This window comes from Geotrypetes seraphini, chromosome 2, assembly GCF_902459505.1.
Source record: "Geotrypetes seraphini chromosome 2, aGeoSer1.1, whole genome shotgun sequence".
Lineage (NCBI taxonomy): Eukaryota > Metazoa > Chordata > Amphibia > Gymnophiona > Dermophiidae > Geotrypetes > Geotrypetes seraphini.
This window is the reverse complement of record NC_047085.1, coordinates 240,976,836-241,121,014: the sequence shown is the minus strand read 5'-3', so window position 1 is coordinate 241,121,014 and position 144,179 is coordinate 240,976,836. Positions and strand designations below refer to the sequence as shown.

General features: G+C 43.1%; 1 protein-coding gene across 1 annotated transcript; it reads left to right on the top strand.

Annotated features, from left to right (window-relative positions):
• Window positions 1-71,125: 71,125 nt before the first annotated feature.
• LOC117355156 (cytochrome P450 2G1-like) lies at window positions 71,126-124,297 on the top strand. Its single transcript, XM_033933289.1, has 9 exons — window positions 71,126-71,227; window positions 78,223-78,385; window positions 80,307-80,456; window positions 88,825-88,985; window positions 89,085-89,261; window positions 93,945-94,086; window positions 106,488-106,675; window positions 111,389-111,530; window positions 124,018-124,297. Exons 1-9 carry the CDS (start codon window positions 71,126-71,128, stop codon window positions 124,197-124,199), a joined length of 1,407 nt encoding a protein of 468 aa, XP_033789180.1. The 3' UTR covers window positions 124,200-124,297.
• Window positions 124,298-144,179: the final 19,882 nt, after the last annotated feature.

Here is a 144,179-nt window from a genome sequence, read left to right as displayed (position 1 = left end):
GAGCTACCTCTCGCCGCGACCCCGGTTCCTCCTGTCTGCTCTGCCTTCCTCCCCTGGCTACCTCCTCGTGGCTTCCTCCTCCTGCCCTCCGCCGCTGATAAACAGAAGAAAGGACACTGCAACAACCTCTCACCCCTCAACAAGTTACCCCCGAACAAGAACCCATGTTATACTAGTATGCTGATGGAGTTTTGTGCTGCATTTAGGGGAGAAAACTATAGGATAGTTTTGATTTGTTAGTGATTTTATGTTTTTAAATTAGTGTAAGCCATTTTGATTTCTAACAAACACAGCATCTACTACTATTAGTTATTTCTATAGCATTACCAGATGCACGCAACACTGTACAGAGTCACAAAGAGTAAGAAAACAGTCCCTGCTCGAAAGAGCTTACAATCTAAACAGGCAAGACAGACAAACAGGATATCATGGATACAGTTAAGGGGAACAGTTAATCAACTGGCTGGGTTGGAGGGCAGAGGAGTGGGGTTAAGGATTGAAAGCTATATAAAAAAGGTGGATTTTCAGTCTGCTTTTAAACAAGGGAAAAGGCTTGATGGACAAATTCGGGTAATTTTAAGTAAATAAATAAGCCCTTCCATCTCCTGGTCATCCCTAACAGGAAGCCTCCCCTCCCCACAAAAAATGGACTCTCCCACTCGCCTGAGTTACCCCAGTGGCTACTGGTGGGGCAGGAACAATCCTCGGTCTCTCCTGTCCCATGGGTGCCTGGGTACACAATGACACCAAAATCTCCCTAAAGGGTAATCTTGTGGTACTACTGATAAGGATCAAGCTGCCAAAAAGACTGAGTCAATAAGAGACAAATAGAACATTTGCAACTATCCATCCTCTTCTTAACAAAGCTAATTTTGGCATCTCAGATGCTTTATATCTTAGTGTGCTCCAGGCTGTCAATGTGTTAGGGCACTTTCCAAGAAAGCTTGCATAGTTTCATCTGATCCATGCTGCAAGAAGCCTTCCATTTAGCTGAAAAAATGTTTTGCCCTAACCTTCAATTAAATCACACGTGGTATTGTCAAACAGATTTATTGCAGCGGAAATCTTTAGGAGAGCAGACTTGCCATAGGTTCTTTATTGCAAAACACTTTGCAGTGCTTGTTTTATGAAGTCTAGCTACAATCACTAATCGGCAAAGTGACCTGGAGTCAGATAATTAGAGATTTGGCATACCCATAATTTTATACATTCAAGTTAAATTTATATGTGATGCTGAAGGGTGAGAAGTACTATTTAATGAAGTCTTAGTGGAGGACAACTGTGCTACAATTATTATTATTTTTTTTTTAAAAAGGGGGGGGGAAAGAATAGCAAGACGTATAATTCTGTGAATTCACTACTATGGGCTCCTTTTACGAAGCCACGTTAGCAGCTTTATCGCACGTGACTTTTAATCATGCGCTAGCTGAAAAACTACCTGCTCAAGAGGAGGCGGTAGCGGCTAGCGTGGCTGGCAAATTAGCATGCGCTATTGCGCACGTTAAACCGCTACTGTGGCTTTGTAAAAGGAGCCCTATATTTTAAGGCAGCTTGATGAATAAATTTATGTGAAGCAATTTAAGGGTTCTTTGACTATGGGGAGAAGGTATTTTTGCACTTATCACACGTTAACAACAATTAATGTGTGATAAGTGTGAAGCCTGTGTGGTACATGCAGGGGCTCTGCCCTGCATTTTACTCTGCAGGAAAGACAATTACTACATGGGTGCCTGGGCTGATAGTGTGGATTTGGATGCTAACTTTGAACTTACCAGAAATCTAGAGCAGTGCTACCAGGGCCGGATTTTCCTATAGGCTAACTAGGCTTCAGCCTAGGGCCTCAAGATCCGTGTCACATTTTTTATAAAGGTTAGTACCAATAACAACATGTTTCATTTAACATATTGATATATATCACAGTAATGATATATTTTATTATCTCTCATGTAATTTATAAACTTAAAAATGGGAGGTGAAAGTGCCTCATAAGTGGAATAGCCTGGGGCCTCTTTTCATCTAAATCCGGCCCTGAGTGCTACCCATTCCCTCCCCATTCCAATCCACCAATTTCTTCATGTTAATCCAATGTCCCCTCCTCTGCTCCAAGCCACTCTGATTAGCATTTCACTCTTTCTCCAATTCCATTCTGTTCCAATCTACCCAGTAGCTCTGATCCTCCCACAAAACTATGCCTTAATCCCACAATGCCATTTGCTGAGATTCTCCATTTGATTCCTCAAATCCAATCCCTCTACACTCCTTCCTCCCATAAGGTAAAGAACCTTCCAGGTGTCACCAACCCTACCTCTATTCCCCAGGACTCCCTTGGAGCCTCACCCATTCCTGGGAGTTCCTTATGTAGAAGGTTGGCCATTACCACTAGAGGTCATTGATACCATTTTTAAACCTGGAGCTGGAAAGGGCAGGAGCTGAGGGGCAATGCTCTTACTTTTTTCTACAGGATAACAGGGGACTACTTCTGAAAAAGTCCAGGGGTAGAGGTGGGATGCCAAGAGTAGGGGACAGGGCTGGCATGGGGGGAGGGGGGGGCAAACAGGGCAACTGCTCTGGAACTCTTAGATACAGGGAGCACTATGGTCTGGGCAACTCTCTCCCTCCCTTCCTCTCATCTTCTAATCTTTCACAAATCAAAATTTTCCTTTTTCAGAGTGCCCTGGCGAGGCAGTGGCCCTAAAGATTTCCCTCTGCCACTATCTGCCCCCTCTGATGCAACTTCCTGTTTCCACGTCGCAGCAGAGGGAAAGCTTCAAAAAGAGGAAAATGATACCAACCTGTGTACTAGCCATCACAGCCGGTCATGCCTCTGACTGGCTCATGTTTTATATCTTTATGGCCTGGACAGCTCAGTCATTGTAGCCATATTTTGTAGTGGCTGAGCAATTACATTTTGGCAACTTAATTTTCTACTGTGAACCTATAGAGCAAGAGTAGGGAACTCCGGTCCTCGAGAGCCGTATTCCAGTTGGGTTTTCAGGATTTATCCAATGAATATGCATGAGATCTATTTGCATATTCATTGGGGAAATCCTGAAAACCCGACTGGAATACGGCTCTTGAGGACTGGAGATCCCTACCCCTGCTATAGAGATTGGCTGAAGTCATTAATTCTCTCAGGGGCAATTTTGCCAAATGGGTTACTTTTGTATGTATCATGGAATGAGAGGCACCACTATATGTACATTTGGGTGTACAGTGTATGTACTCTTTCATTAATACTTGCAGAACATTGGTCAGTTTTTAACAAGTAATGGAAAACATACCAGCAGTGATGCAGTGAGGATAGGAGGTCCCCGAGACAGTGATGCCTCACTTTCTTCTCCACCCTCCCCGCTTCTCCCCTGTCCCCTACCACACGCATGCCTTCCCCCGTACCTCTTAAACTCTTTTCCAGCATGAGCAGCGTCTCCAATCTGCTGCCCATGTCGGCCTTGGCTCTACCTATGACATCACTTCCTGGTCCTGCAACCAGGAGTGACTTCAGAGGGAGAGCCAAGTCCAGTGTGGGCAGTAGGTTGGAGATGCTGCTTGTGTCGCCAAGAAGTTAGAGGTATAGGGATGGAAAGGAAGAGAGGTGCCACCATCCGCCCCCCACATACACACACAAGACTGTGCCTGGGGTGGTCCACCCCCACCCCCACCCCCACCCCTTACTATGCCACTGGATCCAGTACTCCAAACACTGCGATTCACACTAATCTTCACATCAACCACTATCACCTTATAATACCACCACAAATATACTTCAAATGGTAAAACAGTGCCACTTCTCTTTTATTTTTTTTAAGAAAGAAAAGGGGGATGGGACAATATACTTACTTTCTGTGTTTACAATCAAAGCAATTTACATATTATATAAAGACAGAGGAGTCGGAACAGGGGGAGGCCACAGGGGTCATGACCTCCCCATAAATTGGCAGTCTATGGTTGGTGCTCACTCTCCCACCTGTTTCCTGGTAGTGTACTTTATATCTTTAGGACAGCTGCCGCGCAATGTCAATGATCAGGCCTGCCTCATTCTAATTCCAGGAGCAGGCCTACTCATTGAGTTTGCGTGGCGGCTGCTCCAAAGATTTAAAGTTCAATGCCAGGAGGAGGTAAGAGATGGAGTCTGGAGCTGGTGATAGGCCATGCCTCAGGATTCTGCTGGGGCTAGGGTGGAGCTCCTGCGCCTCACCCCCCCCCCCCACCCCAAACCAAACAGCGTTCCGCTGCCTATGTATACAGGTACTTATTTTATACCTGGGGCAACGGAGGGTTAAGTGGCTTGCCCAGCATCATAAATAGCTGCAGTAAGAATCAAACACAGTTCCCCAGGTTCTCAAGCTGCTACACCACTAGACTACGCCTCCACTCCAGTTTCAGTAACAACAGAACTCTTCAATCCCGAACACTTCCCTGAACAAACATATTTTCCCTGAGTTCAGCTTTTCCCACCCAGATAGCTAGTCAGTGATGAACAAATTCCTCTGCAACATCACCGCATTTTAAATAATATGATCATCTGTGTGATCTGTGATGTTGCAGGGCTGTGCTTCTATTCATTATGGTGTCATACAAGAGCAAACAAACATATTTTCATTTGTTCCTCATCTTTCCTTCTTTTCTTCTCCTGACTGCATTTGAGCCCCAATTTCCCCATTTCTGCCACAAGCTGCCAACACTCCACCCCTTCCCCTAGACCAGTGGTCTCAAACTCAAACCCTTAGTGGAGCCACATTTTGGATTTGTAGGTACTTGGAGGGCCGCAGAAAAAATAGTTATTGTCTTATTAAAGAAATGACAACTTTGCATGAGGTAAAACTCTTTATAGTTTATAAATCTTTTCTTTAACAGTTAAAGGAAAGATTTATAAACTATAAAGAGTTTTACCTTATGCAAAATTGTCATCAACTATTTTTCTGCGGCCCTCCAAGTACCCTATTTTTTCTGCTACCCTCACATTTAAAGTTTAATATCTTTCCTTTCTCAAAACTGACACATTTCAATCACTATATTGAAAATAAAATCATTTTCCCTACCTTTGTTGTCTGAAATATTCCACCCCCTAGTGGTAGCAATGCAGCTGGAGGACACCTGCTCAGCTTAGAGGGAACACTTTATTTTTCTGTGCATTTAACTATGTTTCCAGGGCCTTCTTGTCCTTTGACTGTTTTTCTCTCCATCTTCACTTTCTGCCTTGCATCCATCTTTGGTATTAACTTAATATTCAATTTTTCTGCTTTCTTTTCAAAATCTACATTTCCATGTCTTACCTTCCCTTCTATCTCTCTTCTTAGAAACATAGAAGATGACGGCAGAAAAGGGCTATTTCCGTGGTCTGACATCTCTTTCTTTCCTTTCTCTCCCTCCCTCCTTCCCCCTGGTCTGGCATCTGTCTCCTTCCCTCCCCCAACTTTTTATTTATTTCACTCTTCCTCCTTCTTTCTTTCTCTCTCCATGCCCCCTTTCTTTCTATATGTCTGTCTTTCTCACTCTCTCTGTGCCCCCTTCCTTTCTTATTTTATTTCTCCATGCCCGCCCTTTCTTTCTGTCTTTCTCCTCTCTCCATGCCCCTTTCTGTCTGTGTCCCTGCCCCCTATTTATTTCTCCCTTCCCTCCCCCAAGCTACCACCATTGGGGAACAGGCCGCCACCGCCGCAATAGGGGAACAGGCCAGCGCCGAGGTCTTAGCTCTCCCTGCTTATCTTCTCCAGCATGGGGCCGACCAATTCTCAGCACCCGACGTCAATTCTGCCATCTGAGAGGAAGTTCCGGGCCAGCCAGGCATGTAATGCAAACTGTTATTCATTTTGAATATTAAGCAGTTTTTCATGCATTTTTATTTTTCACAATTTGTTATTATTTAATGTGTGTTGTGGTAAACAGTTCTTGTGTTAAGTTACATTGTTGACAAATAAGGCTAATTAATTGGTCAATAAGCTGCATTATTATTTTAGCTTAGTAAACATTGGTTTATGTTTGGGGACTACTGGATTCTACATAAAGGTCATGCTTTCGGACTCACATGTGTCATTACTGCCCAGTTAAGCTCTTCTCTCTTTGCCTTCAAATGCAACCTATGCTAAATATTATACAATGAGTTTGTAGGTTGTACTAGAGAATGACACGAGGACAAATTTTTCCACGTCCCTGAAGGAACTCATTTTCCTGTCCTGTTCCCGTGACTTCTTTTCCTGTCCCTGCCCCATTCCTGCAAGTTCGATCCTCATTTGCACATGCCTCAAAACTTTTAAATCATAAGTATTTGAGACTTGTATGGTTAAGGCGGAGCTTATAGGAATGGAGCAGGGACAGGGAGAGTGGCAAAACTCGTGGGGACAGGACAGGGAGGAGAAATTGAGTTCCTGCAAGGACGGGGACAAATTTGTTCCTATGTCATTCTCTAGGTTGTTACATTGGACACTTACTTGTCTTCATTGTATGTGCATACTGTCTGACATGCTTTTTCTGTCAGTACCATAAAGACTGGCCTGCAACTTATACTTCACAGCATAAATCTAATACAACTTACAGATCCTTAGAGAAAATGGAACTGCTATGCTTGAAACTGTCTGTTCTATTGCTCTTACTTTTTATTAGTTCAGATTTATATCATTACAGTTCTGTGAACAGATTTTACTGCTCTTCCTTTCAGCTGTGTTTCTTTAAAGGTTCTTTTGAATGACTGTTGCAAAAATTACCAGGAATACTGGGGCTATGTGTAGGCAAGCATTTCACAGGCTGCTTTCAACATTTCTGGACCTTTCCCAAATTTCTGGTAAGTATATTTCAGTGCTACATGTCATTCATAGAATCTGGTTCATAGTGCTTACAGACCTATCTCCCTAATCTTTCTCAAAATTGCTCTTTACATGTATCATTTCCAAAAGCTTTCACCTAATGTTAAAAAAGCATAGCCGGAATATTTGCTTCTCAGTCTGGGAAAAATTATGTATGGATTTTTAAAGTAAACAGGGTTTTTAGAAAGGTGCAAAGAGTTGTAAGGTGCATAAGATATTGAAGGGAATTGACTTCGTACAGAAAGAGAGATTGTTCACCCTCTCCAAGGTGAAGAGAATGAGAGGGCACTTGCTAAAGTTAGAAGGGAAAAGATTCCGTACAAACGTAAGGAAGTTCTTCTTCATCCAGAGAGTGGTAGAAATCTAGAATGCTCTTCTGGAGGCTATTATAGGTGAAAGCATCCTTCAGGGATTCAAGACAAGGTTTGATAAGTTCCTACAGGAACAGAACACGCAATGTCTATCTGTTTGCCTACCCATCTCCAAAGGGATGCATCTACAGGAGATTCCTTGACAGAACTCTCTCTTTCCAAGCTGGCAGATGGAATGATTGCCTTACCTCCCTCATCTCATCTGCTCCATCTTACCAATCCTTCAGCAAATCTCTAAAATCTTACCTTTTTGATAAATTTCTCTAACCCCTTCCCTCCTGGCCAAACGGACCAAACTTTAACCACCTCTCTTCCTCCCCCGGTCTTTCCCTTTCCTCCCCCCTCAATCCAATGTACTTCCTTTCCTCCGGCTTCTCCTTCCCTCTTGGTACTCTCCTGTAATTGAAACTGATTATCATTATACTTGACAATTAATTCTCTGTATCTTCACTGTATATGTACAGTCTCTTACATTGTGAACCGCTCTGAACTGTTTGTGGTATTGCGGTATACAAAAATAAAGTTATTATTATTATTATATGCAAGTAAGGCTAGACTCAAATAAGGCACTGGTCTTTGACCAAAGAGTCGTCGCGTGAGCGGACTGCTGGGTACAATGAACCACTGGTCTGACCCAGCAGTGGCAAATCTTATGTTCTTATGTACTGGATCTGGCCAAAAGTTCATCAAGCTCTGTATCCTGTTTCCAACATTGTCCAGTCCAGGTTGCAAGTACCTGATGGATCCCTGAAATTGAATTTCATTCTGCTTACCTTCAAGGATAGAGAAACACAGATCTCTCCTAAGAATGTGTGTAGCTTCAGCAAGACCAGGGAAACACTAGTATTAAATAAATTAAATTGTACTATTATGGGGGTGGGATCTGGGGCGGGGATTGGGCAGAGATGGGCAGTCTGGCCCACTTCAGGCGCTGGTCCACAAAATAATTCTTGTATTTCCGCTGGTCCATAGATGTCAAAAGGTTGAAAAACACTCTTATAGTGTATCAAAAGTCATTGCTGTAGCTAAGCACGATCAGCGACAAGTGTATAGAAAGTCACCGCCAAAGCAGTACGCCAACCGCATTGCAGGGAAATAGTTGTAATCCAAAAAAGGTACTTATGTTCAGGCTGTCAAGAGTCAATTGCCCCCCAAAAGGATGCTCTGCATGCCTTTGAAGTTCAACGGACTCCGTTTTGAAGGACAAACCTTCTTCTTCAGGAATCAGGAGCAGCTTGGCAAGAGAAAAATCAACCTGCTATAATGATAGATGTTTGAAAAATGGTGCTGCCAGAGGGGAACGCCTTTGGGTTACTTAACTGCAGACCAAGAATCTACGTGAGGCCGTAAAAACAGCTGACCCACGTGTTGATGTCATAGTCAATTATATTTTTTAAAAAAAGAAAGAGAATTAAATTAAATCTTTAATAAGCTCAGCAGAAAGGAAAAAAAGAAGATATTGTGCATGTATGCATGAATGATGTCATCACATCGACGTCCGTACATGCATGAAGGCCCTCCAGACGGGCTCTGAGCAGCCAGTGGGAGGTGCCAGCAGGGAAGAGGCACGGAGAGAAGGAGAGGCCTCTCGCTGTAGGTAGTCAACCGACGCCTCTCGTCCTCGCCAGTGTGTCACGGCACATCTGAAATCTCAGAAGGCACACTAGTTTGCTGCGGCACACAGTTTGCGATACATTAGAAACATAGAAACATAGAAAGATGACGGCAGATAAGGGCCATAGCCCATCAAGTCTGCCCACACTATTTACCCACCCTCTTAAGTCTACTGACCCCCTAAAGAATAATTGTAATTATACTGTCACTCTACTGACCCGCTCATTCAGTCCTAGTGACCCTATCCCTTGGCATGACCTCGTAGAGATCCCACATAGGTATCCCATTTGTTCTTGAAGTCTGAGATGCTGCGTGCCTCGACCACCTGCACTGGAAGCTCGTTCCAATGCTCAATCACTCTCTCCGTGAAGAAGTATTTCCTGGTGTCTCCACGAAACTTCCCTCCCCTGAGCTTGAGCGGATGTCCTCTTGTGGTCGAGGGTCCCCTGAGAAGAAAGATATCATCTTCCACCTCTACCCGTCCCATGATGTACTTAAATGTCTCAATCATGTCTCCCCTCTCCCTACGCTCCTCGAGAGTGTAGAGCTGCAATTTGCTCAGTCTTTCTTCGTACGGGAGACCCTTTAGCCCCGAGACCATCCTGGTGGCCATCTGCTGAACCGATTCAACTCTGAGCACATCCTTACGGTAATGTGGCCTCCAGAATTGCACACAGTATTCCAGATGCGGTCTCACCATGGCTCTGTACAGTGGCATCATGACTTCAGGTTTCCTGTTGACGAAGCTTCTCTTGATACAACCTATCATTTGCCGTGCTTTAGATGAAGCCTTCTCCACTTGAGTGGCTGCTTTCATGTCAGCACTGATGATTACTCCTAAGTCTCGTTCTGCCGTAGTCCTGGCTAAAGTTTCTCCATTCAGGGTGTAAGTTCTGCAAGGATTTCCGTTGCCGAGATGCATGACCTTACATTTCTTGGCGTTGAAGCCCAGCTGCCAGATCAAGGACCAACTTTCTAAAGTACGCAGGTCTTGCTCCATAGCATCCTGAAGATTACAGCCGTTTACTACATTGCATAGTTTGGCGTCATCAGCGAATAAGGTTACCTTGCCTTGGAGCCCTTGAGTCAGATCCCTAATAAATATGTTGAAGAGGAGTGGGCCCAGGACCGAACCCTGTGGCACTCCGCTGGTCACCTCCGACATTTTAGAAAGGGTACCGTTGACCACCACCCTCTGAAGTCTGCCACTAAGCCAATCTTTAACCCATGCAGTTAGAGTCTCTCCTAATCCCATAGATTTCATCTTGTTCAGCAGCCTGCGGTGTGGGACGCTGTCAAACGCTTTGCTGAAGTCCAGGTACACGACGTCCAAGGACTCTCCTGAGTCTAGTCTTCTTGTTACCCAGTCAAAGAAGCTTATTAGATTGGACTGGCATGACCTACCCTTGGTGAATCCATGTTGGCTGGGATCCCGGAGATTACCCTCGTTCAGGATCGTATCTAATTTGTACTTAATTAGTGTTTCCATGAGTTTGCACACTATTGAGGTGAGGCTTACCGGTCTATAATTCGCAGCCTCAGCCTTGCAACCCTTTTTATGTAGAGGAACGACGTTGGCTGTTTTCCAGTCCAACGGAACTTTCCCCGTACTTAGTGAGAGATTGAAGAGCACCGCCAACGGTTCTGCCAGGACATCTCTCAATTCTCTGAGCACTCTTGGGTGTAAATTGTCCGGTCCCATGGCCTTGTTTACCTTTAGCCTTGCCAGTTCATTGTAGACGTCCCCAGGAGTGAACTCAAAATTCTGAAACGGGTCATCCACGTCTTGTATTATCATCAACTGTGGTCCGTGTCCCGGTGCTTCGCAGGTGAAGACTGAGCAGAAATATTCATTTAGTAGTTCTGCTTTTTCTGAATCCGCCACCGCGTAGTTTCCGTCCGGTTGTCTAAGGCGTACTATACCGTCTGTGTTCCTTTTCCTATCGCTGATATACCTAAAGAAGGATTTGTCCCCTTTTTTAATGTTTTTTGCCAGAGTTTCTTCCACTCGACGTTTGGCCTCCCTAACTGCTGTTTTGACCGCTGCAGATCTGGTCTTATATTCTACTTTAGTTTCTCTTCTCTGGGTGCGTTTCTCTACCTTAATATGTTTTTATTAATGTTTTTTTCCAGGAGCTTGTCCACCCCTTTTTTTTTAAACCCAGTTATGCTAACAGCTGTTATGACATCCCCCAGAAGTTGTTGAGTAAAACACAGAACAAGAAGTATTTTCTCTGATTTGTTTTAAATATACTACTTAGTAACTTCATGGCATCTTCCTTACCTCCTCTTTTACTAAGGTGCGCTATGCTTTTTAGCGTGCGCTAAACATGCGCTAAACGCTAATGCATGCATGTTATCCCATGGACGCATTAGCGTTTAGCGTGCACATTGATTTAGTGCATGCTAAACACGTGCTAAAATGCACCTTAATAAAAGAGGGCCTTAGTTTCTGTAGTTTTTGAATGAGTAAAACGTTGATTCATGTTTTAGCACTTCGATTCCATTCTTGATTTTTTTTTTTTTAGACTTCTATTATATTATATCTCACCTTAACCATCTTTTCTCCTAGCTGAAGAGACCTAACCTCTTCAGTCTTCCCTTATAGGGAGTGCTCCGTTCCCTTTGTTATTAGAGATGCCCTTCCCCCGTACGTTGCCTAATTCTGCTATGGAACTCATTTTCAAAAAAAGAAAAATGGTCCAAAAAGTGGCATAAGTTGCAGACAGACGTTTTTCTCGCCAAACCCTTCCAATTCACTATTTTGGAAACCTATTTTCTAGACGGATTTCATCTGCAGTTCATCTAAATCTCAAGGGAGCGTGTTAGATGTGTGGTGTGGGCAGGTCTAATGCGGTGCTATGACTTGGATGTTTTTCTTTTTCTTTTTTTAACATTTTTATTATTTTATTAAATTACAATAGTGTAATACATTTAATTGAAAATAACAAAATATTATAGAAAATACACTATTTCAAACAAATAATATATAGAATCATAACTATACCCAACACCCTTCCATCAATTATTTTCTGACAAAAAAAAAACAATAGTCAGATTGAATGCTCTTTATAATAGTCTCTAAACAAAAATGCATTCAGGAACACACCATTATGAGAAGAAATAGCAAACAGTTATAACAGCGGAACCTGGAGCGGCCCGCTTCTTCTAAACTTACATTTATACCTATCTTTCTTACCCCTGTACAACCCCAAGAAGACACATAAACCAGTGTGGAAAAAACCTGGCCGCAGCCCTGTTTATTGAAAATAAACATATTTAAATAACTTTTAACATATTATAAATAACATATACAAACAGCATTAATAAAAGCTTATCAAATTAAACCAGCACAATGGTATCACCATTGTGACCCTGATCCCGAGCTACCGACTTAGATGTAAATGGCCCCCGACCCTGCCGTCTAAGCAAGGGTCCGAGGGGTGGCATGTCCCCACGTGCCCCATTGTCCAGGGTCGTCAGACCCACCAGGCACGGCTCCCAGCCGGCCCACCGCTCATCCCATGATGAGCCCAACCGCCAGTAGCTCGGGATACCGCTAACCAAAAACCAAACCCCACAACCTCTAAACTAGCGGGCAGGAGGGTGGGAATTTGCCTCGGAGGACCGGAAACCATTAGGGTCCTCTGAGAGCCCTCTTATTTGTAGCCTACCCGCCCTGCCCTGCAGCTGCGACCCGACCTATCGGAGGAACCCCCCCCCCCCCCCGTCGGGAATGACCTCCTCCCTATCTCCTCTCTTGCCCTATACTTAACCCCCCTCCCCCTTGATTTCCCAACAGGCGGCCCCGCAGGCCTTCCAGCTCCGCGTTAGAGCTGCCTGTCGAGACAAGCTCTCGGGCTATTTATTATTAACAAGTGGAGAAAAGACCTCAGTGTCACTTTGCATCGAAAAACAAATCCTCAGGACAAATAAAAATTTAAAGATGCAGACACATCCTCGGTCTTAAAAACTCCACATTCTAAATTATTTCTTTGTTTGATTAAAAATCTAACATCAATAAGTAGCTTTTCATAACTTTTCACTGCTACAAATTATCTACTTAGCAAGGAAAACTCAAAACAAAAAAAATAAATAGAAAACTTATACTGCTTCAGAGATCTTCTTTATATGGTATGTAAGCAGAATCTAAGGATAGCAGAGGGTCCAAATCAATTACAAAACATAGAATATTCTCCAGTAGACCCCCCTTCAGCAAACTCTTGACAGGGCCCCTGTTTCACTGTAATAAGCTTCGTCAGGGGAATAAGCAGAAATTTTTAAATTTTGAAGCATTATGCTCAAGTTGGCAAAAGGGCAAACAGAATGCTAGGAATGATAAAGAAGGGGATCATGAACAGATTGAAGAAGGTTATCATGCTACTGTACCAGGCCACCCTCACCCTGGAGTACTGCGTCCAGCACTGGTCACCATACATGAAGAAGGATACGGTACTACTCGAAAGGGTCCAGAGAAGAGCGACTAAAATGGTTAAGGGGCTGGAGGAGTTGCCGTACAGTGAGAGATTGGAGAAACTGGGCCTCTTCTCCCTTGAAAAGAGGAGACTGAGAGGGGATATGATCGAAACATTCAAAATATTGAAGGGAATAGACTTAGCAGTTAAAAACAGATTGTTCACCCTCTCCAAGGTAGGGAGAAAGCGAAGTTACTTATCTGTAATGGGAGTTCTCCGTGGACAGCAGGATAAGTCAGCCACACTTGGGAACGTAGATGATGTCACCAAAAGTGGGGTTGACTTATACTGCTTGTCCATGGAGAATGAGAGGGCACTCTCTAAAGTTGAAAGGGGATAGATTCCATACAAATGTAAGGAAGTTCTTCTTCACCCAGATAGTGGTAGAAAACTGGAACGCTCTTCCGGAGTCTGTTATAGAGTAAAACACCCTCCAAGGATTCAAGACAAAGTTGGACAAGTTCCTGCTAAACTAGAACGTACACAGGTGAGGCTGGACTCATTTAGAGCACTGGTCTTTGACTTGGGGGCTGCCACATGAGCGGATTGCTAAGCATGTCTGGTCTGACCCAGCAGCGGCAATTCTTATGTTCTTATGATTGGTGGGACTATATCTGATTGGGTGTCCGAAGTGAGGAGAGGCAGAGAAAGAAGAGAAGATGTAACAAAATTTTGGTGGTCTGAAGGGACAGTTCTGTGCTAAAGGCAGAGGGAAGAGGGAGGTTAGAATTCAGGCCCAATTTTGTTAGAGACGGTGCAGCATCTTATTTGGGGTGGCTTATTTTGGTGGGCTGAAGAGTTAGGGAATTGCTAGCAGGAGTACATCCTGGGAGGAGGGTGGTGGAGTGATTGGCGGCAGGTAGGATCTTGGTTGACATATCAATGACTAGGCCAGCCAGAGTTGTATGCAGGAGCGGGCCTGTGGCGCAACTTGCAGTGGCTGGGATTTTTTGTTGACCGTTGGTGCGGTTGTTGGCAGTGTACGTCAATGGGGGGAAGTCCCGCCTCATCTTTGGAGTAGCTACCAATGGTGTGATGTTAATGGTACATATTTACGACAAATTTCATCAAGTCCTACCACTAGGTTTCAATTTGTAATTTCCAAGTTTATTTCATCGATTATATTTATTCTTATATTTGACCATTTTACTACTGTTATGCTGTTAACAGAATTGTAAGTTTTATGGTAAACTGCTTTACCGCCTTGGATGAATCTCTTCATAAATCCCCAAAAATAAACAAAACTACCTGCCTGCATGCCAACGGAAAACCCAGAATTCAAATTTGGTGTTGCTCTTTAGGTACATATTAACTGGTTCAAGTTACTTTTCCTTAAGAGTTCCTGTATAATAGTTGTCTTACTTTTTATTCTCTTTCCCACCTTGATTCCCATTTAACTCTGTTCAGCATAATATTTCACAGAATACTGTTCAGTGCAATACATTAAAATCTCAATTTACCTCTGTTCATTGAGTAGATAAATGAAACAGAAACCTAAATCTCCTCACTGTTCATAAAAGAAATAATTAAACATGTCACTGTAATTGCCAGAATATATGATCATGCAGAAACACATTAATTACGGCACAGTACTATGGCTTCTCTGGAATCAGACCTGATTGATATTTAATTTAGATAGTAAACTTGTAGCTAAATATTTAAACAATTATGTTAGCACCCACATTAATTAGGATAATATGGGTAATAGACTGATAGCATTAACCCTTGTAGACTGATGATGTGTTTGCTCAGATTGCTTTAAACCTGACTGGAAATGTACTAACAAACACTTCCAAGCCTTGCCTTCTTCATCAATTGGGGATAAATAATAGCATATGTAGAGCAGTGAGTGACCATGAAGGTAGCATAAATTTTATGTACCCTGTTTCCCCGATGGTAAGACACTGTCTTATTTTTATTGGAAGGCCAAAATATGCTCTAGGGCTTATTTTCGGGGGGATGCCTTATTTACCCATGAAGAAGACTACAGTACACAGTTATTGTTGAAAAAAAAACAGAATTTTATTACCTGTATTGGATGTTCTGGCCGTGAACAAACTCCTGCAGTCTCCTTTAGGGAGGGATGAGGGAAGCTGCCTGTGTTTCCTTGCGCGGAGTCACGTGCGCGCGCTGCAGTCCTGTCACTTCCTCCTCTTCACTTCATGACGAGGCACAGCACGCAGCCATGGAGGCAAATACGGTAGACGGAGGGACCACACAGAGTCACCCACCGTACCACCCGATTCGGGTAAGCGCAGGTATCGGTGGGTGGCTTATTTGCGGGGGAGGGGGGGGTCCTTTTTTTACATTTTTTTCTAAAAAGGGGGGGCTGTCTTATTTGATGGCCCTGCCTTATCATCGCCCCAAAGAGCTCAGAATGGGTTACAAGTAAACATACAGAACATAATATCCAGTTAACAGGTTACAATTTGCTATAATTACAGTACAAGTTTATGATACAAGTTTTTATTCTAACTTGACACATAATTAGGGATCTAATACTAATATACATAGCATACAGTTTACAGGTTACAATTTGCCATAGTTATCCTTACAGCGCAAGTTTCCAATGTAAGTTTTATCCTAATTAGACACACAGACAGTGTGTAGGTTACATTTGCCATAGCTACATTGCAGGATTTTTCAGTCCCACATACTGGGAACTGGTACCAATTTACATTTCTTTGTAATTCATCGGTCAAGGGCAGGATGGTACAATAAGTTCAAAACTGAGACCTGCATAGACAATCGACTGGAAATCAAGTTAAATTCTGCACTGACTATTATTACTGCAGCTGAAGGCGGAGGTGGGGGGAAGGGAATGTCATGTGGATTCTGGAAGGCTTGCTTTACAGACGCGTATCGCATTGTTTTTAACGCAGCTGGTGACTCAGGCTCAGATGCACTAAAGCCAGTGATTGTCGCTAAACCTGTCTTAACAGCTTTAGCGACGATCACATTTGCCAACCCGATGCAGAAAACGGCTCATCACCTGGTTTTCTGCATCATTCCCTGATCTGACCATGCAAATAAGCAAATTACAATTAAAATGACATGTAAACTAGTAGAGCGATTGATGCTCTAACATGGCTTCCTGATGCACTAAAAAAAGTGCTTGCTTTTTGCGATCCAAAAAAGTGACTGGTCAAGATCAGTCACTTAAATGCCAAACTTTTTTTTTTAATGCGTACAGATGCTATACATGTTACACATGCACAATATCTGTCCCATTAGAACAGGGGTCTGATAGTCCCTCGTTGAGGGCCGCAATCCAGTCGGGTTTTCAGGATTTCCCCAATGAATATGGATGAGATCTATGTACATGCACTGCTTTCATTGCATATTCATTGGGGAAATCCTGAAAACCCGACTGGATTGCGGCCCTCAACGAGGGACTTTGAAATCCCTGCATTAGAAAGAAAAGCATAACCCCGCTGATGACGGATCTCCCCAATCAAGGCACTGCAAACCACCCCTCCCCACCCCCGTGCCAGTGAAAATGACAGGAGGAATGCCCACTTCCTCCTGACATGCCAAATCCCCACCACTGAGAAAGAAAATTGGCAGGAAGGATGCCCACTCCTTCCTGCCAATGTGACTTCCCCCTCCCCCACAGCAGCGATACGGGAAGGCCCACTTCCATATCCCCCCCCCAAAAAAATAACAACACATCTCCTACCCATCTGTACCCATTAAAAAAAAAGAAAAAAGATTTCCTGAATGGGTGAGTGGCAGGAGACTGCTTTCAGAGCTTCCTCTACTTCTCAGCTGTTCGGGCATCCCCTGCCGGCTCTGCGCATGTGTGAGAGTTGCTCTCACTGCAGTCAATCGGATGGCAGAGTCGAGGATTACAAGGAACATCTGCATGAATCATTTGCATGCAAACTTTTTAATGTATCAATAGCTCTTTCTGAATTGGCCCAAAATTTGGATTGGTGCAGATCCACATGGTTTTACCAATCCTCTTAATGCATATGGCCCTTGGTATTTTGCTGTGTCAGCTACAGTACCATCAGATGGAATCCTATTCAGTGGTGTACCTAGTATATGTGATGCCCCCTCCTCTATATCAAAAACATGATTTTTAGTAATAATCCATAAGTCACACAAGAGCATGTAAACAGCTTTGAATGTGGTTGTATAACTACAAAAAGGTGATATACAAGTCCCTATCCTTTATCCCTATGAAAAAAACAGCATCTTACACACTGCAGTGAATAATTATTACACACGCTGTAAAACTAAACAAGCCAGATTAGTACAGTTCGAACCTGCACAATCAATAGTAACAGAAAACCATGTCTTTCATACATTCCAAACACAATAAACAGACTAAAGGTAACAAAATCACAAATGTAATTCACCAACTCAAATGTTTAACCCCTTTAAACTCATAATAATCTTGTCCATCATGTGGTTTGCTATCCCAGTCATTATCCCCATGTTCTGATCCCAACGCGCCGCTTGAAAATGGCTGCGCCAGGAGAGGCCACTTAATTTAAAACTCCTGAAGCTCCTCCCCCTTACTGGACCTGAGTTGCCATTATGGCCTATGGGGAACTTTGCTTTGATATACGAACACTTTGGATTATGAGCATGCTTCTGGAATGAATTATGCTCGCAAACCAAGGCACCTCTGTATTCTTCAGTCATAAAAGAATTTAACACAATCTTATCAATTGACTCCTGGGTCCAATTTTTTCATCAGCATTAAACAGATCTTTCGGCCTGTTCAAAGAAGCTATCAATTGCTCTTGGTAGTAGTTACTTTTAGCTTGTATAATCATCACTTTATATTCATTCAACTTTATCAGATATGATTCTTTTGCATCTCCATCCCTGCTCTTCTGCCATTGACGCTCACATAAATGCAACTCATGCCGTAATTGTAACAAACCTTGCTCAAACCATGGGCACCAATTTCCCCTATGACTTACGTATATTAGTATTTCTGTAGCACTATGAGACATACGCAGCACTGTACATCAATATATATTAAAGAGAATCATTAACGTAATACTTTAAAACCAGTATAACTTACAAGCACACATGCTGTGCTGTTAGGTGTCTATTTAGAAAATGACCATTTGTATAGATGTCTCTACTCTTTCACTCCATTTTCCACCCTGCACTTTATTAAAATGCTATAAACTAATTTTTATTTCTTGATTGTTTTCATCATATATCTCCCAAATTTATTTTTAATACCTCTAAATAAAATATGTGCAGCCTAGATTATTCAATTATTCAACCTAACATTTTAAGTACTTTTTTCTTTTCCTATTTCATTCTAGTCATTCTTTTGAATTAAGAAAACTGCTGATTCACATTTTTTTGTGATTTATGATTGAATGGTTTTGCCCTTATTTACTTCACATTATGAAATTCACTTCTACCTCTTCGAAAACTGAACACCAAATCATTGCACAGTGACAGCAATCAGATTAAATATTCTAATCTGTCTAAAGTATAATTTTGCTGGTTCATCCTTTTTGTGTATATGTATAAAGAGGAATGGCATTTTTGATTGCACATACCTCATAGGGCAATCAAAGATATGAAAGCCTTTGTACGAAACATTTTCTTAGTAATCACACAACCAGTATTCTGAAAGAGTGCCCTAGTGGTTTGTGCAGTGGTCTCAGAATCTAGGGAATTGGGTTTGATTCCCACTGCAGCTCCTTGGGACTCTGAGCACTTAACTCTCCATTGCCCCAGGTACAAAATAAGTGCATATATATATACAGTATATATATATATATATATATATATATATATATATATATATATATATATATATATATATATATGTAAACTGCTTTGATTGTAATCACAGAAAGGTGGTATATCAAGTCCCATCCCCTTTCTTTTTCCCAAATAACAATCACCAAAAGCAGTTCAGAACCAGAAATTCATGTTCAAATAGGAAGCTATTTGAAGTCTTTTTTTTTCTTTTTAAAACAGGGCTAATGTCCAACGGATATTCCCACCAAAATTCAAATTTGTATTACCAACAAACGTTCCAGATAAAATTCAAATCTGAGACAAACTGACTTTCCCTCCACATTTCAAATTTGTGACCAATGAAATTTCCCACCAAAATTCTAATTCATGACCAACAATCCTCCCTGTTCTCAATCAGGTCAGTGGACCCACTATATATAAAGACAAACTGCAGACCTCACAGCATACCCTAAAAAAGCCACAGCATGATGGCTGAAATGTCGGTTCTACCTATCCAGAAGACCCAGACAACATTGACAATCAGGGTCAATGTTGTCAGTTCTTAATCGAGCTATAAAATATTTAGTTATTATGTTCCAATAAATAAAATAGAAGGTGATGAAGGAGCTTTATTACAATTAGAGCAGAGATGGCTGTATGCAATGAATGCAGAAGAAATTGTTGAGTCTTTAACTGTAAAGTTCATTGGAAAGTATTTTTATATAGGATCCAATCTCAGTCAATTGTTTTTTTTGATACCTATTGATGGAATTTTTAGTCGGTGTCTTTTTTAAAATTTAAGCACCATTTTGTATTTGCATAAGCTTGACTTCAATGATGTATTTTAGTGTTTTGAAGATACGATGATGTATTTTAGTGTTTTGAAGATAGTGTTTTGGGTATCCAGTATGTTTTCTGCACAAAATTATAGATATATCACTCTTGAAACTACACAACAAAATAAACATTGGCCTTTTGTCAGATGTTTTAATCTCCATGTTAGAACAGTATGCACAACAGTAACGGCAGATTGACTAAATTTGAAGTAATTTTGAAGTAATTTTACCACACCTTGATTTACCACGGGATTCAGCAACCTGCAGTATCTCATTTCCACAGGTTGCTGAATCCCATAATATAAGAATACCACTTGTGAGGCATAGAAACATATGACCCATCCATTCCTGCAGCACCCTGGCCCTGCCCTCCCTGAATCTGGGCTAGATGCACTAAAGCCTCTGATTGTCTAATAATCGTTGCTAAATCAATTTGACGTTTAGCGACTGATCGTATTTGCCAACTCGATGCTCTAAACAGGCTTATCACGTGGTTTTCCATGTGGTCCTACATTCTCTGGTTCTGGCATGCAAATGAGGAAATTCCAGCTCATGGTCCAATCCCTAGTCCTAGGACTTCTAGACTACTGCAACATCCTCTATCTCCCCTGCCCTGCAGTCATGATAAAACAACTGCAAACAGTACAAAACACAGCCCTGAGACTGATCTATTCGTTGAAAAAATACGACCATATCACAGCCGCATACCTCGACTCACACTGGCTCCCAATACAAGCAATAATACTATTCAGATTTTACTATCTACTATTTAAAGCCATGAATGGAGACAGCCCAACTTACATGAACAACCGCCTTCTCCGAACTACCACAACCAGGCAAAGGAGAACCCAGACACCATTCATGCACCCCCCAATCAGAGGCGTTAAACGCAAAAAAAAATGTATGATGGCCTACTGGCCACGCAGGCAGCAAAACTAGACCACCAACTATCCAATCTACTGACCACGACACCAGACTACAAAACATTCAGAAAAGAAATAAAAACCCTGCTATTCAAGAAATCCATCAAAACAAACTAACACCGCAGAAAGCACTTCAGTCCCCTGAAGTAACTCGTTTAACTCTGTAACTCTTCTGGAAATGTCCAGATAACCTCTTATGTAACCCGCCTTGAACCACAAGGTAATGGCGGAATAAAAGTCACTAATGCAATGTAATGTAATTAATATTAAAACCAGGCATCCGATCGATTCCCTAAGCTTGCATGCCAGAATAGGGTCGGGGATTTTTTTTCATTTTTTTTTTTTTCATGGGCATAGATGATGTTTGTATGTAACACACACACAGTATCTGGACTATAAATAAAAATGCTGTGCCAGCCCCCCCAATGATGACCCTCCTTGATGAACCCCCTCCTCCCCCATACCAGCCAAAATCAGCAGGAGAGATGCACTCTCCTGTTGACTGTTTATTCCTTGTTAGACTTAGGAAACATTCATCTTTCAGACTAGCCTATGGAACATTGGTGGGGTGTTAGGCAGGCTATGGGTTGCTGGACTTTAATTGTGCATTCTTTGTGATGAGTGTACACTTCTCCCTCCGTATTTGCGGTTTCAGCATTCGCGGTTTCGATTATTCACGGTTTTTAGCTTGCTGGCTCCTCCCACCAAATTGCATCAGCTTGCATAGAGAAATTGCTGATTCCAAGCATTTACAGAGAAAATCGCTGATTCCCAGCACTTTCTTCATTGTGTTTTGCCTCTCCTTCAGGAACAGGCCAGGTCTCCCACCATGTTATTCGCGGTTTCACCATATTCACGATGGTTTTTAATAGAAAAGAGCGAATGACATATGAAAAAGTTATTCACGGTTTTTCTGTATTTGTGGTTTTGTTAATCCCCTATCACAGCGAATATGGATGGAGAAGCGTATATGTTTTCCATATCAATGCTGCAGCTCTTTTCTGTCTTTGATAAGTTTTAACATGTACACTGCTTATCAACTCAGGCTAGGGTTACCATATTTGTGGAGACAAAAAAAAGAGGACACAAAAATAAAAAATGGTTTCTACCTTTGCTAAGAAACATTTAATCATAGAAAATATGTAAATGGCTTTTAGTTCATGAACTCATATCAAACAGTGACTAACTTACAGTGCATCAATAGACAATAATCTACTTTTCCAAAACGTCTGGAGTCTGAGAACAAGCAAATTTATCAGTAGAGCGGCTATCCATCAACAACTTTGGTTGGCTTCACAGATATGTGTGAAAGTCTTTGCATAACAGATGCTTAAAGTAGTGGTGTGCAACCAAAATTCCTTTGACAGATTCAGCCAGCAGGGAAACAGAGATCAGCAATGCCTTTCACTCTCTTTAGCACCTCCAGACTGGCTAATAGGCCGGAAATCGTTTCTCTCATTACATAGGTAGGAGTGTTGGTCATAGGCAAATAATGGGTTGCATACGAAGGGGTTTCGTCAGCCGTAAGGAGGAAGTCATTATGCCATTATATAGATCCATGGTGAGGCCCCACCTGGAATACTGTGTGCAATTTTGGAGGCCACATTATCGCAAGGATGTGCTGAGACTGGAGTTGGTGCAGAGAATGGCCACCCGGATGGTCTCGGGACTCAAGGATCTTCCATATGAAGAACGGCTTGACAAATTGCAGCTATACTCGCTCGAGGAGCGCAGAGAGAGGGGGGACATGATCGAGACGTTCAAGTATCTTACGGGCCGCATCGAGGCGGAGGAAGATATCTTCTTTTTCAAGGGTCCCACGACAACAAGAGGGCATCCGTGGAAACTCAGGGGAGGGAAACTGCGAGGAGACACCAGGAAGTTCTTTTTCACTGAAAGAGTGGTTGATCGCTGGAACAGTCTTCCACTATAGGTGATTGAGGCCAGCAGCGTGCCTGATTTTAAGGCCAAATGGGATAGACACGTGGGATCTATTCACAGAGAAAGATAGGGGAGGGTCATTAGGGTGGGCAGACTAGATGGGCCGTGGCCCTTATCTGCCGTCTATTTCTATGTTTCTATGTTTCTATGTTAGGCACATAAAAGAAAAGAAAGAAGACATTTTTTTCTGAAAATTAGAAAATCTGTAGGACATATCTGAAGAAGTACAAAAGGAAGACATGCCCTCTTAAAAAAAAGAATGTATGGTAACCTTAGCCCAGGTGGTATATCAAGATTTTAAATACAAATAAACGTACATACCTTCTAGCCTCATGCACATGCAAAGTCTTGTTCAAGTTCAATTTATTTAATATACTGCAATTATAAAACAAAAAAATTAAAATCTAAGCGGTTTACAATAAGTATAAAAGTAAGGGAATAAAACAATACAAAACAAATTCTGTTACATTTAAAGGGAAAAGCAATAAGGTTAAATTACAATAAAATTTGCAAAAGGAAAATAGGGAAGGGAAAGAAGAAAAGGGTTCCCCTTAACATAACCCTCCCCCCTCCCCCCAAAAAAACCCCCCAAAATCTATGAGCAAAATACTTGAGAGAAGTAAAATGCCTTTAATTGGGCTTTAAATGTAATGAACAATTTTTCTTCGAGAAGGTAAGTTCCATCCTCTCCCTGTCATGTCCTCACACTACTTTGCTGCAAGTAAACTTACACAGAATATACATTGACAAAAAGCTACAGCCATGTCTTACAAATATACTTTAATCACCCTGTCTCTCACAGATTAAAAAAAAATGGAAAAATGTTGTGCAAAATCTATACAGGACAACAGAAGTTGCTCTGTTGTCTCTTCTTCCTTTCAATACCTTTGCTGTCTCTTCTCTTGAGGCCTAGCATCCCTGCTTCCCCTCTGTCCTTCCAACCAGGCCCCTGTCCTAGACTTGTATAATTTATTTGTGATGAGTAGAAGTAACAAGGCAAAAAAAAAAAAAAAGAACAGAGCATTCTCAGTTTAATGTGGCATGATATTTAATGTTTTACACTATTTAACACTGAGGTGGTTTTCATATTAATGATTATTCTAATACTGTGCACATGATAGGCAATATTTTGTGTGTTGATGCAAAAAATTAGGCCACAGACTGTTGATATTTTATCCTGCTTGTCACATTTTTAGTGAAGTGCTGCATAACACACTATTAGCACAAATGTCAGTGCATACTGATTAAAAGGGAAAAAATGCTTTACCACAAAAGGTCTGCTGCCGATGCATTAACAGTGGCAAGAATGTGAATACATTCCTGATGCTGAAAACATCTGCATATAACCTGCAACTGTAATGTAGGCTTGAACACAGCATTCATCATTCCAGAATGTTCACCTTATCCAATATAATACATTTCAGATGTCTGCTGAAAGTGTATTGCAATGTATAGCATGTGTTTAAAATATATTGGTCCTACATGAAGAAATGAGGCACCAGATATATAGACCTATGCAGTGTTAAAACCCTCACTAAAGTGCCATTACTCACTGATTTTGTGCTCACATGGAAAGCAATTACTAGAATTCCTTACATATAGTTCATTACTGCCGCTGTTACCGTCTTTCATGATATATACTTGTAATAGCTATGACTTTCTGTAAAAATAATGCTTCATTGTATTTATTTTTTTTCTGGCTTCAGTAGGGATGAGTTTGTTGGAAAGTGGACCAAGGAAAGCAACATAGCATCCATATATTTGAAAATATAATGCAGGTATACTGGACCATGCATTATTATTATTTTTTATTACATTTAAAATTAAACAATTTGCAAAAGAAGTTAATCTTTCCTATGAAATGTACAACAATCTCCATTAAAAAAAAGAAAATATATTCCAATTATTTTCTTTAGAAATATTTCTAGTTGCACTTATTATGTTAGGAGATCAACTGAGGGATGCACTAAAGTCAGCAATCATTTGCTAAACCTGTTTTCACAGCCTTAGCGATGATCGCTGTTACCGACCCGATGCACAAAACAGCCCACTGCATGCTTTTCCCCTCGATCGCCCATTTTCCAATCCAGCCCTTCAAATTTGCTAAAACCTCATGCAAATTAGCCAAGCGATTGATGCACTAACATCGCTTGGCTATTCCAAATGGGGTTTTAGCGATCGTAAAAACTGACTGCTCTAGACCTGTCTGTAACTGTGTCTTTTTTCCTTTTTTTTTTTTTTCAATGGCACAGATATTTTGTTTGTGTTACAATTCCTAGGAAACAAAACTTCCATCTGATAGGAATTGTTCAGAGAAGACACCATTGATGCTGGCTATATTGTAGCTCTGTGTAAAAACCACTTATATGTTGGCCAAGTTTTCTGGTTATTTATGCAGCAGACATCCAAGGATTCATAGAATATATTTTGGCCCTGATTCTACATAGTGCGTCCTGATTTTAGGCAGCTGTAGGCATCCTACAGCTGTCTAATCAGCCAATCGGGATGCACGTTTTTTAAAAAAAAAATGCTCCCCAGGCAGGCTTTCTATATTGAAGGCGAGGCCCGCAAGACACCTAAGCTCGCCTAAGGAACTTAGGCGAACCTAGGATGCCCAATCCCTCCTGCTATAAGTATACCGACCGCCCTCCCCCCCCCCCCCCGACACTACCGATCGCTGGCAGGAGGGTGCCCAATCCCTCCTGCCAGAAGATGGCCCCCCCCGACACTACCGACCGCCCCCCCCGACACTACCGATCGCTGGCAGGAAGGTGCCCAATCCCTCCTGCCAGAAGACGCACCTCCTCCACACCCACTCGCGCTAACAGCCCTCAAATCTCCCCCCAACCAAACTAACCTTTCCTTGTTGGCCAGACGGGACTTGCCCGTGCAGCCGGCAGGCCCGTCTCGTCGAAATGAGGCGGGCCCGCCCCTTCCCGGCCCATCCTTCCGAAGCCTAAGGCCTGATTGGCCCAGGCTCTAGAAGCCTGGACCAATCAGGCCTTAGGCATAGCGGGTCCGCCCATCCCCACTAAGTCTAAGGCCTGATTGGCCCAGGCGCCTTAGAGCCTGGGCCAATCAGACCTTAGATTAAGTGGGGATGGGCGGACCCGCTATGCCTAAGGTCTGATTGGTCCAGGCTTCTAGAGCCTGGGCCACAGGCCTTAGGCTTCGGAAGGATGGGCCGGGAAGGGGCGGGCCCGCCTCATTTCGACGAGATGGGCCTGCCGGCTGCACGGGCAAGTCCTGTCTGGCCAACAAGGAAAGGTTAGTTTGGTTGGGGGGAGGTTTGAGGGCTGTTAGCGCGGGGGTGTGTGTGGAGGGGGTGCGTCTTCCGGCAGGAGGGATTGGGCACCCTCCTGCCAGCGATCGGTAGTGTCGGGGGGGGGCGGTCAGTAGTGTCGGGGGGGGGGGGGCGGTCGGTATACTTATAGCAGCAGAGAGATCCCTTGCCGCAATAAGTATATCGGCCGCGTCTACTTACAATGTAGACCAGCATTTTGTTGGCCTACATTGTAAGCGTCTCTTCCTCTACTAGGGAGACGCGTAGGGCCGCCTAGGTTCGCCTAAGGCCCGCCTAAGACCCTTAGGTGAGCTTATGTGTCTTGCGGGCCTCGCCTTCAATATAGAAAGCCTGCCGGGGGAGCATTTTTTTAAAAAAACGTGCATCCCGATTGGCTGATTAGACAGCTGTAGGACGCCTACAGCTGCCTAAAATCGGGACGCACTATGTAGAATCAGGGCCTTTGTGTCCAAAGTACACAAAAATGTTGAGTCACCATGAGGATAACCTATAGCAGGGCTGCCCAAGTCCAGTCCTCGAGATCTACTGGCCGGCCAGGTTTTCAGGATATCCGCAATGAATATGCATGAGAGAGATTTGCCTGCACTGCCTTCTTGATATGCAAATCTCTCTCATGCATGTTCATTGTGGATATCCTGAAAACCTGGCCTGCCAGTAGATCTCGAGGACCGAACTTGGGCAGCCATAACCTATAGTATCAATGAGGAATTCAGTATTGGAGCCATTGAGTAAATTTATAGATTATTTTTTAAAGCCTGAATTTAAACTGCTTAAGTCCTACATAAAAGATACTGCTCGTTTTTTAAGGGAAATTTAGGATATTCAATCGACAGCTAAAAGTACTTCTGTATCACTGGATATGGAGAATGGGCTTAGACAAATTATCCAGGTAGCACATTCTGATTAGCGCTTCCATAATGTGGGAGCCCTTAGCACCTCCTAAATAGGAGGTGCTAAGTGCTCCCCATCAATATTTCTTAGGTTACAAATGCTAATGCCAACATGAGCACACAAACTGAAAAGAAATATTGGGAATTGCTGTATTTCCTAGGCACACTAGAAATGGGCTTATCAGGCAGAAAAGTCCTATGTTAGCATCAGTGTTCCCGCTAAGCTGCGTTGACGTGCGCACGCGCACAAAATATTACCTCGCAGCGCACAAGTTTCTCGTCACAGCGCACACAGTGTAGAGCACAGTTCTTCAACCGCCGGTGCGCAAACAAAATCTTGCCGGTCCGCGAAGGATTCGGTCCCCGCCGCAACGAAAGGCCGGCGTCAGCTGACTTGCAACTTCCTGTTGTAGTCGCTGTGCCGGGACTCCTGCCTTCGCCGGGACTCCTGCCTTCCACCGCGTTTGCCTCCTGCCTTGTCTCCGCACCTCCAGACCAGCAGCGGCAGCTGTGTATGCTTTTAACTTCGGCACAGAGCTGCCCCTAATCAATAGTTTAGCGCGGTTTCATAAGGCAGCCTCGGGGCCTTTGCTAGGCCGGCCCACATCGCATCATCGAAGCGGGCCGGCTATCAAAGGCCCCGAGGCTGCCTCATGAAACCGCGCTAAACTATTGATTAGGGGCAGCTCTGTGCCGAAGTTAAAAGCATACAGAGCTGCCGCTGCTGGTCTGAACTCTTGGGCCGCTGAAGGAGGGCAAAAAGCAGCTGTCCTGGAGGTTTCCCTTCCTCTCGCCTTTACAGGTTCCTTTTTTCCACCTTTTTTTTTTTTTCCTTCAAACGGTAACGGGCCCCAGCATCGACATCAATCAAGTAAGTTCCACTGTCAATCAAGCGGTTCTGCTCGGCCAAAGCTTCCCCTGTGACATGAGCCACCCTCAGGGGAAAGAAAGTGACCCACAAAGGTGAGGGGAAGGGGGGCAGATGATGGAAGTTGGGGGGGGGGAGAGAGAGAGAGAGAGAGAAGGGGCAGATGATGGAATGGAGGAGATGAGAGAGAGAGAGAAGGGGACAGATGATGGAAGTGAGAAGAAGGGAGAGAGAGCAGAAGGCAGATGGATGTCAGTTGAGAAGGGAGAGCAGATGCTGAATGGAAGTGGGGAAAGAACACATACTGGATGGAAGGAGGAGATAAATAAAGGGGGAAGAAAATAGTAAGATAATGGAGGGGTGAGGGAAAGGGGTGACAAGCTGTGTGTAGACACAGTGAAAAGAGGGAAACGGGACTAAATAGTAAGAAAGAATTTAATTTAGATGGAGGCAGAAAATAGAGAAGGAAGACCAGAGAAGAAAAGGGAAGAGAGAGCAGAGAATGATCAGATCTGAGTGGAGGAAATGAGAAGAGAGATATGCTAAAAACCACAGGGGGGAGGGAAGGATAGAGATGCCAGACCATGAGGGGAACAGAAGGAAGATGATGGATGCTAGACCAAATTGGGGGGTGGGGGGGGGGCAGGAGGAGAGATGGCAGGGAAAGACAGACAGTGAATGGAAGGGGCAGATGCTGGACTGAAGAGACAGAGAAGGTTATCATGCTGCTGTACCGGGCCATGGTACGCCCTCACCTGGAGTACTGCGTCCAGCACTGGTACTTTAAGAAGGACACGGTACTACTCGAAAGGATCCAGAGAAGAGCAACTAAAATGGTTAAGGGGCTGGAGGAGTTGCCGTACAGCGAAAGATTAGAGAAACTGGGCCTCTTCTCCCTTGAGCAGAGGAGATTGAGAGGGGACATGATAGAAACATTCAAGGTACTGAAGGGAATAGACTTAGTAGCTAAGGCAGGGAGAACGAGAGGGCACTCTCTAAAGTTGAAAGGGGATAGATTCCATACAAACGTAAGGAAGTTCTGTGGTAGAAAGCAACATATTTATTTGGCTCATAACTTGCTGGCGCCCGATATTTTTAGCTCACAGTGAAAAAAGTTTGCTCACAACACCCGCCCGCTTAGAGGGAACACTGGTTAGCATGCAATAAGCCCATTTGCTAGCCCACTTTAGTAGGCTTATCCACCCCCCCCCCCTTTTTACAAAGCCGCATTAGGCTTTTTAATCGCCATCCGCGAAAGTATTAGCTCCGATGCTCATAGGAATTCTATGAGCATCGGAGCTAATACCACCACGGCCAGCAATAAAAACAAACAAACTAATACGGCTTCATAAAAGAGGGCCTAACCCCCTCTTCTATTAAACTGCACTAGAAGTTTCTAGCGCGGGGAGCCACGCTGAATGGCCCGCGCTGGTCCTAACACTCCTAGAGTTCCTATGAGCGTCGTGAGCAGCGCGGGCCATTCAGCGTGGCTCTCTGCGCTAAAAACTGCTAGCGCAGTTTAATAGAAGAGGGGGTATGTGTGCAAATCCCCACTAACTATTTTGCTGACTTTGCTCACGGAAGAGACAATATTTTCTGGATTGCACATGTCAAAAGCCCTCAGATTGCACCATTTACACTTGCACATCTGCTTCCTCGATACTTATCAAAATGTAATAAGATCCCCGGACACAAGAAAAAACAATACTAATCTCATGCCAAAACAAACAAACAAACTGAATAAATCATGTCACAATAAACTCTATTCTCAATTGTTCTGTATACAGTATACACTAGGCATTGTGAATGGTTAACTATAAATCATCAGTCTAATACTACAATCCAAATAATCTCATGATAAAATGGGAGCCCTCAGTTCTCACTTTCACCCACTATGTGACCTTTTCTTTTGCAACTGTTTTTTGAGTCATGCCCCTGACCTGTCCATACCCCTTCTATACCCACAACCTCTTTTTAAATTGCATGCTAAGAAATAGAGGCCTGGATTCACTAACCTGCCCGATCGGGCCCGATTCGGGCAGGTCCGACGAATTCTTCAAGCCAAAATATGCAGATGAGGGAGATTGGAGGAACGCCCCCATCTGCAGGCACGGATCGTGGTTAAGCAATCCCCATGCATGCGCAGACCATCCATAGATGATCTGCACATGCCCGTCCAGCCGCAACTTTTTTTTTTTTTTTTTTTTAAATCCTTCGCGTGGGCTGGCTCTCCTGCTCCCCCTTCCAGGCAATCTTGCCGCCCAGACTCTCCTGCTCTCTGCCTCCTTTTGTGCAGTGCAAGCCCGTGGGTTTAAAGTGGGGCTGCACTGCGACGTGCATCCCCCTCTTTAAACCCGCAGGCTCGCACTGCAGGGAAGGCGGCAGAGAGCAGGAGCTCGGGGCAGAAAGCAGGGCTGGAAGATTGTGGTGAATAGGTTCATGGGCCGAGCTCCATTAACTACACGATCGGTTTGCTTAGTGAATTTGGGCCTTAGGCATGAATGGTACAGAATAAGGCATAGAGCATATCCGCATGCCAGTCCTAATTACTGCCAATTACTTGCTTCTTAACTGCAATTATTGATTGTTAGCACTTCATTGGATAATTAATTTTTGTGTGGATCTGGGATCTGTGCCCAAATTTGGGTGCTCAGCTTTTGGGGGTAAGTGTCCAAAACATTAAATCAGAGTAAATGCTACAAGATACAAATATGCATGTCAGTTTGACATTTTTTTGTATGATGGAAAGCCGTTTAATAATTGATGGAAGACCCTGATATGTTCTGTGTATTAATTAGCATTGGATTATTTGTGTGCTGTATTAATTAGTTCTAGGTTATGAATTAACTAATTAGCATCTTAATTATTTGTATTAATTAGGAGCAGAGCATCTTCTTATCGGAAACCATAGGAACAAATCTTGGAAGATAAATTTTACAGAAGTCACTGGAATTGTGGAACTTATCAGACTTGTGGCATTGAGAGGGGAGAGAATGATGAAGCTTTTGGACAATAAGACATTACGGAATGGCGAAAGGAAGAGAAAGATGAAGAACCCAAGAACGACAAAATGTGAAACTCTGAAGCAGAGGACAAGAACTTGACAATAGAAAAAGCTGAGAAACCAGAGGAGAAAATGAGTATCAGAGAGCAGGAGAAGTTCATATTAGGAAGAGAAAAACAGAGAGAACATGTATCAGTCTGCACCTTGTCTCTGTCATAACTGTATTGTTATTGGCCAGCTCAACATGCTGTGAATAAAGCTGTAATCTTCCCAAAATCAAAAGGATGAAAAGAAATTCTGACTTTTCTGTGTCAAAGGAAGTTCATGCAGGGATTTTGTTTGTCCAGTAAACTGATTGCTACCTTTTCACTATACCCAACACAAAGGTGATCCAGAGTTTATTTTATTCAATTTTCTATACTGTTCTCCAAAGGGAGCACGCAGGACCAACCCACAGGACGTGCCAGTGCCGAAAGAGCACGCCGCCTGCCGGTGATCTCTGCTGGGCCTTGAGCATCTGCGCATGCTCAAGGCCTTCTGGCTCCCGCTCCCTCTGAGATTCTAAGGAGAAGGCCTTGAGCATGCGCGGATGCTCAAGTTCCCAGCAGAGATCACCGGCAGGCGGCGTGCTCTTTCGGCACCGGTACGTCCTGTGGGTTGGTGCTGCGTGCCGGTGACCATTCATGGTAAGGGTTTGGATGGGCGGGGGGGGGGTGAAGGGGGGAGCGATGCCGGTTCTCAGGGGCGGGGGCTCGCATAGAGTTCACGCTTAGTCTGCGAGGCAAGGTTTGCCAGAGTGTTTTGCTCGTCTTGCAAGATGCTTACAAACCGCATTACTCGCAAACCGAGGTTTGACTGTATATGTTCTAGCCAAAAAAAAAAAAAAAATCACTTAAAGAGCATTTTCAACATCCATAACTTTGGGCTGAAGTGCAAAAGTCACCAGTAAATAAATATAACACTAACCGCCCAATATCCAAACCATGCAACCAGCAAGGAACAGCTTCTAGTCATTGAAATGGCACTTAACTGGCAAACCAGCAATATTCAGCAGGAGATAGTTGGTTATCTCCCACTGAATATTGCAGGTTAGCACATAGCGCAGGGTTCGACAGAGTTTCTTAGAATCTCGGAGCCAGCCCACACATGCACGCACACATAACTCTCTGCCTCTCCCCAGCATGCACACAGCCATAAATCTGTCAATCACCACCCCATATACCCTCCTGTGGCATATATGCCTAGCTCTACCCCCCACCAGTAGCTGTCTCCCAATGAGGACTCCTTCCTCAAACAGAATTCTCTTCAGCTTTTTATCTTCTTCACCTGCACATACTTCCCCCAACTCCTGCACCCTAGCATCCTGACGCCAGTTTTTTCTCCCCTCCCCTTCCCTCCAGTAGCTCCCACCTTCAGCAATACCAGAGAAACAGAACTGGAAATGCAAGAAATCAGAGATGCAAATTTCCCAAATCTGACATGGTGCAATTGAAAAAATAAAATATTTTTCCTACCTTTGTAGTCTGAGCATTTTATTTTTCCTTTCCATTTGTTCTTTCTCTTCTGCTTTTCTCTGTTTTTCCTGTCTTTTCAGAGCCTCCTGTCTACTTGGCATTTCTCCTTTCCATGTCTGCCAACAATCTTCTCTTCATGTCCCTATCTATCCTCCCCAACATCTCTCATTGTCCATGTTTCTATCTTCCCCTATGTTCAGCATATGCTCTTTCAGTGTCCCTAGTCTACCCTTACGTTCAGTATTGTCCTAGGTGTCCCTATCCTTCCCCTTGTGATCAACAATGCCTCCTGGTATCCCCATCCCACCCCTTTTCTATCATTGCAGTATCCCTGCCTCTATTCAGAATTTCTTATCTGTGCCCTGTCCCTCACCTCTCTTCCTTTCCTCCCACACTTCAAATCCAGCGACTTTCCCTCTCACACACCTGGCCCTTCTTATGGTCTGACATAACTCCCTGTCCTTCTGTCTGTGTGTCCAGAATCTCTCCTATTTTACGTTCACCTTCCCAGCAGGTCCAGCACATCTCTCTTCCCTCTCATGTTCCCCTTCCTGGCAGGTCTAATCTAATCTAATCTAAGGCTTGGATTTATATACCGAATCATCATTCTAAGAAAGCTTGACTTGGTTTACAATAGTTAACAGAAAAAAATCATAAGGAATAATAACAAAATTTCAAGAAAATTAATTTTCAAAATGTTTAGTAAATAAAGTGGTTTTTAAAGATTTACAAAAAAATTGAAGTGAACCAGAGCTCCTTAAAGGAAGTGGAAGATCATTCCAAAGTTGAGAAAATTTAAAAATCAAAGATTGACTAAAAATCTTGACTTTAGCGTATTTCCATCTCTCTCCAACACCCTTCTCACCCCAGTACATCTCTATCTCCTTTCAGCCCCCCCTCAAACCTCTGGGTCTACTAATAGCAATCTCTGTCTTCTTCCAGCGCCCCTCCCACCCTAGGGTTCATCAATCTCAACCTCCCTCCAGCCCCCCTCCCATCCCTGTGTTTTTGCACCTCTAACCTTCCTCCTTCTGCTACCCTCCCGATGCCTGACCCGGAATCCAAAAAAAGTCCTGGCACAGGCAATATCTTCAACAATGAAGAGCCTGCAATGAAGGCCCTGTTGACTCCACCCCCTTTGACATGTATGCATCAGAGGGGCAGTACCAACAGGGCCTCACCAGCAGAGAGACTCCTAGGAAGGACCTTAAAGCACTTGGGCCAAACAGAGCCTTAGGCCCCTGTCTGGCACATTCCAGGATGTACCAGGAATGGGAAGACCCACCATTTTGTAAGAGGTAGGCCTGCCAGCCAGAGCAGGTAGACGTCCTTCCGATCTGACTTTATGAATAAGGTAGGTAGGGGCAGGGGGTTTGTCAGGGGCACAGGGGGAGTTGTCGGGGGAATGGGCAATCCAGTGGTGAACCTGTAATTGCCTTCCCTGCAACTGTACCCAGTACTCCTCCATGGGCCTGTCTGGCCCCCAAAGTGTCAATTCCATCTTGCTCTTTCTGGGCAGCTTCTTGCAACAATATAACCTTCCTCTACAATATAATGCAACTTTACCCATCTCCCTACATGGGCCTCTTACCTTGTGAATCGCCTTGAACCTATACTGAATAAGTATGATTCAGAAATTCTGATTAGAATAGATTAGGTATTCCTTGGCCTAAATGGTTGCACCTAAAAGTTATGACATGTACTGGTTCTTTTTTATTTTTTGTACTTAAATCTTTATTGATTTTCAATTTAAATTTCAATTATCACACTTGTACAGAAAGCAATAATAGCATAGATATTAAATACAATGTAAATATAACTCATAAGTTAATAAATTTACTATTTATGCTCAAGTCCTCAACTTAGGGTCCAAGAATCAAAGAAAAAAATGGTGAAACATAATGAAAAATACTAATAATGACACAAGAAACTGAAAGCTTTAGCACTGAAATGAGGTCGTCAATAGTCAAATTATAGGGCTCAAAAATTACTTCCATTCAGACGAGACATTGCCACAAAATTTGTCAGTTGAGATGGTTCAAAAAACATATACTTAACAGTACGGTAACACCCAATACATTTACACGGATGTCTCAAATAAAAAGTTGCCCCCCCAAAGATATAACCCCAGGTTTCAAAAGAAGAAATTCACGCAGCGCTTTTGCGTCTCCCGTGCCAAATCTGGAAACATTTGTAGTTTGTGACCAAGAAAACTTTTTTGTCTATTTTTGAAGTAAAGCTTTAACAACCATGTTTTATCAATTGGTAGAACTAAGGTAATGATCATAGTGGCTGATGATGCTAAGTCCTTCTCAGATGTCTCTAGAATTTGTGAGATATTTAAGGATTCTCGGTCTGAAGATTTTTCTTTTTGTTGTTGGTTTTGTCCTTTATCAGGCAAATAATAGACCCCGTGAGAATGGTGGTAACAAGTCTTCAGATATCTCCAAAATGTCCACTAGATATCTCTTAAGGTGTTACCAAATCAAGTCTTGGAAAGTTAATGAACCTTAAATTGTTACATGTACTGGTTTTTAGTGCAATTCTACTCTATGAACTGGGAAAAAACCACACCCACACCAAAATGTTCTTTTGTCATATCTTCGGTTTATAGACAAAATCGCGCGAGACAACGGCGCGCCGACAACTGAGCGCAGACAACTGAGCGCAAGGTTGACGGCGCACCGAAGAAAAGCACTATTTTAAAGGGTTCCGACGGGGGGTGTTGGTGGGGAACCCCCCTATTTTACTTAACAGACATCGCGCTGGCGTTGTGGGGGGTTTGGGGGGTTGTAACCCCCCTCATTATACTTGAAACCGAACTTTTTTAGGGAAAAAGTTCAGTTTTAAGTATAATGTGGGGGGTTACAACCCCCAAACCCCCCCCCACAATGCTAGCGCAATGTCTGTTAAGTAAAGTGGGGGGGTTCCTCCCCACACACACACACCCCCGTTGGAGCCCTTTAAAATAGTGCTCGGCGCGCCGTCAACCTTGCGCTCAGTTGTCGGCGCGCCGTTGATTCGCGCAATTTAGTCCCGTCACCCATATCTTCCACGGAATTTGGCCAATTCTTATGATAATTTAGAGTGCCACGTCCTGACTGAAGTTGATGTAAAATGTAAATCTTTCCTACCGCACCACAGTACTACCTTGTCTAGGGTCTCCCAATGTAGCAGTTCTACAGCCTCCTTTTCCTGATGTGCTGGGACATTGTCCTGTGGGAAGACAAAATAGTCTTCTGACATGTGACAGATCACTAGCAACAGCTTCTGAGTCACGAGGATGTCTTGGAAGTATGTGCCGTTGATCTTAACCTCAGAATCGATGAAGAACAGATTTGTGAATCCGAGTTTTGAGATTGCGACTGAGACCATGACTAGCTGAGCATAAAAATTACCATACTGCAACAGACCGAAGGTCCTTCAAGCCCAGTATCCTATTTCCAACAGTGCCCAACCAAGGTTCCAAGTACTTAGCTAGATCACAAGTAATGAAGCATATGAAGTTTATGCTGCTTAACCTAGGAATAAGCAGTGGATTTCCCCAAGCCATCTCAACAATAGCCTATGAACTTTTCTTTTAGGAAATTATCCAAGTCTTTTTTTAAACCCTGCTATGCTAACCGATTTCATCACATTCTCCAGCAATGAATTCTAGAGTTTAATTGCCAGAAGAAATATTTACTCTGGTTTGTTTTAAAATCTACTACTTACTAGCTTCATCACATGCCCCCTAGTCCTAGCATTTTTGGAATGAATAAAGAAGTGATTCACAATCTACTCTTTCCACTCCCCTCAGTATTTTATAGACTTCCATCATATTACTCCTGAGACATCTCTTCTCCAAGCCGAAGAGCCGTAACCAATTTATCCTTTCCTCATGGGGAAGTTGTCCCATTCTTTTTATTATTTCTGCCGCCTGTTTTGCCTAACTGTAACAGGGTTGCAACAGGCTGGGACCAAAACCATTCACTAGTCCACTGATTATTTAGGGTAAAACAGAATAGTCCACACTAGCTTCTTCTTATAACTGAATATAGCATTTATTGATAAAAGAAAATAAACAATGCATTACCGTGAGTGTCTGCTGCTGCATCCTCTAACCACTATCAAAGGCTTGGGAGCCCTCTAACAATGGTCTTGGATGGGAGTTTATGGGATTGAGATTTGTAGACCGCTTTTTTGTAGTTTTACAACCACATTCAAAGCAGTTTACATACAGGTATTTCAATCATTTTCCTTATCTGTCCCAGTGGGCTCACAATCTAACTAATGTATCTGAAGCAGTGGAAGATTAGGGGCTCCTTTTACGAAGGTGCGCTAGCGTTTTTAGCGCGCGCGCTAGACGCTAATGCCTCCATAGAGCTGGCATTAGTATTTTCCATGTAGCGCGGAGTTAGCGCGCGCGGCATTGTAGTGCACGCTAAAAACGCTAGCGCATCTTTGTAAAAGGAGCCCTAGGTGACCTGCCCAGGGCCTCAAGGAGCAGTGCAGGATTTGAACCTACAATCTCAGGATACTGAGGCGGTACCTCTAACCACTATGCCCTGGGCAGTATGTGCACATTACTCCATAGGTGAACTTCAAGCATATCAGTGCTAAAGAGCCTTTTCTTAAAGTAACATTCTCATGTGATGTTTACCTTCCAAACACACTCAGGATGTCGCATAAGGATACATGTTCCCAGAATATGAAATTCATACATGTTTTTTACAAATGCAAGGTAAAAACAAGGCATTTAATTATGAGCTCTAGCCAGAGGCTCTGCTCAGTCTAAACAACAGATGTATTAACTGCACTGATACGAGTTTACATTCCAACAGAGGATTCAGTTCCCAGCAAGATGTTCCCAGCAAGCACTAACAAGCGCTGAAAAGTTTCAGCTGTTTACTGATAAGCAGCTGGCAGCAATCGAGTCAGGAAAAAGCAATGGTCAACTAAAGGCTCTGCTTATGGAACTAGGTCATTATAGGCCATATAGGTACTACAATGCTCAGTACAACCCTAGGCTAAGTACTGTGCTACATCGGGACACATAGAATTGTATTGTAATATGTTGTGAGTGTCCCTTTGTTCCTCCAGAGCGATACAAGGGCATTATAACATTTTAATCTTGACTTTCCATTCCTTTCCTGATAATTCCTAACATTCTATTTGCTTTCTTAGCTGCTGCCACACATTGAGCTGAGGGTTTCAACGTATCCTCAACAATGATACCTAGATCCATTTTCTGGGCAGTGACTCCTGACATAGAACCCAGCATCACATAGCTATAGTTTGGGTTCCTCTTTCCCATATGCATCATTTTGCTCTTGCTAACATTAAACGTAGGGAACGAAAATCTGGAACTATGACCCCGCCCCATTCTGCCCGAGTCATGCCCCATTCTGTCCGAGTCACACCACCAGCCCCACCCCCTCAACCTGGTCGCTTCTCAGGAGGTCATCTGCGCATGTCCTGGTGTGACACGATGACTTCACATGCATGCACATGACATCACTGTATAGTATCCACGCATGCGAAGATGCCGTCCTGACGTCGCTGATACCTGGAAAGCTTTTCAAAACCCAGACAAAGTGCCAGGATTTGAAAAGCCATCCAGACCCCGGAGGACATCTCTGGGAAAATCCGGACATCTGGTAACCCTAATTAATCATCATCTACCATTTTGAATCCCCGTCTCTCAAGGTCTTCTTGCAATTTTTCACACTCCTCTTGCAATTTAACAATGTTGAACAATTTTGTGTCATCAGCAAATTTAATAATCTCACTAGTTATTCCCATCTCTAGACCATTGATAAATATGTTAAAAAGCAGTGGTCCCAGCACAGACCCCTGGGGAACCCCACTAGAGAAACATGAGGGGAAGGCAGGGAATACCTTAGACATGTGTTGACCCACCACAGCAACCTGTCAAACACAGGCCAGCAGGTAGTGGAAAGTTTCCACTCGGTAGTCAGGGGGCTAGAGCAGTGTTCTTCAACCACCGGTCCATGGACCAGTGCCGGTCCACAGAAATTTCCTGCCGGTCCACAGGGCCAGCACGTGCATCAGGCCCAAAACAGTGTTCTTCAACCGCCGGTCCACAGTGCGATCGATGCGGCGTTATCTTCGAGCCAGCTCCCTCTTCCTAACTGATTCAGTGCACAAAGCCACGGGCAGTGGCTCCTACGGGCATCCTGCGCCTAAACCGGAAGCCTTCTCTCTGACATTGCAACGTCAGAGGGAAGGCTTCCAGATGAGGCACTGGACGTGCAAGGTGCAATTAGTAATATTATGGGGGCGGGGTCTGGGGTGGAGATTAGGTAGAGATGGGCGGGGTCTGGCCCACGACTAAGCCCAGTGTTCTTCAACCGCCAGTCCATGGACTGATGCCGGTCCATAGAATAATTCTTTTATTTCTGCTGATCCATAGGTGTAAAAAGGTTGAAAAACACTGGGTTAGAGCACAGGGGAATGCAGAGGGCAGCAGGCAGGTCTGCAAGAAGAAGCTGCATTGGGCAGGTCCATTGATGGTGTTTGACATTGACCTCACACTTCAGTGTTGTTGAAGGCACTTACATTCTGTGTGTTAATCGGTAGAGCTTTTGTAAATGTCTTATCATCTTTAAATCAGACGAAGCTGGCACTGTGTTCCAGGTACTTAATCAAAAGCTGTTTTCACCGTTTCAGGCGGGTGTCTTTGCTGTGTAAAGTTAACGCTTGGGCACTACACATTTAGAGACACATAAATTTCAGAATATCATGAATTATTCTAACCACAGTTGTCTGGCTTATTCCTGCATCTCTTGCTATTTGGCAAGTTGTTTGCTGTGTTTGCGATGCATCTTCCTGGCTCAGTACAAGATCATGCACAACAGCATAAGAACATAAGAAATGCCTCCGCTGGGTCAGACCTGAGGTCCATCGCGCCCAGCAGTCTGCTCACGCAGCGACCCATCAGGTCCAGGACCTGTGCAGTAATCTTTTATCTATACCCCTCTATCCCCTTTTCCAGCAGGAAATTGTCCAATCCTTTCTTAAACCCCAGTACCGTTCGCTGCCCTATAACGTCCTCTGGAAGCGCATTCCAGGTGTCCACCACACGTTGGGTAAAGAAGAACTTCCTAGCATTCGTTTTGAATCTGTCCCCTTTCAACTTTTCCGAATGCCCTCTTGTTTTTTTATGTTCTGAAAGTTTGAAGAATCTGTCCCTCTCTACTCTCTCTATGCCCTTCATGATCTTGTAAGTCTCTATCATATCATATCAATGTGCTTTTGTGTGCAAATTAAGCACAGTTTTCCGCTGCCTGATTTACAATCCATAGTACCCATTGCTTGGATCTTACTTAGCAGCACGTCAAGGCCATTTTTGTTCCAACCCTTCTGTGTGAACTCTTTCTACGATCGTAGCTTGCTGTAACCTTTTATCACTACCAAGATTATTTATCAGAATTCAGTCTTCTGCAGTGAAAACCAGTTTGATACAAACTATTGTCTGATTCTGTATATATCCCATAGCAACAATTCATTTTTACATTTTTTTATCAACTTCATTCAAGACAAGACACACTAAATTTCATAAGAATTGACCGAGTTCTGTGGAAGACACGACAAAAAACATTTTGGTGTGGTTTTTTTTTTCAGTTCACAGTGTATAAGGTATACTTACCTTTTATGTAATCATGGTAAACATCGTTCTTGTTGGCACTAATTTTTTGGGAGCTATATATAGTATATGGCCTTAAGTGCAAAAGTTGTATGCAAAGGTTAAATTAGCAGATGTCAGAATATTTTGACTACTAGAAGCCAATGGCATGTTTAAAGGAAGCAGATTTGTAATATGTATTGATGAATGTATGGAGTTGGTTTTATTTTATGTATGTAATAATTTGCAGGATAGAAAATTTTAAAATAAATAAATAATTGTTGGGGGCAAGTCCTTTCCCGTTCTTTTTTATGCACATTCATAGCAATTTGGAATAAAATTCCCTCTTGCTTTAGAACTCTTCTCCCTCCAGACTTTCTGTAAGTCCTTGAAAACACAGCTGTTTCAAAGGTTCTTAGAGAGTTCTCTTAAGGAATACTGAAATTAATTCTCTCTATGGTAGGGAAACTTATTTTAATAGATGGTAGAAAGCTCTTTTTGAACAAACTAATCTCTTTCTAATCCAACTATATTCATCTTATTTATAACTTGTTATGTAAACCGAGTTGAGCTCTCTTTTCGGGAGATGATATAGTATATAAATTTAAGTTTTAGATTAGAAAGGTTCATTAGCATACATAAACATGATCTAAATTAGCATGAAGGCACTTAGCATTTCCAGTTGAGGAGGTGCTAGGTAAACACACACTATGCAGTCAGTATGCAGAGTGCAAGGTGATGCATGTCGGTAACAAAAAATCATATGCACGAATACAGGATGTCCGGTTCTATACTCAGAGAGACCCCCCCCAGGAAAGAGACTTGGGAGTACTTGTAGACAGTGAGAGATTAGAGAAACTGGAACTCTTCTCCCTTGAAAAGAGGAGACTGAGAGGGGACATGATCATAACATTCAAGATAATGAAGAGAATAGACAGTAAATAAAGACAGGTTGCTCACTCACTCCAAGGTAGAGAGAGCGAGAGGACACTCTGTAAAGTTAAAAGGGGATAGATTCCGTACAAACGTATGGGCGTTCTTCTTCACCCAGAGAGTGATGGAAATCTGGAATGCTCTTTCTGAGGCTGTTATAGGGGAAAACACCCTCCAAGGATTCAAGACAAAGTTAGACAAGTTCCTGTTAATCCGGTCATTGACTTGCATGAGTGGACTGCTAGGCACGATGGACCACTGGTCTGACCCAGCTACGACAATTCTTATGTTCTTAAGTCAATGAAACCATCCGCGCAATGTGTGGCGGTGGTGAAAAGGGCAGAATGCTAGAAATGATTAAGAAGGGGATCACAAACAGATCTGAACAGGTTATCATGCCGTTGTACTGGGCCATAGTATGTCCCCACCTGAAATACTGCGTCCAACACTGGTCACCGTACATGAAAAAGGACATAGTAATACTCAAAAGGGTCTAGAGAAGAGCGACAAAAATGATTAAGGGGCTGGAAAAGTTGCCGTACAGCGAGAGGTTAGAAAAATTTTGTCTCTTCTCTCTTGAAAAGAGAAGACTGAGAGGGGAGATGATTGAAACATTCAAGATATTGAAGGGAATTGATTTAGCATAGAAAGAAAGATTGTTCACCCTCTCCAAGGTGAAGAGAATGAGAGGGGACTCGCTAAAGTTAGAAGGGGATAGATTCTGTTTTTCTTCATCCAGAGAGTGGTAGAAATCTGGAATGATCTTCCAGAGGCTGTTATAGAGGAAAGCACCCTTCAGGGATTCAAGAAAAGATTGGATAAGTTCCTACTGGAACAGAACATATGCAGGTAAGGCTAGACTTCAAATGGGGCACTGGTCTTTGACCTAAGGGCCGCTGCGAGAGCGGACTGCTGGGCATGATGGACCACTGATCTGACCCAGCAGCAGCAAATCTTATGTTCTTATGCAGTCCTTACCCATTGCCTACTTTCCTCAACCAGATGTATTACAGGTACAGTAGAAAGAAGAGCAAATGACAGTCATCATGGTTAAAAGGTGAAGTGATGGAGGCTATTGGACCCAAAAGAATGTCCTTCAAAGAAGGGAGAAAGGATACACATGAATAAAATGAAAAGTAACATAACCACTGGCAAGTTAGATACAAAGCATTAATAACGAAGACTGAAAGAGAATATGACAATTGCAACAGAGACAAAAAATCATAGTAAAACATCTGTGCAGCACAGTACATTTTAAACAATTTGAAATATTTATGGGCCACAAATCTAGTTAGAGACTGCCTGATGCAGTAAACATGCAAACACCCATAGAAACATATTCTATAAATGGTGCCATAAGTTAGGTGCCAGTAGGCACCCTACCAGCATCTAACCTAATTGGCAAAGCCATTTTAAAAAATTTAAAAATCATTAAAAATATTTAGGTACCTACAAATGGCCCCTTCATCACATCTACAAATGCATCTTAGAATGCCTAAGGTCGAAGTAAGCGTGGTTAACACTAGAAACAACCTTGGGTATTCTTAGGCACCTCCATAGATGCAATTCATGTCAAATATAAGTGCTGAAAATGTGGGCCTTCAAATCCCAGGTCTACATTTCCGGCGCCAATGTTTGAGGTAGCTGCAATTCTAAAAATGGCACCAACCGGCAACTTTTTTTAAGGCAACTGTAGATATTTGCTCCATTTGTAGAATCCAGCCCATATTGTCTAAAAAACCCCAAACATCTCTATTATAAAAAGGAGAGGTCTCCCTCATCCTTTCAAAACAATGGAGGTGCAGGTCAGCCTTTGGTGTACAGTATTGTACATTATGATGCCCTCTGTACCTATAGACCACTTTGGTCATACAAACTTTTATGACTTTCCAAATACTGTACCTATTGAAAAGAGGATACAGCTTATCCAGCTTTTTTACAACAGGTTGCTGCCCTATAACAGGCCAACTCAAATACCTGTTTGCCAGACTCAGCCCAGCCTTCCTTCTCCTCCACCAATGCCATGTGCCTCCATGTCCACTTCCTGCCTATGTGCCAGACCCAGCCCAGCTTTCCTTCTTCTCTACTGCCACCACTGCTGCACGCCACTTCCCCCAGAGCACACTGGAAGCGATGTCTAATGGACTTGCGACCATGTACATATGTACAAGTCCAAAGTAAGTCAAATGTTCGTAACCTGGGGACTCCCTCTACATCAGAAAACCTGTAAAACTTCTTCATGCCCAACAGCTAATTTATAAGAATCAGAGTATGATGAGATTGCTACATCCTAAGAGCTAAGGTAAGTATATGATATGTAGAAATAAAAACTAATGTGGCAATTTCATAAATTGGTCCCTCAGTTAAGGAACCATAATGAGGCACATGACGCAAACCTGCTCCTGAAGTACAAATTTTGCACAATCTTGTCATAAATTCCGAGCAGAGGAGCCCAAAGACCATATCCCAACAAGTTTTGAGGCAAAAAATGCAGTTTTGAAAGTGCAGGGAGCTTTGGAGAAAAAGATCGCTAAAAATCCAAGATGGCTGCAGCTAAGAAAATCACACCATAAACACAATATTTTTCATAGTTAGCAAAGTTTTTAAAATGGCAATTTTGGGGATTTTTCAGGTACAGGAACATAAGGGTACATGCAGAAAGAAAACCCTCCAAAACAGCTAAATTCACATCCACACCCACACACACATACCATTCACCTCACAGGCTGTGACAGCCTTACTCACTGTGACCTATGCTGAAAATTTGCTGTAGCCTGCCTCAGCTCTCCTATAGTAGCTGAATGAGAAGAAATATCTGCCTAATGCTAGGAATGCCTTCTTGATACTGATCTTCAGGCTGCCAGTCACACACGGTGCCTGACTGTACCTCCACCCCACGACCGATGGACACACAAAGGGAAGAGTGCAGGTGAGAACGTAGCTGGCACCCTGCGAGATACCACTGAGCCTCTTAAGGATGCCTAACAACCTGCGCTCAAAACCCTTCCTAAACTGAAGGTGAGGAAAAAGTGGGGAAGGCCCCAAGTGCCAAAGAAACAAATGCAGGCTGGCCAACTGGTACCACCAGGGACTGGCCTGCCAGCTGCAGACCAGAGTTTGCTTCTTCTCTATGCAGGCAAAGCTGGAGAAATGCTCCTAGCACAAAGGCATCCCAAAAAGGAGACAAAAATACTAAATAAAATAAGAGAAAGGGAGAACAGAAACACTCCTTCAGGCTCTAATGCGAAAGGGAAAAACTGCAGCTGGTGCTAGAGCAGTGTTTCTCAACCTTTTGGGGGTACGTTCCATTGCCATGGATCTCTCCCCGCCTCTCGCTGGAAATCCCCGCCTGCACCCCCTCCCCCCACCGCTGAAGCCGCTGCTGTTGGGATGCCTCCTTGTCTCTGTCTGCATGCCCACTGCACAACCCTCCACCCCCGAAGCCGACCCAGAGCCAACACACTCCATCCCTCCCCCAGCAGAAACTCCATAGCAGGGAATGGCCATGGCCGTGTGTCTAGCGGCCGGCCCACGAGACTTCCCCCCCGACGTCAATTCTGATGTCAGAGTGAAAGTCCCAGGCCAGCCAGGCAAAGCAAAGTAGTTTGAATTGTAGAGCAGTAAAGTTCTTGGGATAAAAAGAATAACAATAGTTTATTCTGGTACTTTAACTTTTTCTTTAAAAAGTGTTAACTATTAGGCAATGAATTATTTACTTTCACTTAACTAACATTTTTTATGTGTTCTTCACTGTACTTTTAATATTAAAAGTAAAACTAAATGTATATTTTACTTAAATGCTTTGACCTAATACTTTGAAAATCACAGATTGCTCCTCCCTTTAAATTGAGAAAAGCAGGAGATCAGTTTAAGTTTATTAAAAGGGCTGGCTCAATTTAGGATGTAGTAGCTGCAGGTTGTGGGCCACCATCATAAAACCCCACGTCAGTATGACAAAGGGATTAAGAACCAATGGAAATGAGCATAGTGGAGGGTGGAATCAGTGTTATTTGTTTATGTCTATCTTTGAAAGAAATGTTTGGAGGAAAGGTACATGGAATAGTAAAGCACAATGACAATGTCTCATGATAGCAGTCAGGTTAGGTAGGTTTCCTGTAATCATGGCAGGAGTGCCAGACTAAGGGCTCCTTTTACTAAGGTGTGCTAGCGTTTTTAGCGCACGCACAAAATTACTGCACGCTAAACCGCACGGTATGCTTCTAGAATAATGCCAGCTCAATGCTGGCGTTAAGGTCTATTGCGCACGGCAATTTAGTACACGCTATTCCACGCATTAAGACCCTAACGCACCTTTGCAAAAGGAGCCCTAAGGGAAGGATATTAGAGCATAGTAGAGAGGGAGCAGCAGGGTCCTAAAATGGACTATATTAGCTGCACAATATTATTGAGTACAGCTATGGTTCAGCAATATCTTTCTTACGCAGCCACAGTCTACCCACAACTAATCCAAGCCAGGCAGTCAACACTATGGCCCCACCCCCACCCCAATATATGAGTGTCTCTAGCCAAATATGTTACCAAAAATGCTGATCTTCAATGCATGCTTTTAGAAGAACTGCTAAATCCTCATATAATCCTTTGAGCTAATAGCTAAAGCTTTTGTATATTTTTTTGTGCTTTTATAAGTTAAATAAACATTCTTAACCACTCTTAACTACAGCACTTATCTTTTTTTCTTTGTGGCTTTAATTTTCACTTCCATTTTGTCAGCTGGGGACTTCTGCCGACATGTTTCACCAAGTTGGCTTTTTCAAGGCAATCCCCTAGATCAGTGGTTCCCAACCCTGTCCTGGAGGACCCCCAGGCCAGTCAGGTTTTCAGGATAGCCCTAATGAATATGCATGAGAGAGATCTACATATAATTGAGGTGCCAGGCATGAAAATCTGCTCCATGCATATTCATTAGGGCTATCCTGAAAATCCGACTGGCCTGGGGGTCCTCCAGGACAGGGTTGAGAACCACTGCCCTAGATCAGGGTTAGGCAATTCCGGTCCTTGAGAGCTGGAGCCAGGTCAGGATTTCAGGATATCCATAATAAATATGCATGAGATAGATTTGCATCTCAAGGAGGCAGTGCATGCAAATCCATCTCAAACATATTCATGGTGGAGATCCTGAAAACCTGACTTGGCTCTGGCTCTCAAGGACCGGAATTGTCTATCCCTGCCCTAGATGATATTTAAAAAGATATTATTTCTACTACATTACCCTGATTAAATTAACAATATCTGAGGAAAAAAAAAACAGTTTTTTATTAAAATCTTACCGTCTATGTTAGCACTCACACATCTATGCCCGATTCAGTTAGGAGCAAAGATAGCAGTGGTTTGGTTTTATCCATTTTCTACGTAGTATTCATGACGTCATTACGTACTACCCTCGTAACAAACTTTTACTTTCCTATCTACATTCTTTTAACTCCATAATATTTCTTTACAGGAATGAACTCAAATGACATCTAAATCTTAAAAATGGTTACAACAAGGTATTTAATTCTATTTTTAAATTTAATCCATTCGGGGTAACTGTATTCAGGGAGAACATCTACAATATCTCTGCTCTTTAAAATTTAAAACCTTATCAAGATTGCCACTCTCCCACTCTTCTACAACTTGATCAATTATTCTCCATCTGATGTCTTCCCATGTATGCTGATTTTCTCTCCAGTGATCTACCAGGGGGGCTTGCTGGGCACCTGTCACTATTCTAGATTTATGTTCATTTAAACGGACATTTATCTGTCTACTACTTCTACCTACAAAAATTGTCACAAGGACATTGTATTATATATATAAATATATAAATAAATATAAATAAATATAAATATATATATAAATAATATATAAATATATATATTTATATAAATAATAAATAAATATATAAATAATATATAAATATATAAATAATATATAAATATATAAATAATATAAATATAAATATAAATATAAATATAATATAAATATAAATATAAATATAAATATAAATATATAAATAATATATAAATATAATAAATAATATATAAATATATATATTTATATAAATAATATATAAATATAAATATATATATATATTTATATAAATAAATATAAATATATAAATAAATAAATATATATATAAATATATAAATAACATCAAAAACTTCTACCACATGTAAAAGTAAAAATTATATATATATATATATATATATATATATATATATATATATATATATATATAATTTTTACTTTTACATGTGGTAGAAGTTTTTGATGTTATTTTTCGACCCAGTTTTGGAACTGTCCATTCAGATCCTGCTATGATATAAGAACACCACTGACAGGATCCACACGCCTGGTGTATATTTTCTGTATCAGTAGTTGTGCTGATAATATCTCTTCTTTGATACAATATCTCAAATATTCCTAGCATTATATCACGCGCTATGCGTGCACTAAAACCGCTAGCGCAGCTTAGTAAAAGGAGCCCTTAATGAGGACTATGTCTATTATAAAATAACAAACCTAAAATTAAACAAAAATTAAACATAGAATAAAATAAAATACTCATAAATTGCATATATTCAGTTCAGATGGGAGGGAGTTAGGGAAGATTCTCCTTCAAATTTCTTAGTAAAATTAGTAATATTATTCTGTTTAAAGGCTATTATTTCCTCATATTTTCTAATTATACTCAAATGATTCCACCATTCAGGAATGTTGAGTTTAGAATTATCTTTCCAATTGATGGCGATATGGTGGATAACTAATGCACAAAAAATCCAAATCCACAAGAAGGGATGTCCAATAAATCACAAATTCACAAAAAACACCCCTCAACAAACAGGGCTACGTCTCAGAATTTATGAAAAAAAGGAGAAAAAGACCTCAGTGTAATAATTACAAACGTGCTCTAGGATTATATAAAGCTCTAGTATATGCATTTTTTACACATTTCTCTGGGTACCCTCTGTCATATAATTTCTGTTTCAGCATAGTTGATTGACGTCTAAATTCGTCCTTAGTAGAACAAATTCTTCGATACCTCAAGAATTGAGAATGAGGTAGACTTTCCTTTAAGTGCTTAGGGTGAGAGCTTGAAAAGTGCAAGAATGTATTGCGATCAGTGCTTTTACAATAAACAGTTGTAAAAAAGTGTTTGTCCCTGATTTCTACCAACACATCTAGGAATGCTATTTGTTTCAAATCAAATGAGCAGGTGAATTTTATAGTTTGAGCATAACTGTTCAACTCATCTACAGTATGCAAGAGTTGAACAGTTATGCTCAAACTATAAAATTCACCTGCTCATTTGATTTGAAACAAATAGCATTCCTAGATGTGTTGGTAGAAATCAGGGACAAAAACTTTTTTACAACTGTTTATTGTAAAAGCACTGATCGCAATACATTCTTGCACTTTTCAAGCTCTCACCCTAAGCACTTAAAGGAAAGTCTACCTCATTCTCAATTCTTGAGGTATCGAAGAATTTGTTCTACTAAGGACGAATTTAGACGTCAATCAACTATGCTGAAACAGAAATTATATGACAGAGGGTACCCAGAGAAATGTGTAAAAAATGCATATACTAGAGCTTTATATAATCCTAGAGCACGTTTGTTGGAATATTCTAAGTCTCAGGAAATAGACTCTAGAATCACTTGTGTGTTACCCTTTTCTCAGCAGGCGAGTGCATATGGACATAGCTTGAAGAAATATTGGAACTGTTTGTCAGTGCATCCCTGTTTTCGGGAATGCTCAATGATGTTTGCCTTCTCACGAAACAAGTGTATTCAAGATGAGCTTTGCCCTACTAGTAGAGTGGCTATAGAGGAGAAAGAGTGTGGAGAGAGGCAGTTGGGGGGAATACATGACAAATGTGGACATTGTTCTGTATGTAGCATAATGGAGACATGCTCATCTTTTGTGAACCCAGTGGATCAAAAACAGTATATTCTACATCATAACACAGATTGCAATAGCAGAGGAATTGTATATGTCATCAGATGTCCTTGTCAGAAGTTGTATGTAGGACAGACATCTAGACTGTTAAAGACATGCCTTATAGAGCACCGTTCCTGTCTGCTGCGAGAACGGGCAGAAGCTCCCATGGTGCAACATTGTGTTGAATTGAAACATTCCTTTCAAGATCTACGGTGCTGGGTTCTTGAGCGTGTGTTTCCTTCTGCTAGAGGGGGTGACTTCAAACAATTATTACTTAAAAGAGAACAGCGTTGGATTTTTTGGTTACAAACCTGTGCTCCGAGTGGTTTGAACAGCACTATGGATTGGAAACCTTGGTTTTGTTGATGTTTTTGAAAATTTTGCTGCATTTTTTGTTTTTCCGACTGAACTCCCAATGTATGAGTGGAATTGATAATAATATGATGTCACCACGTGTGCGTGATGACGAGTGGATTTGCATATTAGCCTAGAACGCTGAGGGGCCATTTTGTGACCGGAGTGGAAGCGGGTGAATGGACGCTGTGGGTTAAGTAGCATTTTTTTCTTTTTTGTTTTGTGAAAATATTTTGGACTTAATTTGTTCCTTTTTTTACAGCAAAATCCCTGACAAAGCATTATAGCGAAACAGGGAGCCCTGTTGGATGATTATTATTATTATTATTATTATTATTCTTTATTCTTATATACCGCCATACCCAGTGAGTTCTAGGCGGTTTACATCAATTAGCAAATGATCTGCATTGAATAGCAGATTTACAACAAAATTAGAGGTAGATTTACAAAATTAGAAGCAGATTTACAGCGTTGGATAGCAGATTTACAACAGAATTAGCAGTAGGTTTACAAAATTAGAAGCAGATTTACAGCATAATTGGAAGAATTTTTGACAGAAAATTGCAGGCTGAATTACGATAAATTACAGTGATTTGCCACAGTCAGCCGTGAAGTTACAGCGATTCTTAACTGTCTGCAAAGAGGGCAGGTTTACATCAATATTACAGAAATTGCAGGTTTGACCGAGCTAGGTAGGGGAGGTAGAGAGTGGGGGAGGGAGGGACTGGTGAAGGAGGAAGGGGGCAGCGGTGGGGTAAGTGTCATGTGAGGTGAATGGGTTTTTAAGGGTCGTGTTTGCTGAAAAGGTACGTTTTTAGTAGTTTTCTGAATGATAGGTAAGTGGGGGCCTCAAGTATCATCTGAGCTAGCCATGGGTTCGATTTGGCTGCTTGGAAGGCAAAAGTTCTATCCAGGAATCTTTTGAGAGGGCAATGTTTAGGCGAAGGGAAGGCGAACAATTGAGTTCTCCGTGATGTCCTGTTGCTGCAGTAGAGGTTAAAGTGTGTGTTTATGTAACTTGGGGAGGAGCCGTTAACCGATTTGTAGCAGAAGCATGCAAATTTAAAAAGAATTCTAGATTCAAATGGTAGCCAGTGTAGTTGGTGATAGAAAGGGGTGACATGTTCCCATTTCTTTAGGCCAAAGATGAGGCGCACCGCGGTATTTTGGACTGTTTTTAGTCTTCTGGTAGTTTTCTTAGTGGCGTTAAGGTAGATGATATTGCAATAGTCGAGGATGCTGAGGATGGAGGATTGTACAAGTAGGCGGAATGCATTGTCATAGAAGTGTTTTTTTATGGTGCGGAGTTTCCAAAGTACCGAGAAGCTTTTCCTAATTATGAGGTCGGTATGGTTATCTAGAGATAAGTTTTTGTCCAGCGTGACTCCCAGAATTTTTATGGAAGTGTTGTATTGGATATGCTTGAATTAGCCTTCAGCTGACTTCCCACGGAGCATTTTTTGTTCCTGCTTTCTAACCCCACGACTACGTCCAAACAGCTATGTATTCAGATAAGTGACTTTACAGATATTTAAAAATTGAAACTGAATCTATTAAAAGAAATGTATGACTCTGAATACTAATAGAGTTTAAAGGAGTTTTTTGACCAAGGATGTGTCTGCCAGTTTCAAATTCTGTCTGAGACTGGCTTGTCTATTTGGGAAGCTTCTTTCATAGCCCCTGTTAGACACTGAGGTCTTTTTCTCCTTTTTTTCATAAATTCTGAGACGTAGCCCTGGTTGTTGAGGGGTGTTTTTTGTGAATTTGTGGATAACTAATGCAATCATTGTGTCAAGATTTTAATTAAAAAAACTGTTTTTTTTCTCAAATATTGTTAGTTTAATCAGGGTAGTGTAGCAGAAATAATATCTGTTTAAATTTCATCTAGGGGGTCTGCCTTGAAAAAGCCAACTTGGCAAAACATGTCAGCAGAAATCCCCAGCCGACAAAACAGTAGTGAAAACTAAAGCCGCAAAGAAAAAAAAGATAAGTGCAGTGCTTTAGTTAATAGTGGTTAAGAATGTTTATTTGATTTATAAAAGCACAAAAAAATATACAAAATCTGTAGCTATTAGCTTAAAGGATTATATGAGGATTTAGCAGTTTTTCTAAAATCAAGCATTGAAGATCAGTGAGACTATCTACCTTAAAGTGGAGCTGAAATATGAAATAAAGATACACAGAAAAGTAATAAGATTGCACAGATATATTATTGATGGCTGAACACAATGGTGCAATTAAAAAAATAACATATTAACCAGAACTTTGAGTTTGGTACCAAAAAAGTTGAGCCATACAGCTGGTGCAGCAACCAGTGACTCAAATGACAGATCATATCCCTGCCTGCCCCTCCCCACAGTTAGTAACTTGAGAAGTGTGATGTCATGTTCCTTTTATGTGACAGAGAGAGACTGGCTTTTCTAGTAGAGAACATATTTACAAAGGTGTTTTGAAAAGTTTGGTAAATTTCAATGAGATGGCACCACAGTCAATTAAGTCACTGATACCATCAATGACTATTTTGCAGAGTTTGACAAAACCTATGTTTTCTATGATAATGAAAAAACTGGAAACTTTTTGGACTAAGGCCTGGATTCTGCAAAGTGCATCCTGATTTTAGGCAGCTGTAGGCATCCCACAGCTGTCTAATCAGCCAATTGGGATACACATTATTTTAAAAAAATGCTCCTCAGGCAGGCCACCTATATTGGTGGTGCCTCCGGGAGCCTAGGGAGGCCCACAAGACCGCCTAAGCTCTCCTAAGGGCCTTATGTGAACATAGGGGGCACTACGCATCTCCCTAGTAGAGCGAAAGTAAGTAGATGTGGCCGCTATACTTATCACAGCAAGGGATCTCCCTGCCATGATAGGTATAGCAGCCACCTGTCCCAACCCCGACGATTGCCATCAGGAGGGTGCCCAACCCCTCCTGCTGTAGGATACCCCTGACACCCCAACCGCCGGCAGGAGGGTGCCCAACCCCTCCTGACAGAGGATGCCCCTCCGATGTCCCTGGTCACCGGCAGGAGAGTGCCCAATCCCTCTTGCCAGAGGATACCCCTTTGTATTACTATTTAAAAAGGCTTACCAAAGACCTTCAGTCACTTTCCGCACTGGACAGAATGCCAGGAAATCAAAATAGTATACAAATTAAGTTTTATTACATATATACAATATTTCTAGCCATAATCATTGATTAAGTACAGAGTTTGAATTAATACGTTACCGGTTATTACATCATCACTCCGTCGGGGGACCACGATCAGGAGGCTTATTCAAAATATGTCATCACACAGCTTATCAGCAGTGGAAATGTCCCTGCTTTTCTTTCTAGGAAGGCAATATTTATATACATCCCCTCCTTGTAACTGAATGCCGGGGGGGATGTTTACCAATCAGTATACGTGGAGGATGTTTACCAATCTGACTACACATCCCCTCCTTATGGATTGAGCTAACTGAATGCTTGTGGATTGAGCTAACTGAATGCCGGGGGGATGTTTACCAATCAGTATGTGTTAGAAACTCCTAGCCTGCCTCGTGAGCTGATTTCCTATCCCTTCCTTGTGGAGGATGTTTACCAATCTGACTACACATCCCCTCCTTATGGATTGAGCTAACTGAATGCTTGTGGATTGAGCTAACTGAATGCCGGGAGGATGTTTACCAATCAGTATGTGTTAGAAACTCCTAGCCTGCCTGAGCTGACAATGACCTGCTCTCATAATAGGCAGTTTATCAGCAGGTGCTGAAAACTTATGGCCTTGCTCGTTCTCATAATACTTGTGTTTCCCTGTAACAGCTATCATGGATCCTAGGCAGTGTCATTCAATATTAATAATTCTTTCATACCATCCGTTTCACATTCGTGTCACATTCGGTCCTTATTGAGTGATACTGCCATAGGATACCATCGTGGGCCGTGTTGATTTACAGCATAGTAACAATTCCACAAGGACAGAACAAGTACTATTATGGTTAGTATAATTAAAGGGTGAATTCAAATTCCTTATCATACGGGATCCTAGTAACTTTCCCAACTTTAAATCCCAATTTGGAACGGAAAAGTTGTTCTCCCAGAATACATTTGTTCTAAATCCTATATCAGGTGTTAAAACATAAGTTTGATTCTGCCAAAGAAGTGTTGACATATTGTGTAAGCATCCTGCAAAGGGTACTATCATTTTTGGTATTATTGGCTCATTAGTCACCACACATATTACGCGTGGTGCTATTTCAATAATATAGTCCATTCACACACATCATATATTATTGATTGTAATTTACAAATTCGCCCTTGCAATGTGGAGTCACAAAATGTTAAATCATGAGTTTGGTTATTCATATCAATCATTTGTCCGTTAAATTTAGGTGCCCAGAAAAATTGCTTCTGAGGTTCCCCTAGTATGAGGGGTAACACTACATATTTACACATAATAATTTTTTTTTTTTGTAACATTATACATTTTAAACATTCCTATGCAGTGAGTATCATTACATTGTACTTCTGGTGCTTGAAATTGTATAAACACGGTCCTCCATATCTGCTCATCGATTGGTCTAGTGTGTTAATCCATGTACGGTCTTTTATTGTCACATTTGCAATGATACATCTGGAGTTAGCACTGCAAGTGAAGTTATCTTGCTTCCGATTCATTGAAGAATGCTTCCATCTCCATGACGTAACGACCCCTTCTTTAATTGTAATACGTCGCCCGGGGGCAGCGCCTCTTACCCCATACCATATTCCAAGGATTCCAAGGCACACGTATATCTGCAAGTTTCAGAAAACATTATTACTCTCTCAAATAACATTTCTCCTGAGGGACATATTCCCATTTTTCCACTCCCGGTTTCATTACAAGGAGAGCCTTATCTTTCCCGATTGCAATCACCTCCGCTGGTTCCGGAGGTCCTTTAGGATTGCTAATCCAGATTTTGGCTCCTATGTTTACGGTATTTGTAGCTCCAAACCCCCTTCCCCTCTTACAGTCAACTGAGAAGGAAGGGTTATTTCCCTAATTGGCATGATATAGATTGGTATCAATAACAATTGAGCTACTCGTTCTCCCTTCGCAATTATTACATCATTTTCTAACCTCCCCTTGATAATCAGCATCAATTACTCCCCCTAAAGTGATAATTCCTTAGCATATCAGTTTGTATTTGTAAGGGCATACCATAATACTGAATAATCATGTCTAAAGTCCTTAGAGTGCTCCATTGTGACGCAGAGGCACAAGGAAATGCTAGTAATAATCTACAGCAGTACACATATATTTACATTTACCAACTTTCGGGTAACGGTCCTATGAAATCCATTTGCCAAATCTGGGCTGGCAAATCGCCCCGTGCCCCATTACCTTATGTGGTACTTCCCGTTCTTGATATGTTGACACACCGGACATTTTCCGATCACATGTTAGATCACATTTATCGTCAAAGGAATCCCTCGTTCCTGAGCCCACCTGTAAGTAGCTTTTTCTCCAAGATATCCACTTTTCTGATGTGCCCAAATGGCTGTACCTTCCAACCATTCTTCCACCTTAGGAATTTCATTAGTAGTTGTTACAGAAATGGTAGCTGCAGCATCTGCTTGGGAATTAAACAATCGTTCCATTGAATCAACAGGCATATGTGCATCTACATGAAATACTGACACTATTGTCTCCTGTACAATTTTTTCTATGTCTTGCCACAATTCTTTACCCCACAGTTCCTTACCATGAATTAACCAATTATGGGACTTCCACCCCATTAACCATGTAGCAAGACCATTAGCGACCGACCAGGAGTCAGTAAAAAGATATCCCACTCCCCATTTCACTGGGGATTCATGAGCATATACTGGCTTTATGATTTCCAGCTCTCCGTTAGGAATATTAGCTATTTTTTCGTGCAAAGTAGCTACCCCATGCTCACCTATTTTAGCTCTTTGGGAAATGTACCATTTCCATTTAATAATACTTTGTTCCTGAGTATATCCTACTCTATTTGACTTGGGATCAGACATTACCCATTGCATAATTGGAATTTGTGGTCGCAATAGTACTGTATGACCTAATATTATTTGTTCTGTCTCAGCCAGCGCCCAATAACATGCTAAAAGTTGTTTTTCGAAGGGAATATATTTTTCACCTGCTTCCGGGAATTTCCTGTTCCAGAATCCTAAGGGTACCCGTTTCCCACTTTGTTTTTGCCATAATGACCAATTAGCATGCATTTGATTAATAGATACATGTAATTCCACTTCCCCCTCTCTCATGGGCCACAAATCTACAGCGGGTCTGTATGGCTTGTTTAGCATTTTCAAAGCAACCTGCTGTTCTTCTCCCCACATAAACTCATATTTTTTATGCGTTACCTTGTATATTCTTTGGAGTGGGAAAATCTAATATTTTTCGTTTTGCTTTCTCTGTGATTTCCCTAATATCCTCTATTCCACTGAATTTCCTAAAATTTTACCGACGTTGCCGGTCCTTGTATTTTTGTTGGATTTATTTCCCATCCCTTCTTTTTCATATGGTCAATTAATAAATCCAACTGCCCTGGCACCTCTTCCTTTGTTGTTCCCTGTATCAATATGTCGTCAACATAATGAGAAATTTGTGTAGATGTGAATTTCTGAAATTCATCTAAATGTTCCGCTACTATTTGAGGACAAATGGTAGGACTATGTAACCATCCCTGTGGTAGCCTAGTAAAAGTAAATTGCCTCCCTTGCCATGGGAATGCAAATTGAGATTGGGCACGTTCAAACAAGCCTGAAACCTACTTACAGGAATATATATTAACATTTTATAACATTTCCAATATTCTTTTATCGTTCTTAAAAAACTTATTTCAGACAATTCATCTATGTATCAATCGAACTGCTGAAACGTCCGCGGCTAGCCTGTGCTGACAATTAGTCCCTGCTTGTCACTACAACAAAAGGCACATCCTTCCTTAACACGTCTCACAAAGCTTTCTTCCACATTCTTGTACGTTCGTTCTACAGATTATCTCCCTGTTTTTAACCATAAATATCACTTTTCAATCCCTTCTGATAAAGAAACAAGGGAAGAAGAAAAAAAATTCAGGCTATATCAGGCAAACAGCTCCTAAATTACCTCCATTGTTCTTAACAGCATAGATCTACCCTGCTAAAACTCTTTCAAACTTAAATCAACATACGCAAACTTTCTTTGTTTCCTGAACAGCAAAACAACTTTCAATTAACTTCAAGTACCTTATATTGGCTGATCGGAACTCCAAATAACATAAGGCTGGTAAAGTTTTATCCATAAACCCTTTGGTTCCTTGCTTACATTATTAGTTTCATTACAAGTTCCTACATTTAAATCCATAATTTGTTAATATTTAAGCATATTTTAAATATCGATCCCTGTTTTTGCAACATTCGTAGAATTGCAGACAGACTCCATGCTGTCTCTCTCCTTTTTCCTCCCCCTTCCCCCTCCCCTCTGCCTGGTAGTGAACAAAGGAGAAACTCAAAAAGCCCACCGTCAAGCTCACATGATAGCATCGAAGGAGGAAAAAGGTGGGGGTGAAAATCCCTCCCTTTGCAGTTCGCTCTTTCAAACAAAGGAACTTTTACTCCAACATCCTATTTACTCGACTGCGCCTTTTCTTATATTTTGTGGCAGCAATATGAACTGCAGATTCCTCAGCTATCTTTTGATAGTGATCTAACTTATCTCTTCAATTTGCAACCGCATGTGCACTATAGGGTATGCAGAAGTTAATACCCAGCTCCTTCAAGCCAAAGCAACTACATCACCCGATTTATCGGGGCATTTTTCTAAACTACATCACCCGATTTATCGGGGCATATTTCTAAACTTGTACAAGATCAATTGGTTCTGCACCTCCCAGAACCTTTTCCCATGACTCTGCTAATCCATGATTATTGGCTAGTTCTTGTGCTATCAAATTATACGGTGCCTCAGTCCAGCTGGGCACCTCTAGGTTCTTTTGAGGATTTCTCTCTCTTCCTGAACATTCCTGTATCACAAGAGCGCTCAGGTTTTCTTTAGAGAAATCCTGCCGACTACGCCAATTAATGTATTACTATTTAAAAAGGCTTACCAAAGACCTTCAGTCACTTTCCGCACTGGACAGAATGCCAGGAAATCAAAATAGTATACAAATTAAGTTTTATTACATATATACAATATTTCTAGCCATAATCATTGATTAAGTACAGAGTTTGAATTAATACGTTACCGGTTATTACATCATCACTCCGTCGGGGGACCACGATCAGGAGGCTTATTCAAAATATGTCATCACACAGCTTATCAGCAGTGGAAATGTCCCTGCTTTTCTTTCTAGGAAGGCAATATTTATACACATCCCCTCCTTGTAACTGAATGCCAGGGGGGATGTTTACCAATCAGTATATGTGGAGGATGTTTACCAATCTGACTACACATCCCCTCCTTATGGATTGAGCTAACTGAATGCTTGTGGATTGAGCTAACTGAATGCCGGGGGGATGTTTACCAATCAGTATGTGTTAGAAACTCCTAGCCTGCCTCGTGAGCTGATTTCCCATCCCTTCCTTGTGGAGGATGTTTACCAATCTGACTACACATCCCCTCCTTATGGATTGAGCTAACTGAATGCTTGTGGATTGAGCTAACTGAATGCCGGGAGGATGTTTACCAATCAGTATGTGTTAGAAACTCCTAGCCTGCCTGAGCTGACAATGACCTGCTCTCATAATAGGCAGTTTATCAGCAGGTGCTGAAAACTTATGGCCTTGCTCGTTCTCATAATACTTGTGTTTCCCTGTAACAGCTATCATGGATCCTAGGCAGTGTCATTCAATATTAATAATTCTTTCATACCATCCGTTTCACATTCGTGTCACATTACACCACCAATCGCCGGCAGGAGGGTGCCCAACTCCACCTGCCGGAGAATGCTCCCAATGCCCCTGATCGTCGGCAGGAAGGTACCAAACCCCTCCTGTCAGAGGATGCCCCCCGATGCCCCCGATCGCTAGCAGGAGGGTGCCCAACCCCTCCTGCCGGAGGATACCCCTTATACCCCCTAATCGCCGGCAGGAGGGTGCCCAACTCCTCCTGCCGGAGGATGCCCCTGATCGCCGGCAGGAAGGTACCCAACCCCTCCTGTCAGAGGATGCCCCCGAAGCCCCCGATCGCTAGCAGAAGGGTGCCCAACCCCTCCTGCCAGAGGATGCCCCCCTCCAGACCCCCTGTGCTAACCTTCCCTCCCCGCAGACCTCCCCCTCCCAACTAACCTCTAATTGTTGGCCAGCTGGACGAGTCTTGCTACCTTGTGGCCATCAGGCCCACCTCATCGAAATGAGGCAGGCCCGCCCATTTCCATCCCATCCCCGTTAAGCCTATAGCTTGATTGGTCCGGGGGGGGGGCGTTCTCCGGCAGGAGGAGTTGGGCACCCTTCTGCCGGTGATCGTCAGGGGGGTGGGGGAACAGGCGGCCGCTATACCTAAGTGTATAGCCCTCAATGAAGATGTTTAACTTGCTTTATTTTTTTACCAAACTTTTCAAACCACTCTTGTCACTCCTGACAGTGAGACAATATATTAAAGATTTTTGTGCCCTGAAGACCGGATAACTGCTTGATAAATCATTAACTCAAAGACAATTACAACTGCGCCACTACTTTTGCTGCACAACTCCATCACTTTTATATACCTGTCCTACTGTTATTCCTTTTAAAGTAAGTGATGAAATAAATGTTGTTATCTTTACTCTGCTGTGCTCCATTTTAACAAGTGAAATCATACAAAGCTTTTATGTGTTTTTTAGCTTTGTAAAACAAACAACCTACGGGTATAGCATCATAGCTGAGTGATCCTATGAATTAATAAAAAGTCCTATGTCAATATGAGCACTGGGAAAAGTAACTGCTAGTAAAAGTTGTTGGTTTTTTTTTAGGGGGGGGGGTAATGAGTCTTGTTTCATTGTTTTTTTCCCCCACATAACTTTATTCCATTGGTATGGCTTATTATTAATGTTTTATACTGCAAACAAGTGCTGGCACATATGTTCCCCACTGACATGATGGCTGTTGCTGTGTGGAAAATAATGATTTGTAATTATTACTATTATCTTTATTGTTTATTGGAAGCTTGTATACCACTACTAATGACTGGGGAGTCAATTCAGAGCGGTTTGCATGAGCTTCAGTAATGATGTTACTATACCCCCTCTTTTACTAAGGTGCACTAACCTATTAGCGCGCACTAATCGAATTAGCACATGCTAAACACTAACGTGTCCATAGATTAATATGCACGCATTAGCGTTTAGGGTACACTAAATCGATTAGCGTGCGCTAATCAGTTAGACCACCTTAGCCCAACTGTTAAATAAATACTTCTGCTCAGTCTTCACCCGCGAGGCGCTGGGAATCGGCCCTCAGCCACAGACAAGGGTTAAATCAGTTGACCCGTTTAGTAATTTCAAGTTTACACCCAGCAGCGTCTATTGCGAGCTGTCAAAAATCAAGGTCAACAAGGCAATGGGGCCTAGGGTGCTCAGGGAGTTGGGTGATGTCCTAGCGGAACCGCTATCCACGCTCTTCAATCTCTCCCTTAGTACAGGTAACGTCCCGATGGACTGGAAGACAGCTAACGTCATCCCACTCCACAAGAAAGGCTCCAAGATGGAGATGGCAAATTACAGACCAGTGAGTCTCACATCGATAGTGAGCAAACTAATGGAAACCCTAATCAAACACCAATTGGATAGAATCATGGACGAGGAGAAACTAAGGGATCCCCGCCAACATGGATTTACTAAGGGGAGATCCTGCCAATCCAACCTGATCAGCTTCTTTGACTGGGTGACGAGGAAACTGGATGCTGGTGAGTCCCTGGACATTGTCTACCTAGATTTCAGCAAAGCATTTGATAGCGTACCACACCGCAGGTTGCTAAGCAAGATGAGTTCTTTAGGTTTGGGCGACACATTGACAAATTGGGTTGGGAACTGGCTTGGAGGTAGGCTTCAGAGGGTAGTGGTGAATGGCACCCCCTCCGAAATGTCAGAGGTGATAAGTGGAGTGCCACAGGGCTCCGTCCTGGGCCCGATCTTGTTCAACATCTACATAAGAGACTTGACAGAAGGGCTCCGAGAAAGAATAACATTATTCGCCGATGATGCCAAGCTAAGCAATGTAGTGAACAAGAGCACAACAGACAATAATTCAATGGCAGATGATATGATGCATGACCTACTTCTACTGGAGCACTGGTCTAGGTCCTGGCAACTCAGTTTCAATGCCAAAAAATGCAAAGTCATGCACCTGGGAAGCCGAAATCCATGCAAGCTTTACACCCTAAATGGCGAGATCTTGACAAAAACTGAAGCAGAAAGAGACTTAGGGGTGATTGTCAGGGAAGACATGAAGTCTGCAAATCAAGTTGAGCAAGCTTCATCCAAAGCAAGGCAAATCATAGGTTGCATACACAGGAGTTTCGTCAGCCGTAAACCTGAAGTCATTATGCCACTGTATAGATCCATGGTGAGACCGCACCTGGAGTACTGTGTGCAATTTTGGAAGCCACATTACCGCAAGGATATACTGAGACTGGAATCGGTCCAGAGAATGGCCACCAGGATGGTCTCGGGACTCAAGGAGCTCCCGTACGAGGAGCGGTTAGGGAAGCTGCAGCTCTACTCACTCGAGGAGTGAGAGGGGAGATATGATCGAGACATTCAAGTACCTCACGGGTCGCATCGAAGTGGAAGAGCATATCTTCTTTTTCAAGGGTCCCGCGGCAACAAGGGGACATCAGTGGAAAATCAGGGGCGGGAAACTGCACGGTGACACTAGGAAGTTCTTCTTCACCGAAAGGGTGGTTGATCGCTGGAATAGTCTTCCACTTCAGGTTATTGAGGCCAGAAGCGTGCCAGATTTTAAGGCCAAATGGGATCTATCCGCAAAGATAGATAGGGAGGGTCATTGGAGTGGGCAGACTTGATGGGCCATGGCCCTTATCTGCCGTCTATTTCTATGTTTCTATGTTTCTAGTAAAAGAGGGCCATAGTGTTTCTGTGATGGTTATCCATACCTGAGCTTCAAATGATGTTCATTGTTGGTTTTGGTGCATTTGGACTTACATATCCTTTACTTTTAGTCCTTCTTTTGACTGAGTATACAGTCTGGGTATGCTGTATAGAATCTATATTTACCCTAAATATATATTCATCTTACATATTTACAGTACTCCCCCGATATTTGTGGGGGTTTCCATTCCAGGAACCCCCACGAATCTTGAAAAACCACGAATACGGTTTTTAGCGGGGGAGACAGGAGAGGGCAACCGGAGAGGCAGGAGAGAGCAGCCAGAGCGCCGGTGAGTGAAGGAAATCACTCGCGATATATTCCAACCGCCTCTTCCTGCACTAAAGTCGGGCCTCACCAATCAGGAGCTGGTATACATTTAAAAAGACTTAGCCACTATGCTGATCACGGCAAAGAAATCTCACTGCCATTGTCAGATGAGTGGCCATGGCAGGGAACTCATCCCCCATGAAGTCGGTTGGCAGGAGGGATGCCCACTTCCTCCTGCTTCTAACCCCAAACCCCCACCTAACACTGTCCATGGCAGGAGGGATGACCACTCCCTCCTACCGCTGGCTCTATTGATCCCCTGAACCCTGGACAATCCCCAACACCCATTCTGGACATTTCCCAACACCATCCAACATACCCCAACACCAACGTGACATTCACCAATACTCAACATTCCCTAACACTCTCCAACACAACTTGACACCCCTAAACACTCACCCAACATTCTTCAGCACCCACCCAACACTCCTCAACAATCCCCAACACCCAACCAACACTCACTCGACATTTCCCTCCTGCCATGGACAGTGTCGGGTAGGGGTTCAGGGGTGGTGGTGGGATGAATTGGGCATCCCTCCTCGTAGCCAAATTTGGGGAGGGGGGAGTCAGGGGTTCCCTGTTGCAACCTCTCAGCTGATTGCGGCAGGGGAATTCCCTTGCTGCGATCAGCTTATGGGAAAGGATCAGGCACAATTCTCCAACTGGTGTCTGTGACATGGGCATAAGTTAGAAAATTGAGCCAGTTAGGTAGGGTTGGGCTTCTGTCCCTTAGGGTAGACACAATTCTATTTAGGATGTCAGTATGTGATTCTCAGCTGCTGCTTAGGCGGCAGCAGAAATAGGCATCCTATACAGAATTTCCTCTATAGCATACATTGTAAGATTAAGTGGATTGTTACAGTCTCTTCCTAGGATCAATATACCCACCTGGAAAATAATCAGTTTCAGTGCCAAGGATAAATAAAAAATATGTTGGTCAATGCTTGGTGCATATATGTTAGCCAGAGTAAGATTTGTCTCACCCAATTGTAAATGAACAAATAAAAAGTAGCCAGAGGGATTCACCTTAACTTTAAGAATCTGAGCCTGTATTTCTTTATGTACTAAAATAGCAACTTCAGCTTTCTTAATTTCAGCTTGCTCAGAAGAAAAAACAACTGTTGGGTATTAAGTTCAATCAAGCAGCCTTTCATGATCAGGTTTAAAATGGGTCTCCTGCAAAAATACAAAAGAAAGGCTTGCATGTTGCAATGCAGTATAAAGCCACTGTCGCTTAGTTGGCAAGTTCACACCCTTCACATTAAAGGTCCAAGTGGAAAGAGAAGTCATATGTAATTAAACAAGAGAAAAAATATCCATAAGAAGCCATTGCACTAGTAATACCCTCCATTCCATGAGCATTACGTCTAAAAAAAAAGGGGGGGGTGGAGACCTGTGATATAAACATCCCACCCAGATTCAATTTTATCAACTCTCCCACACCTTCTTTGCAACACACAGGGTCTTTAGCTACAAGATTTTGGGGTCATTGTTCACACAAGGACTTTTATATTTGGACTTTTATACGTACTACATTTGTAAGTTGATTTGCATAAATAAAGATTGTCTACCCCAAGGTTGACATGGTCTATCCCACTCCCCACTTGTTTTTTTTTGGTACATAAATATCCCACCCAGATTCAATTTTATCAGCCCTCCTATACCCTCCTTGCAACACAGGAAACTCCCCATAAGCATATGTGGTCTACAGAAAGTCATACAATCCCCACCACAAGCCCATCTAAGAACACCCCATCCCCCGAAATTCCTCCCTCCCTCAAATTCCCAGCTAAGACACATCCATCCATCAACCATTCACAAAGTTAAATACTCGCTTATACTCTCTCACCCACATTCTCTCCAGCAACAGTACCAACACAACATGTACAAGCATGATTGTTAACTTCTTCTAGTGCTGACAAAGAGGAAACCTATAGCAGTGATAAGTGTGCATTGTTTCTAGGGAAATAGACTAAAACATAGGCTGGGGGACTAGGCTGACCTAGAATATCATTATTTGTTTAGACGGGTTAGAGAGAAAAACATGTCTACTTATTAGAACATATTTTTCTTCCATTTACATAGTGATTGTAATCATATGACTAATAGAAGTACATGACTGAAATATGTAATATGTAATTGGATAATATTTTGTTTGGAGTCTGTTATTTGATTAGTGATTTCCTTTTGAGCTTGTATTTTGATTGGAGATTGCATTAACCATGCATGCTTTCTAATTAATGACATGATGTCAGAATATCAATAAAAGGGGTGTTTCCCAAGGTCATGGGTACTCTTAGTCTGGATACTGCCATTTTAGCAGGTCCTAAGAGTGCCCAATAAGGCCTTATTGCTAGCCAATCTATTTGTGTGCATTTATTGCTTTAGTTATACCCTTAGCTGGTTAATTGGTTAGGAGGAATTCTTTGATGTTTCTTAAAACTTGGAAGTAAAAATCCAAGGTCTTCTCTAGAGGGATTTTTAGCAAACAGTTCCACCCCCTCTTTTGGACTGAAAAAGAAGATCACCCAGAAGACCAATCAGGTCATAGCTATCCACATATGAAATTAAAGAGAAGGAAATAATTTTGCCAGTGTTTAAGTAGGAGAATGAGTCATTGGCATAGCTAGGGAGCCGAGATAACTTCAAATAAGTGTCTATCTTATTTTCTGAAGAGCTATATGGAGAATGTGAAACATAAGAAAAGCTGTAGCGCTTAAAGTAATGTGCTGTGATTAAGAACCCATGCACTGTGCAAGTGACCTCATATCGCTGTTAGGCACCCTGTTGACGTTTTTATGAGCACATTTAGACCTTATAACATTATTTACAACTATACACCTATCAGTGGTCTTAAGTTTTGCAGATTTAAGTATTATCGATGGCAATAGGGTTTTATTTTTGTCTTCATAAATAGAGAAGTAGCAGAAACAGAGTTGAAGAAAGACAGGTGGAATATGAATATTTTATTAGGGAAATAGCTTGGAAAAAAATTTGCAAAGGGTAGTAATCAGGCATTTGCTGCCTGTGGATGATCTTGACCTGAATGGTCCTTTAAGGCAGTGTTTCTCAACCCAGTCCTGGAGTACCCTCTTGCCAGGCAGATTTTCAGGATTTCCACAATGAATATGCATAATTTTGATTTGCATACACTGCCTCTGTTATATGCAAATTTCTTTCATGCATTTTCATTGCGGATATCCTGAAAACCTTACTGATAAGAGGGTACTCCAGGACTAGGTTGAGAAATGATGCTTTTAAGGTATGAAAAAGCTCTTTGGTTGGGAAGGAACTGTTCTACACATGAAATAAACAGAAAGAGATTTTGGCATTTTGGATCATAACATGGTCTTCTCTAAGCTTAGCTTGATAACAGGAAAACATATCTGACATTCTAAATTTTATCCTTCTTTCTGCCTTTCTTATCTGCATTTGTCCTGCAAATATCTAACTACAGCCAGAAAAGATGTTCAGACTAACTGCCCTTTCTGGTATATATATCTGCTCCCTGATTACCATGACAGATATAAATTCTGTTTTAAATAAATTAGCAAGTTTGTCCTTCTTACTGCATGATATGATTATACTAATTCTATGTTTACAGTAAGACCTGGCCTTTTTGTTACTTTCTTTAATTTTTAATTTATGATACTGTTGTTTTAAGAGATTTATTGGAATTCTATTTTATTTGCAATGTATTAAGTTTGGTCATTTATGTGATTTTATTGTTTGTTTTTATTACTTTGCATTAAATTGTATTCATATTGTATTATACCTTAAACCTATTAATTTAGGGGCAAATTCTGTAAACAGCATCTCAATTTTAGGTGGCCTACTGCTGTCTAACCACCAATTGGGATGCACATTAAAAAAAACCATCCAGAGGCAGGCCGCCTAAATTGTAGGCCGCCTACATTGTAGGTGCCTCCCTGATCCTAAGAAGACATGTATGGCCACCTAAGGCTAGGTGTGGGCATGGTTTTGGCCAGAAATGGCCTTAGGCGAGCTTAGGCACCTCCCTAGGCCCATGGTAGCCACCTGAAATGTAGATCAGCAAAATGCTGGCCTACATTTCAAGTAGACGCAGCAACTGAACTGATCGCAGCAAGGGAATGTCTTTGCCGTGATCAGTTTAGTGGCTGTGGCAGGGAACCAGTAGCTCCCCTGCGAAGATGGTGAGCAGGAGGCATGCCCAGTCCCTCAAGCCAGGATCTCCCAAAACATCCCCCCATCTGCAAATGTCAGTGGCGGGAAGGATGCCCAGTCCCTCCTGCCAGAATCCCCTCACCCCCCCCCCCCCCAAAGATCAGCAGCAGGAGGGATGCCCAGTCTCTCCTGCCAGAATCTACCCCCCCAAAAAATAAAAAAGATCAGCAGCAGCAGGGATGACCAGTCCCTCCTGCTGGAATTCTTCCCCCTACAAAGATCATCAGCAGGAGAGATGCCCAGTCTCCCTGCTGGAATCCCCCCACTCCCCACAAATATCATCGGCAGAAGGGATGCCCATTCCCTCCTGCTGGACCCTCCGAAGTGCATACCCAGACTCCCCAACCCCCTAAGGGTAAAACCCATGACTCCCACTACCCCAGTCCACCCAGACCCCAAAATACCTGATATTAAGTTGACTGGCCGTCTGGATGTTTCCTTCGTCCAGCTGGCAGGTCCACCTTCACTGAATAGTGGGCATGCCCCTTCCTGGAGCATCCCATGATGCACTGGGGAGGGGCCTAAGGCCCTGATTGGCCCCTCTCTATAGGAGAGGCCTTAGGCACCTGGGCCAACTGGAATTTCACTCCCAGTGCATTCTGGGTATCCCTCCTGCTGATAAACTTTGAGGGGGAGTGGTGAAGAGAAAATTTGAGACCAAAACAATTTTTATTATTTTGAAGTATAAGGTCCAAACTGAACTTGTAAATTCTAGTTTCAATCTTGGATTTTTTTTTGGTGTGAGTGTGTGTTTGTTGCTTTTCAGCCATATTTGTTCTGTATTGAAGAATTAAAGTAAAATTCCTACAGCTTTTGTTTGATTTGATCTATGAGTATACAAGGGGCTACTGAAAAGTTCTCAGCCCAACCAACAAAGTTGAGGCAATCTCCATCAGGGGCTATACACTTACCAGTCCTTTTACTAAGGTGTGGTAGCCGTTTTAGCATGTGCTAAACGCTTACATGCGCCAATGCATCCATAGGATATAATGACATTTCATAGCACTCTATTGCTGCTCACGCATGCTGAATTGCATCACTCTGCTCGACTCTGCTTGACACCAGATTTTCCTCATATTATTTCTATTTTCAGGATGCTTTGTTACTAAATCGCTTTTAAACATTTTAATTGTTTTTACTTAAACCAGTTTATTATTATTTAAACAGCTCTCTTACCCTTCAACAGGAACGCCGCCGGCGACTCCGCCCACATACCCCCACCGGTAGAGTCTTCTATATATTTGACTGCTTTGCGGCGCACGCCACATTTCATAGCACTCTATTGCTGCTCACGCATGCTGAATTACATCACTCTGCTTGACTCTGCTTGACACCAGATTTTCCTCATATTATTTCTATGTTTGTCTCTAAGTATCCCTTTCCCTGTAAGTTTTATGATTGTACCCTTCAACAGGTCCTGCTCCTTTATGCGCTCCTTCATGCAGCTTCTTCTTGCACTATTTTCCGTTCTTCTTATTATCTTATGCACTAGAACATACTACAATCTCTCTCTCTCTCTCTCTCAAATTCCTACCATTTTCCTACTGTTTTACATCCTCTCTTTCTTTACCTCACACTACATTCAAAAATAATTCCTCCTTTCTACAAACATATAATCCCAAACCAATGGCCTCTATTCCTACCATATGGGGCCATAGACCTCCAAGGAAAAATCTCTCCCCCACACTAAAAGAAACTAAAGCAAGACACTATATTCCTATTACTACCAATTTTGATATTCATCATTCCATCACTCATAATATTTTAACTAAACTCCTAATAGGTCTGACAAATGTCCGTTCTATAAAAAGTAAACACCATCTAATCCATGACACCATTATTCAACACCACTTACAAATTCTATGTCTCACCGAAATCTGGTTAACGGAAGGAGAGGAGGCTTACATAACCCAAGCCTAACCGCTAAACTATAAGGTAATTTTCCAACCCCGTCAAAATAAAAAAGGAGGCGGCCTAGCAGTTATTTATCACAATTCCATTTCCCTCCAACCAAATTTCTCCAACCAAACTACTACATACTCTCACATTGAAATTCTTCAATTCTCTATAAAATATTCTCTTTCCTTTAATTTCCTTCTTATCTACCTCCCCCCTCCAATAACAAAAACAATACTCTCATCTCTCATCTCTACCATATCAGATTTTAATATTGCTTACCCTAATTCCATAATATTAGGAGACTTTAACATTCATTTTAACTCCCCTAATCATCCTAATACATCTGAATTTCTAACACTGATCTCCGACCTATCACTATCTCCCCTCTTCTCAATGCCTACCCATCTTGCAGGAAACACTCTAGATATGGTTCTTTGCCCCACACTGAACAAACATCTCCTCCAAAACTTCCAATTCTATACTATGCCATGGTCTGATCACACCTTGATTACTTGGCACCAAGATTTCCCAGCATTAATCAATCACACAAAACAACAAAATAATTACTATACCCGTAAGACCACTGATATAACTCAATCTTCAATCCAAGCCTCCTTTGACTTAAATATTGAAGACTTCTCTACTCTTTCTATTTCAGAACAGTTTTCAGTTTGGGAAAACTCCACCAAATCTCTATTAGACTCCCTGGCACCCCAAGTTGAAATACACCCAAATTCTAAACAAATTCATAAAAAACAACAACCTTGGTTCAACCAAAATCTCGCTTTACTCCGTAGACAACTTCGTTCTATTGAAAACAAATGGCGCACATCTCGACTTAATAATTTGTTCATTACATACAAAGAAAAAGCCTTTCAGTACAAAAAAACTATACAACAAACAAAAAAAGAATATTACTCAAAATTGATCACGTCTACTCGTAACTCTTCAAATCTCTTTAATATAGCCCAATCACTTTCTAAATATTCCAAGAAAAAAATCCTACCTCCCTCTATCCAACCTAATGCTGATGATCTTTCACAGTTCTTTGACAATAAAATTAAAAATATTAGATCTAATCTTGGACCTTTACCTCTCGATTCCTCTTCTCAAAACTCCAACGACTCTTCACAACTTTCCTTCAGTACCCTCTCAAATTTCAAAATGCCATCCTTAACAAATCTTCATCTTATTTTACAATCATTAAACACACCCAACAATTCTACGGAAAGTCTCCCACCCTCCATTCTCAAAAAATTTTTTTCTTTCTTTGGCCCATTCATCTCAGCAATGATGTCCAAATCTTTCTCTGATCATACCGTACCAATAGCATGGAAAACAGCCCTTATTTTTCCCAAACTCAAACAATACAATTTAGATCCCTCATTACCCAAAAATTACCGTCCTATCGCTAATCTACTCACAATCTCTAAATTAACAGAAAAAATCATTCATTCCCAACTCTCTGAATTTATCGAAAAAACCCATGCTCTACATCCTTGTCAAACAGGATTTCGCTCATCCCATTCTACAGAACTATCTCTATTAGGTCTGATTTCTTCCATTCAATATTATCATGATCATCAAAAATCTGTGGTTCTTATTTTTCTAGATTTAGCAGCTGCTTTTGACACCATCGATCACTCTCCTCTGATCAACAGACTTAAAGAATGCGGTATTTCAGGATCAGCTCTCTTATGGTTTATATCCTTCTTTAATGAACGTTACAATATAGTACATATAAACAATACTTCTTCCGCAGCCACAACTCACTCCTATGGTGTCCCTCAAGGTTCTATTCTATCCCCACTTCTATTTAATATTTTCTTATCTCCTCTTCTCACATTAGCTCAATCCATCGGATTTACTATTTTTGCTTACGCCGATGACATACAACTCCTTCACCCAATCAATACTTCAAACACTTCAGACATCAAAGACATTAATAACAAACTAAACATTATATATGACTGGTTGTACACAAACAAGCTTTCCCTCAATCTAGACAAATCCCGAAGTTTGTTACTTCCTATCAAATCCGCAGAATTTCTACTGGACGACATCTCTATTAAATCTACACCGATCCAAATGGACACAAAGATAAAACTTTTAGGGGTAATCATTGATAGAGACCTTACCTTTCATGATCACATAAGTTCAGTGGTTAAAATTTGTTTTTATAAATTACGCATCATCCGATCCCTTTCTTCCATCCTTGAAACTAATTCAATCACTATCCTGATACATTCATTAGTAATTTCTCATCTCGACTACTGTAACTCTCTTCTAAATGGCCTTCCCCAAAAAGAAATTCGTCGTTTACAACTAATACAAAATACAGCAATAAAACTTATCCATAAAGTAGGCAGATACGACCATGTTACCCCTCTTCTAAAAGAAGCACACTGGCTCCCTATTACTCACCGCATCACCTTTAAAATTATCTTACTATCCATCAAAATAAAGCTCTCTCATTTGCCCTCATTCCTTGACAAACTTCTCATTCCCTACTGCTCTTCACGCACTCTAAGATCAACTGATCAAAAACTTCTATTTATCCCCACTATCAAAGACTTCTACAATACACGTAAAGTAAATTTCGCAGTAACTGCCCCTACCCTCTGGAATTCCCTGCCACAGCAACTCCGCGACGAATCACGACTTGACAAATTTAAGACAGATTTTAAAACGTTTTTATTTCGCGATGCCTTCTCATTCACTTAGAGCCATCTTCTCTAATTACCAAAAATAACCGCTTTCTTTAAAGCGCCCCCCTCCATTATGTTTTATCCTTACCCTACTATCTCCAATTTCTTCTCAAATATGTAACTACACCCTCCCTTCCCTTTTATCCTCACCATCTAGTTCGTCTTGTGATGTTATATGTATATACACAATGCCTCTTTTTTTTAGTTTTGTATAATTTCTCTTTCTTTTAAACATATTGTTAACCAGCCAGATATTAACTTGATGGTTGGTATATCAAAATTAATAAAACTTGAAACTTGAAACTTGAATGTGTTTGCATGTTTTAGCGTTTAGTGCACTCTAAAATGATTACCGTGCCTTAGTAAAAGGACCCCTTAGTCCAGCAATTTTTCACTTTTTTGTTCCGTATTTTTCTGACAGAATGAAAAAAAAGTGAAAAATTGCTGGACTAAGTGTATATAGCCCTCAATGGGGGACATCCCCAACTTTGTTGACTGGGCTGAGAACTTTTATAGGGGCACACTGTTTGAGAGACACTACACTAGAAAACAAACAAGTTGAAACTTGTTATTGAAATGAGGCCAAAGTCAGCATGAATACATTGCTAAATATGCAATGATTTCAGCAATACGACCTTGCTTATAAATCAGCAGGTTATACAAAGCCAGCATATTCACCTGTTTCTTTGGAGGAGTAAATTCATGGTAGTAAATTCCCACTATGGATCTCAGTATAATCTTTGTTTTTTTCACAGTATATGTTTTCTACTTTTTTATCCAATCCTTGGGGAGAATAATGTTTAGAAACAGCAAATTGCCTCCAGGACCAACTTCTTTTCCTATTGTTGGCAACTTATTTCAGCTAAAAAGTGGCGACATTGTTCAATCATTCACAAAGGTAAGTCTATTTTTTCTGATGTAGTTTTGTGAATTGGAGGGGTAATAGGCATTGGAGTCATTTATAAGTAACCTGCACAGAAGAAAGGTATACAGGTCTTTTAGTGCTTGCATGATTTTCAGATAAACAATTTTTCAAAGTGAACCAACCCAGGTTGATTAACGCAAAAACATCTATGTGCTTTCAAATTTTATTTCTGTGAGTAAAAGAAACAAAGGGGTCCTTTTATCAAGCCATGCGCGTCGGACATTTCATCAATCGCTAAGCCCCGCAGCTGGCTAAAAAACTAACTCCTGCTCAATGCAGGCGTTAGCGGCTAGTGCAGCAGGTGGTTTAACGTGATAAAAAGGACCCCAAAGTAATCTATAAATGTTCAAAAATATAATTGAAAAAATACAATTGTATCTAACTTACCCCTTCTGTTGCTATCGCATAGCATGGGTTTTAGCGCTGGCAGCAGCGGTAACTGCTCCAATGCTCATAGGAATTCCATGAGTGTCGGAGCAGTTACCACCGCTTCCAGCGCTAAAACATGCACTACGCGTTAGTAAAAAAAGGGGGAGGGGCGGCGCGGTTATTTTGTTACCCCTTCTAATGGCCCCCAGGAGTGCTTTTCTTTTGTTCAATAATTTTTATTAAAATTTCCATAAAATACAATACAATGCATCAAAACTTGAATTTCATATGTAAATATAAAAGATAATAAAGAAACAATATAATACAAATAATACTCATTAATGCTATCATAAATACTACAGTAAAGAACATAAGAATAGCCTTACTGGGTCAGACCAATGGGCCATCAAGCCCAGTAGCCCATTCTCACGGGGGCTAATCAAGGTCACTAGTACCAAAACCCAAGGTGTAGCAATATTCCATGCTACCAATACAGGGCAAGCAGTGGCTTGCCCCATGTCTTTCTCAAGAGAAGAACAGAGCATGGACAATTTTTTGCAGATTATCCACAATGAAATAAGCATGAATCAGATACAGTACTTTTAACTGCCTAAACACAGAAGAGGTCAGGTGTTTGCTCTGATATTCTCCCTGTAAGGAAGAATTGAATCAGAAAACTAAACTACAAAAGAATGTCAGAAAAACAAATAGTTTAACCTCCCAGTACTAGATTATCTGTTGATAAATTAGATGATTTCTCACTCACCCATTACAGTGTAGTCTAGTAGTCTATATTGTAGCTGAAAAAAAACATGTACAGTATAAAGACCCAGCTTGAAATTCTCTGAAAGCAAAACCTCATATTCAATGCTATTAACCATACATATATACCATACCATATAGGAAAATGAATGTGTGCATCATAATTTATTTGAACTGATTTAAACTGGAGTTCCTTTAAAAATCCAAGCTGGGATCAATTTAGGAAGTTAGTTAAATATGTGAATTCATACTGTTCTTAGATTCTTGCCCCCCACCAGTCTTGAAGGCCTCTCCTCTGTCATTTCAGAAATAACTTTCTGATTGGCTATCTTATATGTTAGATGAAGGGGCATTTCCAATGATTAAGGGCCATATAATAATTACCCCAAATTTTAAAAAATCAAAAAGAATCCATAACTCAAGTTTCCAATTACAGGCCTATTGCCTTTATCCCTCCCCCCTTTTATTTTTTTTTGTTCATTTTATGTTCAAATCTTTTTATTAGAATGAATAGGAAACAGCAAATAACAAATACAACAATGGCAAGGGCTAAGCTTCCACAAATACACAAGTCCGTGCAGTGTAGAGACAAACAGAACAAACAACCCCCAGCCCCAAACTCCCCCCCAAACAGCCCATTCCCCCCGTACAAACACCCCACCCCCACCCCCAACAGCTGACAGAAGCTAAAAGACGTAACTCCAAAGTACCAAAGGCCCGTTAAAACTGCTTATTGATTTTGAAAAAAAATTTTTACAGAAAATGCGACAAAATAGATATCATTAACATTCCTTAAAAGCACCCTTTTTTTGTCAAAATGCTGGAAGAAATGGTTTACTTACAACTTTTTGATTATTTAGAGCATTTTTCACATTTGCATGTTTCTCAATCAGGATTTCACCCTCACTTAGATTACCTCGCTTAGATTACCTTCTTGTTTGTTTAGCAATGGATCGGAAGCCCCTATATTACAATTTTGATTTGAGTAGCGCTTTTGAAGTCTATTGAAGGGAATAAACTTAGGGCTTCTTTTATCAAGGTGCGCTACGGGGGTTAGCGTGTTGGACATTTCATCACGTGCTAACCCCCGCGGCACACCAAAAAATTAATACCTTGTCAATGGGGGCTTTAGCGACTAGCGTGGCAGGCGGTTGAATATGCGGTATTCCGCACGTTAACCGCTTACCGCAGCTTGATAAAAGGAGCCCTTAGTAGAAAAAGACAGACTGTTCACCCTTTCCAAGGTAGGGAGAACGAGAGGGCACTTTCTAAAGTTGAAAGAGGATAGATTCCGTACAAACGTAAGGACATTTTTCTTCACCCAGAGAGTGGTGGAAAGCTGGAATGCTCTTCTGGAGTCTGTTATAGGGGAAAACACCCTCCAGGGTTTCAAGACAAAGTTGGACAAGTTCCTGCTAAACTGGAACGTATGCAGGTGAGGCTGGACTCATTTAGAGCACTGGTCTTTGACCTGAGGGATGCTGCGTGAGTGTACTGCTGGGCAGAATGTACCACTGGTCTGACCCAGCAGCGGCATTTTTTTATGTTCTTATGCAATATATTAATTGTTTGGATGCTATTGGCATTTCTGGCAAAGTGTACCATTGGTTTCAAGGATTTTTACAAACTCATACTTATCATGTCTGTTTTGGAAATATTTTTTCAAGCACATGGAGTAATCCTCTTTCTCCATTACTCTTTAACATTTATTTAGCATCCCTGGGGTCAAGACTTGCCAGTTTGGGTATAAAACTTTATAGCTATGCTAATGACATTACCCTTGTGATTCCTTTATCTACTCGACTCTTCCTGGCTGCACAATTTATATCTTCTATGATACAAGTAGTTGATCAGTGGATGAAAGATTTCAAATTAAAGCTAAATTCAGACAAAACAAAGTTATTCTTAGCTACGCCACCTAAATGTAATGAAGAGAATCTGTTATTGAATGGGATTTCTTATCCTATCTATTCGTCCATTAAAATGCTAGGAGTAGGAGTTTATTTAGACAAGAATCCATCTATGACCAAACAGATTGATGATGCTTTAGTTCAGAAAAGCTATTTTATGCTTTGGAAAAATGTGAACAATTAGATCTCATTTTTCTACAATTCCATTCAGGCTAGTGGTACAATCTCTAGTCCTGAGTATTTTGGACTATTGTAATGTTTTTTCATCTAGCAGGATTTTGAAAAAAATCTTAGTAGATTATATATGATACATAATATAGTAGTTCATGTGATCTTTAATCTATTTGGGTTCTGATTGATTTTCGGCTTGAAGAAACATGAGCGTATTAGTTCTTATTATCGATAATTACATTGGTTACCGATAAAGGCAAGAGTTCTGTTCAAATTTGCTTGTGTCTGTTTTAAATTGTTATTTGGTTTGGCTCCAATTTACCTTTCCTCTCACTTTGAACTGCAAAAGCCTACTAGGTGTACTCGAAGCTCCCATTTATTTGCTTATCCAACATTAAAATCTTGTTGGTATAAAAGATATTTGGACAGAACACTTGCATTTCAAGCAGGCAAAATGAATGTCTGGCTAAGCATGATTATTCCACAAGCTCCGTCCTATTATTCCTTTAGAAAACTGGTGAAGACCTATCTGTTTGATACATTTATTACATGATATCTCCTTGTTTCCTTGATTATATTTCTGTGAACTGCCTAGAATAGTGTGCTGTGGCGGCACACAAGAATAAAGTTATTATTATTGGCTCCCTATTGAGGTCAGAATGTTTTTTTAAATTTGTGTATCTATGTTATAAAATATCACAAGGCCTGGCCCCTAGTTATCTAGTGGAACATTTTATATTTGCTAGTTCTAAACGTTCTTTGCATGCCTCCACATTGTTTGTTTTTCCAACAGTAAGAGGTTGTTTGATTAAACTTTACCATTCCAAGATACTAGCTAGGACACAGATTTTTGTTGAAGGCTTACTTGTATGTGAAGTTTTTGGATGATTGAATTTTGTATTTCACTGTAAATGTTCTGTCTTCTTGTTTGTTAACCACATAGAACTATAAGGTTTTGTGGTATACAAATGTTAGTTTATGTTATGTTAAAAAAAATATATTAAAACAAATGGGGCACAAAAGAGAACCCTAAGGAACTTCATATTCTGGAGACTATGTTGAAAAAATTGTTCCATTTTTGATATTCCATATTTGATATCCCATCCCACCATCTTTGATATCCCATCCCACCATTTTTTTTTTTTCAAGGATCATGTTCAGACTGAAACTTTGATTCCAGTACAATCCAGTTTTGGGGGTATTTTTAGAATCAGATCATGATCAGCTAGATCAAATACTGGTGAGATGTCTAATTATATTAATACAGCAGATTGGACCTTATGAATTATAAGTAAATGTGCCCGTTATCCTATCTCCCAGGCTCTATTATTGGCTCACTGGCTGCCTGTAGCCAAATGTTATATCTTCAAGGGCCTCATCAAGCATTCAAATCCTTGCATGACATGATGCTGTACTACGTGACGGCCAAGCTTCTTCTGTACATGCCAAACAGGTCCCTCTGCTCCCAGGATAAAAAAATGCCCCCTGGTCATGCCCTTTAACTGCAAAATGCCAAACAACGCTCTCCCGGAGGCTGTTTTAAGGGAAAGCACCTTTCAGGGATCCAAGACAAGGTTGGATAAGTTCCTACTGGAAGTAAGGCTAGACTCAAATAGGGTCTTTGACCTAAGGGCCGCAGTGTGAGTGGACTGCTGGGCACGATGGACCACTGCTCTGACCCAGCAGCGGCAAATCTTATGTTCTTATTTTCAACGTTCCTACTCCCACTTCATAGCGAGCCACTGGAACCAACTGCCCACGCAGACCAGATCCCTTGATGGACTCCTCTTTTGGAAAGCAATAAAAACATACCTCTTTACCTAACTCCCTTGCCCATGACCGATGGATTACAAACATATGTATGTTGGGAATAGATCCCAGTATGTGTCACATTAGGATAAACTATTGAAAAATCTTGTAATGCAACTATGGCCAATTTAAACTGTAAACTGTATATTATATGTATTGGTATTAGATCCCTAGTATGTGTAAAGTTAGGATAAAACGTGCATTGGAAAAACTTGCACTGTAGGATAACTATGGCAAATATTTAATCTGTAAACTGTATATTATGTATATTAGTATGTGTCAAGTTAAGATAAAAACTTGTATCATAAACTTGGGCTGTAATTATGGCAAATCGTAACCTGTTAACTCTATATTATGAGCTCTTTGGGAGAAAATGGGATAGAAAACAAATTAAATAAGTAAATAAATACATTTCTATATTTCTTGTCAGCTTAGACTAGTCTTTAACTTTCATTAAGAGCTCCTTTTACGAAGCTGCATTAGCGGCTTTATCGCGCGCACATTTTTAGCGCTTGCTAACCCCCGTGCTAGCCGAAAAACTACTGCCTGCTCAAGAGGAGGCGGTAGCGGCTAGCGCAGCCAGCAAATTAGCGCGCACTATTATGCGCATTAAACCGCTAACGCGGCTTCGTAAAAGGAGCCCTAAGTCTCACTGTACATGCCCACTGAAATAAGAGGAAGATTCTCAGAACTTGCTGGTAAAATCTGGCGAGTTGATGTAGTGGAAGCTATTTTTATTTTATGGGTGAATCTCGGCATAATAGCATGCAAATTATATGCATGCTATTTGTGCGGAGAACCGCCGATAAAGAGAAGGAGGAACTGTGCCTTTGTCCTTGCTCAGAAGAGCAATCATGAAGCACAGTTCCTCCCTTCTGTCAAAGCTGCTTTCCCTGCCCCAATCAACGGAGCTGCAGGTCTCCCCAAGACCTGCCAGCTCAGTTGATTGACCATCAGGTCCCCATCATCTGCCACTGCCCAGCCTCCCCCCCCACACACACACAAACCCTGTACAAGATTGGCAGGAGGGATGCCCACTCCCTCCTTCCACCAGCGATCCTCCCCCTACCCCCAACACTCCTAGCATAGCAGAGTTGGAGATGGCTAGGAAGTTTGGAAAGACTGTTTTGATAACTGGCTGATAAAATACTAACACACTAAACCTGCTATAAGTGGTTCAGTGAAAACCAATAAAACTCCGAGGAGTGACGATGTTCTTAAATGGACTTTATTTGAAAGTGTCAAAGTTCCAAAGGTACTCTGAAATCATCCACATAAAATAATTTCATCCACATAAAAATGAATCATCCACATAAAAGCATTTCTATTGAAAATTCAAGCAGTGTCTCACTTCCGGCTCACCACACAATTGTTTCCCACGTATTCACCTTTATAGGACCCCCAGGGACCCCTGAAGAAGACTTTTTGTTGAAACGCGGACCGTGTTAGGTCCTGTATCCCTAGCGGACTAGGTCCTTTAAGGCTTTTATGTGGTTGATTCATTTTTATGTGGTTGATTCATTTTTATGTGGATGATTTCAGTGTATCTTTGGAACTTTGACACTTTCAAATAAAGTCAATTTAGGAACATTGTCACTCCACAGAGTATATTTGGTTTTCTCTGGATTTTCTTCTTTGTGGATATTTTGGGGTTAATTACTTTTGTTTTTTGATAAGTGGTTCAGTGACCATCCTTAAGTGCATGTAAGTTTAGAGAAACTTCCTCTAACCACTGACTTACACTTCTTTACTGGGGCTGCCATACCAGATAATAAAATTTAAATATAGTCTACTGATGTAATATGGTCCTGTTCAGAAGAAATATTGGACAGTGCTTTAAATTCAATGTTTTGTTTTTTTTGTCACACAAAAAAAATAAATACAAATGTTTAATTCCATTATAATTACAATAAACAATATATTATTGCCATTCTTATCTTTTTACAGCTCTATAAAAAGTATGGCCCTGCGTTCACAGTTTATCTGGGTAATCGCCCGCTGGTCGTGTTATGTGGGTACAAGGCTGTGAAAGAAGCTTTAATTGATCAGGGTGAAGACTTTTATGAAAGAGGAAGAATGCCAGCATTTGAAAAAATAAACCAAGGCTCTGGTAGGTAATATTTTAAAGAAGAAAATACATAATTGTGATTCTATTTTTAACCCAATGTAATTACCTAAGCTTATTTTTAAACATATGCTTGTTAGGTTTGAGATTCGGATCAGATGCCTGTACATTATTCTAATCCCAATTATGCCACTGAAAACTAACATTTATCTCTCTTTCTATTTGTATCTCCATCCCACTTTATGAACTTAAAAAAATTTGGATAATGTCCTAAAAGAAAAGTCCATAAGCAATTATTAAGATGGACTTGAGAAAATCTACTGTTTGCATCTAAGATAAGCAGCATAAAATCTGTTTTAGTCTTTTATGACCTTAATTGACCACTATTGAAAACAGGATACTGGGCTTGATGGTCCTTCAGTCTGTCCCAGTATGACATGTCTTATGTAATGACCATGGAATTGCATGCTACCACCTATTTTACAGATGCCTGTCTTTGATGTTACTTTCCATAACATTTTAATGTAAGTCGCTTTGATCTGTGCTCAGCAAAGGCAGATTATCAATAATCTAATAACCATAATAGCTGTTCACTAATTAGTTAGCATGCAATAATGCAGATGTGCTAACTGGTTAGCACAGGAATTCCCCCTCAAAAAAACCCCCCAAAACACCACAATAATTAATGTATGGTTAGTACAGTTCTCCCTCCATATTCGTGGTTTCAGCATTCACAGTTTCGATTATTCATGGTTTTTAGCTTGCTGGGGATGGGGTAAAACGCGGACCTCACGGACCTCGTGGATCTAAAAACGCACGTCCTTAAAAATCTGAGGTCTGTGCATTGACAAGCCTGCCTTTAAGATAATTCCACCGTTTTCCCTGCAGCTCAGGCTCCCGGCTCTGCCTTCCTGAATGGCTAAGGAGGGAGGAGGCGCACCATGGCTTTTGCTAATTAGCCCGATCGTCCCTTCCTCTAGATCTCTCCCTCCGCACTGATTCTGAGAGCCCCTGGATGGCAAATAGCTTGGTTTTTTTTTTGGGGGGGGGGTTAATAAATGTATGCAAAGGTCTGCAGTGCATCTGACCTCGCGGACCTCACAAATCTGAACTGCACAATGCACGTCCTTAAAAATCTGAGGTCTGCGCCACTTTTAGTCTCTGGCTCTGACAGACCTGTATGACATTTTAGTCGCTGACGGATTCTAATGCTTTTCCCTCCCTATGCTGAGACTAAAAGTGGCATAGACCTCAGGGCAAAAGTTTTGCCGCTAGTCTCAGCATAGGGAGGGAAAAGCATTAGGATCCGTCAGAGCTAAAATGTCATAGAGGTCTGTCAGAGCCAGAAACAACAAGTGGTACGGACCTCAGATTTTTAAGGATGTGCTGTTTTAGATCCACAAAGTCCGTAAGGTCCGTGAGGTCCGCATTTTACCCCTTCCCGCTTGTTGGCTCCTCCCCCAAAATTACATCAGCTTGCATAGATAAATCGCTGATTCCAAGCAGTTACAGAGAAAATCGCCAATTCCCAGCACTTTCTTCACCATGTTTTGTCTCTCCTTCAGGAACAAGCCAGGTCTCCCACCATGTTATTCGCGGTTTCACCATATTCACGATGGTTTTTAATAGAAAATAGCGAATAACATATGAAAAAGTTATTTGCGTTTTTTTCTGTTTTTGCGGTTCTGTTAATCCACTATCACAGTGAATACGGAGGGAGAAGTGTATGTGCACATCCTAAATTAGGGTGTGTTTTTTTTGTGGGGGGGTATGTGTTAGGTATAATAATGCAGCTTAGTAAAAGGAACCCCTAAATGTCACAAAGAAAGAGCCAATCAAATTGGTGGTTGATAATGAAAAATTTAATATAAATTTTAAAGCTTGGGAATTGCAGGTGAACTTGATTTGAATGTTTTATAAAGTTCTTGTTTTGGAAAAAAAGAAAAATAACATTCCTTCCTTTCAGGAGTTACTTTTCTCAAAGGAGAAAAGTGGAAGCAGATCCATACTTTTTTACTCATGACGCTAAGAGATTTAGGAATGGGGAAGAAGAATTTCGAGGAACTGATGACAGAAGAAGCTCAGTGTCTGGTGGAAGAAATCAGAAACACAAAAAGTATGTATACTTTAAGGTTTTGGTAAAGTTAAATCTAAGGATTAGTTGCTATTTGACAAAATTTGTGATAATAGGTATGAAATATGTCTAAATGGATGGAATACATTTTACTTTGTAATATACTGTATGCTCTCAGATTTTACCAGAAAAGATAGTGGTAAAATCTCTGCCATAAATTACAGGGTAAAAGTGGACATATTCTTACATGGGAAACAGCCCTAAAATAAACATACTTTTCTATGGATTATATCATAGCAACCGAGAAAGGAAAAACAGTTAATAAACTACTGAAAGTGTAGAAAAACTTCCTTGTTAACTACCTGCCTTATTTTTAACTTATATTATGGCAATATGATTTTTTTAATGTAATTTTTCTGCCTCTTTCACACCCACTTTCTTGCTTTTACCTAAAATGCTAAGTTAAGAATGTAATTCTGTAACAGGGTATCTAGGTTAAAAAAGGAAAAGGGACTCTTTTACTAAGAAACATAGAAACATGATGGCAGATAAAGGCCAAATGGCCCATCCAGTCTGCCCATCTGCAGCATCCACTATTTCCACCTCTCCCTAAGAGATCCCATGTGCCTGTCCCATGCTTTCTGGAATTAAGACACAGTCTTTGTCTCCACCACCTCTACCAGGAGATTATTCTATATATTTACCATCCTTTCTGTAAAAAAAAGTATTTCTTTAGATTACTCTTGAGCCTATCACCTCTTAACTTCATTCCATGTCCTCTCACTCTGGAGTTTCCTTTCAGTTGAAAGAGACATGCCTTATGTGTATTTATGCTATGTAGGTATTTAAACTTCCCTATCATATCTCTCCTCTCCTGCCTTTCTTCCAAAGTATACACACTGAGATATTTAAGTCTGTCCCCATATGACTTATAATGAAGACCACCAATCATTTAAGTATCCTTCCTCTGGACCAACTCCATCCTGTTTATACATTTTTGTAAACAATATTCTAAATGAGGTTTCACCAGAATCTTATAATGTGGCATCAATACCTCTTTTTTTCTATGTTTTCCCACTAGCGGGCCCTGCTGAAGGACCATGGATGGCCCTTTATGAGGCCCTTCATGTGGTCGGAGAAGGACTGAAGGGAACATGACCACAGAGCCAGGGAAAACAGATATCATTAAATTAACACCAGGGTAATTCCTGCCCTTAAGTCAAAAAAGGGGATAAATCAAGATGAACTGGTTCTTGTTTTTGAGCGCACTACTCACAAACCTGTATCCCATTAAAGAAAGAGCTACACAGTAGGCACAAGATCGCCTATCAGTCTTTGACCAGCTTATGCCTACACTATGACAATTCTGCTGAAGTCAGCCCGCAAATTGGTAACACCTCATATCTAATGCCTGAAATAATCACAGAGAACAGGAAAAAGGTGTCCTTCCTACCTAGTCACCATAACAGGGGAAAGCTAGAACTGAAGCAAGTAAAGCTCCTTGCAGCAGAGCTTCCCAAAGAGGACTACATACCAACAGAGTGCCAATATCTTAATGCATGTTCTGTTTGTAAAAAAAACTATAATAATAAATGATCTTATAGCTGACAGCTAAGCTGGCATAATCTGCATCACAGAAACGTGGATTCCAGATGAAAACTCACTAACACTGATGAATCTATGCCCTCCAGGATACAAGATAATACACTCACCGAGAACACACAAAAGTGGTGGTGGCCTCCTATTAATATACAAGCCATTCATAAATATCATTGATAAATGGGTAGATTCAGACCAGGAGTACATGATCTGCACCCTGAAGAACCACGTGGGAGGTAAAGATGTAGATCTGCTGCTACTATACCGGCCACCTGGTAGGTGGAGCATGGTGTAGGACAAGCTCCTCAAATTGATCTCTGACTGTGCCACACTCTTCCCTAACTTGGTGATGCTGGGAGACCTCCACCTCCACCTAGAAATATGCAAAGACTCCAAAGCCTGCACCTTCAAAGAACTACTCAAATAGTGTCATATCGCAAGCCCTGCCTAGTTTGCAGGTAGCCTGTACAGTATCTTTTCTGAGGCCTTGGCGTGGCTCCTCTAGGAAGAGGAAAGACTCTCTTCAAGTAGGAATAACTCATGTACTGTTTAATCCAGTCATAATGTCGTTTATAGAAACATGGAAACATAGGCCAGTGTAGTTCTTTTAAACAAAAATCAGGTTTTTATTGTTGGTTTGTCACATAAGCCGGTATTGGATTTTCCAAACAGAAACAGGTCTCCATAAAACATAAGTAATTGTCACAGTTCAACAAAAAAAGAATGAAAGTAATTTTTCTGGATAAAGTTACTATTTTCCCAAAGTTTAAAATGCACACATTTTCTCTCCTGGTCTGAACAATACTTGCTCAGTATGGTCCTTCTGGTAAGAGTATCTTATGGAAGTTATTACCTCATAATTTCCTTTCAACATGTAAAAGTTCACAAGTAACAGAAATTAGCTCAGTTCTTCCTTGAAGCAGGGACAGAGAACATACTTAAAGCCCCAGCTTCAGAGCCTGGGAATTCTGTGACACTGCTCAGCCCAGTGTTTGTTCAAGGGCTTTATCTTAAATCTTTTAGCAAATTGTAACCGAGACTGTGGTCCAACTGGGACTCCACAGCTCCACCAACTGGTTACATCAAAATAGCACACCAGCGTGTGACCCGAAATGGAGTCACCCTGCAGGACAGGACTCTAGACAGGAACCACAAATCAAAGCTACAACAAATGTAGTTCATAAGAGAATAATTCAATTTTATTCCTTCCTTTACCAAGGTAAGTGGATCATTAATGCAGCTGAAAAATTGTCAGAACTCCAAACAGCCTCAAAACAAAAATACCAAAAGAAGCAAGCAAATAAAACAGCACAAAATAAAGTTCTTGGCTTGCTCTCAGCATTAACTTAGTCCCAGCTGCACCTGAGGATTCAGCTCTCCACAGAGCTAGTACTGACTGCTCCCAAGCAGGCAGTTTCAAAAAGCACAAATACAGTTCATGGCACTTGTTCCATAGCTCTAGTGCCCAAAGTTCCAATAAAGCCTCTGGCCAGTTCAGAGCACTGCCAGGAAAGGAGAGTGTCACAGGTTTTGCAAAGTAAGGCCTCTAGAAAGGCTTTCAAAATTCCCTCCCTGGGTGTTAGCAAAACCTCTCCCAAATAATTCACACTCCTAGCTTGCAAAACCAAAAATAGTCCCAAACAGTCAAAGTGCAAAATCCAACTCACTGTTTGCAGGTGGAGGCCCAGTCCACCTGCATGGCTTCAGGAAAATCAGGAGCACACTCTGTAAGACTTTCCTCACACTCCATGGGTTGTTCTTCCTCTGGAATCAGCAGCTCCTTAGCTTGTCCAGCTTCTAACAGCTCCATGGGAATAGGCTGGTTGCTCCTGCTTGGCCCAGGGGTCTCCCTAGGGAGAAAAGGTTTAAACCTCCTCCCTAGCTGGCCTCCCTGTCTGTTCTCCACTGCTGGTTTAAATACTCTGGGGCAACGCCCTACTCTAGTTGACTCAGCAGAGTTGCTGGGACCTCTTGGGCTCCCCCGGTGGTGACTCGGGGATAGATCACCTAATTCTTCCTCGCACAATTCAGGCTCCCTCTGGTGATCACAGGATGAATTATCACTCTCAGGAACCATATGCCCCTTCCTGATTCCACCCCGGGATTTCATTTGGGTCCTAGCAGGAACTCTAGCTGGAACTAGGTAAGGCACAATGTCTGTCTGGTTACAAAATATATCCATCAGGGAATATTGAGATTAGCTTTCAGCAGTGGTGTACCAAGGGGCGGGGAGGGGGCGGCCCACCCCGGGTGCACGCTTCAAGGGGGTGCACAGCCGGCCGGGTCTGGAAGCTTCTGCGCTGCTCAAAACGGCACCTCAGTGCGGCTGCTGACTACTCTGAAATATATACTGCAACCACGCTGAAGTGCAGCAAGGTCCCGCAATGATTACTTCTGCTGCCTCTGCTCCGGAAGACGTAAGTGGCATTGGAGGGGGGGGTAGACCGGTAGCTGCAGTTATCGCGGGACCTTGCCGCAACTCCCTGTGTCTGCTGGCCCAGCCCCCTCCGACAACACTTACCTGTTCCGGAGCAAAGGCAGCAGAAGTAGTCATTGAGGGACCTTGCTGATTTGGTTGGAGAGAGAAAGGAGCACAGCAGGGTGGTGGAAGGAGAAAAAGAGGGTCAGGATGTTATGGAAGGGTGGTGAAGGGAGAAAAAGTGGATCAGGGTGGTAAAGAAGGGTGTGGAGGGTGAGAAAGGGGGATCAGGGTGGTATGGAAGCGTTGTGAAGGGTGAGAAAGGAAGCAGATGCTGATGGAAGTGGGGGGAAGGGAGAGGAGAGAGTGAAATACCAGACCATGGGGGAGAGAGATGCCAGACCATTGGAGGAGGGAAGGGAAGAAGATGGATGCCAGACCAATGGGGGTGAAGGGAGAGATGGATTAACCTTTGTCTACTTATTTTTATTCTATCTCCCCATGTACAAAACTGTAGAGTGTTTTTTAGCATTGGCATCTGATCTATCACCATGGTTAAAAACCACACTATAGTTTTGTAAAAGGGGAAGGGGTTAGTTTGTGATTACATACTAGGCGAAGGTGTTTTTCTATGTTCTGTGTGTTCGAAAAGACATGATTTTCTGTTAGGATTGACTGTGTAGGATTGATCTGTACAAGTCTGGCTTGTTTAGTTTTACAATGGGTTTATTGATGTACTGCTCACTGCAGTATGTAAGATGCTGCATTTTCCTAGGTACACTCTTGTGTGATGTGTGGATATGGGCAAACTAGAAAATGACATGGGGAAAAAATTGTCCCAGTTCCCACAAGCTTGGTCCCTGTCTTCGTCCCATTCCCTCAAGCTTGGTTCCTGTCCTCACCCCCATCTCTGCCAGCTTGGTCAACATCCCCACCCCGTCTCCGCAAGCCGTCTGATTGCATCCACACAAGCCTCAAATAGTTATGATTTTATATTTAACTTATTTTATTAAAGTATAAAAAGAAACAATATTCTGTACAATTGTCATTTTATACACACAAATAATACAGAGCAAGGATCAACAAAACCCCTATCTCCCCTCCCCTTCACAAATATCCCCTCCACTATCGAATAAGCCAAATTACTACAGAATGCTATGCAGAAAGATCATGCTAACAGAATATATCAGTCATACATGACAGGAATAGTGTTAATGGAGTGCAACTGGGGCAACTGTCCCCTGGTCAGAGAGAGCCCTAAGCCAACTGGAAGCTAAATCACGGCCTGGGCTTTGTGGTCCCCAGTTATGTCTAACACCAACTCTAGCAGGATACATATTTCAAATCTAATATATTCTAATTATAAAATAGAAAATAATTTTTTTCTACCTTTTGTTGTCTCGTCATTTTATTCTTCAAATCATATTAGTCTCAGGTACTGGTCTCTGTTTTCTTTTGTCTTTTCTTAACTCACTTGCCAGGGTCTCCTGACCATTTGACATTTCTCCTTTCTCCATGCTCACCATCCATTTTCTATCTCTGTTTATATTGTTCCCCATGTTCAGCATCTCCCTTCTCTATGTGTCCTATATGTACCTTTCTAGTATTTCCCTTGTACCCATCTCCCTGCTTTCATCATCTCACCATTCTATGATTCCCTCCCCCTGTGTACAGCATCACTCCTCTATATCTCTATGCCCCCCGTCCAGCATCTTCCTTCTGCATTCTTATTCTCCCACATGTCTAGCCATCTTCTCTCTGTGCCATATACCTTCCCATGTCTAACATTTCCCCCTCTATGTCCATATACCACCCCTTTGCAGCATTCTTCTTTTTGTCCCTGTTCCTTTGCTCCCTTTTATGACCACCATTTCCCCTCTTTTTATATATCTCCCTGTGCCCACCTTCTCCCCTCTCTTACTCCCTTACACCAATGTATCTCACACACTCTCTCTTTCCTCCCTCCCCTCTACTATATTCAATATTTCACTCACTCTTCCTTCGTCCCCTTGGTTCAGCTTTTCTCCTTCCCTTCTCTCTATTCCTCCTTGCAGGTCCTGCACCTCTCTTCCCTCCCTCTAGCCCCATTTCCATGGGTCCAACACCTCTATCCCCTCCCTTCAGCACCAAGGTGTAGATCTGGCACTTATCCCTTTTCCCCTGCTCCACTCTACCCACCAAATGGGCCCAGCACCTTTCCCTTCTCCCCCCCAATCCCCAGGCCAGATCCAGAAAATGTCTCCCTTCCTTTCAGCTCCAGCCAATCAAGCAGTCCAAGCTACCACCTCCCCCTTCGAAGGTACAGCAGCAGTCGTCCCCCCTCATGGGTCCAGCAGCCCCCTCCCTCCTTATCGAGGCTCTAATAGCCCCCCTTCCTCGATCTTGATCATGGGTCAAAACCAGCAAAAAATTAAAAAAAAAACCAAACTGGAACCAAGGGGACGAAGGAAGAGTGAGTGAAATATTGAATATAGTAGAGGGGATGGAGGAAAGAGAGAGTGTGTGAGATACATTGGTGTAAGGGAGTAAGAGAGGGGAGATGGTGGGCACAGGGAGATATATAAAAAGAGGCTATTAGAGCCTCGATAAGGAGGGAGCCAATATTCAGCTGGCGGTGATTAGCGTTTTGGTGACTGCCACCAGCATTAAACCCAGAAATTCAATGCTGGGTCATATTTGGGCACCAGTATTGAGTTTCTGGGTTTCCAGAGCTGGCTAACACATAGCCAGTTAAGTGTGATATACAATACTTAAACAGATTTGATTACTTGACTTATTTGGTGTGAGACTTAGCTAACCAGTTATTTTCAGTGGTTCTAACCAGTTAAATGCCATTGAAAATTTTTGGGTATCCCCAAACAAATTTTTTAATGGTTAGGAGCCTTTTTTGGCTAGATAAATTGCTTTTTATATCAACTTCAATGTGTTGTTTTTGGGTTGATATTTTGTTTTCATTTGCTGATAATAGGGTGTACTGTTTCCAAAGAATGTAATGTAATGTAATTTATTTCTTATATACCGCTACATCCGTTAGGTTCTAAGCGGTTTACAGAAAATATACATTAAGATTAGAAATAAGAAAGGTACTTGAAAAATTCTCTTACTGTCCCGAAGGCTCACAATCTAACTAAAGTACCTGGAGGGTAATAGAGAAGTGAAAAGTAGAGTTAGAGGAAAAATAAAAATAAAATAAACATTTTAATAAGACAGCATTGATCTAAATACTTTGGAAGGTAGAAGAGAGGAGAGAAAGGAATAGAAGCAGAAGGGGGAGCCGTTGAACAGTAGAATTCTGGAGAAATTTAAATGATAGAAATAGAACAAAACAAAGACAAAAGGCAAAACAATAGATAAGATTAAAGATAAATCATAAGCTAGAAAGAAAAATAAAATAAAACTTTGTCTTCAATCCACGGTTTCAGCGTCAGTGATGAAGTGGAGCAAGTAAGTTTAGGAGGAGCGATTGACGTTTCCAGAAAGGGCTTCTTCAGGGAAGAGACTTGGCCGACAGTCCCAGGATGCCTATGTCTCCTCCCCTGCGATGTTCTCCCATCCATGCATTTCCTCCCAGACACGCTGCCCGTGCCCCAGCCGCTCCAAGGAGGCTGCCCCAGATGAGGCCCACGGTGAATGCAGGATTCTCTTCTCTGCGGGAAAGCCGCCCGGAGCCGACAGTCGATCTTCTTAGCGGATTGCATGGGGGGAAGAGTTCACACTCTTGGTAGGATCGGGTCTGTGTGCTCTCGGTGGTTGTGGCTGGTCTCGTTGCTGCATAGGTGTAAAAGCAGTTGATCTCCACTGCTGCTGATATTTAAAAGCAGGTAGATTGATCTCTCCAATGGACTGCAGGGGGAGGAGTTCACATTCCTGGCAGGATCGGGTCTGTGGGCTCTTGGTGGTTGCGGTAGGTCTCGCTGCTGCTTGTATGTAAAAGCAGTTGTTTTTCTACTTCTGCTGATATTTAAAGCAGGTAGATTGATCTCTTAAACGGGATATAGGGGGAGGAGCTCACATGCCTGGCTGGATCGGGGCAAGGGCTCCTATTATAGGCAGCTGGTCTTGCTGCTACTTAGGTGTTAAAGCAGTTGATCTTCCTAGCGGACTGCAGGAGGTGTGGAGCTCACACTCCTGTCATGATCTGGTCTATGGGCTCTTGGTAGTTGCGGTTGGTCCCAATGCTGCTTAGGTGTAAAAGCAGTTGTTCTGTTGAATGTGCACTAGTTGCAAAAGAGTACACCCATTGGAACTTAGCATTTCAAAGCCTCTGGTCCAAACCTCAAATTTGCCTCAAGGCATTTACTTAGATATGGACAATCACTAATGAAGGAATTGTCATAATGTTAGAGCAGCTGTTTAAACCACTGAAGGTTATTTCCTTTTTATTTTCCCTAGAGCTGCCTGTGAATCCCAGCTCCTATCTAATCCAGGCTTCCGCCAACATCATTACATCTATTGCATTAGGGACACGGTTTGACTATGGAGATAAGGAATGGATAACCATTCTTGCTGATATGAATAAATGCTTCCGTATCATGGGCAGCTTCTGGGGACAGGTAATTTACAAGCTTCAATAAAGAAAGCTCAGCGAAGTGAAAATACATGGGTTTTGTGTAAAAGTTATTAAATGTTGTTCTGTATTTTATTTTGTACAGCTTTATGATTTAATTCCTGAAGTCATGTGCTACTTACCCGGTCCTCACAACCAAATGTTCAAATGTATGGAAGGTCTTACAAATTTTGTTACAAAAAGAGTGAAACTGAAACATGAGACTTTGGATCCCAGCTGCCCTCTGAATTTTTCTGATTACTTCCTAATCAGAATGGAGCAGGTAATTTCTTATATGACACATAATTGTCTAAAGTTAGACTTCTGTTTACAAAACTGGAAGGATTTTACCTGGTATTAAATGAACAAAGTATATCATTTTACAGATCTGTGACTGAAACTTGTGGCGGTTGATATTTTGAAAGATTTTGGGGGATTATATTTGCAAACACCCAAGTTGTTGTCTTCTAAATGTTGGCCTTGACAGCTCAAAAATCTGGTTAAAAGAAGCAAAGTCAAAAGGCATGTCAGTTGCATGGTTGTAATTTAACCAGCCATCATTGATATTCAGCACTATCTAGTCAAAGCTAATTACTGCTACCGCATTTCCCCAAAGATAGGCCGTGGCTTATAGATTGATTATGCAAACCTGTGTATTGGGTGCAGCTTGCTTAAACGGGGTGGCCCATTTATGAACATCGACACTAAGTCTCCCCCGTAACTTTTAAAATCACCCCCCATCTGTATCTTTTTTAAAATCCTGTCTCGCTCCTGTCTCTCCCTCGCTGGATGGCTGCCAGCTGCCTCCTCCAAACTCGTGGCCAGCAGCGCAGGGCAGGAGCGAGCTTTTTGTGCTCCATCCCAGCCCTGTGCCGCTTCCTGAATGGCTGCCGTCAGTCCTCGTGAGGCCCGCTGAGGCAGTTTCTGGATCGGCCTGGAGGAAACAAAGGAGAGTCAAAGTTTGCCAAGACCTTTTGGAGAGACAAGATGCCATGTTATCACTGGTTTCAAGCAGCATTTTTTCCACAACTCTCCACATATCAGTTTGTTCCACGTATCTACGACCATAGGACTCTCAAGGACCCCTGAAGAAGACTTTTTTTTGAAACACGGACCATGTTGGGTCCCATGCCTTCAGTGGGCTAGGTCCTTTAGGTTTTTTATGTGGATTATTTTATTCTTATGTGGATTATTTTATCTTTGAATGGATTATATTATTGTACTTTTGAACTTTAACATTTTTAATAAAGTCCATTTTAGGAACATCGTCACTCCACAGTGTTTTTTTGGATTATCACTGGTGATGAAACATGAGTGTACCAATATGACCATAAAACAAAGTGTCAAAGTACACAATGGAAGGCAGCCAATTCTCAGTGACCAAAAAAGTTCCATCATTCCAAATCAAGTGAAAATGATGTTACTAATCTTTTTTTTTTTTTTTTTTTTTATAACAGAGGGATAATTCATTAAGAATTTGTACCAACTGGACAAACAGTTAACCAAATTTACTATTTAGAAGTGCTAAAAAGGCTGCATGAAAAAGTTAGATGAAAATGACCTAAACTTTTCACCAGCAACTCATGGCTCTTGCATCACGACAATGCACCAGCTCATATTGCACCGTCTGGGAGGGAGATTTTAGCCAGTAAACAAATAACTGTATTGGAACACCCTTTCTGCTCACCTGATTTGGCCCCAATAACTATTTCTTTACCTGAAGATAAAAGGAAATATTGAAAGGAAGATATTTTGATGACATTCAGGACATCAAGGGTAATACAATGACAGTTCTGATGGCCATTCCAGAAAAAGAGTTCCAAAAATACTTTGAAGGATGGACTTGGCACTAGTGTTGGTGCATAGCTTCCCAAGGGGAATACTTTGAAGGTGACTGAAGTGATATTCAGCAATGAGGTATATAGCACTTTTTCTAGTATGAGTTCACAAACTTAAGGCTCCTTTCACTAGCGTTTTTAGCGTGCACTGCCGATTAACACGCGCTTAAAAACTAACGCCAGCTCAATGGTGGTGTTAACGTCTAACGCGTGCGGCAATTTAGCGCATGCTAAAACCGCTAACGTAGCTTAGTAAAAGGAGCCCTTAATTGTCAGACCTCATACTACCAGTTAGCTACCCAAACTTTAACCTACAGATCTGAACAGGCCAATAGGTGTGAGCTTCAGCCCTAGACTTCCTGGCTTGGCCTGTCAGATCCTCCTCCTCCTCCCCTCCACTTTCTCATAAGAAAAGGAACCCATGAGAAATATCCAGTGTGTGAATTAGAGCCTTGTAATATATGAGAACTACATCTAAAGTGACATGAATGTCCATAGCCTTATTTATTTCTGCACAGATGCCTTAAAACACAGCTATTCCAAGAGCCATGAACTTTCAAGCACAATAGTCAAGTCCTCAGAGCAGTTTGTATGATGGATAATATAGAAGGGCAATCTGATCCATAGGTGGAGTTGTGAGTATTTACAAGAGAAATGGCGACATGTCCCCAGAGAAATTAACGATAGAACATTTAATTTCATATCGCATATTTGTCTACTTTATTTGAATTTTTGTTTATATTTTTTTCCATGCTTTTTGACAGAGAGGCTAACCAGGAGCAGTGATCACCAGGATAACCCACCGATGGAGAAGAGAGCACTGTGTGACACCAGTATGACCCACAAATAGAATCTATTCAATAAACAAAGACCTTACTTGGCTACATTTCAATGGTTGCATGCAAAAAGTGTAAATTACACTCCTGATGAAGGAAATTGCCAAAACATGACCACATAAGGTCTTTGTTCATTGAGTAAATTCTGTTTGTGTACCATACTAGTATCACATTGTGCTCTTTCCTCCATCGATTGTTCACCCTCGGTTGCCTGTCTTTGGTTATCCCATTGATCATTACAGTGATATCCTATCTGATTGTCTTGTCTGTTTAGATTGTGAGCTCTTTTGAGCAGGGACTGTCTTCTTTGTGACTCTGTACAACACTGTGCACATCTGGTATCACTATAGAAATAATTAATAGTATTAGTATTTTGCTTAACAAGTATGGGTATATTTCAAAGCTATTTAAAAGTTGTATAGCTACAAATTTTTAAAAAAAATTTTTTAAAAAAATTTATAAATACATAAGGTTGGGTTAAAATGGATACAATTTGGATTTAAAAGTTGGTGCTGACAGCAATGGTGCCCAAACTCTGGCCCAGTTCTGTAACTATGGGCACCAAAATAATGACTAGAAATGCACATATGTAGGTCCTAGCAAAGTACACATGTACTGATAAAATAGGTGTGTACATGTATACTCAGTTTTTGTGCTAAACATGTGTTAATCGGTTAATGTGTGGCAATGTAGTGTGCAAACTGATTAGCACATAACAAACCCATTCTCCACTCCTAGAGATTCCCCCTATGCCATCCCAAAATTATTTTTAGCATGTGGCTGGTACATACCTATGTTTTTGTGTTTTCTTTTGTAACCCACAGAGATTTTTGGTTCTTCAGGATATGACTGTTTAAAAAAAAAAAAAAGCTAATTAATGACCCTGGTACTTTAGATTGTGAGCCCAGACAGATAAGTGTAACGCTTGAGTACCTAACTGTAAACTACTTAGATAATTTTGTTAGGCAGTATATAAATACCTAAAATAAATAAATACAATTTCCATGGGAAGTCTCTGCGTAACATGTAGTATGCCATTTTCTTGCTTTGCTAAGCCAACCCTCGCTTTCTTGGTGAGTTACAAAGACCAATATTATAAGTTTTAAATACCTGGATAAACCACTTATGCATTCATCATTTCTCAGAGAACATAAAACTTGTTCTAAAAATTGGGCCTAGAATTCCCTTTGACATGGTTTAATAAGACAAAGAATGCATTAATCCTATATAATAATACCCTTAGTGCGCATGCACACTTCAATTTTTGTGGCTCCGTACGTCTGTAGCTCCGTGGCCAGCAGAGAAATTGTAAAGCATGTGGCGCATGACGATTTGCTTCGAGTGGCGGTATAACCTAATCTAGCAGCGGTTACTGTGTGACGGTTGCCCTTCCCAACACAACGTGTGATAAAAAAAAAAAGGTAGGATGGGGCACGATAATTGAAAGGGAGAGAGATTGAAAGAAAAAAATAACAGACGGGACATTGACAGACTGACACACTGAAAGACAGGTAGGTGGGAGTGAAAGACACACACAGAAGAACAGGGGGCCAGGGAGAGAGATTGAAAGAAAGAAAAAACAGACAGTGGACAAGGAGAGAGAGACACAGAAAAAAGACAGACAGACAGCAGCCAAGGAGCAAGACAGCAAAAAAAGACAGACAGACAGACAGAAAGCGGCCGAGAGAGAGAGAGAGACAGAAAGAAAGAAAGACAGACAGACAAAAAGCGGCCAAGGAGAGACAGAGAAAGAAAGACAGACACACACATCTATTCTAGCACCCATTAATGTAATGGGCTTAAACACTAGTGAGTACATAATATAATAAAATTAAGAAAAAAAGAAGAAAATGTCATTATAATTTTCAAACAAATTTATTGAGAAGAGGATGCTAAATGGTGGATCCATTTTCTTTTGCTCATACGTGCTGAATATTTGGCAATCTGTCATTTTTAATTATTGCCTCACTTTTACTGTGTTCATGTCTTAAGTACATACAGGGTTTTAAAAAGGTTTGGATAATTTCTTAAAAGAAAAGTCTACAAACCATTATTAAGATGGATATGGGATAATCCATTGCATACTTCTAGGATAAATAGCATATAATCTATTATTCTCTTTTGTGATCTTGCCAGGTATTTGTGTCTTGGATTGGCCACTGTTGGAAACACGATACTGAGCTTGATGGATCTTTGGTCTGCCCCAGTATGGCAACATGTTCTAATGGAATGTGGGGAAAAGGCAGAATGTTTGATCTTCACATCCTTCAATTGTTTTTACTTTATTTTTAGGAGAAACAAAATCCTTGCTCACAGTTTAATGAAAAAAGTCTGAGCATGAACATACTTCAATTGTACATTGGAGGAGTAGAAACTATCGGCTCTACTCTGAAATATGGACTACTGTTTCTTTTAAAGTACCCAGAAATTGAAGGTAAAAAAACCAATGTGGAGCTAATTTGTATTTTACATCTAATTTCTAATTAAGGGGCCCTTTTTTCAAGTGATGGTAAACACTAATGCATGCTTACTGCCACTTAAAATCTGCAGCTGTGGGGTGCACTCAGGTGCCTTGCGCTAATTTTGAGCTCAGTGCATTAACCTCTCTATTGCTTAACACTAGAAGTATATTTGGAGGTAGAGTGTAGGCATTCCCTGTGTGAACTGGTTAGCACATGGGCATTGGTGTGCACTGGCTGATAAGTGCAGGATTAACGCAGGAGTCCTTACCATCTAAAAATAGGTGGCAGAAAGGGCTAATGCGCTAATTTCAAAATTAGTGTGTGGACATTAATACAAAAAAAAAAGTGTAGTCATTTTAGAGCTGCGCTAAAAAATGGCACAGTAACTTACACATTATCAAAAAGAACACAAAGAGTGAGAAGAGCAGCAACAACAGGCAGGAACAACCATTTGCCATTTTCAATAAAAATAATTTGGAAAAAAAAAAAAAAAAAAAAAGGCATCAGCACATGGAAAACCCATGCACTAAAAATAGTGCAGCCCACTTTTTAGTATGGCTTTTTAAAAGGTACCGTTAATGTTTCAACTAATTTACACCACAAGCTACTGTACAATATTGTACATTTGAGAGACTGGCAAAAGGTAATTTCAACCAAAATATGATGGAACGAGTAGAGCCCAAATCAACAATTAATAACAATTTAGAGCACTAAGGCCTGGATTCTGCAAACAGCATCCCAATTGTAGGCAGCGGTAGGTGGCCTACCACTGTCTAAACAGCCAATCGGGATGCACATTTTTAAAAAAATAAAAGCTCCCATAGCAGGCCAACTACATTGGTGGTCCCTCCGGGAGCCTAGGGAGGCTAGCCATGGGCGTGGTTTACCCTGGAAGTAGCCTTAGGCCAGGGGTGTCCAATGTCGGTCCTCGAGGGCCGCAATCCAGTCGGGTTTTCAGGATTTCCCCAATGAATATGCATTGAAAGCAGTGCATGCAAATAGATCTCATGCATATTCATTGGGGAAATCCTGAAAACCCGACTGGATTGCGGCCCTCGAGGACCGACATTGGACACCCCTGCCTTAGGCGAACCTAGGCAGCCGTACGCATCTCCCTAGTCCAGTGGGAGATGTATACAATGTAGGCCAGTAAAATGCTGGCCTACATTGTAAGTAGAAGCGGCTGCTAAGCTTATCGCAGCAAGGGATCGCAGCAAGGGATCTTATCGCAGCAAGCGATAAGTTTAGCAGCCGCCAGTCCCCACCTCCCTGAATTAACGCGGCAGGAGGAGATGCCCAATCCCTCCTGCCCGGCACACCCCCTACCTGCCCTGAATGAATGCAGCAGGAGGGATGCCCAATTCCTCCTGCCCAAAACACCCCCACCTCCCTGAAGATCACCGGCAGGAGAGTACCCAATCCCTCCTGCCAGAATACCCACCACCTACCCTGAACGAATGCAGCAGGAGGGATGCCCAATCCCTCCTGCTTGGAACACCCCCCACTCTCCCTGAAGATCGCCGGCAGGAGGATGCACAATCCTTCCTGCCCAGAACACCTCCCCACCCACCCAGAATGAACACAGCAGGAGGGATGCTCAAACACCCCACAGCCTCTCCCCCTGAAGATCGCCGGCAGGAGAGTGCCCAATCTCTCCTGCCGGAACAACCCCACCCGCCCCAATGCTGCAGAAGGGATGCCCAATCCCTCCTGCCCAGAACACCCTCCATCCCCCTGAAGATCACTGGCAGGAGGGTGCCCAATCCCTCCTGCCAGAATACCCCCCACCCCCCAAATGAAACTGGCAAGAGGGTGCCTAATCCCTCCTTCCGGAACCCCTCCACCGTGGATATTCCAATGACACTCCCACGCGTAGATCCCCCACCCCGGACCTCCCCACACTTACATATAATGATGGCTGGCTGACCGGGTCTTTCCACCATCCAGCAGGCAGGCCCTCCTCCATCGAAATGAGGTGAACCTGCCCCTTCCCAGTGCATTATGGGATGCACCAGGGAGAGGCCTAAGGCCTGATTGACCCATGCATCTAAGGTCCCACCCATAGGCCTTAGGCCCTTCCCCAGTACATCCCACAATGCAGCAGGAAGGAACAGGCCCGCCTCATTTTGGTAGAAGCGGGCCTGCCGGCTGGACGGTGGGAAGACCTGTCCGGCCAGCAATCATTAAAGGTTAGCAGGTAGGAGTCCAGAGTGGGGGTTAGGAGGGGTGGGGGGTCTACATGTGGGGGGTGGCATTGGTATATCTACAGTGGGGGGGTTTCCAGCAGGAGGGATTAGGCACCGTCTTGCCGGTTTAGTTCTGGGGTGGGGATTATCTGGCAAGAGGGATTGGGCACTCTCCTGCTGGTGATCCTCAAGGGGGGTTCCATAAGGAGGGATTGGGCACCCTCCTGTCAGCAATCTGCAGGGGGTATGGGTCTTCTGGCAGGAGGGATTGGGCAACCTCCTGCTGGTGATCTTCAGGGGGTGTATTCTGGGCAGGAGGGATTGGGCATTGTGGGGGCAGCTAAGAAAGCAAATAGAATGTTAGGAATTATCAGGAATGGAATGGAAAACAAAGATGAAAATGTTATAATTCCCTTGTATCACTCTTTGGTAAGACTGCAATTCGAATGCTGTGTGCAGTTCTAGTCACCGTATCTCAAAGAAGATATAGGGGAATTAGAAAAAGTACAGAGAAAGGCAGCAAAAATTATAAAAGGTTTGGGAAGACTTTCATATGAGGAAAAGATAAAGCAGCTAGGGCTCTTCAGCTTAGAGAAGAGACTGATTGAGGTGATATGGTAGAGGTCTATAAAGTACTAAGTGGAGTGAAAAGGATAGATGTGAATCGCTTGTTCACTCTTTCCAAAAATACTAGGACCAGATGGCATGCGATGAAGCTACTAAGTAATAGATTTAAAACAAACCTGCAAAAATATTTCTTCTTAATTAACCCTTGGAATTCATTGTCGGATAATGTGGTAAAATAAGTTAGCTTTAGCAAGGTTTGAATAATTTCCTAAAAGAGAAGTCCATAGACCATTATTGAGATGGCTTGGGGAAATCCACTGCTTATTCCTAAAATAAGCAGCATAAAATCAGTTTTACTAGCTAGGTACTTGGGACCTGGGTTTGCCACTGTTCAAAACAGGATACTGGGCTTGATGGACCTTCGGTCTGTCCTAGTTTGGCAATTCTTATGTTCTTTTGTGCCCTCTGATGCATCTCCCATTCCCTTCCTGGAATCTTAACATCATATTGTAAGGTCTCAGTAGAGTTCCGTAGAAGCCCTTATGAGACGCTTCCCTTCTGGATCTTGTTAAAATTGTGTTTATGGTGGCAATTACATCAATGAGACAAGTCTCTGACTTGCAAGTTCTGTCATGTAGGGAACTGTTCTTTAAGATTACGGAAGAAGGGCTCTCCTTGCAAAAAGTTGCAATCTTTCTTACCAAAAGTTATCTTTGCCTTCCTTGTCAATGAGGAAGTCTGTTTGACTGGGGGTCTAAGAGAAAGGATTAAGTGTTGCATTTGCTGGATGTCCAACAAGTGCTTCTCTGGTACTTCAAGGTTACCAATGAGTTTTGTGTATCAGATCACCTTTTTGTTCTGACCTGTCACACTTAGAAGGGAAGCCAGTGTCTAAGGCCTCGATTTCCAGATGAATTAAAATGACCATTACCTCTGTATGCAAGGGCTCTGGATCAGCTACCAATCATATTGAAAGTGCACTCCATTAGAATAGTTGCTACCTAATGGACGGTTTCTCTTGAGAAATTCTAAAGAGCAGCTACATGGTCTAACCTTCGTACCTTTACCAGGTTCTGTAGAGTAGACATAACAGCCAGAAAAGATACTGCTTTTGTGTCCTCCGTATTAAAGGCAGGCTCAGTGGACCTGCCCTAGACTCAGTGGACTGTTTTAGTACTTCCCTACTGTTCAGGACTACTAGACACATTGCACTAGACAGAAAGATTAGATTCTTACCTTGATAATCTTCTTTCTTGTAGATGTGTTTATAATCCTGAAGCCTCACCCTGTAAGTAGGCTTTGCCTGTCTTCTGCCTTGGGATCAGTCTGGCTTTGGTGACTTCTCTATCTTTCTGATAAGCTGAAAAACAACAACAACACACACACACACAAAAAAAAGTAAAGTCTGTTCTAAGTTTATAAGAACATACAAACATAAGAATAGCCTTACTGGGCCAGACCAATGGTCCATCAAGCCCAGTAGCCTGTTTTCACGGTGGCCAATTCAGGTCACTAGTACCTAGCCAAAACCCAAGGAGTAGCAATATTCCATGCTACAGATCCAGGGTAAGCAGTGGCTTCCCCCATGTCTTCTCAATAACAGACTGGACTTTTCCTCCAGGAACTTGTCCAAACCTTTCTTACAACCAGCTATACTATCCGCTCTTACCTACAACCTCTGGCAATGCATTCCAGAGCATAACTATTATCTGAGTGAAAAAAAATTTCCTCCTATTGGTTTTAAAAGTATTTCCCTGTAACTTCATCGAGTGTCCCCTAGTCTTTGTTTCTTTAAAAAAATCTTTAATTTTCAAACCAACAAAAAGTGCAATATAATATACATACTCGGACTGGAAGAGTGTCACCAGTGGGGTGCCGCAGGGCTCGGTGCTTGGACCCGTGCTCTTTAACATCTTTATAAATGATCTGGACATAGGTACGACGAGCGAGGTGATTCAATTTGCGGATGATACGAAGTTATTCAGAGTAGTAAAGACGCAGGGGGATTGCGAAGATCTACAACGTGACATAATCAAGCCCGAGGAATGGGCATCGACATGACAGATGAGGTTCAACGTGGACAAGTGTAAAGTGATGCATGTTGGTAACAAAAATCTCATTCATGAATACAGGATGTCCGGGGCGGTACTTGGAGAGACCTCCCAGGAAAGGGACTTGGGAGTTCTGATCGACTAGTCGATGAAGCCGTCCACACAATGTGCGGCGGCAGCAAAAAGGGCAAATAGAATGCTAGGAATGATAAAGAAGGGGATCATGAACAGATCAGAGAAGGTTATCATGACGCTGTACCGGGCCATGGTACGCCCTCACCTGGAGTACTGTGTCCAGCACTGGTCGCCGTACCTGAAGAAGGACATGGTACTACTCGAAAGGGTCCAGAGAAGAGCGACTAAGATGGTTAAGGGGCTGGAGGAGCTGCCATACAGCGAAAGATTAGAGAAACTGGGGCTCTTCTCTCTCGAACAGAGGAGATTGAGAGGGGACATGATCGAAACATTCAAGGTACTGAAGGGGATAGACTTAAAAGATAAGGACAGGTTGTTCACCCTCTCCAAGGTAGGGAGAACAAGAGGGCACTCTCTAAAGTTGAAAGGGGATAGATTCCGTACAAACGTAAGGAAGTTCTTCTTCACCCAGAGAGTGGTAGAAAGCTGGAACGCTCTTCCAGAGGCTGTTATAGGGGAAAACACCCTCCAAGGATTCAAGACAAAGTTAGACAAATTTCTGTTGAACAAGAACGTGCGCTGGTAGGGCTAGTCTCAGTTAGGGTGCTGGTCTTAGACCAGAGGGCCGCCACGTGAGCGGACTGCTGGGCATGATGGACCACTGATCTGACTCAGCAGTGGCAATTCTTATGTTCATAGAAATAACAATAATCAGAATATAAGCACTTATAATCAATCAGTATCAATACAAAAATAAAACTCCCTCTCCCATCCAACATTTTCCATCAGGGAATAATGCCAAACAAAAGATATACCCACCCACCCCTCCCTTGGATGTGTGGGTGCTAAAACAATGGGAAATAAAGATAAAGGACAACTATAACAACTCTACAAAAGACGTCAATGGACCCCAAACTAATTTGAATATCTTAGTATGCCCTAGCATGTCAACATTAATTTTCTCATACTGTCACACAGCTATCCCCTGCTCTGACCAGCAGGAGACTTAGCAGTGCTGAATCCTCACCTGTCGGTGTGGCCTCCTCAGGAAAGAGGAAGGCTTTTCAGGTAAAACAGACCTAGGCACCCACCTAGTCTGCCAGGCCACACTGAGATACTTTACCAAAAAGGAGACATGATTCAGGTTTGTTCAAATTCACATACTTAGGCTTTATTGAACAGGGGGTCTGAATACTTTCTGCCACCCTCATAGAATGCAAAAACTAAGCATAAAACAAAAATATCATACAGCTGTCAGAATTGTCAGAATGGCTTAAAGTTCAAGTATGGCATACAATTGCAGTTCCCTGGACTTTCTCTGCTTTAAAGATAGTCCTCTTCACCAGGGTTCAAATAAACAGAAATGCCATGAAAATAAACTTCCAAAACAATAAAAGCAAACTGCATCACAAAGCAGATAAATGAAGTGGCAAACTTTAGAAATAAAGTTCCAGGCTTTTCAGCTAATCTAGCTGGATAGTGTGTATAGTTTTCAGAGCAGACTCCTAGGCTTATTAGCATCAGCTGAGCTTCCCAGCCGACGGAGCACAGCAGGATATTAGATAAGCTGGTAGGTTTACAAAGGCTTTAACCCAGAGGCTTTATGCTATGAAAGATACAGTCCCTTTAGCAAACCACAACCTCCGAGCAGTCCCAAAGTGAAACGGAGAGGTTTCCCTTCTCTCCCTAATCAGTGACACCTGGTCTCTGCTACAGAGAGCCAGCACTCAAACGCAGCTTAGTGAGACAGATACTCGGCTTCCCTTCAGCTTATGGATTAACCTCCATTCCCTCTGGGTTATAGTCAGCTTCTGGACTCACTTCAGCAGTGTCCATTGCCTCCTCTTTTCCAGCAGCTGGGCTCAAGCTTGGGAAGTCCTCTGCCATCTCCACGTCCTCACTACTATGGGGGTTGAGGAGGGAGACTTCTCTCCTCATCTGCCTGTTTGCATTGCTGCTGGTCATGCCTTTGCCTTGGTTCCTCAGCTTCACCTCCGTCTCTGCTCTCCTCTCTGTGATTCAGGGCTCTGATTTTACGTGTGTCATAGCCCCACCTCTCTCTCCTAGGAGCAGGGGGGTTGGGCAGGAAATCCCTAGGGAAATAACTCTGGTTTCTCCTAGGCTGATTATGTGCATACCTTGCAGGACTAGGTCTCCACTTCTCAGTAAAATTCCTATCAGGCTTTCTGATGAACTTATACTGATATGGCACTCTCTGCTGGATATTCTTAGGCTCATACCTTTCCTGCTCTACCTCACTGTCTGAGGGGTAGTCAGCCAATTCAATATCCTTACTTTTAACCTGGTCAGCTTTCCTGACCAGGGCCCGTGCTCTGCTTTTATCCATTACAGGGACAAAGCTGGCTACGGGTTTGTCACAATACTTATAACTTAAGTATAAATTTGCCCACCAAAAAGTAAAACTAAGGCGATCCCAATTTTTCCAGTTATGATGAGTAATCATTTGCATTGCTATCCTGGTCATAATAAGGAAAATCTAACATTTATATCCAATGAGAGTTTGAGATGCAATATCATCCCACCTATGACTATCTCATATGTCAATGGAATCGATGTCCCCATATTGACATCCAAAAGTTGAGTTTCAAAGGACAATAGAACAACAGATGATCCAGTGTCCCTATGTCTAGATCAGTGGTTCCCAACCCTGTCCTGGAGGAACACCAGGCCAATTGGGTTTTCAGGCTAGCCCTAATGAATATGCATGAAGCAAATTTGCATGCCTATCACTTCCATCATATGCAAATCTCTCTCATGCATATTCATTAGGGCTAGCCTGAAAACCCGATTGGCCTGGTGTTCCTCCAGGACAGGGTTGGGAATAACTGGTCTAGATGACAGTGCCAGCATCTATTAGATTTAGAACTATCTAATTTCTGTAAACGAACAGGGGTCCAGAAACTTCTATGTAACATAGAAGTTTCCCCTAGTCTTTGTAATTTTTGATAGAGTAAAGAATTGATCCAGTTGTACCCATTCTATTCCAGTCAGGATTTTGTAGACGTCAATCATATCTCCCCTCAGCCATCTTTTTGAAGTGAAAAACCCTAATCTTTTTAGTCTTTCCTCATACGAGAGGAGTTCCATCTCCTTTATCATCTTGGTCACTCTTTTTTGAACATTTTCTGGTTCTGCTATATCTTTTTTGAAATAAGATGACCAGAACTGAAAGCAGTACTCCAGGTGAGGTTGCACCATGGAGTAATACAGAGGCATTATAATATTATTAGTCTTGTTAACCATCCCTTTTTTAATAATCCCTAGCATCTTGTTTGTTTTTTTGGCCACTGCTGCATATTGGGCAGAAGGTTTCATTATATTGTCTACAATGACACCTAGATCTTTTTCTTGAATTCTAATCCCCAATGTGGACCCTAGCAGCTGGTAACTATGATTTAGGTTATTCTTACCAATGTGCATCACTTTGCATTGTCCACCTTAAATTTCATCTGCCATTTGATGCCCAGTCTTTCAATTTCCTGAGGAGGAGGAGTGTGTGGCGCAGTAGTTGGAGCTACAGCCTCAACACTCTGAGGTTGTGGGTTCAAACCCCACACTGCTCCTTGTAACCCTGGGCAAGTCACTCAGTCTTCCATAGCCCCAGGTACATTAGATAGTTTGTGAGCCCACCAGGATAGATAGGGAAAATACTTGAGTACCTGATTATAAAACCACTTGGATAAGCGGTATATAAAAACCTAATAAACTTGAAACTTGAGGTCTTCCTGCAGTTTTTCACAATCTGCATACATTTTAATAACTTTGAACAGTTTAGTGTCATCTGCAAATTTAATCACCTCACTCGTTGTTCCAGTTTCCATATCATTTATTGGTTAACAGTAAAATATTAGATTGTCTATAACGTTCTTCTGATTTTTAAAGAAATACACGATGAGATCCCCTGGTATTTGACCCAGGTGCTGAAAATATTGCAATCAAGTCGATCTCTGAGGTCAGAGGGAACATAAAAGTTGAGTAAGTGTAAATGACATCACTTGGAGGCGAGGAGGATGGCAGTTTGAGTGCAGAGCTCCTCTCCCTGGACAATCTGCCTGCTTTTAAATATCAGCAGCAGTGGGAGATCAATTGCTTTTACACCTAAGCAGCAACGGGACCAACCCACCAAAAACCCACAGTCCCGGTCCTGCAAAAATATGAGCTCCACCCTCCCTGCAGTTCGCTAGGAAAATCAACTGCTTTTACACCTAAGCAGCAGCAGGACCAGCCACCACTACCAAGAGCCCTTTGCCCCGATCCAGCCAGGCATGTGAGCTCCTCCCTCTGCAGTCCATTGGAGAGATCAATCTACCTGCTTTTAAATATCAGCAACAGTGGGAAATCAACTGCTTTTATACCTCAGCAGCAGCGGAACTATCCGCAACTACCAAGAGCACACAGACCCGATCCAGCCAAGAGTGTGAGCTCCACCTCCCCCTGCAGTCCACTAGGAAGATCAACTATTTTTTACACCTAAGCAGCAACAGGACCAGCCACCACTACCGAGAGCCCTTTGCCCTGATCCAGCCAAACAAGTAAGCTCTTCCCCCAGCATTCCGTTGGAAAAATCAATATGCTTGCTTTTAAATATTATCAGAAGTAGGAGATCAACTGCTTTTACACCTAAGCAGCCTATAATAGGAGCCCTTGCCCCGATCCAACCAGGCATGTGAGCTCCTCCCCCTATATCCCGTTTAAGAGATCAATCTACCTGCTTTAAATATCAGCAGCAGTAGAAAAATAACTGCTTTTACATACAAGCAGCAGCGAGACCTACCGCAACCACCAAGAGCCCACAGACCCGATCCTGCCAGGAGTGTGAACTCCTCCTCCTGCAGTCCATTGGAGAGATCAATCTGCCTGCTTTTAAATATCAGCAGCAGTGGAGATCAACTGCTTTTACACCTAAGCAGCAACGAGACCAGCCACAACCACCGAGAGCACACAGACCCGATCCTACCAAGAGTGTGAACTCTTCCCCCCATGCAATCCGCTAAGAAGATCGACTGTCGGCTCCGGGCGGCTTTCCCGCAGAGGAGAGAATCCTGCATTCACCGTGGGCCTCATCTGGGGCAGCCTCCTTGGAGCGGCTGGGGCACGGGCAGTGTGTCTGGGAGGGAATGCATGGATGGGAGAACATCGCAGGGGAGGATACATAGGCATCCTGGGACTGTCTGCCAAGTCTCTTCCCTGAAGAAGCCCTTTCTGGAAACGTCAATCGCTCCTCCTAAACTTACTTGCTCCACTTCATCACTGACGCTGAAACCGTGGATTGAAGACAAAGTTTTATTTTATTTTTCTTTCCAGCTTATGATTTATCTTTAATCTTATCTATTGTTTTGCCTTTTGTCTTTGTTTTGTTCTATTTCTATCATTTAAATTTCTCCAGAATTCTACTGTTCAACGGCTCCCCCTTCTGCTTCTATTCCTTTCTCTCCTCTCTTCTACCTTCCAAAGTATTTAGATCAATGCTGTCTTGTTAAAATGTTTATTTTATTTTTATTTTTCCTCTAACTCTACTTTTCACTTCTCTATTACCCTCCAGGTACTTTAGTTAGATTGTGAGCCTTCGGGACAGTAAGGGAATTTTTCAAGTACCTTTCTTATTTCTAATCTTAATGTATATTTTCTGTAAACCGCTTAGAACCTAACGGATGTAGCGGTATATAAGAAATAAATTACATTACATTATGCCAAAGTAAGTGTACATTATGCCAAAATGAGGGCTTCAGTAATTTTGGTGGCAGAAATGTTTCTATGGAATAATCTGACAGGACCACTTAAATCACTCTCTGACTTTCAGAAATTTAAAAAGGTGTTGAAGACAACCTTATTTATAGAGGCCTTTTCTTGAAAGAGTTAGAGTGTTTCTGTGATGGTTTTTGGTATATAAGAGTGCATGTTCTTTGTTTCTTGCTCTTTTTGAAAACAAGAAAACAGCACATGGATAATCTTATATAATATGCAGGCCCATATTTGACAGAATCTAGTTGTTTGCTTCATGAGAGGTTTGCTTCTGTCAAAGCCCCCTATCAAACCTCCAGCACTGACATCAGGCTCACCGGTCTATAATTTTCTAAATCACCTTTGGAACCCTTTTTAAAATTGGTGTTATATTGGCCAAGTCTTTTGGTACCATGCTGGGTTTTAAAGAAAAAAATTATAAATTGATAACAATAGCTCTGCAAGTTCATTTTTTCAATTCTGTTTGTACTCTAAGATGTATACCATCTGGTCCAAGTGATTTTGCTACTCTCAAAGTTCTCCTCATCCAGCTGATGAAAGCTTCTTTTGAGCCAATGGATTTCTATCACTGAAATACTTGACCTGGAAGGTATTGTTTTTTTTGTTGCAGTTACTTTAGTTCACAGTCAGTCAGTTTTAGGTCCTAGTAGTGGATCCACTTTACACTAAATTCTATCAGTGTTGGAGTTTCACCTAAACCAGTCAATTGTCCTTCCAACATTTTTACCCAAACCTTGTGCCCATCTTGGTGAAAGCACACTGCATACCTTGGACTACAAATGATCAAAGGCCTTTTACAGTGAGCAGACTAGGCCATACAGAGAGTCTACTCAACTTTTTGTTTCTTTTTACCCCCAACAGGATGAGACTCCATGGATAAACACACAATTTCAAATTGTATCTCTTTTGTTTATGCCCAGGCTGGGCTAAATCTAGAGGGTCATATCAAGGGTCACAATGTCAGAGCCATGGCGGCATTGGTAGCCCACTTGAAATCAGCCTCCATTGAAGAGATATGCAAGGCTGCAAAATGGGCATCAGGCCACACATTCACATCTCACTGTTGCCTTGAGCAAAACACCGGACGTGACAGTCAGTTTGGTCAAAACAGTACTGCCAAGTTGAACCCAACTCTACCCTCTCTATGCCCATTTTGTTTTGTTCCAAGCTGCATCTCCACAACAGTGTATATATGCTTTCAGGTTGATTGAACTTTAAACTCACTGTTTTGAGTTCCCATTCTAATGTTTTTGTTTTTGCTGAGCCTGGTAGCTAGGGGTTCCCACATGTGAGATTAATATGGCCTGCTTTTCCTTGGAGAAAGCAAAGGTACTTACCTGTAGCAGGTGTTCGAGGACAAGTAGGCTAGTTATTCTCACATACCCTCCCATCTCCCTCTGGAGCTAAATTCTTTAGCTTTTTATTGTATTACTGATCCCAAGCTCATGGGTCCAGAAGGAAGATGCCTATTGCAGGCACAATTGAACACTTCCTCAAGCTCCTACAGATATATAACACTTTTTCAAGCACCTGTGTCAGATCTCCGTAAATGTCAAAACTCATATGCGAGATTAATTGGCCTACTGAGCTTGGAGAACACCTGCTACAAGTAAGTACTTTTGCTAATTTGTGATGGTGGTTATTCAATAAAATTATAAATTTTCTTGACAGAAAAGGTGCATAAAGAGATTGATTCTGTGGTTCGGCGAAGCTGTTTGCCATCTATTGAGGATAGAAGAAAGCTGCATTACACCAATGCAGTGATCCATGAAATCCAGCGATTAGGTGATATAGTTCCACTGGCAGGTACCCATGAAGTGGTGAGAGATACCCCCTTCAGAGAATACATTATTCCTAAGGTAATTATTTTTCTCATCCCATTCCTTCTAGACCTTTAAATTTAAATCCTTAAAATACATGACTTTTTCATTACATTACATTACATTACATTGATGTCTTCTATCCCACAAATACCTTTCAGTTCTAGGCGGTTTACAACAAGAAATTAGCCTGGGCATTTCTGGGGAGATTACAAGGTTGATAGCTATAGTATGCATTGGGATCTGGGTATAGGCGATATGGTTTGGTTAGATCATTTGACAAATTTCTTGAATAGTATGGTTTTCAGTTCTTTCATGAATGTTTTGTAGTTGGGAGTCGTGGTTAGCAGATTTGAGAGGTGGTGGTCTATTTTTGCTGCTCTGGTGGCTAGTAGACCGTCATATTTTTTTTGGTTTGAATGCCTTTGATTTGGGGATGGGGGGGTAAAGTGTGCTTGAGTTCTCCTTGGTCTGGATGTGTTTTTCCAGATTAGGTGGTCCTTCAGATAGCTTGGTCCTTTTCCATTTAGGGCTTTGAATAGGGTGCAATAGAATTTGTGTTGTATGCGTGCTCGTACTGGGAGCCAGTGTGAGTCTTGGAAAGCTGAGGTAATATGGTCGTATTTTTCCATGAACTGCCCTAGACTCTATTTACTCAGATGTGTGAATTTGCTAAAACATTTGAAAAACCTGTTGTATGTAAAGTGCTTGCTTATACTGTATATTTGGCTTGAAAAAAGCACACATAGGACTAAAATCAACACTGATAAAAATTAGAACTAAGTGCTATTCTATAAACAGCACTGAGAGTTGGCACTATTTATAGACTAAGGTTTGGTGCCAGGATCTGCATCTAATCTTGGGCTCAAGCAATTAAAACCTGATGTAAATTTTCATGACTAAATTAGGCACGGATCTTCTTTATTCTGTGCGCAAATTTCAGGAATGCCCCTGATCCGCCCATAATGCTTCCATGGCCACATCCCTTTGTGGATCCATAGTTGACATTTACATGCAGATCACAGCACCTAAAGATGCATGTGTAAATTTAAATTAATTTATACCCAAATATGGGTACTAATTGGCTTATTTGGCGATTACATTGCGTGCGCAAATTGGGCACATGCACTTTTGAGTTTAGTGTCATTTGCAAATTTAATCACCTCAATGTGGACCCTAGCATATAGAATTAGGGAAATGTACATGTAAGTAACATTAGAAAAGATGTGTTCAGGGGAGGATTTTGGTCAGAGTGCAGGTAACATCATAATTAGCATATGAATTTTATAAAATATACATACTGTGCATGTCAATCTTTAGACATACTCCATGGCAAGTGTAATTGTTAGTAGCCTCAACCTAGGCACTATTTTTGCAAGATCTGAGCGCTATTATTATTATTTTATAAACACAAATGTAGGGGTATTTTAGATAAGACATCTAAATCTAATTTCATTCTAATTTTAAAAATATTTTTATTGGATTTTAACACAATAAATGTATAAATAAAATAAATCTAATTTAATTTGCAGAAAATGTCCCAAAACTGAATGGTGAACATTGGGATTTTAGAATCAGAAAAAAGGTCTATCATTTTGCTTTGAAATTCACCATTTTATAGATGTTTTTGTGCTCGGTGTGTCTATCTTTTGGTATCATTTTAGAAAAAAAAGTCTTAGGGAAAAATGCATAGCAATAAGTCATTGGGATGTCTGGGGGCCAGAATTCTTAGTAGACTGGCCACACAAACAGTGGAACAATGGAACAGTGGGGCAGACTAGGGAGCACTGCAATGTACTTCACATATTGTATGGTGCAGTAAAAAATGTACTGCACCCAATTGTACACTACTACAATAGCCCTTAAGCCTACAGATGTCACTTATATATAGGTACAGTAGGTATTTTGTAGGTTTTGGAGGGATTACACTTTCTACAACAAGTGTACCAGTTAGAGTGGGATATGGTTCCCCTTCTCTACAGTCCACTGCACCACCGACCACTACACTATTCCAGGGCAAAATGGGACAATTCATTGTGGCTGTGATGAATCATCTTTGCCACGATGAATTGCAATGAACTCCCTCGGCGTTGCCTCTCCTCCTCCTTCTTTCCTCCCAAGGTAGGAGTGCCTCCACAAAAACCCCCACCAGTGTCTCCCCCCAAGGTATGAGCTTCTCACCCCCCCAGTTGTGCCTCTCCTCCTCTCCACCCCACCCCCCGCCAGTGCCCCTAATCTTCCCCTGACAACTCCGGTCAGTGCCCTCCATCTCCCCAAGGTATGAATGCCTTCCCGTCAGTGTGTCACAAACACTCCTCAGAACGGAGCTCAACAATGACAAAAACTGATATTCTGGCGTGTCCCCTATAACCAAGGGTATCTTCAGGTCTTTTGGTTGGCCCTAGGTGGCTGCCTAGGCCTGGGAGAGAAAGGGTAAGTAATGGCTTCAAGTTATTACCACTCAGACAGAGTTCTTCAATGAAGAATCATAGTTTTATTCTGACCTTGGTGGTCCAAAAAGGTGAAACACAAAAGGCAAATATTGGCAAAACAAATTCAGTTGTAAAAGGGAAAACCAAAATACAAAAGCAAAAATCCCATACAGGTTATCTTGCCTGAGTTCTTGCAATCTAAGTCAGCAATGCATTTTATAATGGTATTCAAACATAATCCAAATTTCCTTCCAGCAATATTTATCCCAGAAGTAGAAACATAGATTTTCAGCATTCAGATAAAGTTCAAAAATAATCTCTTATAACAGTTAATGTGGGTTACTCTGTTAGGCAGCAAGCCACAGCATAGCTTTGCAAGGAGCCCAGTGTTTCTGCATCTACATCCTGGAAGATAGTGCAACTGTGGGAGATTAGGTGATTAGCTACTAACAAACGGTAGCCACAGTATGGTTTCCAAAACTCAAAAATAGACCCATTCATTCAACTCTCAGGTTCTTTAGCCCCAAACTTTACTTTAGGCAAAATCAGTGGTCAGCATTCAGGTAAGTATATTACTTAAACCAAAATAATAGATAGCCCAAAAGCAAATAGTAAATTCTTCAGGCTTTTCTTGCACAGAACGAAAGCACAAGAAAAAAATACCCACTGCTTCACAGCTACTCACTTTCTTTCATTCAGTGTTCATGAACTCTGCCTGGCTCTCTATCATAGGGCCAGTAACTTGTACTTCCATTCCTTCCACACAGTCAGGAATCTGGAAGTCTGAGGTGGGGAGGATTTCTTCCACCTCCTGCATTGGCCAATCTGGCACTTCTGGCTCTGCTTCCTGGCTCCAGGGCTCCTGCACCGCCTTGGACTGCAGAAGTGACTCACCCTGCTGTATGCTTCAGCCTGCTTTTGAACAGCTCAGAGCCAATCCCCTTCAGCCTGTAGAGGGGGAAGGGCTTTGGTTCCCTTGCAGGGTTTTCCTGCCTAGGTTTTCTAAGTGCAGCCAATCTCTCACTGGCTTTCCTACCTACTTTATAGACCGGCTGCTGCTGTGGCCAGTCTGCCTGCCTCTGTTCCACACCACTCCTGCTCTGATCATATGAACAAGAGAGGTCAGCTTCAAGTTGCTCCCTAGAATCAATCTGGTCAGCTCTTCTGCACCAGATCCTCATAGGGGCAAATCTAGTACTGGTGCTAGGTTTGTCACAAGTGCCACCCCAAGGTATGAGTGTCCCCCCCAGCCCACACGCCGTGGCTCCCATCTGATGTCTCTTTCTAGTTGCAGCACCAGGATGTGATGTCAGAGGGGAGATGAGGCCGATGCAAGCAGGGGGGTTGAAGATGTGGCTTGTGCCATCAAACTTTTGAAGAGGTATGTGAGCCAGGGGGGTGCTCATACCTTTTAGGGATAGGGGGATTAGCACCCCAACAAGAGCTCAACTATGTGGGGAGGTGCTCCTAGTTTGGGGGGGTGTTGGGAGGCATAGCCCTCCCCCCCTTACAACTGCTGCGGCCAATTCGTCATGGCTAATTCAGCAATGAAACAGCTGCAATGAAAGGGCTGCAATGAATTGTCCTAGGCCCATTCCAAGGACCTGTTTGTTATCTAAGAAGAATGGCCATTATATCTGCTGATGTCATAGAGCCTAGTATGTACTATCACTTTCATCTCTTAGGGGAGTAGAAGGAGTCCATGACCACTGAGTTTTAAGGGGGAGTCATGCCTTCATCTCTGCAAAGTCACTTAACCCTCCAATACTCCAACTATAAAAACAGATTGTAAGCCCAGTAGGGACAGAGAATATGTAAACTGCTTTGGTTGCATCCATGGCCCTTTACCATTTACCTTTATAGTACTTAGTCATTATTGAAGCAAGACTAGAAAAAAAAAATGTCCTATTTTTTTTGGCCATGATGTTTTGTCTGTGTTCCATTGTCTTAGAAAAATGACAAATTAATTTTTTAATAATTTTTAATTGGGTTTTAATGGAACTTTTAATTATCAGCACCAATTAAGCAAATTTAAAATATTAAGTTTGGTGCCTACATTGGGACCTGGGTTGGCAATTCTTATGTTCTTATGCCGATCTATACACCTCTGTAAGTGCCTTTCATAGAATCAGAGCCTAAGACTCTAAGTTCTGCTTCTGGCTCCAACTGTCCTAGTTTTTATTCTCTCTCTCTTTATTAACTAGCTTTATTTTTGTGCCACATTGGTATCTTTGTTAATAGGTACATTGCAAAAATTAAATGTAGAAACAATATCTGTGTAGACTGATTCTGTATTCTTGTGTTTATTATTTGATTCCAGGGTACAAATGTATGCGTCTTTCTCTCCTCTGTATTATCTGACTCCAAATATTTTAGTGATCCATGGAACTTCAATCCAGGGCATTTCTTGGATGAAAATGGTTACTTTAAAGCAAATGAGGCATTCATTCCTTTCTCAATGGGTAAAAGTATTTATCATATTTATTACCAATTGTGCATAATCATCTCTACAAAATGTGCTTTTTTTAATTAATAAATTATAGCAAGTAGTTTTCAGAAAGATCAAGATGTACCATTTAAAAATATTGCTCATTTTCAAAAATATTAAAAATACTGCATAACTTCTGGACACTTAGACCTGTTTTTAGATCACCTAAATCACAACATATAAGTTATCACTGCAGGACAACTAAGTCAAGGTACAAATGATGTGAGATTTATGTGCAGATAGCAGATAGATAAGGAGGGTGAATATCTCTAGTTAATCAAGACAGCAGCTTTGCCTTAGCAGCAGTGTTCACCAGTTAAGTGTCTGTTGTACTTGGGTAATTAAAAAATATTGCATCATTTTCAAGATAAATTTTTTTTTATGCAGTATAATGATAATTTATCTTCCCATCATGGGATTAAGGCTTTTTGTGCCTGATTCTATAAATGGTGCCTAAATCGTAGCTGCCATTAGGCACGATTCTCAATCATTCAATAAGCACCATTTATAGAGTCACACCTAGCGGCGCCTAAGTATTTTTAGGTGCTGGTAGACGTTGAATCCTTAGGTACATTGCCATTTAGGCAAGGGTTGTCTTGCCCTAAATGAATGCACAATACCTACTGGTGTCTAAGTCAATCTACATCCAAACTCCATGCCAAATCCAGCCCTAATCATGCATATGTGTCGATAGGCTCCTCAGTGTAGACACCTACCTCAAAGTGGTAGGTGCCTACCAAGTTAGGTGCCTACTGGCTAATTACTTTTCTTAAATCATTTTAAACTTGTTTTTAATGAGTTCAATTACCAGCACTGAATAAGCTGATTAAAAAAAAATTAGGTTAGGCACCTAGATCAGCTAGGCGCACTGATCTAGGCACCTCAATTTAGGCAAATTTTATAGAATCAGGTCCTTAGGTTATCTTAGGACAAGCAGGCAACATATTCTCATATGTGGGTGATGTCATCCACGGAGACTTTAAAAGTATCGAGAACTGTCCATGCTATGAATGCGCCAGTTCCTTCCCATAAAACGTTGACTCATGGGACCATCAGTTCTCAGTTTTCAGTGGAGCTGAGAAGCTGTGTTTCATAGTTTCTATGCAAGTGTCAATATTTTTTGCCTTCCTGTTCCCTTTTTCTCCATAATTGTTTATTTTATTTTTATTTTACTGTGGTTGAAAAATTTTCATTTTCAACCATTTTGGGGCTGGAAGCATCAAACCTTTTTTGGCTTAACAACTACACAACCTCCAAGGACCATTGAGTCCTTTGATCTTGTGTTGGCAGTGTTCCCCTCAATGTTAAAACCTTCTATCACTTTAAGCGGTACACTTGGTGCAACCGGACTATCTCTGATACTGATCCACACAAATGGTGTGTTCAGTTCCTTGGTCCTCAACACTGTCTTGAGTTTTGCACAGTTCTAAATTACAAAATCAGTCATAGAAACATGATGGCAGATAAAGGCCAAATGGTCCATTCAATCTGCCTATCTGCAGTAACTATTATCTCTTCCACTCTCTAAAAGATCTCATGTGCCTATCACATGCTTTCTTTAATTCAGACACAGTCTTTGTCTCCACCACTTCTTCCAAAAGACTGTTTCATGTATCTAACACCCTTTCTGTAAAAACATATTTCTTTAGATTACTCCTGAGTCTATCACCTCGTAACTTCATCCTATGCTTGACAGCTCCAGTTTGAAAAGCTTTTTGGATCTTCTTTGGGAGCATCCACCATATCTGATGAATCTGACACCAGCATACTTCGGCAGTGGTACCGACAATGTCCACTCTTTGGTTCACCTCTTTATTGATGGTGCTGCCATCAGGAGAAATCCATAAGAAAGCTAATAAACACAAACATCCTTCTCCCAACAAGCATACATAGGCATAATCCCATGCATTATATCATTGACACAATCTAAGCATCGATGCACAGAGACTAGGTCACCATCCCTACAGTTGGTATCTCCCTTGAGGCATGCCTCAACATTGAGGTCATCAATGCCTCGATACTCGACGCAGTCTGCATCCTCAATACCACTCACTATATTGGTACTGGCACCATCCCTACAAAACAAGATTAGAGAACTGGTTCAAAAGGAATTGGCTAGGATGCTACAGAAGCATACAGTGCAGGTGCATCCAGTGCCAGCCCAGTCTTAGCAGCATTCTCAGGTAACATCCAGAGTCCAGTTTCTGACTCCACATTAACATCATTTGAAGTTGAGAAGATCATCTAGGGAAGAGAGCTCTTCTTCATGCTCTCAACATTCCACAACTCAGCACTGATAATGACAGTTTTCAAGGAGAACATCTTGCAGTACCTACACTTCTAGATGTCCTTTTCCTAAGCCATAATCTCAACATCCTTCTCAATGTTTTCAATCCCCAAGGTGTGGCATCGAAGATTATGAATGATCTATCTTAGCACTCTTCTTCAGACCACGGAGAGCTATCTGCTGCAGAATCCTATGGCATCTCATCAGATCCTTCTCCTCCTCCTCACAGAATGTCACCACTGGAGAGTCTGTCTTTTAACAAATTTATAAAAAAAAAAAGGTTATGTATTATCAATCAAAATGGAGTATGAATTTGAGCCTACAGCAGAACTTATGGATGCTCTAGATCAGGGGTGTCCAACCTTTTGGCTTCCCTGGGCCGCATTGGCCAAAAAAAGAATGTTTCTGGGGCCGCACAAACGCTGCAGCAAGACAGAGGAGGGAGCCAGCAAGACAGTAAACACCCGGGGGCAGCAGAGCAAAACACTGCATCGCCCTCGACCGGGGCTGCAAAAAATACTTCACGGGGCCACAGGTTAGACACCCCTGTCCTAGATTATGAGGAGTGGCCAAAGGACTGCCTCAAGCTTCCATTCCATAATCTAATAAAGGAAGCCATTCTCAAGAACTAGGAAACATCTTCACTAGTTCCAGTAGCTCCCTGAAACATGACACTCTCTACAGAATCCAATCTTGTCCAGGATTTGACAAACCATAACTTCAACATCAATCCCTTATGGTGGAGTCTGCCTTTTAAACTTACTTAAAGCTCCAAGAACTATACCACCCAGATACCGAAAACTAAACTGCAATTACATCACTAAATCAAACCTGGACAACCTAATAAGTATTACAGCCACTTACATTAATGAAGTCATACTCACCTCAATCCCAAGTGGACATGTTAACATGAGATCAGTGGACAACAAGATTGACATTACAAAAGATCTATTTGATGAATTAAACGTGGCTATCTATTGATAATTGAAACATAGGTCGAGCCAACGAGCGCAGCTACTCTCGCGGCTATTTTTCTTCTTTCTTTCCTTCCTCCACAGCACGAGGCAGGGAAGGAAGCAGGGAAGGAAAGGACACAGGAGAGGTGCTGAGAAGCGGAGGGGAGGCAGCAAGGCGCCCGAGAAGGGAGAGTCAACAACGGGGCAGCGGCGAGAGTAGCTCCGCCCATCCCACCTCGTCAGCAGCTAGCATCCGGGCTCCTCCTTAAAAGGGGTCGAGCCAACGGGCGCAGCTACTCTTGCGGCAATTTTTTTTCTTTCTTTCCTTCCTCCACAGCACGAGGCAGGGAAGGAAGCAGGCAAGGAGAGGACACAGGAGAGGCGCTGAGAAGCGGAGGGGAGGCAGCAAGGTGCTGGAGAATGGAGAGTTAACAACGGGGCAGCGGCGAGAGTAGCTCCGCCCACCCCACCACATCAGAAGCTAGCGTCCGGGCTCCTCCTTAAAAGGGATCGAGCCAACGGGCACAGTTACTCTCACGGCGATATTTTTTCTTTCTTTCCTTCCTCCACAGCACGAGGCAGGGAAGGAAGCAGGCAAGGAGAGGACACAGGAGAGGCGCTGAGAAGCGGAGGGGAGGCAGCAAGGTGCCGGAGAAGGGAGAGTCAACAATGGGGCAGTGGCGAGAGTAGCTCCGCCCACCCCACCACATCAGCAGCTAGCGTCCAGGCTCCTCCTTAAAAGGGGTCGAGCCAACGGGCGCAGCTATTCTCGCGGCAATTTTTTTTCTTTCTTTCCTTTCTCCACAGCACAAAGCAGGGAAGGAAGCAGGCAAGGAGAGGACACAGGAGAGGCGCTGAGAAGCGGAGGGGAGGCAGCAAGGTGCCGGAGAAGGGAGAGTCAACAACGGGGCAGCGGTGAGAGTAGCTCCGCCCACCCCACCACGTCAGCAGCTAGCGTCCGGGCTCCTCCTTAAAAGGGGTCAAGCCAACGGCACGCAGATGTTCGGCGCGTGGCGAAGGCGAGCGGCAAAGGCGCTCGCCTTAGCGAGAGCGCCTTTGCGAAGGGCCTTTGCGAAGGGCCTCAAAGGAAGAACCTTCAACTTTAAATCTATACTTGAGCTTCTACAACTACTAATTGCCAAATTAACTTCTATTTAACTTCCAACTTCCTACCAAATCTTCCCACTCTCTACCAAACCACCAAGCACCTACAACCTACCAAATCTTCCCATTCTCTACCAAACCACCAAGCACCTACAACCTTCACACTAAGCAGACAGACCTGACCAGTCACTTTCCTCAAACCATTTACTAAAACCAATAACTAACTATAACTATCTAAAAAAAAAAAAAAAGGGGGAACTCATACTAATTTACACCTTCTAAAATGGCAGGTAGAACCAGAAGTAACAAGACTTCAATCAAGACAGGCAGTACAGTCACCGAGGATATCCAGGGGGTGGCTACGGCACATGTGCAGATGGAGGGGAAACCAGGACAGAGTACAGAGGTCTCTGTACAGACCGAGGCCATCCCCCCGAAAATGTCTAAAGTCGCTACACAGACGGATGTAACGAATCAGCTAGATGAAAACCTTCTACTGGAGCTGAGGAACCTGAGAGAGGAGATCCAGCGCTTAAGAAGCATTCGAGACGATGAGACCTTCATCGACGGCATCATCCAGGAACTGTCCCAGATCACCAAACAGGAACCTAACGGGACCATACCCACGACACCCAAGCAAACTACCAATCCCGATACCTCCAGACCAACCATCGGAATACAGGAGGAGGCTGGAGACGCTGACTCCTGGCAACTGGTAACTTCCTCCACAGGAAAACGCAGAAGACCTTCCTCATCTTCTGTCTCTTTCTCTCACACACAGGGCTGTTCTACATCGACCCCGCAGATCACCTTGAAGAACAGATTCCAACTGCTACAGGACGGACCTGACAACGAGGTACAGAGAGATGATCAACAGGAGTTTCCAGTTCCAGAGACAACAGGACGACCCACCCCTAAGAAGCGCAGAGTGGTTGTCATTGGAGATTCGCTACTGAGGGGCACCGAGGGACCAATCTGCAGACCAGACTTGCAATCAAGAGAGGTTTGCTGTTTGCCAGGGGCCAGGATCCGGGATGTAACCGCTTGCCCGGATAGACTCATCAAGCCTCAGGACCACTTCCTCATGATCCTCATCCACGTCGGAACAAACGATACTGCCAGGAGCACCCAGGATAGCATACCGGCAGACTTCAGAGCCCTGGGTGAGAAGCTGAGGAGGATGGATGCACAGGTGGTCTTCTCCTCGATCCTCCGTGTAAGGGGCAAGGGCAGAGCCAGGGAGGATCGCATCCAGAGGACTAACGACTGGCTGCGAGATTGGTGCAGGGAGATGAACTTTGGGTTCCTACAACATGGAGAGACACTACTAGGACTACAGGGACCAGATTGGCTACACCTGACTAGAAGAGGGAAGAACGTCCTTGGACACCGACTGGCACGCCTACTTCACAAGGCTTTAAACTAGGTATGTTGGGGGAGGGCACAAGCATAAACAACCTATCTGTCGAGCTATGCCATCAATACTTTTTTGGGACTGGGGTAAGCAAACACCACAATTCTGGGGCTGGGACTGGGATGAGTAAACACATTTCTAAGTATGGGGCGAGTACACACATTTCTAAGTCTAAGGTAGGTTTACATTGTAATTCTGGGTCTAGGAAGGGTACACACATTGCAAGCTGTACCGAAAGAGTTAAGGTAGCTCAAGCAGGTATTCCACCACAGGGTACAAACACTTTCAAACCTAGGATAGGTACACATTGCAATACTGGGTCTAGAGAAGGTACACAAACTACAAGTAGTACTGAAAAGGTCCACGCAGCTCAAGCAGCAACAGCCCCAGGGAGGCTTAGCAAACATACTACATGGAGGGCTATGTACGTCAACGCCCATAGTTTGGGCAACAAGATCCTGGAACTTGAGACTGAAATGAGAAATGCTGACCTGGATGTGGTGGCGATAACTGAGACCTGGCTCACCGACTCCCACGGGTGGGACATGGTGATACCAGGATACAACCTTCTTCGCCAAGACAGGGAGGGCAGAATGGGGGGAGGTGTAGCAATATACACTAAGGATGATATCAAAGTCACCAGAATCACAGATATCAGGTACACAGGGGAATCCCTTTGGGTAAATTTGGCCAGGGGGAATGACAAATGCCTGTATCTTGGCATAGTATACAGACCCCCAAGGCAACAGGATGACATAGATATAGAATTAATCGGTGACATAGAGAATATCACCTTACGTGGGGATACAGTGTTGTTAGGAGACTTCAATATGCCTGATGTGGATTGGAACACACTTTCCTCTGCATCCAGCAGCAGCAGGAGACTATTGAACTCTATGAAGGGAACTAAACTGAGGCAACTGGTATTGGAGCCAACAAGGGAACAGGCAATACTGGACCTATTGCTTACCAATGGCAAAAGTGTCACTGAGGTCTCAGTGGGCGACAAGTTGGCCTCCAGCGACCACAACATGATATGGTTCAAACTCAGGAAGGGTTTCGGCAAAACTAACACATTAACCAGGGTCCTTAGCTTCAAGAACGCCAACTTTGAAGGTATGGGGAATTTCATCAATCAAGCACTACAAAACCGAGCAGGAACAGATAACGTAGAGGTTGCCTCTTGAAAGCTATCATTCAGGAGGCGACCAATCGCTATATAAAATCAGTGAGTAAACGGTGCAGGAACAATAAGCCACAATGGTTCTCTGCGGAGATCTCGGACCTCATAAAGAGAAGAAAAAAGCGTTCATCTCCTACAAACATACAGGATCTCAGGACTCTAGAGAAGTCTATTTGGCTAGGGCAAAAGCTGTCAAAACAGCGGTTAGAGAGGCCAAATTCCGAATGGAGGAAACTTTAGCAAAGAACATCAAGAAGGGCGATAAATCCTTCTTCAGGTATATTAGCAACAGAAACCGCAGCACAAGCGGGATATTACGCCTTAGGAAACCAGACGGGAACTATGTAGAAGCAGACTCAGAAAAAGCTGAATTGTTAAACGAATACTTCTGCTCGGTCTTCACCCGCGAGGCGCCGGGTTCCGGCCCTCAGCTGCAGAAAAAGAATGGCTCAGGAGACCCGTTTAGTAATTTCAAGTTTACAACAAGCAGTGTCTACTGTGAGCTGTCTAAACTCAAGGTTAACAAAGCAATGGGGCCAGACAACCTACACCCCAGGGTGCTCAGGGAGTTAAGGGATGTCCTGGCGGAACCACTATCCGCACTCTTCAATCTCTCCCTTAGTACAGGTAGAGTCCCGTTGGACTGGAAAATGGATAATGTCATTCCACTCCACAAAAAAGGTTGCAGGACAGAGGCTGAAAACTACAGACCAGTGAGTCTCACATCTATAGTGAGCAAACTAATGGAAACCCTAATCAAACACCAATTAGATAAGATCCTGGATGAGGAGAATCTATGGGATCCCCGTCAATATGGATTTACCAAGGGGAAATCCTGCCAATCCAACTTGATCAGCTTCTTTGACTGGGTGACGGGGAAGCTCGATGTTGGAGAGTCCTTGGACATTGTATACTTGGACTTCAGCAAAGCATTTGATAGTGTCCCACACCGCAGGTTGTTGTGCAAAATGAGTTCTATAGGATTAGGTGACACTTTGACAAAATGGGTTGGGGACTGGCTTAGTGGTAGGCTTCAGAGGGTGGTGGTGAACGGCACCCCCTTCGTAACGACGGCAGTGATCAGCGGAGTGCCACAGGGCTCAGTCTTAGGCCCGATCCTTTTCAATATCTTTATAAGGGACTTGGCTGAGGGGCTTCGCGGTAAAATAACGTTATTCGCCGATGACGCCAAACTATGTAATATAACAAGCAAGAGCACAATGAACAATTTGAAACACAACCTACTCCTATTGGAGCAATGGTCAAGGACCTGGCAACTGAGTTTCAATGGCAAGAAATGCAAAGTCATGCACCTCGGCAGTCAAAATCCATGCGAGACTTACACCCTAAATGGCGAGATCCTAGCAAGGACTGTTGCAGAACGGGACTTAGGGGTGATCATCAGTGAAGACATGAAGACTGCCAATCAAGTGGAGCAGGCTTCATCTAAGGCTAGGCAGATCATTGGATGTATACGTAGGAGTTTCGTCAGCCGTAAGCCTGAAGTCATTATGCCGTTGTATAGATCCATGGTGAGGCCCCATCTGGAATACTGCGTGCAATTCTGGAGGCCTCATTACCGCAAGGATGTACTGAGGCTTGAGTCAGTTCAGCGAATGGCCACCTGGATGGTCTCGGGACTCAAGGATCTCCCGTACGAGGAACGGCTGGATAAATTGCGGCTATACTCACTCGAGGAAAGCAGAGAGAGGAGAGATATGATCGAGACGTTCAAGTACCTCACGGGCCGTATCGAGGTAGAAGAGGATTTCTTTTTTTTCAAAGGTCCGACGGCGACAAGAGGACATCCATGGAAAATCAGGGGGGGGGGAAGTTGCACGGCGACACCAGGAAATACTTTTTCACCGAAAGAGTGGTTGATCGCTGGAATAGACTTCCACTTCAGGTGATCGAGGCAAGCAGCGTGCCTGATTTTAAGAAGAAATGGGATCGTCACGTGGGATCTCTGCACAGAGTTAAATAGGGGAGGGTCATTGGGGTGGGCAGACTAGATGGGCCGCGGCCCTTATCTGCCGTCTTTTTCTATGTTTCTAATGCAAGATGACCCTAGACTACAACTACTCTGCCCAATAGATTGCATCACCTACCTATCAAGAAATGGTTGCAGGAGTGGCAGTCTGGCAATACTGCATAAATCATCTTTTCACATCAAAATCATGGAATCTATAACTTACACCTCATTAGAACTACTAATGGTAAACAGTGACTCTTCCCAACATACTATTCTACATCCCTCCTGGAAAGTGGCTAGAATCTGAATCACAGTTCTCAGACATCATCTCAAGAACCATGGTACAATATGTCTCCACTTAGACTCATGGGAGAGTGTGGTGCACTGGTTAATCTAGAGTAAGGTGCAAAAGTTTGTGAACACCACTATTCTGTGCAAATTTCAGTGCAAGAAACACTCAGAGGTACAAACAAACAATCCAAGAAACATTTTTTTTTTTAAATAAAGTACATGCACAAAAATACTGTAGTTGTTGACTAGTCAAAAATTAATACAAATAAGCAAAGTTTGTGACTGTTAAAGCCTTTTTTCAGTATTTTGAGTATTGTCCTTTGTTGTCGAGTACAGCTTGGATTCGGGCAGACATCGAATGGCATAGCTGCTAGCAGTATTCTAGTGTGATCTGAGTTGTCCACACCTGTTTTGTTTTGTTCTCCAGATCTTCTAGTGATGTTGGATGCATGTCAGCCACAGCTCTCTTCATTATCACCCATGCATTCTCGATTGGATTGAGATTGGGAGAGTTTCCAGGCCATGGAGCCAGTAAATGACATCTAGTTGACGCTATCCATGCTTTAACTGCTTTAGTTGAATGAAATGGTGCTCCATCATGCTGAAAATGATTGGTACCATGTATGGATATGAATACTGGTAACTTGTCTTTCAGAACCTGCAGGTAAACTGGTCCCGTCATGGTTGTGTTTCTAGGCATCATCCAGATTCCAGCTCGTCCATGTGCCGAAATTGCACCCCAAATCATCACTTTTTCACACTGCTTTACTGTAGCCACCACATATTTTGCATTGTACCTTTGTTTTGCAGGTCTCCAAACCCTCCCAGTGTAATTCTTAAACTGAGTGAAGGTGGCTTCATCACTAAACATCACTTTCTCCCAATCTGCAGACTTCCAGCTTCTGCATTTATTGCAAAACTGAAGACGATCGGCAATGTTCTTGGCAAATAAGGTTTTTTTTTCTGGACCACCATCAAACAATCTGCGACAAATTGTCCATCTGCTCAGGTTCTGAAGGTGAGATGGTAAGCAAGAACGGAGTCGGGTGGCATTGATCTGAGGAGATTACTTTGCAGTCATTACAATTTTCCAATCATCCCGGCTGGTTGATGCACGAGGACGACCACTCTGTTGTCTGGAACAAAAGGATCCACTATCTTTCACATGTTCAAGCGTAGCATGCACCACTCCAAGTGAAATTTTCAATGATGATACAATTCTGCAATAAGAGAGACCTTCGTTTCATAAAGCAGTAACCTGTGCCCAGGTTTCAGGATTGAACTTTGGAAAAAGGTTGAAATCTGGTAGACTCATGTCTGGACTGTAGGAAGCATGAAATAACACCTCCCAGCCATGAATGCATCATCATCACAAAGTTCCATGTGGAAGAAGTGTCATAGCAGTGTGTTATTGTGATTTTGTTTTGCAAAAAATGCACAGAAAAATGCACAAAACTCGACCTCAGTTGCTCTTGGCTGAGCCACTCATTCTTCATGACAACGCTCGCTCGCACATATGGAATGTTATCATTGAAAAACTATGCAAATACAGCTGGGAGGTGTTACCTCATGCTTCCTACAGTCCAGACATGAGTCCACCAGACTTCGACCTTTTTCCAAAGTTAAAACAACCTATGCGTGGACATTGTTTTGCATCTCTGGAAGAGCTTTCCTCCGCTGATACCTAAGCCATTCGGCAACTGAACAAAAATGGTATCTTGGATGCAATAATGAAGCTTCTTGGACGTTGGGACTTGGTCATTGCAAAGCAGGGTGACTATATTAAAGGATTGTAAAGAAATACTTGAAAAAATAAAACATGTAAATTAAAAAAAAAAATAGTGTGTATTATTTATGAAATGACCCTCGTATATAATCAATCCAACAGTATTCCAAATGCCTCTTGAAATAGCTGGGCTTTTAGACATTTTCTAAAATGGGTCAAAGTTGGTTCATCTCTCAAAACCTAAGGTAGGAAGTTCCACAAAACAGGAACTAAATAGAAAAACCTCCCCTTATAGGCTCAATCTAGCAACCTCTACAAGCAGCACCTGCAACAAACCTATCTCACTAAAACATATGGTTCAAGAGGGAACATAAGGAATGAGCAATTGCAATAATGATCCTGACGTTCCAAACTAAAATTTTATACACAATAACCAAAAGCTTATACCAGATCCTAAAGTAAACTGTCAGCCAGTGATGCTGAACTAACAAAGGAATAACATAATAATAACAATAACTTTATTCTTATATACCGCCAAAACCACAGTAGTTCAAGGAGGTTTACAACAAGAGAAACTGAACAGTCAACGACTTATACAAATCATCAGAAATACATAATGAGCAAAAAGAAGTTAAAAACAGTAAAACCTTAGGTTACAAATCGATCAAACAACTGCATCTTTACTAATTTTCAAAAAGAGTGGTGAGATTGAAACACATGTAATAATTTTACCCAACCAATCGTTCATTTTGCCTGCCTGAAAAGCAAGATTTCTGTACAGAAATCTCTTAAATCAACAGGCTTTTACTACTGGATTAGCAAATAAGTGAGTTCTGCATGTGGACTTATTGAACTTGCCTCCATCGGCAACCAATGTAATTTTTGGTAATAGGGAGTAATATGTTCCCATTTTTCCAAACCAAAAATCAACCGTACTGCTGAATTTTGAATAACTTGTAGTCTTTTGAGAGTTTTCTTATAGGTTCCCTAGTAAATTATATTACAATAATTAAGGATGCTTAATATAGATGACTGAACTAGCAAGCAAAACGATGCTGCATCAAAATATTTCTTAATGATTCGGAGTTTCCATAGGACATGATAATATCAGCCTCTACAAGTCTACATAGTTTTATTAACAAGTTTTTTGAGCATAAGACATCATATCAGGGGAGTCATTAAGCTTATGGGACTAAGTTTAATTGGAGCACCAACCTCAGTTGACGTCATTCAATTTGCATTTGCTCTGATCATTTTTTACTTTGTTGAAGGCATCTGCATGAAGCTGAAAAATCAGTTTAGTAAAAAGGTTTATTTTGACATGATGGTTAAGTATATATTTAGCATTTGCCAGAAAGAAAAAGTGAATGAAAATAAGAAAGGAAAGCATTTGTCTTTTTCTGACCATTTTGATAAAGACAGTAGACACAATCATTTCAGTCCAAGACATGATTTATTCTAAGTTGGTTTCATATGGTTAATCCAATTAAAATGCACTTATTTTATATATGTTTGCTTCTTTTACTAGGTAAACGGAAATGTCTTGGAGAGAGTTTGGCTCGGATGGAGTTATATCTATTTCTCACTGCTATCCTACAGAACTTTTCCTTAAAATCTGATCTAGAGCCAAAAGAAATTAACCTAACACCAGTCAGCAAAGGTTTTGAAACCGTACCTCCCTCTTATGAAGTCCACTTCCTTCCACGCTAAAGAAAAACTAAATAGTGAAACTGCAAGGACTATTTGCTATGTCTTAATGTACTTGACCCATTCACATTTATCTACTGAAAAGTCAATATATACTGGTGAGCACCTAAATAAAGCTATACAAACACAACAGGGTTCTGTTACTAAATTGAGGGAAGTTTTGCACTTACTGAACATTTATTGTAAAACCTAACATCCAGTATTTGTTGTAAATGCAGGGATCTCAGCCAGTATCTACCCTACATTTTCTCCACATGGCAGACACTATTGGGCAAATTCTATAAACGGTGTCCTGATTGTAGGCAGTGGTAGGCGTCCTACCGCTGTCTAACCAGCCAATCATGCCGCATGTTTAAAAAAAAAACACTCCGAGGCAGGCTGCCTGCATTGTAGGCATTTTTGTGAGCCTATGCAGACGCATAGGACCACTTAAGCTTGCTGAAGACTATGCATGAGCATGGTTTTGCCTTGAAGTGGCCTTAGGCGAGCTTAGGTGGTCCTATGAATTTCTCTAAGGTCGCAATAGGTACCTAGAATGCTGGCCTGCATTTTAAATAGACGTGGCTGCTAAACTGATTGCAGTAACGGAATCTCTCTGCCACAATCAGTTTAATGTCTGCAATAGGGAACCCGTCCCACCATAAAGTCGGCCAGCAGGAGGAATGCCCCCTGAAGAATGGCCAGCAGGAGGGATGGGGTTGTGGGTTCAAACCCCGTGCTGCTCCTTGTGACCCTGGGCAAGTCACTTAATCCTCCATAGCCCCAGGTACGTTAGATAGATTGTGAGCCCACTGGGACAGAGAGGGAAAAATGCTTGAGTACCTGATTGTAAAAACCGATTACCGTATTTTCACGCAAATAACACGCACCCGTATAAAACGCGCACACGTGTATAGCGCGCAGAAATCACGATGATAAGCACAAAAACTTTGGTATAACGCGCTCACGATTATACCGCGCATGCTGCCCGACTCTCCGTTCACCCCCCCTGACTTCCGTGCACTGCCCCGCCTCTCCGTGCGCTGTCCCGACTCTCTGTTCACCCCCCCTGACTTCCGTGCACTGCCCCGCCTCTCCGTGCGCTGTCCCGACTCTCCGTTCACCCCCCCTGACTTCCGTGCACTGCCCTGACTTTCCGTGCGCTGTCCCGACTCTCCGTTCACCCCCCCTGACTTCCGTGCACTGTCCCCCCTTGAAGGTCTGTCCCCATCCTGAAAGCCTGATGCCCCCCCCCCCGACGTCCGATACATCCCTCCCCCCGAAGGACCGCCGACTCCCCAACAATATCGGGCCAGGAGGGAGCCCAAATCCTCCTGGCCACGGCGACCTCCTAACCCCACCCCGCACTACATTACGGGCAGGAGGGATCCCAGGCCCTCCTGCCCTCGACGCAAACCCCCCTCCCCCCCCAACGACCGCCCCCCCCAAGAACCTCCGACCGCCCCCCCAGCCGACCCGCGACCCCCCTGGCGACCCCCACGACCCTCCCACCCCCCTTCCCCGTACCTTTGGTAGTTGGCCGGACAGACGGGAGCCAAACCCGCCTGTCCGGCAGGCAGCCAACGAAAGAATGAGGCCGGATTGGCCCATCCATCCTAAAGCTCCGCCTACTGGTGGGGCCTAAGGCGCGTGGGCCAATCAGAATAGGCCCTGGAGCCTTAGGTCCCACCTGGGGGCGCGGCCTGAGGCACATGGTCGGGCTGGGCCCATGTGCCTCAGGCCGCGCCCCCAGGTGGGACCTAAGGCTCCAGGGCCTATTCTGATTGGCCCACGCGCCTTAGGTCCCACCAGTAGGTGGGGCTTTAGGATGGATGGGCCAATCCGGCCTCATTCCTTCGTTGGCTGCCTGCCGGACAGGCAGGTTTGGCTCCCGTCTGTCCGGCCAACTACCAAAGGTACGGGGAAGGGGGGTGGGGGGTCGTGGGGGTCGCCAGGGGGATCGCGGGTCGGCTGGGGGGCGGTCGGAGGTTCTTGGGGGGGGCGGTCGTTGGGGGGGAGGGGGGGTGGCGTCGAGGGCAGGAGGGCCTGGGATCCCTCCTGCCCGTAATGTAGTGCGGGGTGGGGTTAGGGGGTCGCCGTGGCCAGGAGGGTTTGGGCTCCCTTCTGGCCCAACTACCAAAGGTACGGGGAAGGGGGGTGGGGGGTCGTGGGGGTCGCCAGGGGGGTCGCGGGTCGGCTGGGGGGGGCGGTCGGAGGTTCTTGGGGGGGGCGATCGTTGGAGGGAGGGGGGTTTGCGTCGAGGGCAGGAGGGCCTGGGATCCCTCCTGCCCGTAATGTAGTGCGGGGTGGGGTTAGGGGGTCGCCGTGGCCAGGAGGGTTTGGGCTCCCTTCTGGCCCGATATTGTCGGGAAGTCGGCGGTCCTTCGGGGTGGGGGTGCGAGTGGTCCTGCCGGGGGGGGGGGGTGTATCGGACGTCGGGGAGTCGGCCGGGCAAGAGGGCTTGGGCTCCCTCTTGCTCCGATCGTGGATGCGGGTGCGGGTGGGAGCGCGTGCGAGCGGTTGTTCGGGATGGGGGTGCGAGCGGTCCTGCTGGGGGGGTGAATCGGGCGTCGGGCGGGGGTGGGAACTATGTTTTAAAACTTTTGTATACCGCGCTCACGCATATAACGCGCGAGGGGTATGCGCGGTAGGTAAAAACGCGTATAACGCGCGCGTTATATGCGTGAAAATACGGTAGATAACCTTGATAGGCGGTATATAAAATCCTAATAAACTTGACTTGAAACTTGATGTCCAGCAGGAGGGATGCCCCCTGTAGATCACTGGTAAGAAGAATGCCCAATCCCTCCTACCAGAACCCCCCCCCCCCAAAGATCAACAGCCTATTCAGCCCCTTTGCCCTCTCCTACCCACACTGGGTGGTGTAAACAAAATAAACAAAAAAATACCTTTCCTCTCCCTGTTAAATCCTAGCTCACATACGTGGTTCAAATCTGACATATTGTAATCACAAAACAGAAAATAAAATTATTTTTTTCTATCTTTTATTATCTGGTCATTATTGAAATCATGTTGGTCCCAGGCTCTGGTTGTCTTCTGATAACTCGCTTGCCAGAGTCTCCTGCCCTTTTGTCATTTCCTTCTTTCTCCATGCTAACCATCCATCTTCCATCTCTGTCCTCCCTTTCCTCCCCCAGAAGTCTGGCATCTTTCCTTTTTGCATCTGCATCCCTGCAGCTGCAGCGATGGACCCCTCATCCCCATCTCCAGATCCAACATCTCTCCCCTTCTCAACTACTATTTCATCCAGCATCTCTCCCTCCTTCCCCACCACTCCAGGGTCCACCAGCTCTCCCTTTCTCTTCTCAACTACCCTCCTATCCAATATCTCTACCCCTCTCCACTCCATCCCTTGTGTCCAACTTCTCTCCCTTTCTGTTCTTTTCCTCCCTAAATCCCATTGTTCACCATCTCTCTCAAATGTCGGATCCTTTATCATTTTCAAGGAAGCATGAAATTCAGTTTTTTGCCAAGTACTCTGCTCTTTGTTCCCATCCTATTCTCACTAGTTTCTCTTGCTGTCTCTTTTTAACATTTCTTCTTCCCCCCAACTAAACTCCAGCAGTTTCTCTGACTAGCTTCCCACAGGTCAATCTCTCCCTCCAGCCTGTCCCACTCATCTGGGTCCAGCAGTTTCTCTGACTAGCTCCAGTCCCCATAGGTCAATATCTCTCCCTTCAGCCTGTCCCACTTATCTGGGCCTTTTCATACGTCCAGAACTCTATTCTCCCATCTCCTGCGGGATCCTTTACTTGCTCGCTGCAGTTTCACTCTTGGGGTCACGCGGGCAGCGCAAGTGAAGCAAACACGATGCCTTCAGCGGCCCCGAAAGCCTATCACTCAGCTACAGTTTCATATCCCTGCATAGGCGAGAATTCTACCAAAGATGCACAACATGGGAAGTCTTTCATCCATTCCGACCCCAGGACAGTTTTTGGTGAAACACTGATCTCACCATTAGCTGCTGTTCCGCCCTACTCAAACCTGTTCCTCACTCTGCACAGCACACAAATTCCGACTTCCACAGCCATGAACCCAAACCCCGCCCTAACACCCGAAAGACAGCCTTCTCTATGGTCAGAAGCTGTAACAGAGGAAAAGCTTCTGGGGCTAGCGAAGGCAGCACAGTGAACAAGTGCACTGCTGTTGGGGAGCTAGCAAGGTAAATAAGTACCGGATTCTGCAGGGGGGTGGGGGTGGGGGTGGAATAGAGCTTGTGTTGAAGATGACTGGCATAGCCTCATGCACATCCTGACTGACTCCACCAAATTGACGAGGCCGATTTTTTTTTTTTTTAATGAATCTATTCGAATCTATTCACCCACAGTGAATCGGTGAATCTATTTGAATTGCGAATCGGGCAGCACTGCTTATTACCTCTCTTATTACCATCTTTTAAACCAATTTCTATCCTTACTTAACCCCTTCAGAGACCCACCTCCTTCCTTTCATACCTCTCAACAGTATCTCCATCCCTTTACAATGCCTCTTATCTTCTCTCCAGTCTTCCAGCTCATTTACACCAGGGCTGATATTCAAAGCTAGCCACTGACTGGTTAAATCTCTTGGTTGAAGCTAGTCACTAATATTCAGTGGCACTTAACTGGCTAAATGGCACTATATATCACACTTAGGGCCTGATTTTGTTAATGACATGATTTTGTTAATGACATTGTAGATGCCTACAATGTAGGTGTCTAGACATGTCAATCACGTGTCAGGCGTCTCTAATAAAATCATGCCTATATTGTAGGTGCATATATTGTAAGCATCTCTAAAATAGGTCAGGGTTTACCATACCTACAATGTAGGCACAGTTCTGCTGGAGATGCCTACCAAAGCCTGACTTTAAAAAATGCCCCATTTCACCCAAACCACGTCCACATGGTAGTAGGCATCTGAGTATAGGCACTTACCAAAGAATTACCTTTATTTTTCTGTCATTATGAGCTTGTTAAAACTCATTAATGACATCATTAACTCTTATAGAATTTTTCCCTTAGGCTTGGATTCTCTAAACAGTGACAGTTTTTTAAGCACCTGTAAGCATCCAAACTCGGTATAAAAATGCTGGAATTGTGCCTCCATAGATGATTTATGCCACCTAACATCACTATGGGTGTGACTAATGCCGGAAGTGGCATTAGACAGCCTAAAGCAACCACAGAGGTGCAATTCAGATCATAGGTAGGCACTGAATATGTAGGCCTACATTTCTGGTTCCTATCTTTGCTGGAGGCATGATTCTGTACCCGGTGCTGGCGCATGATTGACACACGATCAGCAGCCGCTTTTAAGGCAACCGTTGACAAAGGCTTTGGTTACAGAATCCAGGCCATAGTGCCTAAATCAAAGCTGTTGGGAGCATTCTGGAGGGGCAGAGTGCTGATATTCAGCCCTTAAGTGACCAGGTTTACCATATAAATTGGACCTCAAAAAGTCCCTCCTATTTTTATGTGGTAATTCATGGCTGCTTGTGTGCTGAATAACAAATAAAGTGGCTATGTGTTAGCCAACTTAACTGGATATTCAAAGCTGGAGCCCACACAGGTCCTGGCTTTTACTATCCACAAATAATGCTATAGGCGGTGAACAAAATGCTATATTGATCCCATTGTGTCTCAACCTTTCCTCTCTCTTCATCCCCTTTCTCTTTCCCCCATTTCACACCTTCATTCATTCTCCCAATTCATCAGTATACCTCCATTCATATTTCTATGTTCTCACTATCCCCTTTAAATTTCTACTCCATTTTTCTCAATACTCTCAAACTTAGTTACCAAGTCCTAGTCATCGTCTGCTCATTTTTCTGCCCTTCAACCTCAGGTGCTAGTCATCTTCTGATCGGTTCTCCTACCATCCCCCTCCATAAGTCCTACCGTGTTTCCCCCATTATAAGACCTCCTCCTTTAGTAAGACATCCCCCTTTTTTTCCCCACCTGGAAAATATAAGGCCCCCCCCGAAAATAAGGCACTATTTGGCAAGCACCCCCACAGCCTCCAGACCACCCCCATCATGTAGAAGCTCCTACCGGTGTCCTGCTGCTTCCTCTTGGTGGTCCCGACACGATCGGGGCAAGAGGGAGCTCAAGCCCTCTTGCCCCAGCCAACCGCTGCACCCCCGACACGATCGGGGAAAGAGGGAGCCCAAGCCCTCTTGCCCCGCCGACTCCCCAACTCCCCGACAATATCGGGCCAGGAGGGAGCCCAAGTCCTCCTGGCCCTGGCGACCCCTCCCCCCCGCTAGTTGTTCGGGCCAGGAGGGAGCCCAAACCCTCGTGGCCACGGCGACCCCCTACCCCCATCCCGCACTACATTACGGGCAGGAGGGATCCCAGGCCCTCCTGCCCTCGATGCAAACCCCCCTCCCTCCAACGACCGCCCCCCCCCCAAGAACCTCCGACCGCCCCCCCAGCCGACCCGCGACCCCCCTGGATGACCCCCATGACACCCCCACCCCCCTTCCCCGTATCTTTCTGTAGTTGGCCGGACAGACGGGAACCAAACCCGCCTGTCTGGCAGGCAGCCAACGACGGAATGAGGCCGGATTGGCCCATCCGTCCCAAAGCTCCGCCTACTGGTGGGGCCTAAGGCGCCTGGGCCAATCAGAATAGGCCTGGGAGCCTTAGGTCCCACCAGTAAGCGAGCTTTGGGACGGATGGGCCAATCCGCCTCATTCCGTCGTTGGCTGCCTACCGGACAGGTGGGTTTGGCTCCCGTCTGTCCGGCCAACTACAGAAAGGTACGGGGAAGGGGGGTGGGGGTTGGCCAGGGGGGTCGCGGGTCAGCTGGGGGGGTGGTCGGAGGTTCTTGGGGGGGGCGGTCGTTGGGGGGAGGGAGGTTTGCATCGAGGGCAGGAGGGCCTGGGATCCCTCCTGCCCGTAATGTAGTGCGGGGTGGGGGTAGAGGGTCGCCGTGGCCAGGAGGGTTTGGGCTCCCTCCTGGCCCGAACAACTAGTGAGGGGGGGGGGGGTCACCAGGGCCAGGAGGACTTGGGCTCCCTCCTGGCCCGATATTGTCTGGGAGTTGGGTAGTCGGCGGGGCAAGAGGGCTTGAGCTCCCTCTTGCCCCGATTGTGTCGGGGAGTCGGGACCGCCAAGAGGTAGCAGCAGGACACCGGTATAAGCTTGCACATGATGGGGGGGGGGTCGGGAAGCTGTGGGGGTGCGAGCGGTCCTTCAGGGTGGGGGTGCGGGTGCGGGTGGGAGTGCGTGCGAGCGGTCCTTCGGGGTGGGGGTGCGAGCGGTCCTGCGGGGGGGGGGGGGTGAATCGGACGTCGGGGGGGGGCATCAGGCTTTCAGGGTGGGGACAGGACGTGTGTGTGTGTGTGTGTCAGCTCTGCTGGTCCCCTGCCCTGGAACAGGAAATTGATATGAGAGAATTTGGGGCCAGTGGAACAATGATGGCACACGTGGACTGCGGACCCACACCTGCTCCATGCACACACCCTGCCTATACCCAGAACAGACTACCCCTCTGCTCCTTCCTTGGTATGCTAGAGCAATTACCTACCAAATTAACAGAGAATGGAAATATGGAGATGTGATGACCTGTACCATATACAGGTAATAAATGTCTTTTTTTCAGCAATAAATGTGTACTGTATTCTTCTTCATGGAAAAATAAGACATCCCCCTGAAAATAAGACCTTGTGCATATTTTGGAGTTTTTAAAAATATAAGACAGTGTCATATATTCAGGGAAACAGGGTAGTTATCTACTCTGTTGCCCTCCCCAAGTAGGTCCTAGTCACTGCTCTGCTCTGTTTTCCTCCCAAGGTTTTGGTCATGTCCTCCTCCCTTTTCTAGTCCCTTCAATCTTCTACTTTGTTTCTCTTCTCCTTACCCCACCACCTAGTTCTATCTTCTGTTTTTCTTTAGTCCCATCCATCTCCTGCTTAGTTCTCTTTTCCCTACCCCTTAATCCCATTCATCTTCATCTCTGTTCCTTTTCCTCTCCTTGCAGTTAGAGAATGACACGGAGACAAATTTGTCCCCATCCCCGCAGGAACTCAATTTCCCCACCCCATCTCCCATGAGTTTTGTCGCTATCTCTGTCCTTGCCCCGTTCTTGAAAGCTCAGCCTTAACCGCACAAACTTCGGACATTTATGATTTCAAAGTGTTTGAGGCTTGTGCAGATGAGGATGGAGCTTGCAGAATTGGGGCAGGGACAGAAAAAGAACTCACAAGGACGGGAGGGGAAAAGAGTTCCCACTGGGACAGGGAAAAATTTGTCCCCATGTCATTGTCTACTTGCAGCAGCTTTTGTTGTCTTTCAAAAGTCAACACCACTCTGTCACACTTATCATGTTTACTGGGTGGTGCCAGCTCTGGTTACATGTGGTGTTAGATAATGTGGGAGTATCTGGGCTATCGGTCACAGAATTCAATGTGGTGCAGGCTGCAGCCTCTTTAAAAATTCATTAGCAATTAACATTTCCTAACTAGTCAAAACATCCAAGTGGGTATTTTCAAAACTGATTTCCAGATGTCTTTCTGGTTGTTTTGTCTCGAGTGCATCTAAATCTTAAGAGGGCATGTTAGAGTCATGTTTCGGGTGAGCTTGGAGTGGGCTTAGGGTTTGACATTCTGCAGGGATAATCAAATCTTTAACAAAATATCCAGGGCTTTTTTCAGATGTTTAGAGCTAGACCTATTTTAAAATTGAATAAAGGTCAAAAAGGTGCCCAAACTGACTAGATGACCACTGGAGAGATTAAGTCATGACCCCCTTTACTCCCCCATTGTCTCTGACCTCCCCCCCCCCATCCAAAGATGTGAAAAACACAGTACAAAGGCTGCAGCCTCTTTAAAAATTCATTAGCAATTAACATTTCCTAACTAGTCAAAACATCCAAGTGGGTATTTTCAAAACTGATTTCCAGATGTCTTTCTGGTTGTTTTGTCTCGAGTGCATCTAAATCTTAAGAGGGCATGTTAGAGTCATGTTTCGGGTGAGCTTGGAGTGGGCTTAGGGTTTGACATTCTGCAGGGATAATCAAATCTTTAACAAAATATCCAGGGCTTTTTTCAGATGTTTAGAGCTAGACCTATTTTAAAATTGAATAAAGGTCAAAAAGGTGCCCAAACTGACTAGATGACCACTGGAGAGATTAAGTCATGACCCCCTTTACTCCCCCATTGTCTCTGACCTCCCCCCCCCCATCCAAAGATGTGAAAAACACAGTACATTTCAGCCTATATTATGAGTTGGGTGCTGAAAAGTTCTCAGCGCAACCAACCAACTTCCTAAATGTTGAGCATTATTTTGCCATTGCATCTGAAAAGAGTGTTATCTTGTTTCATTAAGTGCCAGTTTGCAGAACCAAAATTCTATGATTTAATATTGTTTCAGATCATTGATTAAATCAAATTCATGTCATTCTCTTCTTGGTTGTGCTGAGAACCTTTCAGCACCCTCTCTTACAGCTTCAGATGGCCACACAGACAACTGAGCCCAGCAGAGCAGAGGGGCACTCTAGGGGGTACTGCAGTGAATGTCATATTTAAAAGTCCCAGGTAATAATGTCATTATAACCCGCTTATATTGTATAGTGAGCCCACCAAAACCCACCCAAAATCTACTATATCTACTTAAATATGATACCTGCAGGCATAAGGACTATTGTTGTGGTTTACAGATAGGCACAGTAAGATTTGGTGGGTTTTGAAGGGCTCACCATACAATATAAGCAGGGTATAGTGACATGTATCTGGGACATTAAAATGTGACATTCTGTAGTTGCTGAAGATTGGAGGGTGACCAATGTAATGCCGATTTTTAAAAAGGGTTCCAGGGGAGATCTGGGAAATTACAGACTGGTAATCCTAACGTCAGTGCCGGACAAAATGGTGGAAACAATTATAACAAATAAAATTGTGGAACATGTAGACAAACATGATTTAATGAGACGGAGTCAGCATGGGTTCAACCGAGGGAGATCTTGCCTCACCAATTTGCTTGACTTCTTTGAAGGTGTGAATAAACATGTTGATAAAGGTGAGCCGATCGATGTAGTTTATCTAGATTTTCAGAAAGATTTTGATAAAGTTCCTCATGGAGAGGTTCCTAAGAAAATGAAAGAGTCATGGGATAGGAGGCAAAGTTCTGTTGTGGATTAGGAATTGGTTATCAGATAGAAAACAGAGGGTAGAGTTAAATGGTCATTTTTCTCAATGGAGGAGAGTAAACAGTGAAGTGCCGCAGGGATCTGTGCTATTTAAGTTATTTATAAATGATCTGGAAATTGGAACGACGAGTGAGGTGATTAAATTTACAGATGACACTAACCTGTTCAAAGGTTTTTTTTATATATCTTTATTGATTTTTAATCTAAAACAGTGCCATACAAATAAAAGAACAATAGTTATTACATACATTGCACTATTAGCTGTACAGGTAACATATATATCATTCAAGATTTTCCAGATTTCCTACATTTAATAGTAACATAACATAATATATAATATAATATAATATAAACAAAGAAAATAAAGTTACCCAAATGTCATCATCAATATTTATTTCCTTCCCTCCAACCCCCTCCCCCCATGGATGTATAAAGGTAAATGAACAGAAGAAAAGAAAAGATAAATAAACATTATTATAATTCCACAAATTTAGTCAATGGGCTCCAAACTTTATTAAATACACCATTAAATCCCCTAAACTCTGCATTAATTCTTTCATATCTGTATGTAGTACACACATTCACCCACCAAAAAGTGTAACTTATTCTGTCATGGTTTTTCCAGTTACTCATATGCGGATTGTGAAACATTGCAGGAAGACCTTAGGAAATTGGAAGACTGGGCGTCCATGTGGCAGATAAAATTTAATATGGACAAATGCAAAGTGCACATTGGAAAGAATAACCCAACTCATAGTTACCAGATGCAAGGATCCATCTTGGGGGTTAGCGCCCAAGAAAAGGATCTGGGTATCATTGTAGACGATACGATGAAACCTTCCGCAGCAGCAGCCAAAAAAGCAAACAAATTTGTACTTGTTAGAAGTAGGTTTGACCTGTCAGACTGCTTCTCGTTTGTGGCTCCACTTCCTAATTAATTAATGACGTAAAGCTTCCCTCCCATTGGTTCCTTGAATATTGTTGCATTATAATGAATTATTTATTGCTGTGACTAATAAATTATCAAATTTGTTTTTTAAATCTTCTGAATCAAAGCTTAGGAGTTGTTCCTATTGGTCTCATATCTTTGTTGAAGTTCTTTCCTGTTCTGGTGCAGGCAAGCAAGCTCCCTTGTAACAGCAGCCAATTCCTCTTCATATGTCTGAATTTTCTGTTGCAGAAGAGCTCTCTCCAGTAGCGTAACAAGGTTGAGCGGCGTGCCCCTGCCCCACTCTCTTCCCTGCCCCCCCCCCTTGTCACAGATGCACTTACGCCCCTTCCCTGTACCTTTTTAACTTCACCGCGAGCAGCCACCGACTTACTTCCTGCATCAGCTTCGGCGCTCTCTCTGACATCACTTCCTAGGCGTAGGTCCTGGAAGTGACATCGGAGAAAGCGCCGAAGTCAATACAGGCAGTAAATTTGGGGCACGCACGTGGCAGGAGAAGGAGTGAGAAGGGGAGCAGAGAGGAAGAGGGGTGACGGAACCCCGAGGAAGATGATGCCCAGGGAGTACCGCCCCTCTCGCTCCCCCCCACCTTACTACGCCGATGGCTCTCACCCTAATTGCCTGTTCGGAATGTGTCTCAAAATCAGCATAGTTATCTTTCTGCGCCTGTATGGACTGAGCAAGCTCCCTCTACACCAGGGGTCTCAAAGTCCCTCCTTGAGGGCCACAATCCAGTCAGGTTTTCAGGATTTCACCAATGAATATGCATGAGATCTATGTGCATGCACTGCTTTCAATGCATATTCATTGTGGAAATCCTGAAAACCAACTGGATTGCGGCCCTCAAGGAGGGACTTTGAGATCCCTGCTCTACACCTTCAACTGACATGATCTCAGTTTATCATCCCATAGACTCAAATGGCAGTTTCACTTCAGATTTGCACAGAAAACCTTTTTTTTTTCTTCTTCTCTCTCTGAAACTGTAACCTCATCTCTGTACCCTTTTCTGAAGTATACACTTTAACTCATGTAAACCAGTAGTCGCCAATGTGTAGACCTGAAGTCCTCCAATGCAGTCCTCAAACAGTTGGGCTGAAAAGCCCTTTGAATCCTGTAAATGCATTCATTTCAGTCTTGCCCGCTTGATTCAGTAGGTGCAAACAATCTCTTGAATGCGTTACTCAGGTGTTTCTTTTTATGGAATTTGCTACTAGTGACAATCCAAAATAAAGTGAATTTTTAAAATATATTCATTTATTTATTCATTCAGTTTTCTATACCGTTCTCCCAAGGGAGCTCAGAACAGTTTACATGAATTTATTCAGGTACTCAAGCATTTTTCCCTGTCTGTCCCGGTGGGCTCACAATCTATCTAATGTACCTGGGGCAATGGAGGGATTACCGTATTTTCTCGCATTAACGCGCGCGTTATACGTGTTTTTTACAAACCGTGCATACCCTTGCGCGTTATACGCGTGAGCGCGTTGTACAAATTTTTTTTTACATAGTTTCCCCCCCCCCGACATCCGATTCACCCCTCCCGCAGGACCGCTCACACCCCCACCCCGAAGGACTGCTCGCACGCACCCGCACCCCGAAGGACCGCTCGCACGCACTCCCACCCGCACCCACAGCCTGAAGGACCGCTCGCACCCCCACAGCCTCCGGCCCCCCCCCATCATGTAGAAGCTCCTACCGGTGTCCTGCTGCTTCCTCTTGGCGGTCCCGGCCCTTCTGTGAGCCCTGCGCCTGCGCTGCTTCCTCTTCCGGCGGTCCTGTCCTTTCTCTGACGTCAAGCCCTCTTGCCCCGCTGACTCCCCGACTCCCCGATACGATCGGGGCAAGAGGGAGCTCAAGCCCTCTTGCCCCAGCCAACCGCGGCACCCCCGACACGATCGGGGCAAGAGGGAGCTCAAGCCCTCTTGCCCCCCCCCAACTCCCCGACACGATCGGGGCAAAAGGGAGCCCAAGCCCTCTTGCCCCGCAGACTCCCCAACTCCCCGACAATATCGGGCCAGGAGGGAGCCCAAGCCCTCCTGGCTCTGGCGACCCCCCCCCCCCCCCCGCTAGTTGTTCGGGCCAGGAGGGAGCCCAAGTCCTCCTGGCCCTGGCGACAGCCCCCGCTAGTTGTTCGGGCCAGGAGGGAGCCCAAACCCTCCTGGCCACGGCGACCCCCTACCCCCACCCTGCACTACATTACGGGCAGGAGGGATCCCAGGCCCTCCTGCCCTCGACGCAAACCCCCTCCCCCCAATGACCGCCCCCCCAAGAACCTCCAACCGCCCCCCCATCCGACCCTGCTGTTCCCCCTGGCCTCCCGAATAAATCTTCCTAACTTCAGCAGCCTGCAATAAGATTGCTGGTGCTAGCGATCTTTGCAAGCTGCTATACGGCTTCAGAGCGTCTTCTCTCTGCCATGGTCCCACCCCTTCTCTGACGTCAGAGAAGGGGTGGGACCGCGGCAGAGAGAAGACGCTCCGAAGCAGAGCAGCTTGCAAAGATCGCTAGCACCAGCGATCTTATTGCAGGCTGCTGAAGTTAGGAAGATTGATTCGGGAGGCCAGGGGGAACAGCAGGCCTTCCGGAGGGGGGTGTAGTCCTTCGGAAGGAGGGGGGGTGCAGCCTTCCGTGGATGGGGGTACAGGCCTTTAGAGGAGATAGGCAGGCAGGCCTTTAAAGGGGGTTGAACAGGCAGGCAGGCCTTTGTGGGGGATGCAGGCCTTCAAAGGGGGGACAGACAGGCAGGCAGGCCTTTGGAGGGATGCAGGCCTTCAAAGGGGGGACATGCCTTCAGGGGGATATGCAGGCCTTCAGGGGGGGACAGACCTTCAAGGGGGGGGGACAGGCAGGCAGGCCTTCTGGGAAATGCACCGATGCAGGCCTTCAAAGGGGGGGGACAGGCCTTCAGGGGGGCAGGCAGGCAGATCTTCGGGGGGATGTAGGCCTTCGATAGGGGGGACAGGCCTTCAGGGGGAGGTGCAGACCTTCAAGAGGGGTCAGACCAGGGGAGGGGGTCCTGGTGTAGAAGTACACAGAGGGAGGGAGGGAAGAGGGGGTCTGAAAATAGAGGGGAGGAAGAGAGATGATGGACAATGGGATTTAGGGAGGGAAGGAACAGAAATGGAGAGAAGTTGGATACAAGGGATGGTGTGGAGGGCGGATAGAGATACTGGATAGGAGGGTAGTTGGGAAAAGAAAAGGAGAGTTGGTGGACCCTGGGGTGGTGGGGAAGGAGAGAGAGATGCTGGATGAAAGGGTAGTTAAGAAAAGATGGATTTGTGGATGGAGACGAAAAAAAAGAAAGATGTCAGACCTCCGGGGGAGGGAAGGGAAACGGAAGGGGAGGACAGAGATGGCAGATGGATGGTTAGAATGGAGAAAGAAGAAAGAAGGAGACCCTGGCAAGCAAGACAACCAGAGCCTGCGACCAACAAGATTTGAATGACCAGACAACAAAAAGTAGAAAAACTAATTTCATTTTCCCTTTTGTGATTACAATATGTCAGATTTGAAATGTGTATCCTGCCAGAGCTGGTGTTAGACCGCAAATGTGAGCTAGGATTTAACAGAGAGAGGAAAAGTCTTTTTTGTTTGTTAATTTTGTTTACACCACAGCGCCGGTGTGGTTAGGTGAAGGCAAAGGGGGTAAAAAGGCTCTAAAAGGGGTGAAGAGGCTATAAAATAAACCCACCAGGATGTTTGAAAAAAACACCCAATTGGGCAGGAAAATCGAATCGAATCGAAATGAAAAAACAATTCAGTAGGCTGAATCGAATCAAAATTTTTTTTCCTGAATCGGGCAGCACTATCCGGCATGAGCAGCATCTCTAACTTGCTGCCTGCACCAGCGTCTGTTCTCCCTCTTATGTTACTTCCTAGTCACAGGACCCTGAAGTAATATCAGAAAGGAGTGTTGAGACCGGCACGAGCAGCAGGTTGGAGCTGCTGCTTGTGCCGACGAAGAGCTAAAAGGCACAAACGTGGTGGGGGAGGAGTGGGAAGGCGGCAGGTCTTAGAGGAGGAGAGGTGTCCAGGGCAGTCTGCCCCTCACCCCCCCTTTACCATGCCACTGACTCCTTAAAAACCATGCATGACACAGGTTACTCATGTAAGTAGTGGCTATTCTAAAATAATTTGTTATATATGAAATTGACATTTTATTTATTTAATTTTCTATACTGTCCTCCCAGGGAACTCTGAATGGTTTAAATGAATTTATTCAGGTACTCAAAATTTTTTCCCTGTCTATCCTGGCAGGCTCACAATCTAGTTAAAGTACCTGTTAATGGGGGGGGGGGGATTAAGTGACTTGCTCAGGGTCAAAATGAGCAGCATGGGTTTGAACCCATAACCTCAGAGTGCTGAGGCTTTAGCTTTTAACCACTGCACCATACTCTCTGACATCAATGGAAAGTAACCTTCCAAAATGACCACCCTTGTTTGAGACATTGGACCTAATTCTATACATGGTGTCTAGGTTGTCATTCAACCCCTAGGCGTCAGTTATAGAATTGGAGCCTAGCAGTGCTTAACTCAACTTATAGTAGGTGTCAGTAGATGTCCTAATGTTAGGCACCAGTATAACAGGCCCGGCGTTTCCTGGCCTAATTTACCAGTACCTACCACAGACGCCTACCAATGCCTAAGTCATTCTATGCCCAAACTCCACCCCTAACCATGCTCACTTTTAGGTTAAGGATGGGTAGGTGCCTTGGTGTTGGTGCCTACTGGAAACTTAATTTTTAAAATCATTTTTATTTACAGAATAGAACTTAGCTGGAAAATTGGCATCTACTTGCATAAGTATACTGATATACATGTACAGTATTGTATAATCTAATATAATATTCCATTTGTGTGTCACACAAATCTGTGCAGGCTCTAGGTGACTTACAGTGAAAGGAGAGAGAGGGGAAAAGGTAAGGGGGACTGAAGGAAAGGCTTGATGGAAGAGGGGGATAGATGGGCAATCATGAGAATTCGCGGGAGCCAGTCAAGAAACCACTCAGTGCTGAGCAGGAGCACCAAAGAATGCTCCTGCTCATTGCAGCTCAGCGGCAGAAGAAATGCTTTTCTACGAGTGAAGACAGAGCCTGACATGGGTTGAGGGAAGGGGGCTGAGGTGCTTATTGCCGCTTTGTGGCAGAAAAAAACCAATTCCATGGATGGAAAGCCTGACAAGGGAGGGAGGGAAGTGGGCTGGGAGCAGTGCTTGATGGGGGAAGGAGGCTGGGCTAGAGCCTGACAGGGAGGGAATGGGGTTGGAGCATGATAGGGGGAAAGGGTCTGGAGCCTGACAGGAGGGGGAGGGAAGGGAAAGGAAGGGGATGGGTGCAGAGCCTGATCATGTAATGGAAGGGAATGGAAAGGAAGGGAAGGGGGCTGGGAGCAGAGCCTGACAGAGAGAGGCTGAGTACAGGGGGTAGGGAGCTGGGATGGCAGAGATGACAGATGCTCAGGGGGTTGGGAAGACAGATACTGCACATACTGGGAGAGGGTTGGGAAGGACAAATGCAGAGGCTGGGAGGAGGTAGTAAAGGAGGAAAAGAGAGATGCTGCACAGGTGTAGTGGGAAGGGAGAGAAAGAAATGCTGCTGGTGGGGGAGGGAAAAGGAATGGAGAATTGTTGGACATAGGTTTGTGGCATGAGAGGGAAAGAGATGATGTATATGGGGAAAGGAAGAAAGATGGAGACCCCCAAGTGTCACAGGCAGCGCCGGACTCCCCCTTAAAGGGGAGGAGCCAGCACGGCACACGCGGTGCCGAAGAGAGAGGGGAGCAGGTAGCGCAAGTCACTGCTCTGAAAGGAGACAGGCAGCGTCGGTGCCGAGCACCGAAGAAAGAAAGAAGGAGGACGTAGCTAGGAGGACAGCAGGCTCGGGGTAGCGGCGAGAGTTCGCTCCGCCCCCCCACGCGTCACAGGCAGCGCCGGACTCCCCCTTAAAGGGGTGGAGCCAACGGCGCCCGGCGAAGTCGCGCGGCAAAGGCGCTCGCCTTAGCGAGAGCGCCTTTGCGAAGGGCTTCAAGAAGGGCCAAGTTACTACACTCAGGAGCACCAGGGAAAGACTGCAGGGTACGGAAGAAGCAGGCACAGAAGGAACGAACACACACAAGCAACAGTAAGGTAAGGTAGAACAAACACAGCACACACAAGAAGTAGGCAGTAAGGCAAGAAGCAGGTGCAGAAAGAAGCAGGCTCACAAGGAACAAACACACAAACAAAGTATAGTAAAGTAGAGTGAAGGCAGCACACACAAGAAGAAGGCGCAAAAGGAAGCAGGCACACAAGGAACACATAGTCTTAAGTGTTATCTTAAAGTAGGAACGACTATGGAAGCAGAGGGAAACCAGAAGATGAGCTTTCCAGTGTTCTGCACCGACTGTCATATGTATGACTACCTCCCCTCAGGGAGACAGTCGTATGTATGCGGTCGGTGTCAGGAGCTGGAAAGCTTGAAGAACGAAGTCAAGCAACTAGAGGACAAGATACAGGAGCTAGAAGGACTTTACACCACGGAGGACCCAATCAAGACAACTGAAGACTTCATGAGCGAGAGGCACATCGAGGAGGAAGTCAGGGAACTCGAGAAATTCATTGAGGAGGCATACAAGAGGAGGGTGGAAGAGAACGAACTTCAGATGAAAGAAGAAGTTACACCAATATCGAAGGGAGAGCAAGAAACATAAGAAGACCACAAAGAAGACACCCCCGGAGGAAAAACGCATGAGGGCGAGAAATTGACCAGTCGATGCCCAGAGGAAGAAAGAGAGAAGCACACCGAGGACATCGACCTGAGACCGAAGCGAACATTGAAGAAGGGAAAGTCAGCGATCCTAGTAGGGGATTCGATCCTGAGGCATGTGGACAGCCACATAGCAGGAGGGAGGGAGGACTGACTGGTGACCTGCCTCCCGGGAGCGAGAGCCAAGGACATCGTGGACAAAATTGGAAAGATCCTGGAAGGAGCGGAGACGGTAGAGACCACAGTAATGATCCACATCGGGACGAATGATGTCAGCAGGAGGGACTACAGGAGAAACACACTGATAGAACAGTTCAAGATTCTGGGAAGGAAGCTGAAGATGAGGACCCAGAAGATAGCGTTCTCAGAGATCCTACCGGTACCGAGGGCAGATGTCAAAAGGCAAGAGGAACTGCAATCAATAAATGCGTGGATGAGGAGATGGGTGTGAGGAAGAAGGATTCCACTTCGTGAGGAACTGGACGACGTTCTGGGGCAAGAGCAAGCTCTACAGGAGAGATGGACTGCACCTGAGCGCAGCGGGAACTAGACTTCTAGCAAACAACGTCAAGAGAGGAATAGAACAGGCTTTAAACTAAGAAGAAGGGGAAAGCCGACAGTCGACCATGCGTCGATGATTCGGAAAAAGGTATCTCGTGAAGATACTAAGGAGAAAAAAGGCTGGGATGAAACAAGGGACAAATTACAGGAGTCGACTAACAAAGGAGAGGAGATTAGAAAGATCGCAACCAAAGAGAAGAATCTAAAGACCGAAGCACAGGGAAAGGAAATGAAGGCAACAAAATTCCAGGAGCTAAATTGCATATATACTAATGCAAGGAGCCTAAGAAACAAAATGGGAGAATTAGAAGCCATGGCCATTGCAGAGAACATAGACATCATTGGAATCTCCGAAACATGGTGGAATGAGGAAAGCAGGTGAGATACAGCACTGCCGGGGTACAAACTCTATCGCCAAGACAGATTAGGACAGAAAGGCGGTGGAATAGCACTATACATAAAAGAAGGCATACAATCGACAAGAATGGACACTGCAGAGACGGCCAACAAGCTAGAATCACTATGGGTTAAAATACCAGGAAGGAAAGGGCCTGAAATAAGATAGGTCTATACTATCAACCACCCGGACAAACCGGAGAAATCGATGAAGAAATGGAAGCCGAGATGAAGCGAGAATGCAAAAGCGGTAACACAGTTATTATGGGAGACTTCAACTACCCTGGGATAGACTGGAGTCTTGGAAGCTCAAGATGCGCTAGGGAGGCAGACTTTCTGGAGGCAGTACAAGATTGCTTCATGGAGCAGCTTGTTAGAGAACCGACGAGAGGAAATGCCACTCTGGATCTAATCCTAAATGGGCTAAAGGGACCTGCAAAGGAAGTGGAAGTAGTGGGACCGTTGGGAAACAGCGATCATAATATGATCAAGTTCAAGGTGGAAATAGGAATACTGAAAGGAAAGAGAACCATAGCGACAACTTTTAACTTCAGGAAGGGAAACTACGAAGCAATGAGAGGAATGGTAAAGAAAGAAACTTAGTAATACTTCAAAAAAATGGCATATGGTAGAACATGCCTGGTCCTTTTTCAAGGACACGGTGAGCGAGGCGCAAAATCTGTATATCCCCAGATTCAGAAAAGGGTGCAACAAGAGTCGAACAAAAGACCCGGCGTGGATAACTAAAATAGTGAAGGAAGCGATAGTCAATAAGAAAAACTCATTCAGAAAATGGAAAAAGGACAAATCTGAGGGAAACTGGAAAGATCACAGAAAGTATCAAAAAGAATGTCATCGTGTGGTTCGAAAAGCCAAAAAAGAGTATGAAGAAAGGCTAGCCAAGGAAGCACGAAATTTCAAGCCGTTCTTTAGATATATTAAAGGGAAACAGCCGGCTAGGGAGGAGGTGGGACCACTGGACGACGGAGACCGGAAGGGAGCGGTGAAGGAAGAGAAAGAGGTCGCAGAAAGACTTAACAGGTTCTTTTCGTCTGTATTTACAAGCGAAGACACAACCAACATACCGGAACCTGAACAAATATTCAAGGGAAATCAAGCACAGAAGTTAACATCCATGGAAGTGAGCCTTGCTGATTTGCGCAGGCAGATAGAAAAACTAAAAACTGACAAATCGCCGGGTCC

Bases quoted from the DNA above. Each gene is read 5' to 3' on its own strand.
- LOC117355156 (XM_033933289.1), top strand. From the start codon at position 71,126: ATGTTTAGAAACAGCAAATTGCCTCCAGGACCAACTTCTTTTCCTATT. The intron at 80,457-88,824 runs GTATGTATACTT...TATTTTCCCTAG, and splicing joins AGAAATCAGAAACACAAAAA to AGCTGCCTGTGAATCCCAGC. The intron at 106,676-111,388 runs GTAATTATTTTT...ATTTGATTCCAG, and splicing joins GAGAATACATTATTCCTAAG to GGTACAAATGTATGCGTCTT.